Source organism: Trachypithecus francoisi, unplaced genomic scaffold (genome assembly GCF_009764315.1).
Source record: "Trachypithecus francoisi isolate TF-2019V2 unplaced genomic scaffold, Tfra_2.0 Lachesis_group10, whole genome shotgun sequence".
Lineage (NCBI taxonomy): Eukaryota > Metazoa > Chordata > Mammalia > Primates > Cercopithecidae > Trachypithecus > Trachypithecus francoisi.
In genome coordinates, this window is record NW_022681455.1 from 22,423,417 (window position 1) to 22,553,929 (window position 130,513).

General features: G+C 38.5%; 3 long non-coding RNA genes across 3 annotated transcripts; 2 read left to right on the plus strand and 1 right to left on the minus strand.

The window, feature by feature from the left end:
* Positions 1 to 979: 979 nt before the first annotated feature.
* LOC117086791 lies at positions 980 to 14,910 on the minus strand. Its single transcript, XR_004438577.1, has 3 exons — positions 13,454 to 14,910; positions 13,093 to 13,165; positions 980 to 3,058 (listed from the first exon to the last, which is right to left on the minus strand). It is a non-coding gene; the product is annotated as an uncharacterized LOC117086791 (long non-coding RNA).
* LOC117086792 lies at positions 12,943 to 57,772 on the plus strand. The gene is made up of 4 exons (XR_004438578.1): positions 12,943 to 13,706; positions 41,664 to 41,728; positions 53,164 to 53,252; positions 55,455 to 57,772. It is a non-coding gene; the product is annotated as an uncharacterized LOC117086792 (long non-coding RNA).
* A 6,699-nt stretch (positions 57,773 to 64,471) lies between these two features.
* On the plus strand, positions 64,472 to 78,673 carry LOC117086793. Its single transcript, XR_004438579.1, has 3 exons — positions 64,472 to 64,799; positions 68,457 to 68,699; positions 76,317 to 78,673. It is a non-coding gene; the product is annotated as an uncharacterized LOC117086793 (long non-coding RNA).
* The last annotated feature ends 51,840 nt before the right edge of the window (positions 78,674 to 130,513 follow it).

Below are 130,513 nucleotides of genomic sequence, written 5' to 3' on the forward strand. Positions count from 1 at the left end.
TCAAAGATATAGAGAGTTCCCATTTTTTTCCTATTACTGACCTCTCATATTTGTCACAACTGATGAATATTCAATACAGTATTATTAACTAAAGCCCATACATTTATTCAGATTTCCTTAGTTTTTAGCTAACATTCTTTTTATTTGTTCCAGGATCCCATCCGGGTCACCACATTGAATTTATTTGCCATTTTAGGTACCTCTTGGCTGTGAGTTTCTCAGACTTTCCTTGTTTTTGATGACCTTGACAGTTTGAGGGAGTACTAGTCAGTTATTTTTGTAAAATTTCCTAAATTTGAGTTTTGCTGATTTATGTTTCATATAATCTGATATATAAATGTTTTTCATAATAATATATATTATATTAGTATATCAGATTATGTGATGCCTACTTATAAGCACCAAAGTTATTTCTAAGAGAATGAGGTATTGATCCAACATCTGCCTTAAGAATTATAGTAAACACCATCCTGGCTAATACGGTGAAACCCCGTCTCTACTAAAAATACAAAAACTAGCCGGGCGAGGTGGCGGGCGCCTGTAGTCCCAGCTACTCGGGAGGCTGAGGCAGGAGAATGGCGGAAACCCAGGAGGCGGAGCTTGCAGTGAGCTGAGATCTGGCCACTGCACTCCAGTCCGGGCGACAGAGCGAGACTCCGCCTCAAAAAAAAAAAAAAAAAAAAAAAAAAAAAAAAAAAAAAAAAAAGAATTATAGTAAACAAATTATGCTTAATTTTGAAGCTACTGACTATATATATTGAATTTTATCCTGGATATATCGGAATATAGGAAGAAAGTTTCCTGGAATGAGGAGGTATATCCCCATTTTCTCTGTGAGATGGAAGAGCAAATATGTCCTGATGATCTGTAGTTTCTTAACCTTCAAAGTTCACATGATGTCACCATGCTTTGCTCTATCCAGAATCTCTGTTTAGCCAAGGTCAAGAGGTGTCAGGCCCATTTTAGCAATGAATTTCAATGCATCTCCATTAAAAATGTCTTTATTGTGTTAGTATTGGATTATAACCCAAAGTATAAAAGAAATACCCATGAGTCCATACTGATATAAGAAAAGATCAGATAAATAAATAAATGGGAGAGTGAGATAATTTTCCCATGCAGAAGAATGCCAAACAATTTATGTAGATTGTCTGCTTACAAGTGGGTGGAGCATAACTTCCCACTCTTTGAGTTTGGGATGCATACAGTGACTTTCTTCCAAAGAGTACAGTACAGAAAAGTGGGTGATGAGAAGAGTAACTTTACAGTGGAGAAACATGACAAACACTACAAACAGCCAGGCAATCAAAGTTCACATCAATAGTATAAGGCATGCTGATGGTATGTACCTTTAATATAATTTGGTGAGGATGGTACTTCACCTCTGTGGTCTTCCTCCCCAAAACCCATAACCCCAGTCAAACCCTAAGAAGAACATCAGCCAAACTCAAATTTAGGGCATTCTACAAAAATAACTGACTAGTACTCCCTCAAACTGTCAAGGTCATCAAAAACAAGGAAAGTCTGAGAAACTCACAGCCAAGAGGTACCTAAAATGGCAAATAAATTCAATGTGGTGACCTGGATGGGATCCTGGAACAAATAAAAAGAATGTTAGCTAAAAACTAAGGAAATCTGAATAAATGTATGGGCTTTAGTTAATAATACTGTATTGAATATTCATTAGTTGTGACAAATATGAGAGGTTAGTAATAGGAAAAAAAATGAGAACTCTCTATATCTTTGAAATTTTTCTGTATATCTGAACTATTCTAAAATTTTAGTACCACTAAAGGTTTTTATTACATAATAGTGTTTTAATTTAATCTCCATGCTATTTAATGAAATTTATCAGTTGTATTTGTGTTTGATTAGACCTTATCTCAAGTTGATTGGAATTACTCATATTTTTTAATGCTATTGTTGCAGTTGTAATAAGGTTGATTTTTCCACAATAGACATAGTAATCGTTACATCATCATTTAATTTTTGAAAAATAATCCTATCCCTTGTGATTATAAACTTGAGATTCTTTAAGAAAGTAGAAAGGTTGTAAGATGTTATGAGTCATAGGATATTTCCAGTTCTGAAGTAATAAGACAAAAATCATTAAATAATTAAATTGGCATAAAATAAAATTTAAAAAAAACCCAGTATTTTTGAGAGGACCAGTCCAGACAATGTGTCTGTAAGATAGACTTTACAAACTTAGTTTGATTAATTTTTGTTTTTCTGAGGATATGATTCTTTTCTGTAATTACTGTTCTGTTTTTTTCTGACAGGCTATCAAATATTGGCTGCCTTAAGCTCTCTGTGAATTGAGTTATTCTCAATAATACTCTGTATTATGAAGGCATTATTTGAGTGGCTGTCCACTGTGATCTGGTTATTTGGAGCTTTACATAAAACAGGTGGTTCTTCCATCTCATTGACATTTCTTATTACCCAGAATTCACCATCGTTTTTCTACGGCTTGTCATATGCAGGCCATCACAGACAGGGCCCTATTCTATAGTTTGCCCCAGTTTATTTGGTTTTTCATTTACATTCTGGTCTTTTCTCTTAGATACTCCAAGTTCGCTTGTTTTTGGACTTTATCAAGGCTCTTGATACATGGTTATGTGTTTATTTACACTGGGAATAATTCCCAAAAGGCTTTGCAACAGCTAATTGTATTTGTTTGGCTCTGTGAGATGACCCAGCCACCTCCGATTCCAGTCAGAGGGGCCATTTACTTTGAATGGACATGAGGCTGATGCCCAGAAGCAAAGAGGAAGCAGCCTCTGATCCGTGATCCTACAGTCTCAGTGCTGCTCAATGGTGCCATTTCTGCTGACCCCGATGCCTGGAGTTGACCCTGTTTGTCTCTCCAAACCTCTTTACTGGTTTTCCTTGACTTAGATGATGCTTTGAACTTGATCTATTGTACTATGACTGTAATTCCAAGAGCACAGGCTTTCCCGTCATGTAGAGCAGTATCTGAATCTTGCCTCAATCATTTGTTACCTTTTTGATCTTGAGGATGTTACTTCATCTCTGTGGGTTTCAGTTTCCTCATCTGTCAAAAGAGGATAATAGCACACTGGCAGAGTTGTTATGACAATTAGATAAAATGTTTCTAAAACTCCTTTAGAAAGCCTCGTTCTGTATCACGGACACTAACTACGAGGCCTGAACGGATTCAGGAGAGGGTTCTGCCTTTGATATGGTTTTGGGTGTTAGGGGTCAGGTGGGAGAAGAGAAAAAGAAGGAAGAGATACAAGACAGAGTAACGGACTCTGGGGCAAGAATTCTGGAGCCTCACTACCTGAATATGCAGTCTGGCTCTCCCATGTGTTAGCTGTGTGGCCTTGGTCATTATTAAACTTCTCTGTTGCTGCAGTTTTCTCATCTATAAAATGGAGATTGAAATAGTGCCTAACTCAGTAAATGCGAAGTGCTCAGAGCAGTGTCTAAAATGCAGTATTAATTGTCCAGTATTACTAGATTTATTCTTTTCCCAAGATTTTACATTTTACATTTAACTACACTTGATAATCCACTTACTGATCAATATGTCTTTTTTGCAGCCTTAGTAACCTAAAAGTATTAAGGTCATTTTGGCCTTTTTAGTATACTCATATAAACAAAAGTTTCTCCTTTCAAAGAAGGCATATGAAGAGGTACTACGTTTATGTCGGTATAGCAACATATTTGAATAATTATTTTTAAATTTTCTTTAGATTTTGAAAAAAGATATTCTTTTCAGCATCCTCAGTAATAAAAATCTTTGTCTTTGAATATAGAGTATCAAAAATTAAGCCAACTCTATTAAATTAAGATAAATTATTTATGTTGATACTGTCTTCTATATGTATAATTTTGCATACTTATACAGTTATATACACTTTATAACTTTATAATCTTAATAAAACATACACATATCTATTTATATATGAACTGTGAGTGAGTGTGTGTTTGTGTGTTTTGGGAAAGGGAGTATCAGGAACCAGTGTTTGATGTAAGCTGAATTATTGTCATGAACATAAATTCAATCACTGAGTCACAGCTCATATGAAAAAAATCACATGTGATTTACTGCATGTTTCAGAACTTTTAAAATAAAGCCTAATTAGGTTTTTGACCTTATGGGATGAATTCTCTACATAAAGCATGCATTGAGTCAAATGGAGTAAAAAATGAACATCTTTTCTTTCCAGTTCTGCCATCCTTTCTTCCCTTCCATATGCCTACATCCTGTAGACACTATAATACTATAACACTTATCTTGGTTGGAGGACCTGCAGAAAAGGCCATCAAATGCAGTGGAGTGGGGGCATTGTACTTCAGTAAGACACTCAATCTAATCTTGGACATAAGCCTGCCTCCTCTATTGCCTGAGAAAGCTTTACTGCTTTAGCAGCCAATGATATACCTGTATGCATTTGGCATCCTGAACATGGCCACTTTAATTATTTTAAGGTTTCCTCTAAAAGTCTGCCTTGCTACTTGAATAGAGATGTAGTCATTTATGCTAGTTGCATTTTAGAGTATTATATTGGTTACAGTAAGCTAATGTTTACAACTTTTGTTCATATCAAATGTCATTGGTCACTTAATTATGTAACAGTTTTCTACCTAGGTATATTTTGCAAACATCAAAAGGCATCAGTCCATCTCCGCATCACTCTCTATGTCTGGACTATGTGCGCATCATATAGTTGTGGCTTTTTTTTCAGGCTCATTGAAGTGCTGCATGCCCACTGCTACTGAAACCCAGGGTCTTGGCTTGAGAGCCCTCTGCCTGATGCCCAGAAAGGGATTTGAGACTAAGAAAATATTGTTGCACTAGGGTCTTTGCCATGAGGCTTTTAAAAATGAGAGAAACTAAGATATAATATGACTTGTGGATCTCTAGGATCATAAGCTGCTTGGACAGCTTACATGTTGAAAGCAGAGGATCTTCAAAAGCCAAAAAACATACCTCCTTTCTGACATATGGGCAGAGAGCCTAGACACTCAGAGACCTCCTCTGTTTTACAGAAGATGGTGCTGAGGTCAGGATGGTGAAGGAATATGCACAGAGAAAGTCTGGGTCAAAACTGGGCCCAGATTTTGAGAAAATGAAGCCCACCGTTCCAATTTTTATTTTAGTTCTTTTGATCTAAGAGAAAAACTGCATAGTCCAGTAATATACTTAGTAAAAAGACCAACTATTGTACTCTGTGAAGGTAATGTTATGAGGGTTGAATGTGTCTTAGAATCTGATCATGGAGTTAATTTTACTCGAATGCAAGATTTTAAGATGGGCGGGTGTTCTCTTGTTATGACCATACGCCATCATTCCCTCCCCCCTCGCTCAGAATGTGAATAGTACTCCCATTGTGGGAACTGCTGATTGACATCAAGGCACTCTGTTGTCATGGCTCTAGTTTAAAAATGTGGAAGAAACTAGATCTTTTCAACCTAAAGGTTCTCTCTGTATAGTTAATTAAAGACATTTTAAGAAGACATTTGGATTATAGGAAAGTGATGATATCACATTATGACATTTATTCCTTACCCCAAGAATCTCAGTAATTGGTTCACTTATTCAAAACTGTTATTTTATCAGAGGGTAAAGATTCCAGGACCCCCAGTCAGACTTATCTAATTTCCCTAATTGGCATATTTAAAAAAAAAAAACCTCTGGACATAAGAACTTTCTGATTTGTGATTATGCCATTCACTCACTTAAGACACAATTTAATGTAAAACTTATCTAATGTTAATGAAAATCTATAGAAAATTTTAGTGAGGGCTTAACCGCTGGCTAATATACAATATATTCCATTGTATTAAAGAATAGACTTACAATTTAATTAGAATTCCACAGATATATAAACTATTAGAATGCGGTACAACTCAGGGTGTTTATTGTTGATATTCTCACTTTACAATGAAGGAAACGATAGCTTGGAAAAAGATAAAGTGACCTTTCTATAGTTATATAACAGATAAACAGATAGTCTGTAGCAACACAGATACCAGATCCAACAGCTTTTGACTTTTAGTCCCATATTTTTCCTACTAGGCCAGGGTATTTTATGTAATCAGAGTTATTTTATTCTATGCAGTGCTGTTGTTATATATGAAAAACAGAAGGTGTACTCACTGCTTTCTAAGAACTTCTGCTCTCATAAATCTTGTATCTTACCATGGATAGATACGTATATTTACAAGTATATCTATGACTCCTTCAAGAGTAACTTACTACTATTTCTTTCCTTTCATTTTTATTTTTTATTTTTTTGAGACAGAGTCTTACTCTGTCACCCAGGCTGGAGTGCAGTGGTGCAGTCATGGCTCACTGCAACCTCCATCTCCCAGGCTCAAGTGATCCTCCCACCTCAACCTCCTGAATAGCTGGGATCATAGGCGCACACCACCATGCCTGGCTAATTTTTGTATTTTTGTAGAGATAGGGTTTCACCATGTTGCCAAGGCTAGTCTCAAACTCCTGAGTTCAAGTGATCTACCCCTCAGCCTCCCAAAGTACTGGGCTTACAGGCATGAGCCATCGTGCCTGGCTTAAAAATGTTTTAAAATATACCTAAAACCTGATCATATATGGTAACCAAAACCAACAACAAAACAAAACCAGTCAAATGAATGCACAAAGACATTGAAGATGGTAGAAATGTGATTTAAGTGAAACTATATGAACAAAGGCACAGGTGAGCCCAGTAAGAGTCACCAACATGAGGTACCCACTAGGAAAGCAAGTGCAGGTTAGTCTGCACTAAATGAAATATGATCAGTCTGAATGATGGAAGTAATAGGACTGTTTCACTTTGTGTAGGCACATCACGGGACCTTGTGTTATGTTTTGTGTGACACATCATTCAAAACACTATTGATCAACTGGAATGTATTCCTAGGCTCGAAAATTGAATGTTGAATAGACTTGAAGTCAGAGTACTGTCTAAAGAAATTGCAGATATTTTGTGTAGAGGAGGAAAATCTGGATGGGAGATGATACATGCCCTCCAGTAACTGAGGGGCCATCATGTGGAAGTCATGCTAGATTTGAGCTTCCAAATCGAGGGCTAATAAACAGAAGCTCCAGTGAGGCTCCTGCTGTCATAGAATAGGACATTTTGGCTCAGAGTTGTTTTTTTTTTTTTTGTTTTTTTTTTTTGGCACGGAGTCCCACTCTGTCTCTCAGACTGGAGTGCAGTAGTGTGATCTTGGCTTACTACAACCTCTGCCTCCTGGGTTCAAGCAATTCTCATGCCTCAGCCTCCTGAGTAGCTGAAATTACAGGAGTTTGCCACCATGTCTGGCTAATTTTTGTATTTTTAGTAGAGACGGGGTTTTACCATGTTGGCCAGGCTGGTCTCGAACTCCTGACCTCAGGTGATCTGCTTGTCTTGGCCCCCCAAAGTGCTGGGATTTCAGGCGTGAGCCACCACGCCCAGGCCTTGGCTTGGGGTTTTAAATACTCAGGCTGTTGCATTCAAAAGATAGAATGACTTGTCTCTCTCCCAGGGCACTGCGTTTATAGTCACCAGAGGTGTTCCCCTTGAGCCTGGATGATTACATGGAGGAGGTTTTAAAGGGCAGCATTCACAATTTAGATTTGCGGTTGGACCAGATGACCTTTAAGGTGCTTTCCAGCACCTGGGGTTTTATGATTCTATTTCTATTATGCATCTACGCTGGGTATGTGTCACATTGTTTGAAGCAAACACTGAGAATGAACAGGAGCACAGTGTGGAATGTTGATGGCGCTCACATCTATTTTGTGTTTCAATTTCTGGAAGCAGTCTTTGTCTTTGAGGCAGTTTGGTCCCTGACCTTCTGTAACATTTGGAGCCCAGCCACACTGTCTTTGTTTACTGTAAAGAGCATGGAAAAACCGACTTCCTGACAGTACTCTGCAAAGTCTAAGGTCGAACCACTCACAGGTGAACAAACACAGTTCTTCCACCTTAAACTTGCCATTTGGAGCCTGTGAAATGGACGAGGGTAATAACGCTGGGTAGCAGAGAGAGGGGAAATCAGTCCTCTGCCAGCAGCCAGCAATTAGTCACTTTGTCAGTCTGCTTTGGGAAGGGCTCATCTTAATTCAGCATCCATTTTGAAGAGGTTAGAAACCATGACATGCAGTTTTAAGTCCTCTAGCAACTCTGCTAAATAAACCTACAGACCCTGCCTTTCTTGACACTATCAGCACATCATTAATATTTCCCAGGATTGCACAGATAAAGCATAGATTCTTATATCACTTAAAGGATTGAAGAGTCACATTCATTGAATATTCACAGCATGCAAGCTCTTTCTGCTATGGTAACATCTTCAGGTGGCTTAGGTGGGTTGGCTCCCTGTCAAGAGAGCAGACCCTTCTTTTTTTTTTTTTTAAACTATATCCTGCTTTTTCTTTCTTTCTTTTTTTTTTTTTTTTTTTTTTTTTGAGACAGTGTCTTGCTCTTTCACCCAGGCTGGATGACAGTGGCATTACATGGCTCACTGCCACCTCTAACTCCTAGGTTCAAGTGGTGCTCCCACCTCAGCCTCCTAAGTAGCTAGGACTACAGGTGCACACCAAAACACCCAGCTAATTTTTGTACTTTCTTTGGTAGAGATGGGGTTTTGCCATGTTACCCAGGCTGATCTCGAACTCCTGGGCTCAAGCAGTCCGCCCACCTTGACCTTCCACGGTGCTGGGATTACAGGAGTGAGCCACTGCACTTACCCTGCCTCCCCTGCTATTTTTTTTACTATCATCAAATGCAATAGCTTCCCTCTGTGAAAGGAAGGGAAGTGTCTTCTTCCTGGGTAAGTGTATTGTAAGCTCTTTCAGGGCCCTAGACAATGCCTACCACACTCTCTTAGATTAGCAGGTCCACATAATGCGTTTGTGTGAACATCATTGAATCAAACAATGACCTTGCTCACACATTTACCCATTTACTCAAAATCACTTATTTGTGAGATCCAAGTTTTCTTCTTACTATTTAAAGATTATTAGAGTTGATCTAAAGTGATATAAATGAAAATATTCCCAACATAAATTCACGTTTTTCTTTTTTCTTGGAATAAATTCAGCTTTGGCTGTTTTTTGTTTTTTTTTTTCTCTCTTGTTCTTTTTTTTTTTTTTTTTTCTTGGTCTCTGGTGTAAGCAGGCTCTTGAAATGCCCTAGTTATCTAACATTGCTCTTGAACTCCACTTACAGATGATATACTAGCCTTTTACTAAAATATATCTAGGTATTAAAAGCTCAATTCTTTACCGCTGATGAGAAAGATTATTAACACTCTTTTTTCCCAGCTATAATATGAGGCAGTAACACCCCTTTTAACTTCCAGAGCCAGAGGCAGTATGTCACATTAACCTTCATTAACTGCCCAAGAAATGAGGTGCGTTCATTAATTTAGTATTCTTTTTAGCTAAGATTGTGTGAGAAGGCTGCTAAATGTCTGTGGTTTCTCCCTTTGCTATTAAAAAAATAAATAAAAGAATGGTAAAGTATGTTAGCCTGCTTATCTTATCGTCTTGATAAATGCAACATTCTGATTAGGGGTCAGATCTGGACAGGATGAGTCTGCAGCTGGTGGGCAAGGATGGGGGTCGCTGGGGCAGGGTGGAGGAAACGCAGCCTGACCGAGATCAGCCTGAGGAAGAGCATCCGAGGCGTGTGGTGGGGGAAATCAGGTAGCATCTGAAAACCAAGCTAAAGGTGGAAAGAGAAAATAAATTCTATTTCTATATAAGTAATGGCATGAGGGAAGCCAACACACCTAAGCCACTCAGATATCCTATGAATTACTAAATTCACTGTAGAGATTTTTGGTATATGTGGCACCATCACTTCTGATGTTCTCATTTCTCTTTCCATCACCTTCGCTTATTCATTACTTTAAAAAGGCATATCAAGCATTTTGCTGGCTACTGGGGGAAAAAAAGACGAATGACACAACTCCTAAGCTCAGGGACCTGCGTTCTTTCTTCATGTGAGCTTTACAAAATGTAGAGTCAGCTTTACCATCACCTCCTCTCTGTTTTCCAAGAATACTGCAATAATGTTGTTTCTTCATAACACCTCCAGAATCCATCTCAATTTTCCTTTCACCACTGCCAAGGTTTGGGCACCATTCCCTTTTAGCCAGGCAATTGCAGAAGCCTCTTGATGAGTCTCCTTATATCCAATCCCTTCCTCCCCCATCAATCTTAGATTTGGCTACTGGACTTATTATCCTACAATTTGGTTCTTGGTCTCATTGTTTATGAAGACGGGGGTAATGTTTTATATTGTGGCTCTCCTCAACCTAGTCCCACTTCTACAGAACTAACACCTGACTTGAACCACAGTGATTCCTTCATCCACCTTCAGACATATGTATGTATTTTCACCTATCTGGTCTCCCTCCCATAATTTTTTTCATTTCCAAAGCAGGACAGCATGGTGGTTAAGACCATGCGCTTGGGGACCAGACGTGCTTTACTACTTACTTACTGTGTAGTTTGGACAACTTATTTAATCTCTCTTTTGTGCCTGTATATCACTGAAAATAACTTATTAAAAGTATTTTCTCATGAAATTAAGTAGGTTAATGTATCTAAAATGCTTAGAATAGATGCTGGCACATAGTAAGTGCTAATTTTTAACAACTGCCGTTGCTATTGTTGTTAATACCTAAACCCCTCCCTACTCCCTGGCCAAATATTTTATAGCTCACTGCAAATCCCAGGGAACTCGGGGAACCTCCCCAGACATTTAAGTAGAAGTGTTTGTTCCTTTTTCAGCCCTTCTGTGGCACCATTTATCTGACCCACATTTAGCAAGTGGATTGAGACTTACTAATTATTTTCATGGGAAATAAAACCTGAAGAAATGACTAGCAATAGAAGATAATAAATGGTTAGTAATGATAGAAAAAAGTAGCATAGGCTCTATAGAGTGTATGTTCTCTGAGGGCAGGGACAGTGCTTCGTGTGTCTTTGTTTCTTGTACAATGCTTTGTGCCTTGTTATTAACAAAATTAAGCTCCCAATTTTTTTTCTGATTCAATCAAGGATGTGATCAGAAGATCATTAATAGACCAATCTGTTTAAACAGACAATGGATAATCAGATACTAGAGTGTCTTGACTGGTAGTGTATGAATGTGAAGAAATAAGGAGCCACCTTGGTTTTGGACAAAGGGTTGTCTAGCCCATCTGGACAGTAGTTCTGGACATCATGAATGTGGTGGTTTGGTAGGATTCGTTTGGTGGCAGGCTGCCAAATGGAATGAAACAAAAAGAGGCTGACCAGAGAGGAGGGTGTTAGTACCTGAGCTTGGACTCTAGGAATGAATGGAGAAGAAATCTTAAATCCAAGGACAGATGGTAAAGAGAGAATATATAGGAATTGGGAGATCATAGAGGATGTTGAAGAGGCAAGGGTAAAAAAGTGACTGCTGGATCTCTTGCTTGGTTAACTTTGGAGAATTCAAATTGGGAAAAGGTTGTCTTGAAGGACAAAAGACGTATGCAGTTACTGGACCTTGAGCTCCAGGATGTCTGGGACCATGCATCTCTTGCTCATCACTGGAACCCCAGTGTCTGGGGCCATCCTTGACACACTTATATGGTGAGAGGCTGAAAGGGCATCTCAAATGAATTAATGGCCACTTACTTTGATATCCACATAATCCAATAAGACATGTTGTAGACGATTATCTCCCACCTGTTTAATGGTTCTCCAGTTCTAGTTAGCTGGCATAATCAATTTTGCTAAAAAGGCATACCTCTCACATCTTGGGAAGGACATCCCAAATAGGCAACTTACTTAATTCCAGGAAGAGTGACAGAATCTACAGACCCTGAGGCAATCTCACTTGTACTTGCCTTAATGTAACTAGTAAAACATACCTGGCAGTGCAGCACCTCCACAGAAAGGTGCTCCAGAAAGCAATTGTTTGCTCTCACCCTGCTGAGAAGTAGCAATATCCATGTGGCTTAAGGGCTGTAGCTGCAGCCATGAGCAGTGTTAGAAAAATATCACCACCATTTGCCAGCATGAGATGCCAAACTGCAAACAAGAGACATGTCGATTCAATGAAGCAGAAACATTTCACTTGTTTTTAAGATTACTTGCGAGAACTTTATTGCTATGTGTTTGTCTGCCTTTAAATAAGAAATTGCATTTTTTAAAAAAACCACCTCCTCTCTTCTCCCCACAAAGGGAAAAAGCTTTCCTACTCGGGTGAATATTGTCTGTGCTGCTTACCGAAGAAAGGGAGCAGTCTTGGCAAGCATCTTATTAGTGTAAAAATAAATTATTCAGAATGCAGGTTCAGATACAGATTGCAGGGAGAGATAATAGAATTGGTTTTCCAAGCCTGATCATGCTATGAAGACTTGGTGTGTGCTTTTCAGGAATCCACTTAAGTGGAATCCGCTTTGACTAATACAAACTAGAAGTAATATTGCTGCCATCCAGCTAGTGTCTGTGGTACAGCATCCTCAGAATATCTTCAAGTATCCACGGCCTCTTTAGTCTCTGTAAGTGCGCATATGTAAAAGTGTATATGTATTCCCAAGCAAGCTTCAGAGGCATGCTTCTCATTGTTCTTTTAAGGAAATGTCTTCCTGGCTGCCTGAGAGGGGCATGTCTCACTTGAGGTTTGTCTCCCTCCTGCTCCCCCTGCCTGGGTGAACGAGTTGACCACATCAGCAGCCGACTGCAGTTTGTCATGTGGTTTCTCATGTGATGCTGGGTCTGCAGCACTTGGGAGCAAGAGTCTTTGTGACTGGCACTCATGGACAGACAGTGGTGTTCAGGGACAGAACAGATTTCGGAGGGGGTGGGGAGGCCAATAAACCAAGAAACGTCAGAAATAAAAGTCGCATGAAGTACTCTGATCTCTGTATTCCTTTTTTTTTTTTTTAAATTTGATTTTAACTCTTGCTTTTTTAATGGTTTGTGTCTGTTTTTTCCACCCCCGCTGGCGCCGAGCTGCGCTGTTTTGTGTTTCTTTCTTTTTTTTTTCTTTTTCTTTTTTTTTTTAATTCTGAAGCCAGACCGTCTTTCCTCACAGCTCCAGGGCTGCATCTCCGTGGGCACGCCAAGCTTCCCCTGGTTACCTGAGCTGCTCCGGCCATCTCCCGCCTGGGCTTCGCCGTGGTGCACCCGATCCTGGAATCGTGCGTCTGCGCCCTGCGAAAGAAGGACCTGCTGGCGGAGCTCCGGCCAGGGTCTCCTCCCTCGCAGCTGGGCGAGGCGACTTGGAGGACAGGGTGAAGCTGCAGAAGACCTGGGGTGGGACGGCTAGAGAGGACGCCAAGGACTGGGGAAGGGGAAGTTAGGAATACCTTACATCCAATGCCCACCCGTGCTCCGCAGGGCAAGGGCAGCCGTTGCCTCGGCCGCGTGCACCCAGCTCAGGCTGTTCCCAGGGATTTAGTCTGGGGGGTCAACCCATGGCGAGATGTGGTGGCATTTTACCTCAGAGTGGAGCTGAAGATGGATAAACAAGGTATCTGATGTATCTGCCTGAGAAGGCAGAGCTGGAGAAAGGCGGAGAGAGGGAGCGCGTGAAAAGAAAGAGATGCCGAATGCCGGGTGATTGTCTGCCGCTTGCTGTGCATTCTCATTCTAGGGAGGATGGCATAATTTATAACCCAGCACATGGATGGAGGAACTGTAAATTGCAGTCTGGATGTCCCCGACGCTGTCAACGAAGGAACTGATGGGCTAGGTGACTGTACCAGTGTCCCCAGAGAAAATCGCAGCCTCGCAGCATGGATTTAAATGCATGTGCATGCATGTAGAGACATGAAAAAAGGTTTCTGACCATTTTACACAGGAAGTCTGTCACTTTGCTGGATCGGGCTTGATTGCAGCTTGTGTTTTCAGCTCCAGCTCAACACCCATTTCCTGACTAGTGAGACAGCATGGCCAAAGCAGCTGCATGCAGAATTTTCTTTTTACTGTGAAAGCAAGCCCCCTCTGTTTTAACTCCTTCCAGTTCTGAATGCTCCGCGCTTTGCTAGGACCGATTGTGGGGTTTCGTTTTCTTCTTCTACAAATCCCTGTAAACACAGCTGTATTCAGTAATGGCAAAAAATTCTATCCTGTAAATAGAAATCTGATCAATTTAATCAAAATAAATGTATCCCAGATGACTTTGAGACCAGCTGGCTACCACAGGCTTCAGATGCTAAATGCTCAGTGGAGATGAATACAGTGTTATATTTACATGTTTCAGAATGCCGGGATCAGCCTATAATTTGCAAAAAGAAATTATTTTCCAAGGAGGAGAGGTGGTCCTACCAGCTCACAGCGAAGATGGTTAGATACAGGTGTAAATGCTCTTCATGTGATTTGGAGATTTGCAGTGTTGCATTTCAAAAGGCATGTGCCATGAGGCAGAGTATGGCCGTTGTCAGTATGGAGAATGCTCGCTTCTAACTTGCTGTTATGGAGAGCCGAATGCCCTCCAAGTAGCTTCTAGTGAGGTTGAGGGCAGGCATTTGAGGCTTGTTGTAGATTCACATGTGAGGACTGGGGTTCTCCAACCCCAGCTCAGTGGAGTCAGCTCAACCCTGGGGGTGAGGAGCTTTCCCAGTTGTCATGGGGAGCTCTTCTGGGACGCCTGTCTGGCCCTTCCACTGTTTGTTACTAATTCTACAAAGGCAGCTCTGTGTGTTGGATTATGTTTGGCCAGCTGTTGATGCATTCCTGCGGGTGGGGCTGGGTGAGGATCTTATTACTGTACTTTCAAACTGTAGATCTGTGTGCAGGGATAGTACAGAAGGAAAGGAAAAGCAGCAAGTTACAGAATCTGATCATTCTTACCTCTTTCTCCAGATAGTCCTAGAGTGAATCCAGAAAGGCTTTAAAGTGAAGAGGAAAGAGAGAGTAAGTGATTGGGGGTGGGTGGCATGAGGAGAAGAGAATGAAACAGAGCAAGCGCACAAGAGAAAAACAGCCTTAGAACTTCAAAGCTGCATAGACAAGCAGAATGTCACCAGCTTGTAATTAGCGGTTCATGGTTGCGTCAGTGACTGTATCTATCCAAGAATAACTATGTGATGTGTGCCACAAAGTGAAGAAGATAGTCATAACTAAGTTATCAAACCCAGTTCAAACAAGGGCAAATGGATTAAGACATTTTCTGTTTGTAAATCAAATACTGATGGATTACACAAATAAGACTTACTGAATTCTGTATAATTGAAGGCTGAAGTATCAATTTATCAGGGGAGATATGTTCATTAAATGAAACTGTGAACGCTTAAACATGCAAAGTAATCATGTGAGAAAATATCAATGCAAGCTCTATCAATACAAGATGTTTTACTAAATAGCCAAAAATGGCAGTGCCAGTCTCCTATCTCTGTATCCACACATAATTTTGTTTGTTTTTGTGCATTTCAATAGAGAGAAGTCAAAAATGACATTCAAGTAAATAGGGTAAATTAAATTCTAAAATTCCCACTTTCGAATTTAAAAAACAACTAAGGAGTTTTGATTTATGGTGATCTCCCGAGTTTAAACCTTGAAGGAGGTTTTGTTGTCTTGAAGCCAAACAGCAGCTTGTCAGTAAACGTTATGGGAAGTCAGCGTACCAGAATTGTTGAGGTTTGAAGGCCACATTCACTCCCCTCCCTTGTCTCTTGTGCTTGGAGATTTGGGTGCTACTGAAGCCTCCACAAAGAGACGGTGGGAGGAGCTGATTGGTCCGTAGGCTTAGAATGTTTACTCTTATTTGTTTTCAGTGCTCCTCCATGGCATTCATCTTCTATTTGTATTTGTGTTCATGCCGCACAATTACTCCTGACCCGCTTTGTTTCTCTGCCCAAAGAGAAGTCAATTTTAGTTCAGCTCTGTGTGTTTAGCTTGCTGGGTAATATGTGCATATGTATTGCATTACCCATGTATGCATTTTTTCTTTTTTTAAAATGTGGATTAGGGAAAATTGTAGCATGGAAAACTGCATATATTAAATCAATAGCTTTTTGAATCACATGTAATATAATTTAAATATACTCACTTTGAGGTTGCCAAAACTGACATTGTCTGAGCCCGTTTAATTTACATCTTCGATTTAGTCAAGAAGCGGAACCTGCCAGATCAGAATAGTGTATTCTGTGCACCCAACAGGGTGGAAGACATTATTTTGTTTGTGTTAGTTCAAACAGCTGGTCATTAATGCAGTCCCCATTTCTAGAGCGAAGTGCTGCTGGACATGAATGCCTGCCTGATTAATGCTGCCCCTCCGAGGGTCCTTCACCCAGCAGTCATGCTCGCAGCAGAATAATGTAGCATGATGTGATTGCACTCTAACAGGATAGTATGTCATTGTGTCACCAAGCAATTGAGGTTATTATGGGGCAGGGCAGACAGACGGGACAGTGGGGTTACTAGACCGTAGCATTTTTAGAAATACAGGCCTGACCTACTTAGAGTTATTCTCTCTGGCTGGCAGCTGCATGGTACATAAAGTCTCCTGATAGGCTGAGGCTGTTGCTAGGGGGAATTAGCATGAATTTTTCCACACACAGACTCAGTGGCTGAATGATAAAAGCTGACTGGAATTAAAGAGATTTGGTTTAGTATTATACAGATTTATCTGCCTCCTTTTCTTTCTCAAGTGCAGAGAAAGAGTGCAAAACACAGATTTTGTTTCCATTTGTTCTTTGACCTTCTTGTTCCTCCCCCTCCCCTCAAGATGCATGAGGGGAGGAGAGTGGGGCAGTTATGAAATTTTGGTTAATCTCCCACTGTTGGGGGTCATTGAAATGATGTTGCAAATTGCAAGATATTTAAGCTTAAAAACTGTTGGGAATGACTAACAGAAGGTTAGATTATTTTTCCTCTTGTGTGCACTAAGCTGTTTTGAAGTTGGGCATGCATCTTTCATGCACTGTATATTTAAACTCTCTTTCCCTTTTGGGCTTGAACAAAACATTTATATAAATTCTTTTCTATCCAAACAGATTGAAGCTTGCAATCTCTGGCTTGTTTAAAATAAGGTGGTCAGGATTCCAGATTTAGACAGGAAAAAAATATATATATATATACCATTTTTGTTATTACAAAATATTATTTTCTGGGCTATTGTGGGTTTGACTCTCTTTTCAAAAACCAGCCTGATGTGGATGCTTATGGATGAAACTTAACTGCTCCTACCCTACCCTGTTGGCTTCACAATGTATAGGGAAACATAGGTTTTTCTCCAGAAGAAAATCTGCCTGCAGAATATATCTGGAGGTTGTTTTCCTTGTTGCTGACATATGCACTGCATATAGACAACTCACATAATCAATTTTATAAGATGACCCATTTTTTTTCCTTCTCGTGGATCTCCAAGTGTCTGTGGCTTTTAATAGATCTTTTCTAGAGGAGGAGTTTTGATAGATCTTTTTAAGGTAATCTGAAAAGCTATCAGGAGAAAAATTAAAGCAACACATATTTAAGAATACTTTAATTTTTCTTGTTCTTAATTATATGCTCTCTATACTTAAACTGCAATTTCTTTCTGTTACCTTTCATTGCTGAAAGTAGTGATTATCTTTGCCTTTTAGATTTGAAATTAATTTTTGTGAGAACACCCTGGGATATCACAAGTAAACAAGAAGCTGGGCTACATAAAGGAAAGGAATAACAGAGATTCTTGTAAACTTGTCACATTAGATTTTTTTTTTTTTTTTTGCCACATGAAAAAGGCAAGAGAAAATTTAGATGTAGCTTTTTCTTTTCATTTAGATTTTTAAAAATATTTAGAACTATTTAGATACATAATGCTTTTAAACAGTGATTTCTACTTATACCAGAGAATACAGTCAAAACAAAATAAAACAAATCCTCTAATGGTGTCAGAGCCAAGAAATCTATCAATCATATGTATATTTTTTAAATCCAGCAGTGTTTACATTTCAGCATATAAATCTTATCAAGCTAAAATAGAGTATATTTTCTGATGTAATTGATAGATCATACCCCCACTAGCTTTGAGAGTCCCCATGTAAACATTTATTGTAAAGGTTTGCAACTACACTAGCAATCTTTCTTAATTGAATAAAATGTCAATTTATATTTGTTGAATAAAAGATTACCTTAGTGTACTGCTCCTTCCAAAATGAAGCAATTTCTTTGTTGTTTTAATAAGTGAACATTTTTTGGTTTTCTTTTGCAGTATTTATTTTGCTTAGGTCAATGGATAATTATTTAAATATTTAAATGCAAATATATGGAAATAAAATGTCACTTTAAAATCACTTAAGAAAGGAAAAGTGTCAACATGCTTTTATTAACACTCTTTAATAAACATATGGCTAATTTATATGTAAAGCACAGCCTGTTTCCAGGTACCCAGTCAAATCAAATGTTTATTGTTTGATGAAAAATAAATTGATCGCGTTATAATAGTTAAATATAAGTCTTATTTGGTTGTTTAGGTTGCTAAGAATTTCCCATTGTTTTTATCCATTACCAGGGAGGTAAGTATTCAATAAGTCAAAAAGAAAAACAAAGCAAGCATATTTTAAAATGCCATTTATGCTGACTTAGCTAAGCTTAAGCTTATACTTAAGCTTGAGTCCTAGATACTCACTTAGACAATATATGTCATAGTATTTGTTTCATCCTTTGCCATTCATTAAAACACCAAAGGAGCAATCATCCTCACTCATTGCATCAATCATTTATTTATTAGGTATTTATTTTCTGCTCACACGTGAGGCTAACTTCTCTAGTTATAAGGTTCAACATAGACCAATGAGGTTTTGGTGGGATTGGTGGGTAAACAAAAAAGGGAATATAAGCAGTTGATTGTTGTGGGCCACCGAGCACAGGTGAATCTTGTGTTGGATAGTTTCCCTGACTGTGTTCTGTCTGACACCTAATGTTACTTAGTCCTTACAACTTTGGGGAAGAGCTGGTGCCCTTATTATCAGATGCTTGGAGATGATCAGCTCTCCTGATGTCACAGAGAAGCTACATCTCTTCCAAACCGTCTCAACACTTTTATAATATTTAAAGATCTATCAATAAGTCACAATGTGCCTTTTGTGAAGTCGTAAAAGCATAATGTAACCCAGTGATTTTTGACATCGCTGTTAAAATGGGTAATAGTATCTCAACCAGAATACCTGAAGCACCCGAACTGTATACTGCCTGAGACCTTATCTGATTCCCTCAGCCTGATGCCTCCAGGGTTTCGTTTTTACCAGGCTCCTGTCTTATTGGAGCAGTCATCACCTGGTGGTATTCTTTAGTCTGTTTCCCCACGAGTCTCTAACCCATTCTTCATCTATGTGCCAGGGACACAGAAGATGTTTCACAGACATTAGTTGATTAACAAATGAATGAATGAGTGAATTGATGAGTATCCAGAAGACAGATGTTAGAGAAGAATAATGAAGTCTTCTATCTGTGAATATATCAATGGCATAGGGCAGGGATCAACAAAGTTTTTCTATAAAGGGCCAGATAGTAAATACTTTAGGCTTTGTGGACTGTATGGTTTCTATAGCAACTACTGAACTTGGCTGGTGTAGCTAAAAAGCAGCCACAGACAGTAGTAAATGAGTGAGTATGGCTGTGTTCCAATCAAACTTTGTTTACAAAAAGAGGCAAGGGGCTGGATTTTGCCTGTAGGTTATAGACCCCGAGTATAATCATTACCTTTGATATTTTGAGGGTGTGATTTACACCTATAGGTTTACTGAAGATCAGTGTATTAAAAAAAGGAGGAAGATTTCAAACAATTCAATAAAAATTAAGAAAAAGTGTTGGATAAATATTATTTGTGATGAGAACTCAGTGCTAATCAACCACATTTTCTTCTCTCACTGATGACACAGATGGAACAATTTATTTTAAAACTCAAAGATGAAAGCAAGGATTGTTACTCTTTCTTAAAATATAATGGTATTTTATTGCTCAATATGTAAAAAGGAAGAATGGAAAATTTTTACTTTCAGAATTTTTTTTTTTAGTGTTGGTTGCCCAGTGGTAAAGAGGAAGTCCGGCCTCTTTTGTTTGAAGAAGGGCACAAAATGTAAAACGTGTGAAATGGTAACTCTGGAAACACGGCTACTGTGCCTCATGTTATCTTTTCCATATTATTTTAAACAGTGTAAATACTGTGCTATTGCAATAAACTAAGTCAGATCTTTCCTTTGTCCTATCTCTCCAGTCCCTTCTGCAACTGTAGCAATTAATCTGCAACTGTAGAGGTTCTGGACGAACCTTTTTCCTCCTTTCTCTTGCTCTACTTCAGCCCTTTCCTTGCCTTTCTCCTTTGTTGTAGGGCAGCTGGTGTTGGCCTTATATGTTGGTGAATGGTGTTGGAGGCAGTAAACCAGGACAGATCGTGCTCTAAAAACCATGGGCCTGGGAATTGGGCAACCTTGTGTGTACATCTCACTCCTGTATCCACCAGCTGTGGGACTGGGGATACTTCAGGGAACTTCCCTAAACTTGAACTTCCTCATTCATAAACTAAGGATGATGATAATACTTACCGTGCAGGGGCTTTGTGAGGGTGAGTTGAGATTATGAACATAAAGCCCTCCTAGAACTTTCTTTTTTTTTTTTTTTTTTATACTTTAAGTTCTAGGGTACATGTGCATGACGTTTATATCATGTATAACTCCCCAGTGCAATCCCTCCCTCCTCCCCCCTCCCCATGATAGGCCCCAGTGTGTGATGTTCCCCTTCCCGAGTCCAAGTGATCTCATTGTTCAGTTCCCACCTATGAGTGAGAACATGCGGTGTTTGGTTTTCTCTTCTTGTGATAGTTTGCTAAGAATGATGGTTTCCAGCTGCATCCATGTCCCTACAAAGGACGCAAACTCATCCTTTTTGATGGCTGCATAGTATTCCATGGTGTATATATGCCACATTTTCTTAATCCAGTCTGTCACAGATGGACATTTGGGTTGATTCCAAGTCTTTGCTATTGTGAATAGTGCCGCAATAAACATACGTGTGCATGTGTCTTTGTAGTAGAGTAATTTATAATCCTTTGGGTATATACCCAGTAGTGGGATGGCTGGGTCATATGGTACATCTAGTTCTAACTCCTAGAACTTTCTAAATGTGCAGCATAATTTCACTGTGGTGCTGTGACTCCTACTACCGCTCTTGTTTTTATAATTGGGAGTTGTCCTGCCATCAAAGAAGTGTACAATAGGCTTTGAGATCTTGGTGGCATCCTTAGGGGTAATTCTCCTTAATGAGAGGCATCGCCAAGAGCATTTATTTTGGGGAGTCGGGTATCAGAAGTCCCGAAGCCAAGAGCAGAGCAGGTACAGGAACTTAGAATAAGTCTTGAGGTATCCAGTATATTTCAAGGAATTGTATTCTTGCTGTTTCACCTCTAATTTTGTTGTTGTTGTTGTTGGCTTGGTGTGTTTTAGCATATTCTTTTAGGATTGTCCTAGAGACACAGTTTGTTTCTTGTCTGTTTTTAGAGTAAGACCAAAGACGGATAGAGCAAAAAAGACTGCCCCTCTACCCTAAGGCTGTGATTTCCTTATTTTAAAACTGTGCTCCAGGCTGATCTTCTCCAGAAAATTTGTCCTGATTAACTGACTTGGGAGCAACACATGCTCACAAACATTTGTCAGTCTTCAGCTGACTTTGTGTCCAATGATTTTTTTAAAGCACATTTGTTCATCATCACCTGACTAACTTTTCTATCACTTCCAGGCCTCTTATGTTCCCCCTGAAGTTTTATGGCCCCAAAATGTGGCCGAAGTTGTCTTCTTATGTAAGTGCCCGTGAGCCCACAAAGCAAAGCACTTACTAAACTGTTATTTTTGCTTTTTACCTCTCTAATCACCTCCATTAGACTGCAGATACCAAAGGGCTTACCTTAATGTGATATTCCCAGCAACTAGCAGAGCCGTGGGCACATTCCAAGTGCTCAATAGATATTTGTATAGGAAATGACTGTCAGAGGCATTTTCATTCTGCATATTCTAATAATTTATATTAAATAAGTCACTTGGAATATTGCTGAACTATTAGTAGTAACTACTACTACTAAATTGATGGTGAAATTAATGAATCTATCCCAGTATTTGTAGAATATCACTTAAAAATAAAGGGTTCTATCCACACAATTTTGGAATTAGTAAATGAGAAAATACATATACTATTGTGACTCCTTCTCAGATTGGACCCAACTAATTATACATTTTTGTTTAGACAGCATGCAGCATAGAGATGAAGAACAGAAACCAATTTTTTTTTTTTTTTTTTTTAAGCATCAAGAATAAGAATTATTCCAAAGCAAGAATGATCATTCTTCTTCTGTGGAGATTTCATAAAACGTGTATCTTATTCTGTGAGGGAGACATGTTCTTAGTTCTAACAAACCATTGAGAAGCTTATTAAATGAAAGGTGTTCAGGAATCATCAATTGAACATGATGTTTGATATTTTAGCTTGTCTTTATATTTTTCTTAATAAAAAAATCCTTTAGTTCTCTAACAGAAATGTTAGAAAAATGTTACTTTGATGCTTTTAAGGACCCTTTCCTAACCCACAAGGCTAAAGTATATTAATAACAGAGAGGTGTAAGGCAGGAGGGGTGGGGGTGTAATTGAACGTGTCTGGTCTTCCTGGGGTTTTTTCCTTGTGGCTGCTAGTGGTTACAAATGGCAACGTACCCCAGGGGAAGTGAATGCAACAGCATGGGAGTGAGAGCGTTTTTGTGTTCTCTGCCAATTATTAGGTGTGATTGAATATTTTGAAAGAAGCCAGTACATAAAAATGGACATTTGGCTAGTGCCCGATAGAAGTGATTTTTTTTCCGCCTATTTTCTTTTCAAATGTGTTTGATATTCTGACTTCAGACTCTGCCTACCCCTCTTGTTATCAGAGGTAGACATCAGTCTTACAAAGGACACTTGATAGATATGGGGTGGATGACATTGGGTTTACAATGGTTTTTCCTTCTCTAGCTACCATATGTCTGTGTTTTCCCTTGTTCTATAGGGAAGCCTTTGCTTCATCTTTTTTTTTCCAGGACTGTAGTAATCAAAGTCTATACCACAAAGGCTCTTGGATTTAGGTTTTTAGTTGTAAGAATGAGGAATGCCAATATTGTTTCCCAAGAATGACCACTGATAATTTTATGGTATTTTCAGAATAAAAGGCATAACAGAATTTGTAATTGTTGTAATTTTAAGGAAATCTCTTTATACTCCTTTATTGGAAGAAATCTTCTATCGAATTTTGCATTTCACACTATTAACAGAAAACACAATAGTAGTAGGAGCACTATTTGGTGATCATTTATCTTCACTAGGATTTGAGAACTCTTAATTAAAGAATTATGGAAGGCCTGGGAATTTTTTGGCAACACATATAAATATCAAAAGAGTCTTCTAGCAAAATATTAATCATGTAGAGCCAATTCAGATAATGGCCAGCAAACAGAATTTGAACATTGCATCCCTCCTTTTGATCAATTCTCCATGTTGCTAATTGTTAGAAATCAGGGGTAGAGGGCTTGTCTTCGTTCTGGAGTCCTGTTTAGAGTTTTGAGGAATCACTTTAGCATAAAGGATGGCACTGTATTGTCAGGAATTTGTATTTCCAGGATGCTCTTTAGAATCAATGTGCCAATTTTTGCCTTCTCAGTCACGTGTACAGTAGCAAGGTAAACATGGATTATGGTCTATATGTTTGTATAGCTGCTTTTGGGGGGATCAGTTTTTAATTATTAGAAGGATGACATGACGTATCATATACTCAGTACTTAAAGGAGCATTTAGTTTAATTTTCTTTAGATCTATCCATGGGGACAAATCTGTCAGTTTAGCTCATCATTATACGATGCCTGGCCCAGCAAAAATGCCATATATACATCTATTGAATGAATTGGAAGTAAGTGTGAGTAGTGTTAAGATATTTTAAACCAAAATTTTCAATATAAACCGGTAGCTTTCTGATCAAAATGTAAAAATAAAAAATGTCTATCCATGCAATACAGTTTTATTATGATTTTCTCACTTTTATTTGTGTGAAATAAAATTTTCTGAAGAGAAGTATAATTTTAACCATGCTATTGCTTTTTATTATGCTTATTGTTGTAGGATGGTTGCTTATAGAGAAACACTGTTATGGTAGTGATTACTTGAGATTTAACATTTTTCTTCTTTATAAAATCATTCAGTATTTTTTGATTAATTTTTAGAAGTATCCATAAAGAGAGCAGGTGGCACCATTTTTTTCCCTCTGAGTAGAAGACTGACTTAGAAAGGTTATTATGATATAATCATTTGTCTAGCAGGAATTAGAATAAGTATCTTAGAATGGAAGGGACCTTATAAATAATCTAATCCTCCCACTGCCAGTCATTTTGCAGATAAGGAGATTGGGTCATGGAGCGGTTAAGAGATTTGCCCAAGGTCACACAGCTAGTTTTCATCAGAGCTAGAACTATAGCTCACTTTTTTTTCTTGATTCCAATGTTCTGCCCCGCTATATCTTAGGCCTCATTTCTGTAGTTCAGAAGTGGTCTACATTTCTTATATTTTAGAAGTTATTTGAGCTTGTTCATCACCTAAGAAATGTATCACTGAGAGCTTGCATAGGGAAAATACGAGGAAATACTAATGCCATGCCATAGAAAGTAGCCATAGAAATACTAATGCCATGCCATAGAAAGTACATACATATACAGTAACTTTGGGAGGCCGAGACGGGCGGATCACAAGGTCAGGAGATCGAGACCATCCTGGCTAACCCGGTGAAACCCCGTCTCTACTAAAACATACAAAAAACTAGCCAGGCGTGGTGGCGGGCGCCTGTAGTCCCAGCTACTTGGGAGGCTGAGGCAGGAGAATGGCATAAACACGGGAGGCGGAGCTTGCAGTGAGCTGAGATCCGGCCACTGCACTCCAGCCTGGGAGACAGAGCCAGACTCTGTCTCAAAAAAAAAAAAAAGAGAAAGTAAGTATACAGTAGCTTTTTTTTTTAGTGTGATAAAATTCAACATACTGCATCAGAAAGTTCATAGACTGAAAACTCGAATTGTGGATTACCAACCTGGCTCTGCTGCTAACTAGCTGTTTGAGCTTAGCTGGATCATTTATCTCTCTAGACAGTGAGAGAATAGCACTTTGATAGTTGCTTGAGGTTGCCTCTAGTTCTGTTGTTCCGACAGTCTATCATTGCCCAGAAAAAGTGATCTTATATTTTTGAATCTGTGCCCAAAATATCTCTTTATTAAATCATGGTCTGTGAACTAGCATGAATGAACAGAAGTCTGTTTCTGGGTGGACTGAAGACATGACAGTTGAAATTATATCATAAGAAACTCTTGCCCTGCTATTGTTTCCCATATTCAAGGAAAAAGGAGAAAAAGTACTAGATGGTATGCTGTCCAATATAGTAACCACTAGCCTTATATGGCTATAGAGTATTTGAAATGTGGCTAGTACAAATTAAGATGTGCTATAAGAAAATACAGTCTGGATTTTGAAAATGTAAAATGAAAAGAGAATGGTAAAATATGTATTTAATTGATTTTAATGCTTATGACAAGGTAAATGATAATATTTTTGATGTGTTGGGTTAAAATGATAATATTTTGGATGTGTTGGATTAAAATATGTTATTAGAATTAATTTTTCATTTTACTTTTTTTTTATTTTATTTTTATTTTTTATTATACTTTAAGTTCTAGGGTACATGTGCATAACGTGCAGGTTTGTTACATATGTATACTTATGCCATGTTGGTGTGCTGCACCATCAACTCGTCAGACCCATCAATTCATCATTTATATCATGTATAACTCCCCAGTGCAATCCCTCCCTCCTCCCCCCTCCATGATAGGCCCCATGTGTGATGTTCCCCTTCCCGAGTCCAGTGATCTCATTGTTCAGTTCCACCTATGAGTGAGAACATGCGGTGTTTGGTTTTCTGTTCTTGTGATAGTTTGCTAAGAATGATGGTTTCCAGCTGCATCCATGTCCCTACAAAGGACGCAAACTCATCCTTTTTGATGGCTGCATAGTATTCCATGGTGTATATGTGCCACATTTTCTTAATCCAGTCTGTCACAGATGGACATTTGGGTTGATTCCAAGTCTTTGCTATTGTGAATAGTGCCGCAATAAACATACGTGTGCATGTGTCTTTGTAGTAGAGTGAATTTATAATCCTTTGGGTATATACCCAGTAGTGGGATGGCTGGGTCATATGGTACATCTAGTTCTAGATCCTTGAGGAATCGCCATACTGTTTTCCATAATGGTTGAACTAGTTTACAATCCCACCAACAGTGTAAAAGTGTTCCTATTTCTCCACATCCTCTCCAACACCTGTTGTTTCCTGACTTCTTAATGATTGCCATTCTAACTGGTGTGAGATGGTATCTCATTGTGGTTTTGATTTGCATTTCTCTGATGGCGAGTGATGATGAGCATTTTTTCATGTGTCTGTTGGCTGTATGGATGTCTTCTTTTGAGAAATGTCTGTTCATATCCTTTGCCACTTTTTGATGGGGTTGTTTGTTTTTTTCTTGTATATTTGTTTGAGTTCTTTGTAGATTCTGGATATTAGCCCTTTGTCAGATGAGTAGGTTGCAAAAATTTTCTCCCATTCTGTAGGTTGCCTGTTCACGTCTGATGGTAGTTTTTTTGCTGTGCAGAAGCTCTTTAGTTTAATGAGATCCCATTTGTCAATTTTGGCTTTTGCTGCCGTTGCTTTTGGTGTTTTAGACATGAAGTCCTTGCCCATGCCTATGTCCTGAATGGTACTACCTAGATTTTCTTCTAGGATTTTTATGGTATTAGGTCTAACATTTAAGTCTCTAATCCATCTTGAATTAATTTTCGTATAAGGGGTAAGGAAAGGATCCAGTTTCAGCTTTCTACTTATGGCTAGCCAATTTTCCCAGCACCATTTATTAAATAGGGAATCCTTTCCCCATTTCTTGTTTCTCTCAGGTTTGTCAAAGATCAGATGGCTGTAGATGTGTGGTATTTTTCTGAGGACTCTGTTCTGTTCCATTGGTCTATATCTCTGTTGTGGTACCAGTACCATGCTGTTTTGGTTACTGTAGCCTTGTAGTATAGTTTGAAGTCAGGTAGCGTGACGCCTCCAGCTTTGTCCTTTTGACTTAGGATTGTCTTGGCAATGCGGGCTCTTTTTTGGTTCCATATGAACTTTAAAGCAGTTTTTTCCAATTCTGTGAAGAAAGTCATTGGTAGCTTGATGGGGATGGCATTGAATCTATAAATAACCTTGGGCAGTATGGCCATTTTCACGATATTGATTCTCTATCCATGAGCATGGTATGTTCTTCCATTTGTTTGTGTCCTCTTTGATTTCACTGAGCAGTGGTTTGTAGTTCTCCTTGAAGAGGTCCTTTACATCCCTTGTAAGCTGGATTCCTAGGTATTTTATTCTCTTTGAAGCAATTGTGAATGGAAGTTCATTCCTGATTGGCTCTCTGCTTGTCTGTTACTGGTGTATAAGAATGCTTGTGATTTTTGCACATTAATTTTGTATCCTGAGACTTTGCTGAAGTTGCTTATCAGCTTAAGGAGATTTTGGGCTGAGACGATGGGGTTTTCTAAATATACAATCATGTCATCTGCAAACAGGGACAATTTGACTTCTTCTTTTCCTAACTGGATACCCTTGATTTCTTTCTCTTGCCTGATTGCCCTAGCCAGAACTTCCAACACTATGTTGAATAGGAGTGGTGAGAGAGGGCATCCCTGTCTTGTGCCAGTTTTCAAAGGGAATTTTTCCAGTTTTTGCCCATTCAGTATGATATTAGCTGTGGGTTTGTCATAAATAGCTCTTATTATTTTGAGGTACGTTCCATCAATACCAATTTATTGAGCGTTTTTAGCATAAAGGGCTGTTGAATTTTGTCAAAAGCCTTTTCTGCATCTATTGAGATAATCATGTGGTTCTTGTCTTTGGTTCTGTTTATATGCTGGATTACGTTTATTGATTTGCGAATGTTGAACCAGCCTTGCATCCCAGGGATGAAGCCCACTTGATCATGGTGGATAAGCTTTTTGATGTGCTGCTGAATCCGGTTTGCCAGTATTTTATTGAGAATTTTGCATCGATGTTCATCAGGGATATTGGTCTAAAATTCTCTTTTTTGTTGTGTCTCTGCCAGGCTTTGGTATCAGGATGATGTTGGCCTCATAAAAAGAGTTAGGGAGGATTCCCTCTTTTTCTATTGATTGGAATAGTTTCAGAAGGAATGGTACCAGCTCCTCCTTGTACCTCTGGTAGAATTCAGCTGTGAATCCATCTGGTCCTGGACTTTTTTTGGTGGGTAGGCTATTAATTGTTGCCTCAATTTCAGAGCCTGCTATTGGTCTATTCAGGGATTCAACTTCTTCCTGGTTTAGTCTTGGGAGAGTGTAAGTGTCCAGGAAATTATCCATTTCTTCTAGATTTTCTAGTTGATTTGCATAGAGGCATTTATAGTATTCTCTGATGGTTGTTTGTATTTCTGTGGGGTCAGTGGTGATATCCCCTTTATCATTTTTATTGCGTCTATTTGATTCCTCTCTCTTTTCTTCTTATTAGTCTTGCTAGCGGTCTGTCAATTTTGTTGATCTTTTCAAAAAACCAACTCCTGGATTCATTGATTTTTTGGAGGGTTTTTGTGTCTCTATCTCCTTCAGTTCTGCTCTGATCTTAGTTATTTCTTGCCTTCTGCTAGCTTTTGAATGTGTTTGCTCTTGCCTCTCTAGTTCTTTTAATTGTGATGTTAAAGTGTCAATTTTAGATCTTTCCTGCTTTCTCTTGTGGGCATTTAGTGCTATAAATTTCCCTCTACACACTGCTTTAAATGTGTCCCAGAGATTCTGGTATGTTGTATCTTTGTTCTCATTGGTTTCAAAGAACATCTTTATTTCTGCTTTCATTTCGTTATGTACCCAGTAGTCATTCAGGAGCAGGTTGTTCAGTTTCCATGTAGTTGAGTGGTTTTGATTGAGTTTCTTAGTCCTGAGTTCTAGTTTGATTGCACTGTGGTCTGAGAGACAGTTTGTTATAATTTCTGTTCTTTTACATTTGCTGAGGAGTGCTTTACTTCCAATTTGTGGTCAATTTTGGAATAAGTGCGATGTGGTGCTGAGAAGAATGTATATTCTGTTGATTTGGGGTGGAGAGTTCTATAGATGTCTATTAGGTCCGCTTGGTGCAGGATGAGTTCAATTCCTGGATATCCTTGTTAACTTTCTGTCTTGTTGATCTGTCTAATGTTGACAGTGGAGTGTTGAAGTCTCCCATTATTATTGTATGGGAGTCTAAGTCTCTTTGTAGGTCTCTAAGGGACTTTTATGAATCTGGGTGCTCCTGTATTGGGTGCATATATATTTAGGAGAGTTAGCTCTTCCTGTTGAATTGATCCCTTTACCATTATGTAATGGCCTTCTTTGTCTCTTTTGATCTTTGATGGTTTAAAGTCTGTTTTATCAGAGACTAGGATTGCAACCCCTGCTTTTTTGTTCTCCATTTGCTTGGTAGATCTTCCTCCATCCCTTTATTTTGAGCCTATGTATGTCTCTGCATGTGAGATGGGTCTCCTGAATACAGCAGACTGATGGGTCTTGACTCTTTATCCAGTTTGCCAGTCTGTGTCTTTTAATTGGAGCATTTAGTCCATTGACATTTAAGGTTAATATTGTTATGTGTGAACTTGATCCTGTCATTATGATATTAACTGGTTATTTTGCTCGTTAGTTGATGCAGTTTCTTCCTAGCCTCGATGGTCTTTACATTTTGGCATGTTTTTGCAATGGCTGGTACCGGTTGTTCCTTTCCATGTTTAGGGCTTCCTTCAGGGTCTCTTGTAAGGCAGGCCTGGTGGTGACAAAATCTCTAAGCATTTGCTTATCTGTAAAGGATTTTATTTCTCCTTCACTGATGAAACTTAGTTTGGCTGGATATGAAATTCTGGGTTGAAAATTCTTTTCTTTAAGAACGTTGAATATTGGCCCCCACTCTCTTCTGGCTTGTAGAGTTTCTGCCGAGAGATCTGCTGTTAGTCTGATGGGCTTCCCTTTGTGGGTAACCCGACCTTTCTCTCTGGCTGCCCTTAAGATTTTTTCCTTCATTTCAACTTTGGTGAATCTGGCAATTATGTGTCTTGGAGTTGCTCTTCTGGAGGAGTATCTTTGTGGCGTTCTCTGTATTTCCTGAATTTGAATGTTGGCCTGCCCTACTAGGTTGGGGAAGTTCTCCTGGATGATATCCTGAAGAGTGTTTTCAACTTGGTTCCATTTTCCCCCTCACTTTCAGGCACCCCAATCAGACGTAGATTTGGTCTTTTTACATAATCCCATACTTCTTGCAGGCTTTGTTCATTTCTTTTCTTCTTTTTTCTTTTGGTTTCTCTTCTCGCTTCATTTCATTCATTTGATCCTCAATCGCTGATACTCTTTCTTCCAGTTGATCGAGTGGGTTACTGAAGCTTGTGCATTTGTCACGTATTTCTCGTGTCATGGTTTTCATCTCTGTCATTTCGTTTATGATCTTCTCTGCATTAATTAGTCTAGCTGTCAATTCTTCCACTTTTTTTTCAAGATTTTTAGTTTCTTTGCGCTGGGTACGTAATTCCTCCTTTAGCTCTGAGAAGTTTGATGGACTGAAGCCTTCTTCTCTCATCTCGTCAAAGTCATTCTCTGACCAGCTTTGATCCGTTGCTGGCGATGGGCTGCGCTCCTTGCAGGGGGAGATGCGCTCTTATTTTTGAATTTCCAGCTTTTCTGCCCTGCTTCTTCCCCATCTTTGTGGTTTTATCTGTCTCTGGTCTTTGATGATGGTGACGTACTGATGGGGTTTTGGTATAGGTGTCCTCCTGTTTGATAGTTTTCCGTCTGACAGTCAGAAGGACTGTCTGTTGGTCTGTTGGAGATTGATTTGAGGTCCACTCCAGACCCTTTTTGCCTGGGTATCAGCAGCAGAGGTTGCCGAAGATAGAATATTGCTGAACAGCGAGTGTACCTGTCTGATTCTTCTTTGGAAGTTTCCTCTCAGGGGTGACTCCACCCTGTGAGGTGTGGGGTGTCAGACTGCCCCTAGTGGGGGATGTCTCCCAGCTAGGCTACTTAGGGGTCAGGGACCCACCTGAGCAGGCAGTCTGTCCGTTCCGGATCTCAACCTCCGCGTTGGGAGATCCACGGCTCCCCAAAGCTGTCAGACAGAGTCGTTCGCGTCTGCACCGGCCCCCGCTGCTTCCCTATTGGACTCAGCTGTGGGCTCCCCCCAGAGGTGGAGTCTACAGAGACAGGCAGGCTTCCTTGAGCTGCTGTGAGCTCCACCCAGTTCGAGCTTCCCAGTGGCTTTGTTTACCTACTTAAGCCTCAGCAATGGCGGGCGCCCCCCCAGCCTCGCTGCTGCCTTGCGACAGATCGTGGCAGACTGCTGAGTTAGCAGTGAGGGAGGCTCCGTGGGCGTGGGACCCTCCCGGCCAGGTGTGGGATATATTCTCCTGGTGTGCCTGTTTCCTTAAAGCGCAGTATTGGGGTGGGAGTTACCCGATTTTCCAGGTGTTGTGTGTCTCAGCCCTGGCTAGGAAAACGGATTTCCTTCCCCCTTGCGCTTCCAGGTGAGGCGATGCCTCGCCCTGCTTCAGCTCTCGCTGGTCAGGCTGCAGCAGCTGACCAGCACCGATTGTCCGGCACTCCCTAGTGAGATGACCCCAGTACCTCAGTTGAAAATGCAGAAATCACCGGTCTTCTGTGTCGCTCGCGCTGGGAGTTGGAGACTGGAGCTGTTCCTATTCGGCCATCTTGCTCCGCCCCATCATTTTACTTTTTAACAAAGTCGCTCCTGGACAATTTAAAATTAAATATGTAGCTCACATGATATTTCTTTTTTTTTTTTTTTTTATTATACTTTAAGTTCTAGGGTACATGTGCATGACTTTTATATCATGTATAACTCCCCAATGCAATCCCTCCCTCCTACCCCCTCCCCATGATAGGCCCCAGTGTGTGATGTTCCCCTTCCCGAGTCCAAGTGATCTCATTGTTCAGTTCCCACCTATGAGTGAGAACATGCGGTGTTTGGTTTTCTCTTCTTGTGATAGTTTGCTAAGAATGATGGTTTCCAGCTGCATCCATGTCCCTACAAAGGATGCAAACTCATCCTTTTTTATGGCTGCATAGTATTCCATGGTGTATATCACATGATATTTCTAGTGGACAGCTTACATCTGTACTACAGCTTGACTCCTTTTTAATTTGGAGAATAACTCTTTGTGACTTAGAAGCCTTGTGAATACCATGGTGTGTTGAGAACACTGAGAATGTGTTGGAGAATACAGGAATGACAGATGACTATGAAATCATTGAGAGGGGTAAGATTCTCATGGTTGAGGTAGGGGTTTCCTTTTGGAAGCTGCTAGCTATGCTCCCACATTTATATTTTAATGTTAATGAGCTTACTTGGAATGCTTACAAGTAACCCAGAGATGGGTACAGTCAGCTACCAATTCACAATCAATCAACTGATTGAAATCAATTTCCAAGGTCCCTCTAATCTCTACAGTGCCAAATGTCTTGCCTTTTAAAGGAGTTTTCCTTTTCTGATGCAGTTCACTGGCTTAAAGTAGATTTGGTCTGAAGTTCTTACAATGCCAAAAGACACAATTACCCACAGGATTCATGATGATAGGAAAATTACAGAATTTCAGGTAGAATAGATGGAATAGACACCCTAAAGGATCCTAAAGGAGTTATTATAACTTTGACAGTAATACAAAACATTTGAGCAATAACGATTGTAAACCTGTGGGATAACCACCACCATCATAACAAGCTATAGGGCTCTTTGAAAATAGCATTGAATTTAAGTCTTGAAAGAATGAATAGAGCACTGAACTGATTATGTTGTTTAGTGTGTGTCAATATTGCCTTAAACTAAGAAAGTGTAACTGTTTATTGAACATAGTAATATTTAGACTTATATATCTTAGCGGTTTTCTCTATATGGCTGAAAGCTCTATGCAGCCTTAGAGTTGAAAGGGGCATTTTTAGTGATGGAAAAGTAGAGATTCAAACATAGGAAGTGATTCAGTGGTGCCATACCTGGGACCCACATCTGTTTATTTCAAGTCAAATACTGTTTCCATGTTGCTGTGGGAATACACTTCTGTAAATTTACCATTTTTTAACATTAACTTTTAAAAGCACTAAATTCCAAGATTACAAGATCACATCACTAAAGCACAAGTTTTCCAGCTTTATAAATTTTCTTGATGACTTGTTTCTTAAATTACAGAATAAAATGCAGCAAGACCTATTCAGAACCCCCAACCCTCTATGAAAGCTACTTATTTATAAACAAATTAAGTAGGAAAATAAAAAACATTTTAAAATATTGAGAAACAAATACTCTTTGAAAACACTAAAGGAACTATCTTGTTTGCTGGCTAGAAGAAAAGAACACTTTTGTTGACCAACTAATAGTGACTCTTGAGGTCAGGACCTCCTGAAACTAAAACAAGTATCAAAAGAAAAGGAAAGAAGGATTTGCTTTACATAATGGCTAAGTAGGCTCCTAGGGACTGATACCTCTGCAAGAAAACAACTATGAATTCTGGATATAATACAAAAAGCAGCCACTGACAACACTGTAGAAGAAACACAAGTAGGCAGAGTCTATTAGAGGAGTATCTTCTTGGAGGACAGGAATCAGAATTATTGCTTTTTCTGGACTTTTCCTCTTTAGACATGGCATGCAGGATAAGAGAGTGCTGCCAAAGAAATCTACAGTCCTTCAAGACAGGAAAACTGAATCTGGGGAGACCTCAGCCACAAGAGAGGAAAAGAGTTACACATGGGATTCCCATATTCATTCTGTCTCCAACATAGGTAGCTTACCCATGATTCATATATACATGGAACAGATTCAAAGTTTCCAGTTAAAGATAAAATCTCTGAATTGGGACCAGAGTTGTCATCCAGAAATCAGAATTTACAGTTATGAGGTGAAACAAGATAATTTTGTAGTAAATTAAAGGGAACAATACTCATAGGAGGAAAACTAACATAATCCAGAGTCTCTACATCTTGATATTAATAATGTCTAGGATCCAATCCAAAATTACGTGACACACAAATCGTTAGGACAATGGTGTATATTCTCATGAGGAAAGAACATTAACTGATATCAACACCAAGATGGCTCAGGCATTGGAAGTAATGGACAAGATTTAAGACAGCTATCATGACCATACTCTGTGCAGTAAATACACCGTGCTTATAGTGAATTAAGAGATAGAAATCTCTGCCAAAAAAAGAAAAGATAAAGAACCAATGGGCCAGGCACTGTGGCTCATCCCTGTAATCCCAGCACTTTGGGAGGCTGAGGTGGGTGGATCACGAGGTCGGGACATCGAAACCATTCTGGCCAACATGGTGAAACCCCGCTTCTACTAAAATACAAAAACTTAGTTGGGCATAGTGATGCATGCCTGTAGTCCCAGCTACTTGGGAGGCTGAGGCAGGAGAATCGCTTGAACCTGGGAGGTGAAGATTGCAGTGAGCCAAGATTGCACCATCGCACTCCAGCCTGGCAACAGAGTGAGACTCTGTAAAAAACAAACAAGAAAACTAATGACAATTCTAGACCTAAAAAATGCAATATATGAAAAAGATTTAACTTGATGGACTAACAGCCAAATGGAGTTGACAAAAGCAAGAGTAAGTGAACTTTAATCAATAGTAATTATTTGATATAGAGAACAGAGAGAAAAAACAGGTTGAAATAAAAATGAACCGCGCTGCAGAGATCTGTTTCAGCAGGGGTCCCTAACCCCTGGGAAATGGTTCAGTACCTGTCTGTGGCCTATTAGGAACTGGGTCACACAGCAGGAGGTGAGCAGCAGATGAGCGAGCATTACCACCTGAACTCCACCTCCTGTCAGCTCAGTGGTGGCATTAGATTCTCATAGGAGCATGAACTGTATTGTGAACTGTACATGTGAAGGATCTGGTTTGCATACTCCTTATGAGAATCTAATGCCTGATGATCTGAGGTGGAAAAGTTTCATCCTGAAACCATCCCCCACAACTCTCCTGTTCTGTGGGAAAATTGTCTTTCATGAAACCAGTTCCTTGTGCCAAAAAGTTGGGGACTGCTGTGTTAGAGAATATTAAGTGGTTAAATTTATTACATGTACTTGGAGTCTCAGAAATAGAAGAGTGAAATGATGAAACAAAAAATAAAGAAGTAATAGCCAATATTTTCCCAAATTTGATAAAAAACATAAATTTACGGGTTCAAGTTGACACCAGTTACCAAGCAGAATAAACAGAAAGGCACACGAAAAACCATAGTTAAAGCAGTAAAAGTCAAAGCAAAAATCTTATAAACATTGAAAGAATAATAATGTGATTAGCACCTGGCTTTTCCTCAGAGACACTGAAGACAGAAAAGTATGGAACATTTTTATAATGCTGGAAAAAACCCTGTCAACCAAAGAGTCTATATCCAGCAACAATATCCTTAAGAATAAGTATTTTGTAGACTATCACTGTACAATACGATTGGACAATAATGGAAATATCTGTGTCTGTGGCTATCTAGTAGAGTAGCCACCAGCCACATCTAGCTATTGAATGCTTGAAATGTGGCTAGTGGTTTTGAGAAACTAAGTTTTTATTTAACATAGTTCAATTTAAATAGCCACATGTGGCTAGTGGCTACCATATTAGAACAACTCTAGAATACATAAACTTGAAACACGAAGATAATAATTCAATGATTCTTAGCAGCCAAAGAACATAAAGGTATTGCCGTTAAGACTGTCACAATTAAAAACTAATATTTAACATGGTAAGTTTCATAGGAATAAATGATTTATCCATAATCATTATTCAGCTATTCTCATTACTGGAATGGTACTAGGTAAATTAGTATTGACTAAAGTCAGTGTTATAAAATTAAGAAAGCTTTGGATAAGAATATTTAAGAAATAATTTTGATTGAACAGCTAATATAAATAGTTCAAAAGAATATTTATCATTAAATCTTTATATAAATTTTTATTTAAATATATATGTTTAAGTAACACAAAGAAATATATTTAAGCAATGTGATGTCTCTCAAGTAGAAAGGGGAAGGCTTCCTTTGCTCTATCTCTGCTCCCTACTCCAGAGGTGATCACTGTGAACAGTTTAGTGTGTATCTTTCCAGACTCTTTTCTATGCACATCTGTATACATGCACATCTGTATACATGCACATCTATGTGCTCCTACTTACATGGGAGCTTTAATTTTTTTTTATTTCCATAGGTTATTGGGGGACAGGTGGTGTTTGGTTACATGAGTAAGTTCTTTAGTGGTGATTTGTGAGATTTTGGTGCACCCACCACCCAAGCAGTATACACTGCACACAATTTGCAGTCTTTTTTCCCTCACCCACTTCCCACCCTTTCCCCCTGAGTCCCCAGAGTCTATTGTGTCATTCTTATGTCTTTGCATCCTCATAGCTTAGCTCCCACTTATGAGTGAGAACATAACGATGTTTGGTTTTTCATTCCTGAGTTACTTCACTTAGAATAATAGTCTCCAATCTCATCCAGGTTGCTACAAATACCATTAATTCATTCCTTTTTGTGGCTGAATAGTATCCCATCATATACACACACACACACACACACACACACAGTCATATATATTGTCACATATATACACATCATATACATATATATACACACACACACACAAACACATATGTGTATATATATGCCGCAGTTTCTTTATCCACTCGTTGATCGGTTGGCATTTGGGTTGGTTCCACATTTTCACAATTGTGAATTTTGCTGGTATAAACATGCAAGTATCTTTTTTGTATAATGACTTATTTTCCTCTGGGTAGATACCCAGTAGTGGGATTGCTGGATCAAATGGTAGTTCTACTTTTAGTTCTTTAAGGAATCTCCACACTGTTTTGCATAGTAGTTGTACTAGTTTACACTCCCATCAGCAGTGTAGAAGTGTTCCCTGTTCACCACATCCACAGCCACATCTATTGTTTTTTGATTTTTTGATTATGGCCATTCTTGAAGGCGTAAGGTGCTATTGCCTTGTGGTTTTGATTTGCAGTTCCCTGATCATTAATGATGTTGATGATTTTTTCATATGCTTGTTGACCATTTGTATATCTTCTTTGGATAATTGTCTATTCATGTCCTTAGCCCACTTGATTTTTTCTTGCTAATTGTTTGAGTTCATTGTAGATTCTGGATATTAGAACTTTGTCAGATGTATAGATTAGAAAACATTTTTAATTGACACATTATTATTGTATATATTTGTGGGGTACTGTGTGACATTTCAATACATGTATATAATGTGTAATGATCAAATCAGAGTAATTAGCATATCTATCACCTCAAACCTTTATTGTTTCTTTATGTTAGTAACATTCCAAATCTTTTAGCTGTTTGTAAAAATACAATAAATTATTGTTTACTGTAGTTACCAAAAGCTCTTTAGAACACGAGGACTTATTCTATCTAGCTGCAATTTTATGGACATTAACCAACCTCTTCCTTCTCCTCTCTAACTCTTCCCAGCTTCTAGTAAACACTGTTCTACTGTCTACGTCTATGAGATCAACTTTTTTAACTTCAACATATGAACAAGAACATGCAGTATTTATCTTTCTCTGCCTTATTTCACATAACACAGTGTCCCAGGCTCATCCACGTTGCCATGAATGACAAGATTTCACTTGTCTTTTATAGCTAAATATTGTGTATAAATTCCATATATGCTTTATCCATTCTTCTTTTGATGGACACTTAGTTTGATCTCATATCTTGGCTATTGTGAATAGTGCTGCAATAAATACGAGAGTGGTGATATCTCTTCAACATACTGATTTCTTTTCCTTTGGATATATACACAGTAGTGAGATTCCGGAATCATACGGTAATTCTATTTTTAGCTTTTTGAGGAAAATCCCCATAATGTTTTCCTTAATAGCTGTACTAATTTATATTCTCTCCAACAGAGCATAAGAGTTTCCTTTTTCCCACATTCTCGCCAACCTTTGTTATCTTTTGTCTTTTTTTTTTTTTTTTTGACATGGAGTCTCGCTCTGTCGCCCAGGCTGGAGTGCAGTGGCGGGATCTCGGCTCACCGCAAGCTCCGCTTCCCAGGTTCACGCCATTCTCCCGCCTCAGCCTCCAGAGTAGCTGGGACTACAGGCGCCCGCCACCATGCCCGGCTAATTTCTTTTTTTTTTGTATTTTTAGCAGAGATGGGGTTTCACTGTGTTAGCCAGGATGGTCTCGATCTCCTGACTTCATGATCTGCCTGCCTCGGCCTCCCAAGGTGCTGGGATTACAGGCTTGAGCGACCGCGCCCAGCCTATTTTTTGTCTTTTTAATAATAACCCTTTTAACTGAGGTGAGATGTCTCATTGTGGTTTTGATTTGCATTTTCCTGATGTTATTTTTTAAAAATATACTTGTGGCCATTTGCATGTCTTCTCTGGAGAAAGGTCTGTTCAGATCCTCTGCCCACTTTTAAATTGGATTATTTGGTTTTTTAGCTGTTGAGTTGTTTCAGTACCTTGCATGTTCTGGATATTAACCTCTTGTCAGATGTATAGTTTGCAAATATTTTCTCCCATTCTGTAGGTTGTCTCTTTATTCTATTATTTGTTTCCTTTGCTGTGCAGAAGTGCCTATTTTTGCTTTTGTTGTCTTTGCTTTTGAGGCCTTAGCTGTAAAGTATTTGCTCAGACCAATGTCCTGAAGCATTTCCCCTGTTTTCTTCTAACAGTTTCATAGTTTTAGGTCTTACTTATATTGAAGTCTTTAATCCATTTTGTGTTGATTTTTGTATATAGGGAGAGAGAGGGGTCTAATTTTATTTTGTTTACGGATATCCAGTTTTCCTAGAACCATTTATTGAAGAGGGTGTTCTTTCCTCAATTTATATTCTTGGTCCCTTTATTGAAAATCAGTTGTTTGTAAATACATGGATTTCTGGTCCCCTTTTTCTGTTCCACTGTTCTATGTGTCTGTTTTTTTGTAAATACATGCTGTTTTGGTTACTAAAGTTTTGTAGTATAAGTCAGGTAGTATGAGGCCTCCAGTTTTGTTCTTTTTGCTCAAGATTGCTTTGGCTATTTGGGGTCTTTTGTGGTTCCATATGAATTTTAGGGTTGTTTTTTCTATTTCTGTGAAGAGTGTCATTGGTATTATAATAGGGATTGCATTGAATCTATAGGTCATTTTAGGTAGTATAATCAATTTCATAATATTCTTCCAATCCATGAATCTGAGATATCTTTCCATTTATTTGTGATAAATTTCCTTCATCAACATTTTATGGTTCTCATTGTAGAGGTCTCTCATATTGTTGGTTATATTTATTCCTAGATATTTTATTTTAAAATTTTTTATAGCTATTGTAACTGGAATTGCTGTATTGATTTATTTCAGCTGGTTAGTTGTTGATGTATAGGAACACTATTGATTCTTTTGTATGTTGATTTTGTATCCTGCAACTTCAGCAAATTCACTTATCAGTTCTAAAAATTCCAGTAGAGTCTTTAGGTTTTTCTCTATATAAAATTAGAGAAACTGTAAACAGGGACAGTTTGACTTCCTCTTTTCCAATTTGGATGCATTTTATTTTTTTCTCTTGCCTAACTGCTTTGGCTAGAAATTCTGGTACTACACTGAATAAAAGTGGCAAAAGTGGGTTTTGTTTCAGTTCTTAGAAAGCTTTCAGCATTTTCCTGATTAGTATGAGGTTAGCTGTGACTTTGTTATATATTGTTTTTATGTTTAGGTTTGTTCCTTCTTTAATTTGTTGATGGCTTTGATCATGAAGGAATGTTGAAATGTATCCATGGTTTTTCTGCATCTATTGAAATGATTATATGGTTTTTGTTCTTCACTCTATTGATGTGATGTTTTATGTTTATTTGGTTTGTGATATAATTTGGCTCTGTGTCCCCACCTAAATTTCATCTGGAATTGTAATACCTAGGTGTCAAGGCAGGGACCTGGTGGGAGGATCATGGATCATGATCCACGATTGGATCATGAAGGCAGTTTTGCCTATGCCATTCTCATGATAGTGAGGGAGTTTTCTCAGGAGATCTCATGCTTCAAAGGTGTTTGGCAGTTCTCCCCGCTTTCTCTCTCTCTCTTCTGCTGTCACGTAAGATGTGCCTTGCTTTCCTTTAACCTTCCGCTGTGATTGTAAGTTTCCTGAGGCCTTCCCAGCCACACAGAACTGAGTCAATTAAGCTTTTTTCTTCATAAATTACCCAGTTTCAGGCAATATCTTTATAGCAGTGTGAGAATAGACTAATACAGAGAATTGGTACTGTGATGGTGGGGTACTGCTATAAAGATAACCTGAAAATGTGGAGGCGACTTTGGAACTGTGCAACAGGCAGAGGTTGGAACAGTTTGGGGGGCTCAGAAGAAGACAGGAAGATGTGGGAAAGTCTGGAACTTCCTAGAGACTTGTTGAATAATTTTGACCAAAATGCTGATAGTGATATGGACAATGAAGTCCAGGATGAGGTAGTCTCAGATGAAGATGAAAAACTTGTTGGGAACTGGAGTAAAAGCAACTATTGCTATGCATTAGCAAAGAGACTGGCAGCATTTTGCCCTGCCCTAGATATTTGTGGAACTTTTAACTTGAGAGAGATGGTCTGAAATTGGAACTTATGTTTGAAAGAGAAGGAGAGCATGAAAGTTTGGAAAATTTGCAGCCTAACCATGTAGTAGAAAAAAAAAACCAATCTCCTGGGAAGAAATTCAAGCTGACTGCAGAAATTTGCATATAAAATGAGGAGTCGAATGTTAATCATCAAGACAATGGGGAATATGTCTCCAGGGCATGTCCGAGGTCTTCACAGCAGCCTCTCCCATCACAGGCCCAGAGGCCTAAGAAGAAAACTTGTTTCCATGTGCTGGACCCAGGTCCTTGCTGTTTTGTGCAGTCTTGGAACTTTGTGCCCTGCATCCCAACAGTGGCTAAAAGGGGCCAACATACAGCTCAGGTCTTTGCTTCAGAGGGTGCAAGGCCCAAGCCTTTGTGGCGTCCAAGTGGTGTTGGACCTGTGGGTGCACAGAAGTCAAGAATTGAGGTTTGGGAACCTCTGCCTAGACTTCAGATCATATATGGAAATATCTAGATGTCCAGGCGGAAATTTGCTGCAGGGTTGGAGCCCTCATGGAGAACCTCTGCTAGGGCAGTGTGAAAGGGAAATTTGGAATCAGAGCCTCCACACAGAGTCCCCACTGGGGCATTGCCTAGTGGAGCTGTGAAAAGAGGGCCACCATCCTCCATGGTTGAATGGTAGATCCACCAGCAGCTTGCACTATGCTCCTGGAAAAGCCACAGGCACTCAACGCTTGCCTGTGAAAGCAGTCTTAGGGGCTGTACCCTGCAGAGCCACAGGGGCAGAGCTGCCCAAGGCCTTGGGCGTCCCCTCATTTTGTCAGTGTGCCCTGGATGTGAGAGATGGAGTCAAAGGAGATTATTTTGGAGCTTTAAGATTTAATAACTGCCATGTTGGCTTCCAGACTTGCATGTGGCCTGTAGACCCTTTGTTTTGGCCAATTTGTCTCATTTGGAATGGAATCATTTACCCAATGCCTATACCCTCATTCTATCTTAGAAGTAACTAACTTGCTTTTGATTTTACAGGCTCACAGGCCGAAGGGATTTTCCTTGTCTTGGATGAGACTTTTGACTTGAACTTTTGGGTTAAGGTTAGTATAAGTTAAGATTTTGGGGGACTCTTGGGAAGGCATGATTGATTTTGCAATGGGAGAAGGACATGAGATTTTGGAGGGGCCAGTTGCAGAATGGTATGGTTTGGCTCAGTTCGCCACTCAAATCTCATCTGGAGTTGTAATCCCTAGATGTTGAGGGAGGGGCCTGGTGAGAGGTGATTGGATCATGGGAGTGGTTTCTGCCATTTTGTTCTCACAGTAGTGAGGTAGTTCTCAGAAGATCTGATGCTTTAAACACGTTTGGCAGTTCCCCATCTCTCTCTCTCTCTCTCTCTTTCTTTTTCTCTCTCCCCCGCTGTCCCCCTCTCCCCCCAACCTCTCCTGCTGCCATGTAAGACATGCCTTGTTTCCCCTTTGCCTTCCACCATGATAGTAAGTTTCCTGAGGCTTCCACAGCCATGCAGAGCTATGAGTCAATTAAACCTTTTTTTCATAGATTACACAGTCTCAGATAGTATCTTTATAGCAGTGTGAGAACAGACTAATACATTGTGTGTATGCTGAACTGTGCTTGCATTCATGGGATAAATCTCACTTAATTATGGTGTATTATCTTTTTGATGTGCTGTTGAATTCAGTTTGCTAATATTTTGTTGAGAATTTTCGCATCTATGTTTATCAGGGATATTGGCCTGTAGTTTGTTGTTGCTGTTATATCCTTATCTGGTTTTGATATTAGGGTAATGCTGGTCTTACAGAATGAATTTGGAATAATTGCCTTCCCTTAGATTTTTTCGGAGTAGTTTGATAAAAGTTGGTATTAGTTCTTTGAAAGTTTGGTAGAATTCATCAGTGAAGCCATCTGCCCCTAGGTTTTTCTTTGTTGGGAGATTTTTTAAAATTACTGACTCAATCTCATTTCTCATTATTGGTCTATTCAGGATTTCTGTTACTTTCTGATTCAGTCTTGGTAGGTTGTATGTATCCAGGACTTTATCCATTTCCTCTGGGGTTTTCAATTTGTTTGGTATATAATTGTTCATAATAGTCCCTAATGGCCCTTTGAATTTCTGTGGTATCAGTTATAATGTCTTCTTTTTTGTTTCTGTTTTATTTTTGTCTTTTTTTTCTTAATCTAGCAAATGGTATATGCTAGTCAATTCTTGCACTGCCATAAAGAAACACCTAAGGCTGGGTAATTTATAAAGAAAAGAGGTTTAACTGGGATATGGTTCTGCAGGATTTACAGAAAGCATGGTGCTGGCATCTGATCAGCTTCTGGAGTGGTCTCAGGAAGCTTACAATCATGGTGGAATTTGAAGTGGGGAGCAAGAGAGAGATGGGGAGATGCCACACACTTTTAAACAAGATTTCAGGAGAACTCATTCACTATGGTGAGAACAGTACCACGCTATGAAGGATATTCCCCCATGACCCAAACACTTCCCACCAGGTCCCACCTCCAACATTAGGCATTGCATTTCAACATGAGATGTGGGTGAAGAGAAATATCCAAACTATATCATGAGGTGTTCAGTGTATTTTATTTTAATTAATTTAGAGACAGTGCCTCACTCTGTCACCCAGGCTGGAGTACAGTGGTGCAATTTTGGCTCACTGAAATCTCGGCCTCCTGGGTTCAAGCAATTCTCATGCCTCAGCCTCCCAAGTAGCTGGGATTACAGGTGTGTGCCACTACACTCAGCTAATTTTTGTATCAATATTTTTAGTAGAGACAGGGTTTCCCCATGTTGGCAAGGCTGGTCTCAAACTCCCAATCTCAGGTGATCCACCTGCCTCAGCCTCCCAAAGTTCTGGGATTATAGGTGTAAGCCACCTCATCTGGCCTATTTACTTCATTTTTTACTTCTTTTAACTTTTATTTTAGGTTCCGTGCTACATGTAAAGGTTTGTTACATAGGTAAACTTGTGCCACAGGGGTTTGTTGTACAGATTATTTCATCACCCATGTATTAAGCCCAGTACTGAATAGTTATCTTTTTTGCTCCTCTCCCTCCTTCCACCCTCTACCCTCAAGTAGACCCCAGTGTCTGGTGTTTCCTTCTTTGTGTTCATAAGTTCTCATCATTTAGCTCCCACTTATAAGTGAGAACATATGGTATTTGGTTTTCTGTTCCTGCATTAGTTTGCTAAGGATGATAGCCTCCAGCTCATCCATGTTCTTGCAAAATACATGCTCTCGTTCTTTTTTATGACTGCATAATTTTCCATGGTGTGTATGTACCACGTTTTCTCTATCCGATCTGTCACTTATGAGCATTTAGGTTGATCCTGTGTCTTTGCTATCATAAACATTGCTGTAGTGAACATTCACATGCATGTGTTCTTATGGTGGAATGATTTATTTTCCTGTGGGCATATACCCAGTAATGGGATTGCTGGGTCGAATGGTCATTCTACTTTTAGCTTTTTGAGGAATCATCATATTGCTTTCCAAAATGGTTGAACTAATGTACGCTCCCACCAACAGTGTATTGTGTTCCCTTTTCTCTGCAACCTCTCTGCCATCTATTTATTGACTTTTTAATACTAGCCATTCTGAGTAGTGTGATATCATATCTCATTGTGGTTTTGATTTGCATTTCTCTAATGATCAGTGATACTGAACTTTTTTTTTCATGTTCTTTTTGGCCACATGTATGTTTTCTTTTGAAAAGTGTCTGTTCATGTCCTTTGCCCACTTTTTAATGGGTGGTTTTTCTCTTGGAAATTTAAATTCTTTATAGATGATGGATATTAGACTTGTCACATACATGGTTTGCAAATATTTTCTCCCATTCTGTAGGTTGTCTGTTTACTCTATTAACAGTTTGTTTGGCTATGCAGAAGCTCCTAAGTTTAATTAGATCCCATATGTACATTTTTGCTTTTGTTGTGATTGCTTTTGGTGTCTTTGTCATAAAAATCTTTGCCTGTTTCTATGTCCAAGATGGTATTGCCTGGATTGTCTTCCAGGCACTTCAAAAAACCTGCTGTTTATTTTGTTGATCTTTTGTATTTTTTGTCTCTGTTTCATTTATTTCCACTTTGATTTTTATTTTTTTCCTCCTACTAATTTTGGGCTTGGTTTGTTCTTGCTTTTCTCTTTCCCTCAGGTATATTGTTAAGTTGTTTATTTGAAAATTTTCTACTTTTTGATGTGGACACTTATTGCTATGAAGTTCTTTCTTAGTACTGCTTTTGCTGCATACCATAGGTTATAGTATATTGTTTTTATTTTCATTTGTTTCAAGAAATTTTTACATTTTACATTTCCTTCTTAATTTCTTCCTTGACCAATTGATCATTCAGGAAGATGTTGTTTGATTTCCATGTATTTTTATAGTTTCCAGAGTTCCTGTTGTCGAATTCTAGTTTTATTCCATTGTAGTCAGAAAAAATACTTGATATGAATTCAGTTTTCAAAATGTTGTTAACCCTTGTTTTGTGACTAGCATATCGTCTATCCTGGAGAATGTTCTATGTTCTGATGAGAAGAAGTTGTATTCTGCCTCTGTTTGATGAAATGTTCTGTAAATGTCTGTTAGATCCAGTTGGGTATAGGCAGTGTAAATCTGATATTTCTTTGCTGATTATCTATCTAGATGACATGTTTGCTGAGAGTAGGGTGTTGAAGACCCCAGCTATTATTGTATTGAGGTTTCTCTCTGTCTTAAGATCTAATAACATTTGACTTATATAACTGAGTGCTCTGGTTTTGGGTGCATGTATACTTAGAATTATATCCCCCTGCTGAATTGATCCCTTTATCATTATATAAGGACCTTTCTTTCCTCTCTTGGCAGTTTTTTACTTAAAGTCTAATTTATCTGATACAAGTATAGCTACTGTTGCTTGTTTGGGTTTCCATTTGTTTGGATACTCTTTTTCTGTTTCTTCACCCTCGGTCTGTAGTGTCTTTACAGGTGAGATGAGTTTCTTGTTGGCATCATATAGTTGTATCTTATTTATTCATTAATTCAGCCAGTCTACATTTTTAAAATGGGGAATTTAATCCATTTCCATTCAAGGTTATTACTGATAGGCAAGGACTTACTGTTGTCATTTTGTTAGTTTTTTTGGTGGGGGGGGTGGTATATCCTTTGTTTCTTCTTTTATTGTTGATCTTTGCAGTTTTCTGTTTGTTTGTTTTTTTTTGTAGTGATAGTATTTGATTCCTTTCTCTTTCTCATTTGCATATCTGTTCTACCAGTGAGTTTTATATTTTCATGTATTTACATGATGGTAGTTTTTCTTTCACATCCAGTTGAAATACTTCCTTAAGCATTTCTTGTAAGGCTGGTCTACTGGTGATGAATTTCTTGAGGTTTTGATTGTCCAGAAAGGACTTTATTTCTCCTTTTTTTCTCAGAGATAACTTTGCTGGACATAGTATTCTTCTCTGACAGCTTGTTTTCTTTCAGCACTTTGAATATATCATCCCATTCTGTCCTGGTTTTTATGGTTTTCTCTCCTGGTCTGCTGAGAAATCTGCTATTAGTCTAATGGGGACTCCCCTATATATATGACTTGACACTCTTCTCTTGTTGTTTTTAGAATTCTCTGTCATTTACTTTTGATGGTTTGACTATAATATGCCTTGGAGAAGAACTTTTTGGGTTGAAACTTTGGGGAACTTTACAACATTGTATCTCTCCCAAGACTTGGAAGCCTTTTAGCTATTATTTCATTGAATAAATTTTCTATGACTTTTCCCATCTCTTCCACCTCTGGAACTGCCGTAATGCAATCATTTGTTTGCTTAATGGTGTCCAATAAGTTTGACAGACTTTCTTCATTCTTTTCCATTCTTTTTTCTTGTTTGACTGGATTATTTCAAAAGGTATCTCCTCATGTTCAGAGATTCTTTCTTCTGCTTGATGTAATGTGTTGTTGAAGCTTTCAATGACATATTTTTATTTATTAAATTCTTCAGCTCCAATATTTCTGTTTTTTTCATTTTTGATACCCATCTTTTGTTGAATTTCTCATTCAAATCATGAATTGTTTTTTCATTTTCATTGAATTGTCTTTTTTGTATTCCTTTGTCTCTGAGTTTTCTTAAAGTTATTATTTTGAATTTCTTTTCAGGCAATTAAAAATTTTCCTTCTGTTGAGGTCAGTTACTGGAGAATTACTGTGCTATATAGTGTTATATTTCACTGCTTTTTCATGTTCTTGTCTCCCTTGCTTGATATCTGTGCATTTAGTGGAACATTTGCCTCTTCCAGTTTTGTAGTGTGGCTTTCATGGGAAAAAACTTTCTCCTGCAGATGTGTCCTAGGGTGTCAGTTGGGTAGGGTGCATTGGCTTTTCTTTGGGTGGGTGCAGTAGTGTAGTCTTTGTACAGTTTCTTCAGCTATAGTCAATATGAGCAATGCCCCTGCATGCCTCAGTGGCTTAGGCTATACAGATTTGTATGCCTATTCCACCTACTTGGGCTCTGCTCCTCTGGGGGTAGGGTGCTGGACTGGTCCATGCTTTGGAGAAGTGAGGGGCTGGTAAATCAGTGGCTTGAGTCAGCTCAGGCTCTGCTCCTCACATTAAATCTTGAAAGATGTGAATTTCATTACCTCTTAGTTACATAATGCCATATACAAACTCTTTGTTGTTTTAAATCTAATCTCTGACTTGGTTATAAATGATTGCACTTTTCTACTGTTTCTAACTATAGCATAGCAGTGCTAAAACATCTGGGAAGGCAAAAGAAAGTTAGATAGGCTAGTAACACCAAAGTAATGCTGAAACCTGGAAGGAAAGAAAAATACATTACTTTCCTCTCCATTCTTCTTTGATCCCCTTTGAATATATGGCTTATTATAACAGCAAGATGTGTGACCTTGAGCTATTTATTTGTCTGGAGCCACAGCTTCTTTACTTATAAAATAAAGTTAATGCCATTTACATCTCAGAAACTGTGAATATAAGATGAGAAATATGTTTATAAAATCTCATATAATGCTTGTCACACAGTAAGGTTTGGAAAAGCGAATCCTTCAACAGCGTTCCTCAGTTCTTTCTCTTGTGCTGAAAGTGGACTACCTTAGAAAAGACCATACAAGCAAAAATAGAATGACTTGGCTACAGAGCTGTTTCATTGTGTACGGATTACCAGCTTGTCTTAATCCAGTGAGATAGAACACTCCCCAACACAAGTGACATGAAGCCAGTGTATTACTTACAGATAGGACAGCAGAAGCCTATGATTCATAAAAGCCTCAAGAAAGCTAGTTTGGCAGATGGAGTTTCATCTGCATGTGCCCCCCATTTGCGCTGCAGTGGAGGGTCCCAAGAAAGCATCCCACCCCGGGTTTTATACCCCAGCATAACATGATTCACTGTGCTAATGTGTTGAAGGACATACTGTTTCTATGAGGGATTAGAACAGAGCCTAGACTGTTCAGGCTAGTTTCTCCCTATCTTAAGATGTTGCATTCTCAGCATATTCTATAGTTATTCTTGAGAACTATGAGTAAAAAAGGGGGGGGTAACTGTGTCAGTCCAAAGATACCTGAAGAATTGTCCTGTGCTGACTAACAGCTGAAAAGTTTCCAGTTGATTTAAAGTCAAGTGTTTCGCAATGTAGTTACAAACAAAATCATTAAGTGCCTATTTTGTGTTTGGCCCCATGGTGATACTAATAATGATTATGACAATAATAACAAAATGTATTAAGCAATCATTTTTACCTGTCATTCTTTGAAGCATTATCTCATTTACTTCTCCCAGAACCCAGTAAGGTAGTTAGCATTATTATCTCTAGTTTACAGATGAGGATATACTGAGTTTGCAGTGTTTAACTCATCCACAGTCACTTTACTATTTGTGGTGGAGGGGTGATTTGAACCCAACCTATTTGACTGATTTTTTAACCAGATTGTTAAGAAAATAAACATCAGCCATCCAAAATCTCCCCATCTAATCTAGATGGGAAGTTTACAGCTTGAAATAATTAGTCTCAAGAGATTTCAGAGACGTGGTAGAAAACCAACATGGCCTTGGTCTTCCACCACTAAGGTTTTGTTTTTAAAATAAATGAATAAGTAGGTCTTGACTTGCCATTTTATAGCTTTGGTCTTAGTTCAACAAGAAGGAGCAAGTAGGAAGACTTTTCGTAGCGAACCCCCAACGAGTTGAAATCAGCATTAGCATAGAGCTTTAGAAATAAGATTCAGCATGTGTCTTGCCGTGTGACCAATCCTGTTCTCCATCACAGAATTCTAGTTACTTGGTGAACCTGGGAGGCCACTCTCTGTCCCCATCCTGGACCCCCCCTATACTGCAGATCCTCCCTGACATGGGACCCTGGACCCTAAGGCTCAGAAGGGCTCAACCAGGACTTAACAGCAGTTTCCGAAGGGCCTTCACCCATCTTCCCAGTCTGGCCAGACTGACAGGACCAGGAAGGGATGGGGCATGGGAAAGATTAGAGATGTAGAATAAAGCAGTATCGTGGAGAGCCTTGAAAGCCAATTTAAAATCGTTTTGTCTTCTAATAGTAGGTCCTGCCTTAGCAGCCTTTACGCTTTGGATCTTGACTCCTTAGTAGGTTGTGAAATTAGTGTATTGGGTCACAACCAACATACCTGTTTTAATGAACTAGGATAGAGGAAAATAGAAAATAGAAACATGTCTTGCAGTTAATAAGGGTTTTTGTGAAACACATGTTTTAGTTATATACAGTCAATTCTTGTTATCTGTAATAGTTCTAGTCTATAAAGTCACCAACCCTGAATTAGTAATTACGAAGCCATTGCTCCCTGGGTAAATACAGGATTAGGTTCCTTTGTTCCTCTGGTCACAAAATTTTCATCAACAGATTAATACATACCCTTATTTTATGAGTGTTTCTGTATAAGGACACCTCATTTAATATATATGTTGATTCATTAACATTAAACTCTAGGCTAAAGCACTATCACTCATACCTGAATGAAGCTTCTTGAATACATGTGTTTTTCTCCCTAAGGTACATCACAGCCTTCTTGTGCTGATGAACGCCAGTTACCATGTTAGCACTGTGCTTGGGGGCCATTTTAAACATGAAATCACCAATTTTAAAAAAGCACAAAAATGCAAAAAGTGTGACATTAAATAGGCCTTGAAAAGAACACTCGTTTACAGTTTGAGCTGAAATAAGAAGACAGAGCACCACTTTTTTCAACCTCAGCTGGGAACACATATGTCAGGTGCTTACATTTTCATCACTGTACACATGTCTGTGACTGACCACAAACATGCTTTGAGTATGGATTTGGGAGTTACAAATATATTTAGCAAGTAGGTGAATTTGCAAATATAGAATTTGTAAATAATGATCAACTGTGTGTGCACGGACACACAAATATGTTGACTAGGTCTACGAGGTTATAATGTAAAATGTATTTCTCAAAAGAAAGTTTTTTGTTTTGTTTTGTTTTTTGACGTATGTCCCTAAATAATCAGATTGCTGAGGAATGCCACAGTGGACATTGCTTTAAGAGGTAGCCAGTAAGCAGAATGGGGTTTAGAGGCAAGCAGCCTAGATTAGAAGACTTCTATAGTAATCTAACCCCATGAAGCAATGAGGGCAAAAGTGGGCCTGGAGACTAGGGATAATTAAGCCAAGAAAAAAATAAAGTGATGACTTGGTTACAAATTGAGTATGTAAATAAAGAAGGAAAAATTGATGATTATTCTGAAAGTATCTGGTTTAGAAATTAGAAGGGTGGTAGATATAGTGAAGTATGTTGTATATTGGAAGGAATAGAGCTTTGGATGCTGGTGCAATCCAGTTTCAGTCTTGCCTCTATGACTTTATTAGACATGTGATCTTTGGCAAGTCATAAAGCCTTCTGCCTCATTTTTACAATCATGCCTTTTAAATATCAGGTAATTGCTACAATTAAATGAGTCAATATACTATATATGTGACATTCGTAAAATACACTAACACCCAAGATGTAGCTGCAATATAAATAGGTGCTATGTCTGTATTATGTGTAATTATTCATAATATGTTTATTATATTCACATATTTTTATACATATACATGCAAAATATAGTATAATTACACCTAAAGAAATACTGGGACATCAAAGAAGGGTTACTCATCAGGCCATGAAATTATGAGATGGCAATAAAGTTGAAAGGCCAGGATTACTATATATGTGGATTATCAGTTTTTCAAAGCACTAGAGTACAAGTAATATATATTAAAATTGCCTGATAAAATTTAAACTTTCTTTGAGAATGCACGGTAGGATCTTGTCACCAGCCATAATCAGAAATATCAATTTTTACCCTATTGGCACAGCTCAAAATTGCTGGTAGAGAGAGGAACTTCTGGTTGATGGACTACCAAATACACAGGCTTTTACTGTAATTTGTTCTGCAGGTTAAAGTTAGTATTGTCAAAACATGGCAGGCAACATTATAGATTTTAAGGCTTCAGTATCTTTATATCTCCCATGGTATTAAATATAATACAAACACAGAAAAATGCTCTTCTCTCATTATGTCTTTTCTTTTTGATGAGAGATGAATAGGTTCACTTGAGAAATGATTATATCGACTATTGTACTTCAAATTTTCTTGCACTACACAACTGGCAAGAAGTGGCAAGTCAGTAAGTCCAAATAGACAGCCGATGTGTGATTTCATATCACAGATACTCTCTCTGCAGCACAATAGAACACAGGGTATTGAGTTATCCCCTAATGAATTAAAGTCCCTCTTGCATCCTTTACATACCGATTTCATTAATATTAATAATTACTAATTGTAGCTAACACTTGCCAATGCATAATGGGAACTACGTTTTTACAAATGTTGCCTAACAAAGACTGTTATTTTTTTCTGCATCTTGGTCGTGGCACAGTCTGATAGCTTTCAAAGAGCAAGCCAAATTGTCAAATGCTGTCCGGTTTGTAATGTCATGTTCGATCTGGAGCTGAGAAGTGCGGCCTCAGGTTTCTGGCCTGTCTTTTATGTCACAGAAGCACAGAATTGTTAAACAATCTGGGGAAATTGAAAGCAGCAAATGTGCAATAAAATTTTCTCTGTAGTTCAGTGCTACATAACAAAAGAGACCCGTAAACTTTCTTCCATTCTGGCACTGGATGGTGACTTATCTGTGGGAACAGCAGCCACAACAGATGTAAAGAAAAACAGATAGAACTTTTAAAAAATAAACTTCAGGAAATAGTTTTCATGTCTTTATTTTTCCCTGTGTTTCAGCTAATGCTCAAAGCTTTCCTAAAATGTTCTGTTGGAAATAGTGAGACTGGAATAAGCTCTATTTTCCATTTTGTTCCCTTGTTTCGGGGCTTTCAGATGTCCTTAATAACCCTGAACTTGTAGAATGTTTTAATTAAGGACTTCATTGTTAGAGTATAATAACATAAACCTAAGATCCCCCTGTGATAATCATGCTTTGTTTATGGTTTTACAATAAACTTGTGTTTTATCCTGTTGGTATATTTATTGTATTTTGGCATTTCTTTTGACGATGCCTAAAAATCCCAGAAGCTTAAAGAAGGAGAGACAACCTCTGAAGCCACTTTGACTTTTCTTTTTTTTTCTTGACAGTGTTTTATCTCTGAAGAATTCAGTTCAGTACATGGGTCTTTTGAGTACATTTATTGTACTAAAATGTCGTATTTGCTTAGCTCAAATGAAGAGCAACTATACTGAAAATAAGATAGATAGCTATTTTATAAAAGAATTTCTATCTTTCTCTGCCAAGAATGCTGTATGTTTTTTCCTTACATTAGGAAATGGGGATAATTTTGACACTTTCCACTTCATTTTAGAAAGAGCTTGTACTTTTGTCTTGTAAGGGAAATTAAAAAATGTAAGCATGGTAGGGCACAGTGGCTCATGCCTTTAATCCCAGCACTTTGGAAGGCCAAGGCTGGAGGATCACTTAAGCCCAGGAGTTCGAGGCTGCAGTGAGCTCTGAATGTACCACTGCATTCCAGCCTGGATGATAGACCGAGACCTTGTCTGTGAAAAAAAAAAAAAAGTGTGAGCAATGCTGTTTATTATGAAGCTTAATTTGCATTGAAGTTAAATGTTAATGGGATTCTTCTCTCTTCTTTTTCTAACTCAGAAATTCCATTCTAAAGCCATGAAATGGGCAGGGCAAGGTAGGAGTCTGCAGCAGGGAGGAGGGCGGGGTTTGTGGTGGCTCAGAGCAACATGTCAGACCCGAGAGGGTAAGTACTGATAGGGCACAGCCTGTCAAGGGCTGTCAGAGCCTTGGCAGGGTGAGGAGGATGTTCACATGTGGGGACAGGCTGGTGTGGGGTTTTGGAAGACAAGCTGGGTGAAGCAGGTGTCTAGAGGTGGAGTGGATTGGAATATGGACCCCCAAAATATTTGTCCAAGTGCTAACTCCTGGTACCAAACTCTATTAATTTCTCAGAGCTGCTGTAACTAATTATGTTAAACTTGCTGACTTCATTCAACAGAAAATTATTCTTTCACAGTTCTGGAGGCCAGAAGGCCAAAATCAAAGTATGGGCAGGCTTGATTTCTTTAGAAGACTCCAAGGGAGGACTGTGCATCCTTGCTTCTGGTGGGTATTGGCAATCCTTGGAGTTCCTTGGCTTGTAGGCACATCACTTCCATCTCTGCTTCTGCTTTCACGTGGGGCTCTTCCCTCTGTGTGTCTATGTCACCTCCCTTTCTGACTCCCATAAGAACACTTGTTATTGGATATAGAGCCCTCCCTAATCCAGGATGGTCTCATCTTGAGATCCTTCTCTTGGTTATGGCTGCAAAGACCCTTATTCCAAACAAAGTCACATTTTGAAGTTTTGGGGGGACATGTGTTTTGATGTGCCACTATCCAACACACTACCAAATGAAAGGAGGTGACTCATCACATGGTTTTAGAGATCAAGAGGAGTGAGAATGGCATCCCTGGGAAGGGGTGGTTTCTTGTGGGGCAAGAAAGCTTATGCAGGATAGGAGAGCATCTATGCTAGAGGTCACCCAGCATAAATGTCAGACCCCAAGTGGGGTGAGGAGGCGAGATGAGAGATTGGTTACATATGGTAGACTGATCAAATAGGTAAGTAAGTATATGGAGGGTGAGAGAGCCAAGATTCTGTCATAGAAGCAAATTACAAATATAAAAAAGGAGAAAATTATGGAGTTGAAGGTACTGGTATGAACTTATAATTTGTGATAAATAAAGATATATTAATACATGGAGATGTAAATGTATGTGGGTGTATGTGTGTATTATAATACCTAGCTCTGTTCACTGAAATAGACTGGCAACATATCCTCTGCAATAGCAACTAGCACATTTAGCATACATATCTTGGCTTCTAAATACCAGTCTTCACCAAAAAGAGAGAGAGTTTTTCTGGGAAAATGACCAGATTTCATAGAGGGAGTACATTGTATAGAGGGAGTACAATATCAAGCATTTTATACCAGAAAGTAAGGAAGTCCTTTAAAAAACAATGAAGTCATGTCTAAAGGGCATAAAAATCATCTTGAAGAAGCTCCCATAAGCCAAATTGGGAATAATTTGACCATCAAAATAAATGATAGTAATGTATTACAGCTCATTAAAATACAAAACCATAAGTCCATCATTATCTAAGTGAGTAAATTGAAAATTTGGAATGAATGAGATATTTACATACTTTCAAATCTATCCCCCACAAAATATTTACTAATCACAAGAGGGAAAATGAATACATTTTGAATGGAGAAACATGGCAGATGCCACCTGAACTGAGTGATCAAAGTGAACATCGTCAGTGATAGCATAAATCAAAATTACTTGTCACCTACCTGATAGAATGCAATAAGAAACATCTGTGATATTCCTGTCAGATGCATCATCTAAATCTCATCATGCGAAAGCACAATAAAGCCAAATTGAGGCATATTCTGCAGAATAACTGGATGGTAATTTTCAAAAGTCTCAGTTTTGAAAGCCAGGGAAAGACTAATGAACTAATTAAGGCATCTAGAGAGACATGATAACTAATTGCAATGTGTGTTTCTGAACTGGACCCTTATTTTGACAATCAAATGGGGTCTGAAAATTAGAGAGTAGTAACATCTCACCATATCAATTGCTTAGTCAATATCTGGAGCAGAGTAAGCACTCAGTTTATGATGATTTTGACAACGATGATAATGACAATGATCACTGAAGGACCGCATGAAAAAATATACCTAGTATCTATCTACTTAATATCCTGGAATTCTAGAACAGGAATGTTCTGGATTCATGTGCAAAAAAACAACTGGTTCCCCAGGTCTAATCAAATTAAATTGAGAGGTAAATTTAAATTATATATGTTTTTTATCCAACAGATAAATAAAAAGCACTTTGCCAAATAGTTAAACACTTGAGAACCAGATAACTAAACTATTCAGACCTAGGAATTCTAAAATTAAATTGTTTTCATGAAAGTCAAAAATTCAGTCTTCTTCCAACAACCAAAGAAGAGGAATGAATATGAAAAGAGAGGCTGAATTGTCCCAACACTGAAGTGTTGGGAGCAATTCATTGAACTGTAGAGCCGGAAGAGATAATGGTAAGTGTGCCAAGATCCTTCGATAATGCCAGTTTGGAAGACTGATCCCTCATTTTCCAAGGGAAAAATAAATCCCAGTGTCATAATTGCATTCCTGTGCAGATCTTTGCTTAGGTTTTCTAAAGTTCAGAGCTAAAAGTATATCATCCTTTGTATTTAAGGAAGTCTTATGGGTATCCTCACTTACTCATGGTGCAATAATATTCCTGCAGATTCTACATCTCCATCCATGGGCCACTGTTTCAGGAATCTCAGCCAGTGCAACTCAACCTCAACCAACAAGAGCATGCAGAGAAAGGAGTCCCCTACCTGCCACACAGCTGTTGTCTGAAAACTATCTCATATTGTCTCAAGTTGTCATTCAGTGTGAATTAGACCTTTTTAACATGTAATCTGCAACATGCTTCATTGTCTAATTTTCCAGAACCCCTCATATAAGAAACTGTATTATTGGTATAATCATCATGGTGAGGAAGTTGGTATGTGGGGGAGAGATGACAGGAGCAGAGAGTAAGTCAGACCTGGCTGCCTGACAGATGAAAAGGAAATGACAAAAAAAAAAAAGACACAGAAGAGTATTTAGTTGACCACACAGAAAAGGGAAGTAGGTGAGACAGCAGTAGACTAAGATTCGTAAGTCTCAATTTCTAGTCTTATTTATTAGCTATGGGAGGCCTTGAGAGAGTTCTAGAATTAAGTGATCTCTCTTTATAAAGTAGAAACAGTAATAACTTCCCTGGCTATCTCACAACGCTGTAGTAGTAAGAAATAATTTTATAATTAAAGAATATTTTAGGGCTGATTACATTTTTGGGCAGTGGCTCATGCATGTAATTTCAACACTTTGGGAGGCCAAGGTGGGCGGATTGCTTGAGCCCAGGAATTCAAGACCAGGCTGGGCAACATAGACCTCGTCACTACAAAAGAAAAAAAATTAGCTAGGCGTGGTGGCATATGCCTGTGGTCCCAGCTACTCAGGAAGCTGAGACAGGAGGATCACCTGAGCCTGGGAGGTCGAGGCTACAGTGAGCCATGATCACACTACTGCACTCCATCCTGGAAAACAGAGTGAGACTCTGTCTCAAATAAAGGAATATTTTACACTTCAAGGTTCTATACAAATGTAAAGCATCATTCTATTACATGTTTATAATGCTGATTATTCTTTAAATGACTTTAAAATGTTAATCTCTGCTAAGCCCATAGAGAAGTATATAACAAATTGGTGAAGGATTGGCATTAAAGATAGTCAAAATAAAACATAGAAATTATGGTAAATAATTTAACTGGTAAAATAATCTAAGTGGTAGTTGTCAGGTAAGTGGAAATTCAATCAGCTGATTGTTCAGGATTCTTCGTTGTAAGTGACAGAGACCTAACTAAAAGTATGTGAAGCACATAACTGAGAAATCTGTGGTATGGCTTAGCAGTCAGAAATGGGAAAATACTGGGACCAGTTCATGTTTTATTTATATTATCTTTGTTCCCAGGCAGTCTCTGCATGTAAGTGACAAAGATGACTATCTGCAAATATATATACTTTTCTGAAGGGCTATCTCAAGCTGTTCTAGAGAAGCACTGAAAACTTCTTATACTTCAAGATAGTTTGCTTTCCCTGATTTGTGATGAGTGGAACACTGAACAGTGATATAGAATAATATTCTGTAGTTAAGGGGTTGTTGTAGTATGGCCAGTGGGTGGAATCCGATCCTCAGCCTGATTTTGCAAATAATCTTATAGAAACACAGCAACACCCATTTATTACACCTTGTTTATGGCTGCTTCGGGGTTGCAATGGCAGAATTGAGTAGTTGTGACAGAGATCACTAGGCTCACCACATCGGAGATATTTACTGACTGACCCTTTATAGAAAGTTTGCTGCCCTTAGAGGAATGTGTGTTTCTAGTATCAGCAATAAACTTCTTGGATTTGTTTTGTTTTCTCATCTTTACAATGATAGTTGCAGACTAGTTGCTCCTTGTTACCTGTTTTTGAATGCTACTGTGTATTCTGTCTGTCAGGGCTCTCTGATTCTGTTTCTTATGGTGCTGAATGCACAATTTAATGCCCTGGAATTTCCTTCTGTCTTCTGCTAAACTTATGCTTCCTCAGATAGTTAAAATCCTGTTCTACCTTAGAAGTCTCCAGAGTTATTTTCCTAAATTAAGAAGAACTGGCTTTGAAGTTAGTCATTATGCCACACACAACGGTTGAAAAGAGCATCTCTTTTATGCACTGTGTGTATTTCAGCATCCACTCAGCTTCTTAGGTAGAAAAGGAAGAGTCTTCCACAGTGTATTTTATCCATATTTGGGTCAGAAACTCTTCTTTACCACGGAGGGTGATGGAAGAAAGATATGCGATGGTAACAGTAGGCAAGAGATGTAATAATCACAAAATTTGAGGCCGGGCCTGGTGACTCCTGCCTGTGATCCCAGCACTTTGGGAGGCTGAAGTGGGTGGATCACCTGAGGTCAGGAGTTCAAGACCAGCTTGGCCAATGTGGTGAAACCCCATCTCTACTAAAAAAAAATACAAAAAGTAGCTGGGTGTGGTGGTGCACATCTGGAATCCCAGCTACTCAGGAGGCTGAGGCAGGATAATAGCTTGAACCAAGGAGGTAGAGTTTGCAGTGAACTGAGATTGTGCCACCACTGCATTCCAGTCTGGGCGACAGAGTGAGACTACGTCTCAAAAAAAAAAAAAAAAAAAAAAAAAAAAAAAAATCTAGAAAAAGATCTCCAAGATTCAATCCTCTAATTATTTCTTTTAAAAATGAGAAAAATGACTCCTGGTCAGCTTTTACCTTCTTTTTCAACTGTTTTGGCAATACTTTCATATTGGACTCTTAAAGTCTCAAGTAATAGGTTTCAAAAACCTCAGATAATAAAAGTATAAAAATAAAACATATTAAAGACAAAACCCAAGAATCAGCTTCCTCTTCCTTCTTTACTCTTCCATGGGTGTTGACTCTAATTTCTCCATCTAGTTAGGCAGTTCTTTGCTTTTTATTGCTTATTTGTTGATGACATTTGCCATTTGTAGCAATAGTGATAGAATCATCTATATGTTTATGGCCTTGTTGAATGTAGAAAAAGGATAGTGGCATTTTCTAATTGTGTAACCCTGTAACACCTCGACGGGGACTGTAGATCATATGCTAGACCTTTTGTGTTTGTTCATGGTGGGTAGATTGCTTTAATATACTTACCACATTATCCTAATTGCCAGCCTTTTGGGGAGGGCTATATATCCTTGCTAATATGGTAGCATTTTTGTTCTAACATAGAGGTGACCCAAGGTAGACATAAGTGTTGTTCATTTTTGCCTAATACTAATAAAATTACCTAATTGTTGAAGCTTCAAGCTTGAATCTAGGCATTTTATGTCATTTCAAGTACACCCTAGCATTTTAAAGCATAAATATCCTACTATCCTCAACAACTTTAGAACAAAAATATTTTAACAAGAAAAAAGCATGCCATGACAAGCTGTAACTTAATAAAGAAAGACAAGGAATGGTCTCTATAGACCAAGAGAAAATGGGGCCTCAGATATATTTATACCAAAGGAATGTTATGAATGTAAAAAACAGCTTGACCCCCTTACCAAAAAAGACTCAAAAACCCTATATTTTGTTATCACAAGACTGTTTTAGTGAATAAAACGGTATGAATTGGTTTTACTTGTTTCCATTTAATACTTATTAACTTTATAATTATATTGCCTGAGGGTTTTAACTTCAAGTACAACATGATGACTATAATAGTTTTACACAAGGCAAATGGGAAAAACAGAAGTAATTTCTTTTAAAAAGAATGAAATATCTAAAAGGTATGACTCTTCAGTACATTAGCTCAGGTGAGCCAGACATGAAACTTCTCTTCCCATATTTAAACCTAATGTTGCTTTTGTGCCTCTGAGGGCTTGGAGTTTCCATGCCTTCTTAGGACATGCCACCCTCTCCACACCTGGATGTGTTCAACAACTCAGAAGCTCTTGGAACCCTATCATTTGGGGGTTTTTATGGAGGCTCCATTAAGGAGGTATAACTGATTAAATCACTGGCCATTGGTGGTTGACTCAGTCTCCAGCCTCTCTTCCCCCTCTGGAGGTGAAGGGGTGGGAAGGTGAGGCTAAGTTCCAACCCTCCAGTCACAGGGTTGGTTCCTCTGCAACCAGCCTTCAGCTTGAAACAATTCAGGGCCCACTGAGAGTCACCCCAGTAGCATATTCAGATGTGATTGAAATTGGGGCTTATGAATAACAAAAGGTATTTCTCTCACTCCTATTACTCAGACAATTACAAGGGTTTTAGAAGCTCTTGTGCCAGGAACTGGGAACAAAGACCAAATACATATGTCTTCTTCTATTACAGTATCGCAGGTGTGATACAGTAGGTAAATGGAGTCTCAGAGAGTCCCCCAGAGTATTCCATGGATCCACAAAATGAAGAATAAATAGATGGTTCTTCCCATGATCAAAAGTGGCCTGAAAATACTTGAGAATGAGTCATAACTAAAAAGGCCCTATAGTAGAAAAGAATGCACAGAGGACCGAATGTAAAAGAAGGCATCCCAGTCTCAGCTACTGTGGATGCATGCCAGTGCAGAAAGATGCTAGTGTGGCTACATGGTGCAGTGAACACCAAACTCCTGCATGGCCCCACATCGTTGATACCTTAGCTCTATATCATCCCCTAAAACTTAGGTGTTATGACATTCAGGATATGCTACCCCATAATTTTTTAAGCTAAAGGAATTTGAGAAAACAGAAGCAGGAATGTAATTGCCCAGTGGGTTCTTCCTGCCCTCTGCACAGACAAAACCAGTTCACTGAGACCATGGTATTGCAGTTAAGAAAGAGGAGTTTAACAGGAGGCTGGCCACATGGAAAAATTACAGTTACTACAAATTAGTCTCCCTGAAGCCTCAGAGGTCAGGGTTTTTCATGGATAGTTCGGTGAGCAGGGGATTGGGGGTAAGTGCTGCTGACTGGTTGGGGATACAATCATAGGCGTGTGGAAAATGGTCCTTGTGTACTGAGTTACCTCTGAGTGGGAAGCCACGGGACCCATTGAGTCCTGAGTCACGAGTCTGGGTTGGGTCAGTCTGAAAAACATCTCAAAAGACCAATCTTAGGTTCTAAAATAGGTGATATTATCTGTAGGAGCAATTGGGAAAGTTATAAATTATATGACCTCTGACCCCATGACTTCTGAGCAGTAAGAGATGATAGAAACTACACCTACATTTTATCAGAACTCGGGCCTCTTCCATAATCATAATCTTGTGTCCTTCCATTAAAAGGCGGTTTGGTAACTGCCCTCAAGCAAGGAGGGGGTCAGTTTTAGGGAGGTGCTATTATCATCCTTGCTTCAAAGTTAAGTTGTAAACTAAATTCCTCCCGCAATTAGCTTGGCCTACACCCAGAAATGAGCAAAGAGCCAGCCTGTGATGTTAGAAGCAAGATGGAGTTAGTCATGTTAGATTTCTCTTACTGTCATAATCTTTACAAGGGAGGTTCCAAGAAGGTCATTCTACCTTTCCCCTCACGCTTCTCATGTGACACAGGTCATAAAGCCTAGGAAGGATTTTCTGACCTTTCCCTGAAGCAGGTCTTAAGACCGTCCTTAGGGAGGTGCCATTTCTAAACCAAGAGAAAAGGCACATCCTTATGTCTGACACAGAGAAGAATCTGAACACACAGGCCTTGCTAAGTTCCCCTCCGTTTATTTTCATTAGATCATGCCCCTTTGTTCAATCCTGTTTCGCCACAACTATCAATTTCTTCATCAAGCCTAGCATAAAAAATACAGATTTCACGGTTTCTTTGGGTCTTCATTTCCTTATGAAGTCTCCTGTACCAGGTAAAACTTAAATAAGTTTCTCTGTTTTTCTCTTGTTGATTCTGTCCTTTGTTTTATGGGCTTCAGACATGAACCTAGTGATGAGTATGGGGAAGATATTTCTTTTCCTCTACAGATGCAAAAGGGAAGAGGGGGCAATCCCTAAACTGAAGTTATGATCCAGGGATCAGAGGCTCAAAAGCAAAATTAGGTTTAAATGTAGAAAAATATGTTCCTCTTTCATTTTAGATCTCTAAAATGCCCAAATCTACCCAGCTGTTTCTCAGAAGTCTGTTTCCCGTCCACCCTCTGCTCCTCTGTGTAGTGAAACTGTCTCGTTTGGGAGTAAAATGGCCTGGCTTTCCTTATTGAATATACTCTCAAAACTATTGCCTATTACTTTTTTCCATTCCTTCTTGAGAACTACACTTTTTAAAACAAGAATTGACTCCATTTATCTTTTTCTTTTAGCCTTCTTCTGGGGTATGCCTTCTCTAAAGCAATGAATAAAAAATGCTTTAGCTGAATAAATGGGGCAGGGATCAAGGAATACAAGCTAATATTTCACAATATTATCCTGCCATAAATAAAAGTATGGTTTAAATGAAAGTGGTGGAATTAGGGGTTACAGGTCATTGAAACACCACCTTATTCACTGCTACCAGCCCCTTGGCTTTCCACACAGCAGCAGAGAAGCTACACATAGATAGAATTATGAGCCAACATTGTGACTGGAGAAGGGTTGAAAATCTCATTTGTTGTCTTCCTGTTGAAATTAGACCCAATTCTTTGGAGAAAGTGCTTACTCTTTTTTTTTTGAGACGGAGTCTTGCTCTGTTGCCCAGGCTGGAGTGCAGTGGCGTGATCTAGGCTCACTGCAAGCTCCGCCTCCCAGGTTCACGCCATTCTACTGCCTTAGCCTCCTGAGTAGCTGGGACTACAGGCGCCCACCACCACACCCGGCTAATTTTTTGTATTTTTTTTTTTTTAAATAGACATAGGGTTTCACTCTGTTAGCCAGGATGGTCTCGATCTCCTGAACTCGTAATCCGTCCACCTCAGCCTCCCAAAGTGCTGGAATTACAAGCATGAGCCACCGTGCCCAGCCCCACTTACTCATTTTTGAGGTCCATAATAAATTGTAAATATGTGGCCTTTGTTGTATGAGTTTAGTATGAGCTGATTTGTGGGCCACAGTGGAATGGCAGAGGGAGATAGATGTTAACTAAGAAGTAGAAGTCCCCTTCAAGTTCTGACCCTGTCACTAATGAAGTCTTCATTTCCATATTTAGTAACTGCCTTTTTTTCTTTTTTTCTTTTTTTTTTTTTTTTTTTTTTTTTTGAGACAGAGTCTTGCTCTGTCACCAGGCCAGAGTACAGTGGCACAGTCTGGGCTCATTGCAACCTCCACCTCCCAGGTTCAAGCAGTTCCCCTGCCTCCCAAGTAACTGGGACTTCAGGTGCGTGCTGCCATGCCCAGCTAATTTTTGTATTTTGTATTTTTGTATTTTTTTGTATTTTTAGTAGAGACGGGGTTTCACAATGTTAGCCAGGATGGTCTCGATCTCCTGGCCTCATGATCTGCCCACCTCAGCCTCCCAAAGTGCTGGGATTGCAGACGTGAGCCACCATGCCCTGCCAATTGCCTTCTTTATATCTCATTTAAACCATTTATAACAAAGAAGTGGGTTGATTTTCAAGACCTAGTTCAGTGTTAGTTTGAATCTGATGCAAAAATTTGGCAAGTTTGGGATCTAAGAAAAGATAAAGATCTGAATGCTGAAAATCTAGAGAATTCAGGTTACTGGGGGATGACTTAAGGTCACTAGAACCCAAATGCAGGGAAGAGTTGGGTGCTTTTTGGCAAATAAACATTCCTGACTTAGCATTTTTCTTAAACCTGAACATGTCCGTTTTTTTTTTTTTTTAAACCTCAGCCAGGCCTGCGTGTTTATTCATCACATATTCTAAGCTCATATACAACTGTGACCTGATCCAGCCTTCAAGGAGCTCACTCTTGATTTTAGGAATCTTTCCACCACTTCGATTTTATCTTACTCCTGAAAGAGTCAGCCAGAACTGTTTAATTCAGTCTATATTTCTGATACAAAACTCTACCCAGCAACCACTGTGGTTTTGTTGCTTTAGGTACGTGTTAGAAAGCACCCACATCAATTTATAGAAAATCCTTAACTGCATCTCTAGTCCCAAAGGAGTCGTATTTTATTATATGGTGCTTTTTATTTAAAGAGATCGGTTTAATAGAAATTACTCAGGCATTTGAAGTGATAGCTTTAAAATGTGGGACTGGGGAGAATAAGAACACTTGACCTCTCTCCATAAAATTGAATTGTTCTTTAGGTTTAAAGTTTTGACAGACAAAGAGAAAGTGAGAGCAAGTGAGGGTGAAAATACATTCTTATTTGGTAATGAGTACCCATTAAGAGGACAGTATATTACATTTCATCTTCCTACTTCACATTCCTGTTTTAAGGATTTGTGAGCAAAGTGCTGTGAGACCTCGAGAGTTAAGAGGCTGGAGATAGGTAGTTTTGATGGTATTTTAAGGGGTGCTCCATAATGTGTAGCGTCTGAGTGGTGAAGCTTAATCAGCTTCAATTAAATCCAAAACATACTGAACAACTCCTGTGTGTCTGGCATTGAGCTGTGTGCCAAAGCAGTGGAACCACTGAGGCTTAGAGATGAAAAGGATCTTGGAGCCATTGGTTTCCTGCCTGCTGGAGTTTTACCATCAAGGACCCTTTCATTATTTTCCTTCTCCCATCTATGCATTTTATTAAAATTTTTGGTTTACTAAACCAAATTCACTAATGGGATGTTATTTTCATATCAAAGAGTGTAATTCTGCCAATCAAGGCTTCTGATCAGCATTAAATAATTAGGTTTCATACTGAATGCACAATTTCGAGTCAAAGGCAAAGACATTTGATGATATGTCTGCTGTGTTGCCATTTGCTTTGTGAGAGGTAAAGGTAGCCTGGTTTCTGTTCACTCTGTAGTACAGAATACATCATTAACAAGTCATAGGTGTGTTCTTTTAGGCATCTAATTACTGTCAACCTCTCATTTCACACAGGTGATGTGATAAGGTGAAAAGATTACTATATTTAGACTCAAAAGTCCTGAGTTTGAGTCCTGGTTCAACTATCTAGTCCATGAGCCTCAGTTTTCTCACCCGTTAAATGGAAATGATGATTATCCCAACTGCATTTCCAGGTTGTTTTGAATGATAAATGATATGGTGTATATATCAGCTTTTTGCAAACCAGAAAAAGCTATTCTATGGTAAACACATGCAATGGGCTGAATCGTGTCTCCCAAAATTCGTATGTTGACGTCCTCACCCCCAGGGCCTCAGAATGTGACTGTATTTGGATCTAGGGTCTTCAAGAGATAACTAAGTTAGAACGAGGTCATTTGGGTGGATCCTAATCCAACTGACTGATATCCTTCTAAGAAGAGGAACTATGGATACGGAAATACACAGAAGACAGGGAGAAGATGGCCATCTACAAGCTAAGGAGAGAGACCTCAGAAGAAACAAGCTTGCCACCCCTTGAATTTGGACTTCTAGTCATCAGAACTGTGGGAAAATAAATTCGTTGTTTAAGCCAGGAGTCCTCAATCCCCGGGCCGTGGATCTGTACCAGTTGGTGGCCTGTTAAGGACTGAGCTGCACAGCAGGAGGTGAGTGTGGGCGGGTGAGCATCACTGCCTGAGCTCCACCTCCCATCAGATCAGCAGTGGTATTAGATTCTCATAGGGGCACAAACCCTATTGTGAACTGCGCATGCGAGGGATCTAGGTTGCGCGCTCCTTACGAGAATCTAACTAATGCCTGCTGATCTGAGATCGAACAGTTTTAAGCCCAACCTATCCCCTCCACCACCCCGTGGTCTGTGGAAAAATTATCTTCCACGAAATTGGTCCCTGGTGCCGAAAAGTTTAGGGACCACTGGTTTAAGCCACCCAGCCTGTAGCACTTTGTTATGGCAGCCGTGGCAAAGGAACACAACACGTTTTAGACTATGATTTTACATGTACAGCGTGTTGAGAGCCAAAGAACCCAAATAATTCGTGGTATCTGCCCTTGAAGAGTTTTCAATCTTTTTGGGCACGACGAAACATACACATGGGAAATAAAATAGCATATAACCAAGTGCCCAAATCAGTAATATATACAGTTGACTCCATAAACATTTAGGAACCTTCTATCCCACATTTCCACATTCCATCCCAGTGGCTTTTGCCACTGAATTTCTTCACCCAATATTAGACTGATGGTTTCATCTTTCAGTATCAGACTCAAGCTTTAATCTAGAAAGAGGGGGTGGGGGGATAAATGCTATACTTTGGAACCAGTCCAGATATTTTAAGTATGTTTTTAAAAAGTTTAATCCTCACAACATAAAAGTTATTAGTTCTGTTTTTCAGGTGAGAAGAGTTAAGGTCAAAGAGATGAAAGCTAGTTAGTGGAGGGACTGGCATTCCAAGCCAAGCCCGTTCTGGTTAAACTAAACCCTGTGTTCTTTCCACTAGAGAACTGCTTTTTGTCTTAATTACAATTTTGTGACAAGGATGTATAGTCAAGGAATATATACAATAGAAGAAGAATTTAAGTGGACTTGAGGTTTGTGAATCTTAACTGGTTTCAATCGACTTTCACATCAGCAGCTCCTATTCTGGGGAAAGAGAATGGAGGATGGGAGTGATCCTGATAAACCTTAATGCGCAGGTTTGTGGAGAAATTGGATTCACACCCAAGCTTGTGGAGTGTGGGCGAGGCTGGCCTGTCACAATATCGGGACAGCCTCTCTTAATAACACTGCAGAAGGAATCAAGGGGCCTGTGGTTTGCGGTCAGTGTGCCTCTTGTGCCAACTTTGGCACTACAATGTCTTCAATCACATTATCTTCCAAACTGGCTCTTCATCCTGTGTCCTTATTTCTGCTAATGGTATGCACTTCTCTTATTCATGGACTCTGGAACCTTGGTGTTATTAAATCCTGTCTCTTCTTTCCCCCTTGCTCTTCCACGTTCCATTTCCTTTCAGCAGAATCACCAAGCCTTGATCATTTTTCATTTTTGGTGCTGCTTCAGAGTTGCTATAAATTTTGCCTGGGTCCTCTATCACCTCACCCTGCCATTTGTCAAGGGTTTGTAAAGGGTTGAGCAGCTTTATCCATATCCATTTGTAAAGGGTTGAGCAGGTTTATCCATATGAATGATCTTATTTAAGCTGTTCTGTACACCTTCTGCTACTTAAACAGGCCCTGTGCTTCCACATCTGCTCTCTATCTGCCTATCTGACTCAAACAAACTTCAATTGTCTATCTCAGACATAACCTCCTCCATAAAGCCCTCTTATGTTATCTAAAGTAATCGCTCTTCTGGGCTTTTATAGCATTACTGCTTGTAACTCTCTCAAAGAATGAATTTTGTGCTGTTCTTTATTTAATGAGTACAAATTGAGCGATAAATTTGAAAAACTTGTGTCTGATAAATATGAAAATCTCATTTTCAATATTTCTTAGAATTTCAAAATGTACTCAACACTATTATTAAAAATCAATCATGGCAATTTTAACATTGAGTACTCTTTATTGAAATATACATGCTCCTCTCTCAAGACTGGTATACTTTCTCACTCTACTCCCTTTACAAATGCCCTGATCGAACTTTGCTGATGAAATTATCTTTTCTTAGTTTCTTAGACTTTGGATGGTGGAGACCTGTGCCTGCTACTTCTCTCATCTCCTGATACCTAATGCATAGTGTTCAATAAATATTTATTTGGTGATAATAATATCAGAAACTAGATAAGCTTAGAAGATCCAACACCTTCCAAAATCTCTGTTAACCAGGTACTGAAATATGGTCAACCAGATGAGCTGAAATGTCAAGAACTTACAGACACACATGGTTTCATGGTTGTGAAACTAGAAGATGTGGCATATTTTACACAATGGAGGGGAGAGCAAAGGTTATGCATGTGTCGAGGCGGAGCCCCTAGGCAGGTTTCCCTCTTTTCCTTCCTGTGTACTGATTTTTATTTTGGTGAACTGAAACAGGGGTCTAACAAACTGGCATCTCATTTGTCTTTATAAACATAACTGCCAGATTGGCTTTGCAATCGGGGGCTCCATAGGGTGTCCACCTCCTCGGTTTGGGCAGCAGCATTACATCTGAGTCTTAGCAGAATGAAAATGGAAAACAATGGCTCAACACATTGGTTTCTTTGTCACCATCCACATGAGGGATCTCTATGGTAAAAAAAAAACAGACTCCAGGCCGGGCGCGGTGGCTCAAGCGTGTAATCCCAGCACTTTGGGAGGCCGAGACGGGCGGATCACGAGGTCAGGAGATCGAGACCATCCTGGCTAACACGGTGAAACCCCGTCTCTACTAAAAAATACAAAAAACTAGCCGGGTGACGAGGCGGGCGCCTGTAGTCCCAGCTACTCGGGAGGCTGAGGCAGGAGAATGGCGTAAACCCGGGAGGCGGAGCTTGCAGTGAGCTGAGAACCGGCCACTGCACTCCAGCCTGGGCGGCAGAGCAAGACTCTGTCTCAGGAAAAAAAAAAAAAAAAAAAAACAGACTCCAATGTTCAAGGTCCTGAGGCTGGAATCAAATCCGTCATTCATTTATTTCAGTATTTTAAGGCTAAATACGTAGGGAAGTAAATGAAATGTGAGAAAGCTATGCATTTGCAATGTCATCTTGAAAGTGAGTATCTTCAGACACATGAAGTAGATGAGTGGTTAACTTGGGCTGGGAGAGGGAATGAGGAGGAGGGAGTGAGAAGAGGGAGTGAGGAGGAGGGAGTGATGAGAGGGAGTGAGAAGAGGGAGTGAGACTGTACATGGCACAAGGTTTCTATTTAGTGTGATTGAAATGTTCTGTAACTTGATTGATGATGATTGTATAGTTCTGTAAATAAACTAAAATGCACTGAATTATATAATTAAAACATGCAGATTTTATATTTAAAATATACTTTGATAAAAATGTTTTAAAAAAATGAAAATCTCATAGGGTAGAATGAAATGAATAAGAGAAACAGTGAGGCATCCAGGGGTCTTTCTGCACAGTGGGTCTGTCGTTAGGCAGGTACGTTGCCACAGCCAGTTCTAATGCCCACACTCATAGGCTGATGCCTAGGACAATTGCTCAGATATCGCCTCTGACAGGCAAGTGTTCCATCTGTAACAGCAGGCATTGGAAGATGATGCCATTCCCTGCTGTTAGTATGATTATATTGACTTAGGTTTTTAATTTTCTTTCTTGCTGTGTTTTTTTTTCACCTTCTTAGCCACTAAAGCATGAACATCTGTGTTTTTCAGCTGCCTTTTCAGAAGGCAATAAAAAGGGTTTGTTCGATTTCTCTCTTCTGGATCTTCTGGATTATCAACGCTCCTCACTGGCTTAACCAAACACAAACGTGAAACAACTTGGAAAGGATCATAAAGTAAAAGATTGCAGCGTGTCTGTTGTGGACTGAACCGTATCCTCCCTCAACCCCCAAATTCATACATTGAAGCCCTAACCGCCAATGTGATTGTATCTGGAGACAGGGTCTTCAGGAGGTAATTAAACTCAAATGAGTTCTTAAGGGTAAGGCCCTAATCCAATAGGACTGTGACCTTATAAGGAGAAGAAGAGAGATTACCCCCTCCCACCACCACTATAGGAAGACACAGCAAGAAGGCAGAGAGCCCTAACCAGGACAGCTGTACATTGATCTTGGACTTGCCAACTTCCAGAACTTTGAAATAGAAATTGTTGTGTAAGACACCCAGTCTGTGGTATTTTATGATGGCAGCCCAAGTGAACACAGTGTCCTTCCAGAAAAAGAACTATGTCCCTAAGTTGAGGGTATTCACTTCTCCATAATAATAGATGCTCTGAAACATTCATGCCAGTTTGCTCCTGTTGCAGAAATAAGGACAGGATTGTTTTCTTTTTGTTTTGTAGTGCCTCCCCAACTAACCTCTCTTAGGCTCTTCTCATTCATATAATCTCTCAAGCCAGACTGGGTAGAGTCATCCTTGTCTCTGTATATGTCATCCAAGTTATCTTTTCTCTATACCTCAGTCAGTCACTAGATGTGATTTGATTTTACTTCCTATATGATTCTTGTATCTGTTCTCTCATCTCATTTTTTATTCCCCATGCTTTTGTTCATTTCAACATCATCTCTCATACGAGTTATTATAATTACCTCTAAAATCTACTTTGGTGATACCTTTGCCTGTCAATAACTTCCGGTTACCTACAGTAATACAAGCTAATTCCAATGTCTGTCATGCTCTGTATTAGTCCATTTTCACACTGCCATAAAGAACTGCCCGAGACTGGGTAATTTATAAAGAAAAAAGGTTTAATTGACTCACAGTTTTGCTTGGCTGGGGAGGCCTCAGGAAACTTGCAATCGTAGTGGAAGGGGCAGCAGGCACGTCTCACATGGCAGCAGGTGAGAGAGAGGGGGTGTATGGGGGAACCACCACTTATAAAACCATCAGATCTCATGAGAACTCACCATCACAAGAACAGCATGGGGGAAACCGCCCCCATGATCCAGTCACCTCTCACCAGGTCCCTTCCCTGACATGTGGGGATTACAATTCAGATTACAATTCTAGATGAGATTGGGGTGGGGACACAGCCAAATCACATCACGTTCCAATCCCTTGCTATGTTTTCAGACCTAATTCTACTCATTGCCCTTATATTAATCTCCATTACTGCTGTACTTCTTGCAGGATATGAGTGCAGCATATGACTTCATTCCTATGTGTCTTTGATAGGTCTTTTTTCTTCCTGAAATGTCTTCACTCCTGTATATCCTCATTCATTTTTCTGCACAGCTTAAATAGTATTTACAGCCAGGGTGAATTTTTAAACTGGGATACTTTTGAGAGTAAAAGTAAGCACTTGTTAATTATTGCTCCAGAACCACAGATGTAAACTGACATTATTTTAGGTAAATAGTAACAAATGGTTATCCTATTCGCAGCTAAAAGTTTATACTCTGCCTACTCTAGGAATCTATAACATGATCAGTAACACATCATAACTCCCCTTTTGTTTCGACATGGTCATGGTCATTTGCAAATAGCAGCTGAGAGGCTGACACGCTGTGCAGAACTCTAGCAGATTTACAGGGCTGAGGAGATTAAAATTAAATTTCTGGGACCTCCAATATAAAGGGACCTGGAAAGACTCCAGGTTTTTGTCTGGAGCCTCAAAAAAGTTGCACAATAGAAAGAGCAGTGAAAAGAAAATAGAAGAGCAACAACCCCAGATTCAAACAGCAAAATACCTTATCAAACAAAAGTGATTTGCTTTAACTTAGTTGAATATCTGAAGCAAAATTAAACCCAAATCTCAGAAAATATCATCTAGAGCCTCAAATTATCTCTTCAGTTTTCTTTATTACAATGCCTTGCATGTAATAAAAAATAATTAGGCACACCAGAGAACTAGATAAATTGAACAAAAATGAGGAGAAATAATAAAAAAAAAATAAAAGTAATCCCACAAGTCATCCAGATATTGCAGTTATCAGATGTGGACCAATGAACATGTTTAAGAAAGTATGTGCTAAAATGAAGGATAAGAGCAGACAACTGAAAAAAAAAAAAACTGAAATCAAGATCAGAATATCTGGGTTTAATAGCCAATTAGACATAGCTTAACAGAGGACTGGAATTGTAGGTTTGTTTCTATTCCTTTTCTCTGAAAGTTAAAAAAAAAAAAAACTGGAAAATGATACAAATTTGTAAAAGAAGAAATACATGAAAAACAGTGAATTGGTCTAATATATATGTAAGTAAAATCTTAGAAGCGGAGAAAGGAAATGGTACAAAAACAATGTTAGAAAAGATGTTTAAGAATTAGCAAAAACTGATGAAACACTTCTAACCACAAATTCAAAAAGCCTTACAAACCCAATGTAGAAAAAACAGAAAACCAACATAAGGCACACCATAATACAATACACAAAACAAAGGACAAAAATCTTAAAAGTATTCAGAGAGGACTTCTTGTTTCAGCCATAAATGAGTACCTCGTGTAACATTAACCCTTTTGCCAAACACAACGAAAAGCTAGACAAATTTTTAAAAAAGGTCAAAGCCATTGGAGTACAGCCAATGCAGGAAGGATGTAAGGTGGCACAGGCACTGATGGAAGGGTAGCACATGAAGATGAGCTTCACAGTCACACTGACTTTTTCCTTAAGGGCTTTTTTCAGATCATGGCATTGGGGGAATAGTGTCTGAGCAGAAAACAATAGTATCATTGACTTAAGAAGACAGAGGTTGTAACTTGGGGCTGCCAAAGTTGCTAGGACATGAAGGCCAATATCTAGAGAGGAAAAACTGTAATAAAATGAGGTCAAATGTTGCTATATCTATGTTGCACATGTACAAAATAAAATGAAAAAAATTATGCTGAAAGCAGCAAAGATTTGAGTAGTTGTGACTGTTAGAGGGATAAATATTGGAGTTTCGAGACGGCTAAGGTGGATGGACCCTGGGAACTACCTCAGGCTTTTGTCTGAGAATTGGGAAATGCCACATCTTAGGAGAAAGGTCTGTACCAAAGGGTAAGGGGAAAACCTACCTATAAACATAGAACAAACCTATCACAGGATCAGGGTGATGTGCCTATACTCTGTCTGTCTGCCAGAGAAAAAATTTTTCTTTTCAGATGAAGGGGTCATTATCCAGAGCCTCAACATTTTTTATTCATAGGTCTATTACCAAAAATTTTTAAATTGAGGCATGCTATATAATACAACCAAGGCAAGGCGTGGTGGCTCACAACTGTAATCCCAGCACTTTGGGAGGCTGAGATGGGCAGATCACTTGAGCTAAGGAGTTTGAGACCAGCCTGGCCAACATGGTGAAGTCCCATCTCTACTAAGAATATAAAAATTAGCCAGTGTGGTGGTGGGCACCTGTAATCCCAGCTACTCGGGAGGCTGAGGCAGGAGAATCGCTTGAACCCAGAGATGGAGGTTGCAGTGAGCCAAGGTCATGCCACTGCACTCTAGTCTGGGTGACAGAGCAAGACTCCATCTCAAAAAAAAAAAAAAAAAAAGAAGAAGAAGAAAAAGAAAAGAAAAAAGAAACTGCCCCTTATGTGATTCAGATACTGAAGTCACCAGAGTCTTCAAAATAATTTTGAATAGTATATTCGAGAAAACAACAGGAAAAAGGGATATTTTCAGCAGACGTGAAATCTGTAAGAAGGAATCAAATTGAATTTTGGAACCGAAACATACATTATCTGAAATTAACAATTTAGTAGATTGTTTCTATGAATTATGCAAAGGAAAACAGAGAATTAATGAACAGGAAGACAAGTCAATATAAAATGATCATATTGAAGCACTGAGAGGAGATATGGAAAATTAATCTAAAGACTCATATGAAACAAAAATAATATTTAAATAGACACTGACCAAGAATTTTCAAACTTATCAAAAGTGTTCAAGATACTCCATGAATTCCAAGCAAGAGTATTGACACCTAGGAGAAACTATATCTAGGTACTTCATAGTCAAATGGATTCTTTTTAAAAGTCAAAGAGGAAATTTAAAAAATACTGGAGTAAAAAGTTATATTAAAGGAAGCAACAGTGATACTGATGAATCACTTTTCTGCAGAAATGAAGTGAGTCTCATCATTGTAGAATAAAATCTTTGAATTATGGAAAGAAATTATGTGGCAAACCATAATTCAATATCCAGGGAAAATATACTGCAAATGTGAAGGCAAAATGAAAACACATTCAGACAAAAAGTGAGAATTTTTCACCATCACAAATTCTGTATTCTTCGTATAGTGGGATATTGATCTGGAGGAAGCACAGAGATGCAGAAAGGAAAGGAAAGCATAAAAATATGAATTAAAAAAACAAAATTAATTAATCCAAAATAAGGCCAGAAAGCTAAATAATGGAACACATAATAAATAAAAACAAATGGCAAAAAGGTATATTTATCCAAATGTATTAGTAATTAAATATGAATAGATTAAATTCTCCAATGATAAGACAAAGATTGACAGATTAGAATAAAAAAAAACTGGATATGCTGTTCACAAGGAAAAAATAATTTCCTTTTGTTTATTAAGGCCAATGAAAACTACTTTGTCTGATTTTATTTTTAAAAGTTTTGATGCTGTCTGAAAAAAATTAATCATTCAATATATTTAAATATCTGACAATGTTGCAAATATCCAGTTCTTATATATTTTTACTCTAGTCAATCTAACATATGGCTAAAGTAAAATCTGTTTAAATCAGGGATTCTTAATATATTGTTAAAACTAATTTACAGATGTATATAACTATTTCATCTTATAGCTGTATTCTGGTTTCTCAATAAATAGACTGAGTTAGCTTTATTGCAGTATCAAAAAGAAATTCCCTGATAAACACCAGTTCTGCTGTCTGAGAGCTCTCAGTTCACTGGTTTCTATAGCTCTTGGCTTTATTTTCTGGGGTGTTCTTCCTATTCCACTGTTGTTCTTGAATATCTGAAGGGAACATTGGAGAATATGTCCTTTTTAGGTACTAAGCAGATTTGTTAATACAGTAACTCATTGTAGAAATTCTGGGCCCCCCCAAATTCTTTTAACTCTTAATTTGTCATAGTGTCTCTTACTCTTGGTTGGTGAAACTTTTGCCAGTAGAGTAAGTCCTCTGGATTTGTGCACTTTACATCCGTAGATTCAACTAACCACTGATCAAAAATATTTTTAAGTGTCTATACTGAACATATACAGACTTTTTAAATTATTGCCAAAACAATACAGTAGAACAACCATCAAAACAGCACTTATACTGTATTATTAATAGATATTTTAAGCAATCTAGACATGATTTGAAGCATATAGGAAGAGGATGTGCATAGGTTATATGCAAATACTATGACATTTTATGTAAATAACTTGAGCAGCTATGATGTTGGTATCTGCAAGGAGTGCTAGAACAATCCCCTATGGATACTGAGAGATGACTGTACGATCTGTCAAACGTTTGTATCCGAACAGTTCTATGTGCCAAAAGCTACACCCACAATTCTTTTTGAGATACTCCTCTTTCTAGATTTATCTTGAGTTTACTGACCTCCTGGATGAGCCATGTATACATTCTCTTCATCCTAAGCATTTTTCCCCCAATAAAAGATTTTCTGTGGGCAATTTTGAACCATTCACAGTGTTTAACTAAGGAGGTGATGATCATACAAAAGATTTGGTCGTTTTCTTGAGATGTAGTCTAAGTTTTGTTGCCCAAGCATATAATTTTTTCTCTCATTAACTGCATCTTCCAATCCTGCTAGAACTGAAGTTTCTAGATTCCCTCTATATACTTTCATCCCAGGATCCTCTCCATACTTTCATCGAAATTCTATAGAACTTCTCTTACTCTTGTAATACCTAATCAAAGACAGCTAAAAATAACAACCCAAACACCCTAGCAATATTCTTACATTGCAATCTCTTTGTCTAAAGCCACAAGTTCAATAGGTACATTTGCTCACTTCCATGATATCACAGATGACATATAACCCAAATATGACATCACTGCGTAATATAGATCATCATTCTTCTCATCCTCCAATACATTTTCCTCATTACCTACCACCTGGCTCTGAGGTCAGTAGCTCATATTTTATGTCTTTGTGAAGTCATCATCCTACTTCTGATACCAATTTCTGTGTACTGGTTCAGATTTCTATATATTTTTAGATTTGCTTCAGTAGCAGCAATCATAAAATCCCATTAATTTACAATAACAAAATTTATTTTTTGTTCTCATTACCTTTGGAAAGCTAGCAGATTGGTAGCTGCAGCTCTGCTCCCCAGGTCATCTCGATTTAGTTTCCCAATTCCCTCGTCAACATATATTGCACGTATCGTAGAAAGTGATAACTACACATGCAACATGGGCTGGTTTGCAGCATACAGAGAGCCCAAGCAAAAAAGGGGTGAAGATCTACAGGGGTTAGCCTGGGAACACTGCTCTAAGAGGTTTGAATCTATCTAAGCAGATCTTTCCTCCCATATTCCAGGCTCATCACTTCCTCCTATTTCAATGTAGCTAATCCATACACAGATATTCAGACAGCTCCACATATTCTTGTTCAGCTGTACTGAATGAGACATTTCCACAAGCTAAGCCCCAGCTCAAATTCTGTACAGGAAACTCCCGATGCTGTCCCAGAACTCACGGGCCAATGTGCTCTACTTTGTTGCTGAAGTTTGGTCACCTGGTTCCCCTGACTTCAACTCCTCCAGCTTCTCATCATTTGGCAATCCATTGCTGTCAGTCCTTCTGGGCTTCCCAATCACTGCTGGAGTACTTCTGTCCTTTATGCCTAAGGCTGCAGCGACAGGCATAAAGCTCTCCTCCAGACCCCGGATTCCATTTTTCCTTCCCTTCTGTATCCTCGCTGTATATGCACTGTGAGTTTTCGACACTCTCAGTTTAAAGCCATGCTGTGACTCTGGCCTTTCGATGAGGCATCATCCTCTGGCTTCTGCAAAGAGCCTGACACAGAGTGCCCTGCAGAGAATAGTTTCAAGATGTCTCCAGAGCCCTGGAGCTGCCTGAGTGACAGAGGGCACTCCAGCTGTCTTAAGGACTTTTTTCTTTTTTTTTTTCTCAAATCAGGATCTTACTACCTGGCTCAGATGGGAGTGTAGGGGCATGATCACAGTTCACTGCAGCCTCAAACTCCTGGGCTCATGCAGTCCTCCTGCCTCAGCCTCCTGAGTAGCTAGCACTACAGGTGTGCACAATCAAAAGCTAATTTTCAAAACCGTCAAGGTCCTGCTATAGTGCTCATGGTGCCACTACATTGCTGGTCTGGAACTCCTGGTCTGAAGCAATCCTCCCGCCTCGACTTCCCAAAGTGCTGGGATTATAGGCATGAGCCACTGCGTCCAACCTCTTAAGGACTTTTTGATCCGGCTTCAGTTTCTGCTCCACTGTTGGTACAAACCTGCTTTTTAAAACCCTTTGGATCACACTGGTGCTGCATCAAAGCCTTCAGCCAACCTGGGAACTGACCAGGACTCTGCAAATTCCTTATGTAAATACCAGATCTGTTTTATGGGCGGGGCACCTGGCATCTCCATTTACCTCCAAATTTGTTGATACCAGATTGCATTTTTCTGTCATTTCAGGGCACCAAGGAAGAGAACCAATGGCAGAAGTCACACGTGCAAGCAAGATGGGAGTCTGGAGAGCCTCAGGCTAAATCACGAGTGCTCAGCCCTCCTCTCTTTGTAAGGGCAACTGGGTCATATCTGCCAGCTTAGAGCTGCTCTGTCCATAGCCCTAAAATTTAACACCTAGAAAAATCAATGCACTTAGCAAACTCTCTCAGCTGGTGATGAAACCTGTCACTAGCAAAGGGACTCATCCCAAGGGAGCTGAACACCTGCCCCTATACCCTGACAATGGATAAGAAACAAGCACCACTGTGGATGCAGCCCCAGAAGCCTAGTGTCAAGGGGGCGCGAGGCCCTGCTTCAGGCTGGGGGCCTGGGGAGGGGCTGGTACCTCTCCACCTCCTGCAGCTCCTGTTCCTCTGGCTCCTGGTGAAAATTCGGGTCTGACACCTACCAGGTCTCGAACCCATAGCAAGCCACAAGGCTTCACATTCTGAGATGCAGCTAGAAGAAGCTGGTATAATATATGGTCATGCACTACCTAACTGCGTTTCCTCAACATGGGACTGCATATATTACAATGGTCTGTCCCATGAGATTATAATACAGCTGAAAAATTTCTATCACCTAGTGTTATCATAGCCATAGTAATGTCAAGGCCCAAGGTATTACATGTCTGTGGTAATGCCGGTGTAAACAAACTTGCCACACCGCCAGTCCTATGAGTAGAGCACAAACAATTATATAATACATAGTCCTTGATCATAATATACAATTATATTACTGGTTTATGTATTTACTATAGTATACTTTTAATCATTATTTTAGAGTGTACTCCTTCTGCATATATGTGTCAACTATAAAACAACCTCAGGCAGGTCCTTCAGGAGGTATTCCAGAGGAAGGCAATGTAATCACAGATGACAGCTCTCTGTGTGTTATCGCCCCTGAAGACCTTCTGCTGGGACAAGATGTGGAGGTAGAAGACAGTGATATTGATGATCCTGACCCTGTGTAAGCCTAGGCAAATGCATATGTGTGCTGTAGTCTTAGCTTTTGCCAAGAAGTTTAAAAAGTAAAATAAAAATAGGAAATAGTTTATGGAATAAGGATATAAACTATTTTTGTACAGCTGTACATATGTTTGTGTTTTCAGCTGTGTTATTACATAAAGGTCAAACTTTAAAAATAAACAAGTTTATAAAGTAAAAAGATTGCAGTAAAGTACAGTAAGGCTAATTTATGGTTGAAGAAAAACATCTTAAAAATAAATTTACTGTAGCCTGAGTGTCCAGTGTTTCTAAAGTCTACAGTAGTGTCATGTCCTAGGCCTTCGCATTCACTTACCACTCACTCACTGACTCACCCAGAGCAAATTCCTGCCCTGCAAACTCCATTCATGGCAAGTGCCCTATACAGGTGTACCATTTTAAACCTTTTATATTGTATTTTTATTGTACTTTAAACATATCTACGTTTATATGTTTAGATACACAGGTGTTTACCATTGTGCTACAATTGCCTACGGTATTCAGTACAGTAACACACTGTACAGGTTTCTAGGAGTGATAGCCTATACCATACGGACTAGGTGTGGTAGGTTGTACCATCTAGGTTTAAGTAAGCATACTCTATCATGTTCCCACAACAATAGAATCGCTTAATGAAGCATTTCTCAGAACATATCCCCATGGTTAAGCAACCAATGACTGTACTTTCTGTCTACCTTTCACCTCCATAATATGTATATTTTTCTACATTTCTCATGGTAGAGGGAAAGAGCAACAGGACTTCCAGGAAAAAAACTAATGTGTCTTCAGGCTTCTGCTTGTATGTGGCTCATGTTATATCTGAGCGTATGCTATTGGACAAAGTGAGTCACGTAGCCAAGGCTTACAATGGGATGGGGAAGCATACTTTATTTTCTTGAAGGCGCTCTAAGTCACATGGCATCGATGGGGTCATATTGTTCTTTTATAGTGAAGAGGGGAGCAAATAATAGAGGATAATAATATAGTCCAGCAAAGATACTAAGACCACTTATATCCAAAAAGCAAGATCAGTTTGGTGGAATGACTTACTAATGCACTGAGATGCCCGTATGCCCATATTCCCTGCCAAACAGTCTAAATGGAAAACTAGAATCCTAATTAAAGTGAGAAAAGGCGTGTCACAAAGCTTCCTTTATTGTAGAGCAGTTGAGTTGTGGTGTTCGTTACTAGATTTTTTTACTTAGCATGGTGTTAGTTGTATATATGCCTTCTATTTATTAAGCACTTACTATGTGCCAAGCATAGTAGTAAACCTTTTTCTGACCTTATTTAAACCTAACAACAGTCTCAAGGTGGAACTATGTCTCTTCCCATTTACAGATGAGAATGTTAGGCCGGGCGCGGTGGCTCAAGCCTGTAATCCCAGCACTTTGGGAGGCCGAGACGGGCGGATCACGAGGTCAGGAGATCGAGAATGTTAAAGGACAGAATAATTAAGCAACTTGCCCAAAGTCCCAGGTCCCTGCTCTTATCTGCTATATTTTCTCTCTTTTTCTTTTTCATGTAATACAGAAAGTCCATGATCATCACGATGCACCTCTGTGTGAATATCACAGGAATGGCAACTTACGACCTTATGAAGTAGTTTATCCTAATTTAGGGTAGCTCAAATTACTAGAACAAATATTTAATGGGCCTTTAATCCGCTACCCCTAAAATTTTTTCCAGCTGGTTCTAGTTTTATCTTATGGAGCTAAATGTATAGAAAATAATCCAAATAATCTTCCTTCAAGTAGAAGAAATCATCTTCTAGATTTTATCTTTCCCAATCTAAAAATACATTGTTGTTTCAACAATTCCATGAATAACATGGATTGTGGATTTTTATCATTGTAGTTACTTTTCTCTTGGACTGCCAGACATTTTAGTGTAGAACAAGAGCTGTCTGCAATAAAACATAATGAATGTTTATGCTAAATGTTTAAGCATCGACAACTTCTATTCAACTGATATATCTCAGAACACAAAAGAGTACTTGCAGTTTCAGGAAATTTGGTTCCTTTCTCCTTCTCTGATCTGAATCGTTACATTGATAAATTTGACATATTCTGCTGAACAACAAATTCTGGCATCTTCAGTGAGGAATCAGTGTCTGTCTCTAATAATTCTTTCTGTGAAATCCTGACCTGAAGTCTCCTCTATCATCCCAAATATTTAAAAAAGATTAAAGGTGAGGCATGGGTTTCTCTGGCCTGCTTTGGTAAATGTTTGTGCTCACGTAACTCATTAATTGTTTAGGTTTAATTCAAGACAAATACCTGCACGTTTATATTTGACGCTAGTATTTGCCAAATCCCAAAACTGATCTGAACCCTAAACATACCATCTTCTTGGCATCTCCTCCAAATAACACACATAGCAAATATATTGACATCAGCTGTACTTTAAAATGTCAACTCTGCTTTTCCTTTTCTCATGATGCTAATAAAAGATTTTATTTAAAAACCCTAAAATTGGGAATGAATGCCAAATTCCTCTCTTACCATTCAGTAGGTTTTTTCCTGTTTTAGGTGTGGACTATGAATTATTTCATTTGACCTTCTTGCTGTTTACACAGTTATAATATGTGAAAATACAAAATTTAGGCAGTTTCCATTATGCGATGGGAAAGTAAAACTTTATTTTTTAAGAGAATCTGTAAATATGTACATTATTGGAGCTGCCACAACCAGAATTATCTTTACTGTTAATTAATTAATCAAAAATATGGTGGACATTATTGACAATAAGCCCTGAAGCAACAATTTTGGAATGACCTAAAAGAATTGCTAGATGTGTCATTCAAAGTTCAATAAAAATACCTTATAGGAAATTTTCTTTTGGACTAACATGTCATGATGGAGTTGAACAAGCAGTAGATTAACATTGGAACACCAATTTTAAATTACAGTGTTGTGTGATATTAATAGAGTGATTGTAATTAAGGAACTAGTCCTCCTTTGATCTTGTTTGCCTCATCTGTAAAATTATCTACTCTTACTATCACCATCACTAATGATAAAAACATTTAAAATATTGCTACTTGTGCTAGGCAGAATCATGGCCTCAAAGATGTCCATGACTTAGTCTCCGGAACCTGTAACTGTGTTAGCTCATGTGGTAAAAGGGACTTTTCAGATGTGATTAAATTAAAAATCTTGACATGGGGAGATTATCCTGGATTGCCTGTGAGAATGGGCATTGTAATCACTTGGGTTCTTATAAGTGAAAGAGCGGGGGTAGGGGGGAGGAGGTGAGGGGGGATATGAGAATAGAAGCAGAGTCAGAGTGATGCAGCCTAAGAAATACCTCACTGTATATTGCTGCCTGGCTTCGAAGGTGGAAGGGACCACGAGCTAAGGAATGGAGGTGTCCTCTAGAAGCTGGAAGAGGCAAGGACACAGATTCTCCCCTAGAGCCTCTGGAAGGAAGGCACACCTGCCAACACCTTGATTTTAGTCCAGTGAGCCCTATTGTGGACTTCTGACTTCTGACAGTGTAATACAATCAATTTGTGTTGTTTTAAGCCACTAAGTTTGTTGTAATTTGTTGTCGCAGTAATAAGAAACAAATACACTATTTCATTAGACTACTGTAATGATTCCAAAACTTAATAGATTATGATAAAGTGCTTTGTAAACTGAAGTACTATAGAAATGTTAATTATTATTGACAAAATTAAAGTGGGTTCTAACAACTCTAATTAGAAGGATGAGGTCTGTTTCAAATAAAATTTAGATTAGAGTTGGGCTAGTGAGTCTTTGCCATTTTCATAAACTTTAATAGGGATTCCCCCCAAAGTGAATTAACAGAACTATTAAAAGCAACCCCTCTGGGAACAATCTGAAATTAATTTTTCAGCTTTATCGCCAAACATTCTCTAAACCATAAATTAATAGGAAGCAATTCTCCCCTGAGTGGAGCAACCGCTCAAGTTACAGGTCCACTGGTGTAGCACACAAGTGGCCTGAGGATTAATCCATCTTTGGTGGTGGAAAATTTTTAAGTCAAAGAAAAATACATTGTATGTCATAGCCCACTGTAGTGTAATTCTAATGGTAAAGTATTTTTCAATTTTGTAGCCTACAAATATATAAAGGAAGCATCTTCCAGCTCAAGAAAGAACTTTGTTCTTGCCTTCTCCCTTCTAATCTCAGTCACTAGTTGTTACCATTAATGAACCCTCATGAGAAAAGCCTAATGACATTGTTTATCGGCAACAGACTATAATAATATTTCCAATTGAAAGAATAGGGATGACCCCTTCTTAGCCAGTAGTTTCTTATCTTTTGTACCTGAAAACTATTTTATATACAGGAACAATAATATTTAAATTTTAAATCAACTAATATATTTGTTTTAAGCTATTTATATAGTTAGCATTGTGCAGAAAATTGATTAATTGCCTAAAATCTTCACTGTTATTCCAGATATCTTGTTATCAAAAGGGACACTTCTGTATTCTCAAAATTATTAGTTTGTCTTTGCAGTGGTTTTCAAAAGCATATCGATTGTTGAAATTAAAACTAATTTGTCTATTACAGACATGACCTTGGTTTCAAACAGGTTCTGATAAATCTGGCCAGTCCAGCACAAATGGAAAAAAAAAAAAAAGACATTGGAAAGAATACGGCTGAACTGAACATTGTAGGCACACCAAGTCTATAATTTCACTCTGGACCTTGAATGAAAACATGTTTCATTTAAATTTATTCCTACACAAAATTATTTTAATCTAGCAATTACATAACAAAAGCCTCCAGGGGAAATTTGAGCCACTCGACTTCTGGTAGTTGTAGTCGTTTACAAAGACAGAGGAGCCAAAATGATACTAGGGTGAACATGAAGTTCTGCCTCCAGGACTTAAAGGGTGCCAGGGGAATATGGATTTTATTTATAAGGAATTCTCTTTGGGCACAAATTTGGAACAGCTGGGTGTGGCATGCATTTTAGCAGCCCAATGTGAACAGAAAATGAGCAGAATTTTGGTTTGCTTTGGTGTCGGCATTTCGTTTTTTGGACTTTGTCCAATAAAACTAATTTTTTTTTTTTTTAACTCTTGTCCTAAACTGCAACCGCTGTTGCAAAAAATAGTCTGGCACCTACATTTGACTTCCCGGTGGAAGTCCTTGGACGCCTTTCTACAAGAACGCAGTCCCCTCTGACCATTGGATTCATCTCTACCCTAGGGCACCTGGGAAACGTCAGGCTTTCCTGTGCCCAGAGGGAGCATCCCTGCTTGCTAGTAGCAGCTTCCTTCACTGTGTGTGTAGCTGCCTTAGAACCAAGCTAAGCACAGGAATGCCTCTGCAGAGGCAGCCTTGCACGGCACCAGGGAATGTTGTTTTGTGTATTCAGACTCCATCTCCTAAATTTTTTTTTTCTTTTTTCTTTTTCTTTTTTCTTTTCTTTTTTTTTGAGACAGGGCCTCAGTGCAAGCTCAATCAAGGCTTACTACAGCCTCAACGTCCTGGGCTCAAGCAGTCCTCCTGCCACAGTCACCCAAGTAGCTGGAACTACAGGCATGTGCCACCACACCCAGCTAATTTTTTATTTTTTATTTTTGTAGAGATGGGGTCTTTCTAGGTTGCCTAGGCTGATCTCAAGCTCCTGGGCTCAAGTGATCCTCCCATCTTGGCTCCCGGAGTGCTAGGATCCTGGGCACATGAGACACTGTGCCCAGGCCCAAATTCTGTATTTCTCCCAGCTATTGTGAAGCCTCCGACATGGTCTGTTCTGATTCTGTCACCTTTCTCTTCCTTCTGAAGCCCCAGTAGGGGCCTTGCCTCTCCAGTGTACCTGGCTTTTCAAGGACCTTGTCCCCATGTTTCCATTGTTGATGGCAGGACCATGGCAGGACTTTGCCTTCCAGTGCCACTATTATGTCAGCAGGCTAGCCCTGAACACTACATGGTAAGACCCCTTATGTGAGAGTTTTACACCTACTTGATCTTACTCCTCTTTCCAGGTGAGCACCACACACTGACCCAGCTAGGCTCAGGGTAAGGTAGCTCTTGCTCATTTTGGCCAGGTATTTAATGATGTGACATTCACAGTGTGCCTTTCTATTTATCTTTTTATCCTTTTCAGTTCAAGAAACGTGGCTATACCAGCTCACCACAGTGCCCATCCCACTCTCTAGAAGACTTTGATATCTCACTCATAGAGCAACTCCTGCCAGGAGTTTATATTGTGTGCAGCTGATTCAGGCAGTAACTTCCACTCAGCAAGGGGGTCCCTTTAAGAAAAATTACTTCTCTTCTTTTTATGCCCAGTATGGTTCTTAAAATCAACCAGACCTATCTTTCACCAGCACTACTTGGTTCTTTTAAACCACAGTATTTCTGCTTCTTCTAGTTAGAAAACTTGAAAATGAGATTGAAGATATGATTTGCTTTCTGGATTGTTGTATGCTACTAGAACCGAAGAAAGAGAAGGAACAATGGATAAATCGATGGACCATATCACCCTGGCACCTATATCAGCTCAAAAACTGAAGGAAATACCCCTTTCCTGCCCTCTCTTTGACTAATGCTATAGACTCTGAGTCAGTAGTTCCTCCTGGGACCTGAGAGTCCATGTTCTTAATGAGCTCCAGGTGTTCCCATGCTGCTGCCCCTCTGACCACACTTAGAATTGGAAGGCTTGAAATGAAATCTGAGAAATCAGCCTCTTGATTCCAATTTTAAACATGCAATTGATTCTTGTAATTTTTCATTCTTGTCGAAATGCATACCAGTAAGTTTGTAATCAGTATTGACATGCTTAAAAGAATTTAAGACTTGCTATATTTGTCATTTTAATGTATTTAAACTTTAAAGATTTGTTCAGAACTTGGAAAGATTTTGCTTGTTAAGCTCATAAATTTACCCACTCAGGCATATGAGATAGGGTACTTTGATTTATAAATGAAGTTTAAAATTAAAGGAATTTAATTAACTAAGTTTTTAAAATGAGATTGGTTGTTTTAAGGGGAATTTACTTTGTGTAACTTGAGTTGATCAAACACTAATCCAAGTTCCCTGCAAAACCTGTTCTGTTTTATATAACATTTACTCATTTTAGAAATAGATGAGAAGATTTGCAAATTGAACCTAAAGACTTAAGGCAAATTATGTATCTTTTTATACTTTAATAAAAAATAAAATAAGCTTAAAACACAACTCTAACTGGCCCTTTTTATGTAAAAAGAAGTACTTGAATAAAATTTACCTTGACAGCAGTAGCAATTCTGCAACTCTGACTTGTGTCTTTGAAAATGTCTTATTTCCTCTGCATTGCCTGGCTTCCTCTCTTGCTGTTCTGCTGGGTGGGGGGGCAGGGAGATTGGAGGAGGGGAGCACACATCTGGGAATACTTTTCTACCTCATTCAGGGCATCTACCTCTCTCCTTAGTGGGTGGGCTTCCTAATGGATTCCTGGGGCTTCTTCACAGTCTCTTTCTTCTGGTATATCTGAATTCCTTCCCCAACTAGTGTCTTGCTCCTCCTCTTCCCTTCCTCCCTCCTCATTTCCCCACCCGATTCCCCTATCCTCACAGTTTTCCCCCCATACTCCTTAGTCTTTTAAATCTCTTACACCTGCCTCCCACCATGCCCCTTGTAGGCACCTACTTCCTTTTGTCCTTAGTTCTTTGGTCCAGTTTCAGTTCCATCTGGTTTTCCATGGTGGAGACAGCAGGAGATTTAGTTTCACAAGGTTTTAAGAATGGGATTAAGAAAGATGAAACATCTATAAGACAAATAAGAATTTAAGTAAATCCTTTATTGAACTAAAAACATTATTTGACTCTTTTTTGTGAATTAAGTTGTGTTACAAAAACAATCTCCTTCTGTTATCCTAACTTGAATATTGGCCTAGCCTCCAAATAGAGGAGCAGAAGTACAGCCCTTGGGAAACAGATGGGGTAGGGTATGTAATACTGCAGCCTCTAAAGACAGCACTTCTATCTGGCATTTCAATAGAGTAAATCAGAATTTTTCTTGCCTTTTACTTCTGCATGTCAGTTTCTTCATTCTCCAACCTGTCCCTCCCTCCCTCTCAGGAAAAATGAGCTCTATGCTAAGCCCTACCCAAAGCCAACCAAGACACTTTCTCCTTATTTTCCTCTGTCTCCTCCTTGAAACCATAGCAGAGGCCCCATCTAATCTCCAGGTGACCGTACTCTGGAATCAACATGCTTGCTGAAGCCTGAGATCTGGGATGCTCATTAAGTGGAGGCCCTTCTTCCCACCTCTCCTCCTGTGCTTAACTCCCTGGTTTCCTGGTTTGCCTTTCAATTTCCTGCTGGAATCAGACCCTTGTCCTGGACCTCACAATGATTAGCAGCTTGTTTGGCCTTTGAAAGACCCAGCGCCAGGTTAATAAACCACGATTTAGAAAGAAATCCCAATAGTTGGATACTCCACATCTGCTTCCAACCAATTAACCTCTTAGATTGGAGACATATGATCTGCCTGCATGGTAAGTGGAGATTTCTGGTCTTGTGTTACCAGCACCTGGAGGGTACTGCTTGGATGTACATATCAGCCCTGATTGAAACCCAAGGTCCCTCATCTCCTTGAACTTTATTATTTCAACTGTTGGTTTTACCCTTGAGAGTAAGCCCTGCCACCTGGTTAGTTTCCCCAGCTCTTGACCCTTCCATTCCCCACTGTCATTACTCTTCCTGCGGCCCTGCTTGAGCTCCAAGTGTGCAGAGAGCCCACATGAGTTATTGCCTTGCATATCCGCAGTTCAATTGTAATTGATGTTCATAGGAATGTCCCTAAGTCACCACAGGAGCTAAAGGTGGCTTCTAAATCATCAAGGAAAGAATAAATTATGTTCAGTAAGATTTTATTATTCCCATATTTTCATTCTTTAAAGCCTGGTAATCCACTAAGGAAATATGGCTAACTCTGTATTAATCAGATTCATCAACAGCCCATTTCTGAGTAGCTTAAGATTTAATGCCTTAGGAAAGATCTAGATGATTGAATATTTCATTAATATCCAGATATTTGATGTCATGTACACAGATTTCAGACAGAGTTTAGTATAAAGAGAAGGTAATTTCTAGCAGATGAGCCCACAGTGCCTTGGCTTCTTATGCCAACAGTCTCTACTACCTACTAATTGTTTTGTTGCAGTAACATCTAACCTTCTCGGTGAATTCCCTTCATTCTTTGAAGAATTTAGCACCCAGTTCACCTTCTTTCCCTCACGTGTTACTCCTTGATAACTCTTCAAGAGAAATTGTCTATACTATAGCAGCCAGACGTACTCTCCATGTTACTGGACATGGTACAGGTAGTGGGGTTGTATGACTGGTTCCAGGCAATGATAAGGTGAGTGGAAATAATGAGTATCATTGCTGAGGCAAAGTATTTAAGAGTCCACGTGCCATCCCCATTCTCTTGCTTCCTTTTCAACAGTGACTATAGATGCCACATGTTGAGATGCAGAACCCAAAACTGACTCCTTAAGTAACTCAGTGGAGAGACCAGCCTTGGAGAGTTGCTGAGCTTCAACTTTTTGCGTGCATTAGAAGTGTGGGGGTTTGTTACCACTGAAACACTGAGGTTGTTACTGCAATATAGCATCACCTCTCTTAATGTGTACACACATGTAGTTGATCCTGTCAATATCATGGACTGTTAGTTCCTTGGCTTCTCCTTCAGTGATTTTGTCTCTTAACTTACCTTAGCCATCCATTCCCTTGGTTATATATTGGTTGCTGCTGATAACTGTACCCCTTGTATAAACTAAATCTTGAGTAGCCCTCTTTCCAAATACCATCCCCTGTATTTCCAATTTATTTCTGCTGGTATCTCAACTCCAACAACTCTGCTAACCCTACCTTTTGCTTTTCCTCAAAACACACATTCTTATTTTTCTCTGTACACAGCTTAGATTCCATAGTTTATCACTCTAACTACTTTTGTGCACACGACCTCAATTACTTAGCCCTCTCTCTCTTCTTGGCAGAGTTCTAACCTATGTAAAATCTGACATTCTTGAAACACACTCGTATTTGTGAACAGGCAAGTGGATATTGCTGGAGAAAAACATAAAATCCCCTGAATGGATCCTACTGATCTAGTTATTCCCATTATATCCCTCGCAAGCCTTTCACTCTTTCACTGTCTTGGATGAGTATTTCATACCTTTTCTCTTCTCAATTTCCCATCACTTTCTCCCCCATTGCATTCTCAGCTGACGACTTTACTTTTTATTTTATTGAGAAAATGTCAGCAATCTGAAAAGCACTCCCACACACTTTCCCTACCAACTCTACCAACCTACCGGCATCTTGGCCCATCTATTCTACTGTCCCACCTGCTACTTCAGATGAACTCTTCTTACTCCTGTCTAAGAACTATTTGGTCATGTGTGCACTGGATCTTGTTCTCTATGCCTAGTCAAAGTTATTCATCCCACAATTGGCTTCCCTTTCTCTTGCGTTATAAATTTCCCCTTCTTTACTGGATCATCTCATTAGCATCAAAACGTGTTCTCATATCTTCTGTCTTAGTAAGACAGAAAATCATACATCATACATCTCCTTATAGCTACCTCCCCATTTCTCTGCTCCCCTTTATAGTTAAGCTCATATAATTGATAGGCTGCATGTCCTCTCCTCCCATCTTCTCCTGAACCCCTCCAATTAAAGTTGTATTTATATCACTCCTATGAATTAGTGTTTGTCAAGATCTCCAGCTCCCACAAAGCCAAAGCCAAAAATCAATTATCTCTTTTCATCTTACTCCATCTTTTCACATAGTTGACCACTTGAAACAAATTGAAATGCTTTCTTCACTTGGATTTTAAGCTATTATTCTCCCTTGGTTCCTTTACCTCACTGTCATTTTCGTCTCAGTTTATTGTGTTTCTCATCTCTCACGTTGGCATGACACAGGCCTGGATTTTCATGACTTTTATCTGCCCTGATTCCCTAACCTATCTCTTTTGATTCAGTGGCTTTAAATATCTATGTCCTGACTACTTCCAAATATGCTGCCACCTGAGACTTGATATTCAAACTCTAGAGTAAACTCAGTTGTAAAGAGCACAAAGTACTTCTGGACATTTTGTTTGTTTTTGCTTTTCATTCTGTAAATTGACACTGCAAAAAGACAACTTTTGCCATACAAGCTGTAAAGTGCATCCCTACAATGTTTTAGTAATTCTATTTGAGATTTTAAGGTATTTGAATACTCTGAGAGATGAGAAGAGCTCAATTATACTTACAATTAATAATTCTAAAAGCATTAAGACTGAACTTAGGTGAGGTTTACTATTTCCTTCAGACACTAGTTAGCATCAAGTTAACTTTTTCTGGTGTTGTTTTCTATGCTAAATGTCCTGAGATGGTCTGGCTCTGTGTACCATTCCCCCCTCCCCCCCCACCAAACCTCACCTTGAATGGTAATCCCCACGTTTTGGAGGAGGGACCTTGTGGAAGGTGATTGGATCATGGGGGCGGTCCCCTCATGCTGTTCTCATGATTGTGAGTGAATTCTCACAAGATCTGATGGTTTTCTAAGGGGCTCTTCCCCCTTTGCTCTGCACTTCTCTCTCCTGCCACCTTGTGAAGAAGGATGTATTTCCTTCCCCCTTCCACCATGATTGTAAGTTCCTGAGGCCTCCCAAGCTATGTGGAATGGAGTCAGTTAAACCTCTTTCCTTTATAAATTACCCAATCTTGAGTGTTTTTTTTTATAGTAGTGTGAAAACTGACTAATACATGTCTTTTCCTTTCTCTGTCTGAACATAGATATGGTCCACCCTCTTCTTTCCGTTTCTGCCAGGCTTTTCCACTGCTCTACAGAAATACAGAGTATAAGATACGAAAGTCAGTAGTTTTGAGACAGATTACAATTTAAATAATTAACTTGCCACTTATGCAATTAAGGCAGAGTGTAGTATATTAGGATTATAACCTGGACTCCTGAATATAAATTTTAAAAAATTATTTTTGCCCCTATTCTCCAATGGTATTTTAACCTTTATTAGCTTCCCATTGAAAAACTTGTGTGCACAGAGAAAATGATTCAAAATTGCAACAGCACTGAACATCAGGGAATATGGTAAATAATTTTCCAGAATGTTGGAAGTATTTTACTAACCAAGTTTGGATCAGGCTTCTATATTAGGCAAAATAGGAAGAGCACTGGACTTGGGGTCATGGCACCTGCCACCAAGTAGTGGCTTAAAATGAGTCACTTTTCTGTAGACATTAACTGCCTCATCTAAAAAATAATGAGATTGAAGCTAGTGGTCTGTAAGTGTCCTTTTAGGTACTCGTGTCCTATAACCTGTTTGTGTGTGTGTGTGTGTATCTTTACAAAAGCAGATGAGATTGAATAAAAATGTATGCTTTTCTTTTTTTGAGTGCATTATGTAATACACTTTGCAGACTTGTGCATGTGACTTCTCCTGTTTCTTGTACAAAGCAAACCCTGTTGTTGTATTCTCTGAAATGGAGTCAGTGTTTTCTCTGTGTGGTGTTCTTCCAGCTTTACTAGGTTATGCAATTCCCTTTTTTTGGGAAATTCTCCTTGTGGCTTCCCAGCCATGCATTTCTCCCAGTTCTTCCATGTCCTTAAATAATTCATCTCCCCTTTCATCATGAGAATGACATTAATCTGATCCAACCTTAGGAGAATTTTCTTCTGATTATATATGATTGCTCCCAGAGTTAGGCATAGAACCAAGCCAGGCCATCAAAATTTTTCCTATCATTGTTCAACCTGGAGAAAGGGAAAAAAATGGCATTTCCTCATTTATTATGAAGCTGGGAAACAGGAAACAGCTGGCTTCATCTTCTTTTGTTCCCTGCTATGTGGAGAAAGCTGGTCAGAGGATGTGATGCCACAGTGACACGCTGAAGCAAGAGACAAGGGGAGAGATGGGCTTGGTGGTATCTGAGAGTCTGTGGCCCGCTGAACCACTCTACTTCCTGTAGTTACGTGAACCTTCTGATAAATTCCAATTTTTGCTTAAGGTAGTTTGAGTTTAGGTTTCTGTCTGTTGCAACCAAGATTCATTAATGACTTTTATTTTCATACCCCCTCAGATATGAAAATTTGTGATAAAAGAGGTAGGCATTCCCCCCCACCTTTACTCTTTTTTAAGCTATCAAAATAATGGAGGACATACAGAAGGATTTTGGTGTGAATTAACATCAGTCAAACTCAGAACTGCTTGCTGTCATTCCTGTCCATTTCACACCTTCTCCTTTTTATGATAGTCCTTGGCTCCCAGCCACAGGAGTGAGGGCTTGGCCCAGGATGCTCTTATCATGTGTCATGTTCTTCATGGCTCTTCATGGGTACACTGAGTGATTCGACCAAGGTTTGTGGCACATAACCCACGCCAGACTGTTAGCGGTGGAAGAGATCCAAGTTACCGACGGCCTATCCCTATGGGTCCATAGCAACTTTAGTCCTTGTCTCTTCAGAAGAAAGAATTTGACAGAATAGGGATGGAAGTTTATTTAAAAGGCTTTAGAACAGGAAAAAAAGGAAAGAACCCTTGGATGAGATCCAAGTGAGTGCCTGAAGGTCAAAAAGAGAAAAGAGAAGACAGAAGGAAAAAAAAGGCGTTTAACCTTGATTCTAGGACTTTATAGGCTCTCCTCTTTCCCATGACTCTTCCCTTAGGGTGGACTTCCTGCATGCATGGTGCTTTCCTTACCTGTTGGAACTGAGTGTGTGCAGTGTGTATCTGGAGTTATACACTGCCCATCTGAGGCTTTTTTCCTTTTTCCAGTAACGTGTGTCCCCCAAAACATCATACTGTGCCATTTTGTCTCTTAACACGCATGCCCAAGAAACAGCTTCTCTCTGGGGCCTGCATTCAATTAACACGCTTAATGTTAACAGGTGTGGACCATCAAGAGACTGTCCGTGGCTGCCGAATTATCATTTTTAGAGAGGCAATGCAATAATTGCTGCACCATCACCCAACATTTCTAGTAGGTGCCGGGGGAGAGCCCTCTCCTGCCCCACTCCTGCCTAACTACCTGTAACAAGACCAGTAAGAGCTTTTCTCTGGATTTTTTCAAACTGAATCAGAAGAGATGCCTCTTAGATTCTTGTGCCACAAAATTGCTGTTGTATGATAGGTCTGATACATCCGTGGCTGTGCTGTCCACACACAGGGTTAAGAAAGTGCATCATCAATGGGAGAAAATTAAGCTGAAAGGCAAAAGGGAAAAAATGTTGACAGCAAGGGTTTTAAAGCTATGGAGTTTGTGGGTCCAGTCATCACCAGCTAGAGGCTGCTGTCATGGGTTGTGTTTTTCAGAAGCAGACGCTGAGATGGATTTGGGCATATTGGGTATTTTTAGGGATCAATGCCCATGAATCCTGTGCTGGAGGTTGGGGTCCAGGGAAACTTGCAGGAGAGAAGCCTGTCCTTTATTTTCAAACAAGGGAGGAATTCAGCTCCTGCTAGAGAGCTATGGGCTACTACTGCAGGCTCCAAAGTTGCAGAACATTCTGGGGTTCAAAATTTTGAGGTGCCTTTGTCCAGGTTCTACAATTTCAAATGGAAAGGTCTCAATTTTCCCAAACAGGTGCTGATGTTTATCTAACAGCCTGCCTTTGTTTGAGTATTTTCCCTTATCAGGAGTTTGGCCACCCTTAAACCAGGCCCTGGCCCAGTTTTTTCTTCCCTCCTGTTGTAGAAAGTGGAGTCTCTGGGAGAGACCACAGAAGCCAGAGGGTTTCCACACTTGGTTTTCATTGGCTGTTAATCACCTGCACCTTTTCATTAATTTTTTCTGGAAGAGTGGTTTTCAAGGGAAGGTCCCAGAGCCAGCAGCATCAGCATCACCTTGAAGTTGTTAACAATGTAAATTCCTTGGCTCTACCTCAGACCTTCTTGATCAGAAACATTATACTGGAGCCCAGAAATCTGTGTGTTTTGCCAAATGTCCAGGTGATTTTGATGCATGCCAGAGTTTGAGAACCACGGTTTAGAATATCAATAATATTTAGCAATAGTCATTGGATAGCATTGTCCTAGTTACGAAGTCCTAGTACCTCTCAAATGCCTGATAGATCATGCCAGCTGGTGCCTTTCCTCCTACTGGTGGGCTGTGCCCAACCAGCTCTGCTGTGAGTTTTAACAATTGGAATTCTGCCTTGTGCTAGATGTTGTCAGAACTCCCTGTACCCAATAATTGAGTACTTAGTAAGCTAGGGCTAGTTTAAGTTAGGATTCTACCACTTGCCACTAAGCAAATTCTGACTAATATATCTGAAGCACCTAATGTATTCCTGTGGGGAATGTATTTTTAAAAGAATATTAATAATAATCATTTAGTACCATGTAATTACATGGTGCATTGCTGTTTAAAAAGTTCTTTCCTATGTTACTTTATGTGATTGTAATGAGAAAGCCATGAGAGGAAAGGCAAGGCTGATTCAACTGTAGATGCCTATGGCTTTCTATGTCTTTGAATAATATTTTACTTTTCTTTTATGTCAATGTGAAATATGATAAGGTGAACTAAGGTAGAAACTTCCGGTTGTTCATAGTAGAGTAAGATGCTCTCATTCTTTCATTGCCTTTAATTGAGACTTGCTCCTATAATCTCAGGAGAACTGAAGAGATAAAGACCTGTCCTCTGACTTCCTCAGAGACCCTTTCTGCAGCATGTGCTGTCACTAAGATGACACAATCCATCCACAAAGCATATGACAGTGTTCAATGACAATATTCTCCACATTTTCTCTGGGTATATATGCAGTTTCCAAATGACACACTTGATCCTATCATTTTGGCAGTACTCACGTTTAATACCAATCACTGCTCCCAACTAACTGTGATTTACATCAGCTGTTAAGGTAGGCGAACACATTTTTCCTTCACACAGTTTCTGTATTTTGCAGCTACTTTCTTGATCTCTAGGTCTTTGAAACTGAAATTACCAGTCTTTATTCCTGGAGATATTTTGAAGCTATTTCAACTGATTAACCAGAAAACATTTGTTTAAATGCCTAATAAGAGACTGGTATTAAGTTAGGTATCATGGTAGAGACAAGAAAATATATAAAACATGGTCTAATTCTAAGGTGAGTTTCTCAGGTTGGGTTCCCTAGATTCTGAGCCTGACACGCAAATTCTTGGGTAAGTGATTCACTGAGGGGGTGGTTTCAGGAGAATCCTGCAAGGGGTAAGGGAAACAAAGTGGGGCAGGGAAAGAGGCTGGGCAAAGATGTGGTTTCAGAAAACATCTAGCCTCAGATTTTTCCCATCGCAGAATCCTAGAGAGTGAATCCTACCACGGAGATTGTCCTACACAGAGGGAACTGTATGAGTCAATCACTGGCTATGGGTTGCCTCCAGGGGTTGAGACACAGCATCCCCGGATATCTTAGTGGAGTTGATTCCTGTCAGTCAAGGGCAATCTTCTAGAAAAGGTTGCAGGTATGAACCTGAGACCACCTACACCTGCTGCAGCTGGGCAGTGGGTCCATGAGCCTGATAAAGGGGAATCAAATAAGGTAACAACATCATCACTTACATAAAAAGTTATCTGCAATTCTAGTAATAGTGATGGTGATGTTAACAGCAATTATACAGTGCCTAATATATGTTAACACTGTTTTAAGTGTTTCACAGCTATTGAATCATTTAATCCTCAAAACACCTGTCAAAGAGATACTATTCTCCCATTTATAGGTGAGGAAACTGTAAATAGTCATGATCTTGGAAATGATGTAGGAAGCAAGATCCAGCCAAACCCAGGCCCAGTGGGAAACAGAACCTAGGCAATGTGTCAGTGGGGGAAGAATAGGCTGGACCTGGTGATTATGTGGAGGATGACCTTCCAGATAGAAGTAAACATTAGGAGGTACACGGATTCTCATGAGGATATCAATGATGAAACTTTATCATTCATAGTTCACAAAATACTCTCATCAACAGTCTAATTATATTTCCACAATGACCTGGTGAGATAAGGGTTTGGATTCCCATTGTAGAAAACTAAAGACTATCAGAATTTGTGATCAACTTGATGACACTCAGACGGGATGTCCTAGCTGGGTCTCCAGACCAGATCTTTGCTGCCCAGATGTGAACACTTTTAATAGCTACAATTAAAAGTAGAAAAGATTACATGTTTGAACACTGTTAAGGATTGAGTAATATTCCCTCAAAATTCATGTGTTGAAGTCCTAACCTGCAATGAGACTGTATTTGGAGATAGGGCCTTTGAAAAGGTAATTAAGTTGAGATGAGGTCAGATGAGTGGGCCCTAATCCAATATGACTGGTATCGTTATAAAAAGAGGAAGAGACATTAGGGATGAGCTTGCCCAGAGCGAAGGCTCCATGAAGACACAGTAAGAAAGCAGTCGTCTGCAAACTAAGAGAGACCTCAGGAGAAACTGAACTGACTGACAACTTAATCTGGACTTCCAGCCTCCAGAACTGTGAAGAAATAAATTTCTATTGTTTAAGTCATTTGGTCTGTGGTATTTTGTTATGGCAGCCCTTGCTGACTAACACAAAGACCAATGTTAAAGAGAACTGGTGACCGAAGTAATCATCACTAAATATACTGTACACACCATTGACCTTCAAAATACTGCTGATCTATACAAACAGTTCAGCCTAATATGCCAACTGTATTAGGTTACTAGGGCTGCCATAACAAAGTGCCACCAACTGAGTGGTTCAAACAATGAAAATTAATTTTTTTTTTTTTTTTTTTTTGAGACAGAGTCTTGCTCTGTTGCCAGGCTGGAGTGCACTGGTGCGATCTCTGCTCACTGCAAACTCTGCCTCCTGGGTTCAAGTGATTCTCCTACCTCAGCCTCCTGAGTAGCTGGGACTACAGGTGCACACCACCATGCCCAGCTAATTTTTGTATTTTTAGTAGAGACGGGGTTTCACCATGTTGGCCAGGATGGGCTCGATCTCCTGACCTCATGATCCACCCGCCTTGGCCACCCAAAGTGCCGGGATTACAGGCATGAGCCACTGTGCCCAGCCAATAAAAATTAACTTTCTTACAATTCTGGAAGCTAGGAATCCCAGATCAAGGTGTCAACAGGGTTGGTTTCTCCTGAGGCCTCTTTCCTTGGCTTGCATATGTCTGTCGTCTCCCTCTGTCTTCACATGCTCTTCCTTCTGTGTCTGTGTCCTAGTCTTTCCCATATGACACTGGTTATATGGGATTAAGGTTCACCCATATGACCTCATGTTAACTTAATGACCTTCTTAAAGATCCTGTCTCCAAATACAGCTACATTCTAAGCAGCTGGGGGGCAGGGCTTCAACATATGAATTTGGGAGAAAGGCACAAATTCAGCTCATAACACTGATGATTTCTCAAAAAACCTCCAAGTACTTCCTAGATGTAACATGTCCCCTTCCCGAGAACATTGTGTGGTAGTTGTCTTGCTTTACACCAAGTGATATGTCAAGAACTCTATAACTGGTTGGATAAGTGGCTCAATGAAAAGGAGTTTTATAGAAACTGTATTGCTACAGAACTGTACCTAATAACACTGCTTTAGATTGAGCAGGGCTAATCAACCCAAACATACCCTTTCTTTTTGTGAGTTTGAATTCATAACATGTAAAACAGAGACTGAGATGCTGAATCATCAGGACGGTGAAGTGATAGAGCTGGGAGCCACAGATACCCTCTGTGCTGAAATTTGCCTCTTTGCCCTCAGGTTAATTCTCTATATTTCTCCAGCAATAATGTCTATCACTAACTCCTGGTTATGTTAAGCTGATGGAAGGCACTGGTAGGAGATGTGGTTGCAGGAAGAAGGGAAAAGCCGGCATATTTTTCCCGCTCTTCCTGACTCGGTTGTTGTCTTTGACAGAGGCTATATAACCTTTATGATTCCAGCTCCTGCCTGAAAGCACCTCATTTGATAGTGCAACCTCCCACCAGTCAGGCCCACCACGGTTCTCTTTTCCCCAGGTGGCCATGCTTTGTGGTTTCTTGTAACACCACCTTCTCTCTTTGTCTTTCCAGCTCTCGGGGTGACAGCAGATTATTGCTGATTTTAATGGGAACCACCAGTGCCTGTTGATCTTCTCACCTTTTCACCACTTGTGAAACCAATTCCTACATGAAATTCCTTCTACTTGAAGCATTTAGAGTTTTCCTGTGTAGATCACAATGCCATGCTTTGCTAAGGAGATGAATTCTAGAGTTGCTCTCTAGGAACCATCTATTCTACCCTAAAAAATTACAAAGAACATTTTGCTTTCAATCTTTGGTATCTATTGCAGAGTTAGTTTTGAAGTTTCTTTCCTTTCTCATAGGCCTACAGTGTTTATTTAACATTTCAGAAAGCCTGAATGTATCTATTCTTGTAACCTGAGCATCCAGGATAACTCAGGCAATGACTTGTAAGAGAATAACACGTTTATTTTTAAAAAAGATGAATGGTTTAACCAGACGATCACGGAAAGGTATAAGTGTTAAAAGCAGATCCTAATTGCAATCTCCTTATTATTTACATGGATGTTTATTCCATGTATCCATTTACCAGCTGGAATTCTTAGCCTCGGCCCCAGTGGGAAGGGCAAACTCTGGTTGGAATATGAACACATTTCATGGCTACAGTAAGATTTCTCACTGTAAAATGGAGATGCTCAAGGTATTCATTAGTTAGCCACGTTTCTATGAGAGCCTCAGAATTAGCCTTACAATATTGCTACAATATTGCTACATGGAAAAAGCTTGAATGGCAGCTTGATCTTTTGGGGGGGGGGGCATGAGCAATCAGGAGTTAAGGCATCTATAATTTTTTTAAGTCCCATAGGGGATTCTAATATACTCCCAGTGGTGAGAAACACAAGTTTAGATGGGTAGAATAAAACAATGTCTTTCAATATTTTTCCCAACAATTATCCTAGCCATATGGTAGATTTTCTTGCTGTAAGTTGATGTGTGATATTAGGAGCATATTTGAAAGAATAAATGATTTTGCTTAGTGATATGGTTTGGCTCTGTGTCCCCACCCAAATCTCATCTTGAATTGTACTCCCATAATTCCCATGTGTTGTGAGAGGGACCTGGTGGGAGATAATTGAATCATGGGGGCAGTTCCCCCATACTGTTCTCCCGGTAGTGAATAAGTCTCATGAGATCTGATGGTCTGATATGGTGAAACCCGTTTTGCTTGGCTCTCATTCTCTTCTCTTGTCTGCTGCCATGTGAGATGTGCCTTTCAACTTCCACCATGATTGTGAAGTCTCCCAAGCCACGTGAAACTGTAAGTCCAATAAACCTCTTTCTTTTGTAAATTGCCCAGTCTCAGGTATGTCTTTATTGGCAGCATGAAAATGGACTAATACAGATTGTTTTAAATTAAATTTGTATGAACAGCATGGCATTTGGTTGGCATAGAGTAGAAAACTACATTAAAAAATGTAGCATGTTTTATGGGATACCAGCCTATGGGGCATACAAAGTTGAATCTCAGACCAAAGTTAAGTCAAGAGGAAGATGGCAGTGTAACTGTCTCAGACTGTTATATGCCAGAGACTATACTCCTGAGTTTCACAGTCAGTTGTTGTAGCACAACTGCTATGGTTTTAATGTCCCCTTCAAAACTCATGTTGAAATTTAATCCCCAATGTGGCAATATTGAGAAGTGGAGTCCTTAAGGGACAATTGGATCATGAGGGCAGGATTAATCCATTCATAGATTAATAAGCTAATGGATTAGTGGGTTATCATGGGAATGGGATTGGTGGCTTTGTAAGAGAGGAAGAGAAATCTGAGCGAGCACACTCAGCCCCCTTACCATGTGATGCCCTGAATCAACTTGGGGATCTGCAGAGTCCCCACCAGCAAGAAGGCCCTCATCAAAAGTAATTCCTTAACCTTGGACTTCTCAGCCTCCAAAATTTAAGAAATAAACGTCCTTTCTTTATAAATTACCTAGTTTCAAGTATTCTGCCATAAGCAACAGAAAATGGACTGAGATAACCACTTAAACATCCTCATTAAATTGCCTGAAGGGAGTTTGCAAGTGGTGGCTTGGAGCACTGCTAGCTGACAGGCACTGAAGTCATGCTTATTGTAACACAACTCTGCTGGGCAGGAAGGAGGACAACCCAAGCCATCTGCTGCACATCACGATGAGGGGGATGACCAAACGCTAGTTGAACAGATGAAATAACTGAGAGGCAGCCAAGCTGTCTGGTGGTACAAGACTGGTGAGTAACAAGAGCAAACAAATCTTCCTAGACATAGAATAGACAAGAAGAGGAGTGATGACTCACTGAAATAGAGCCTGTGGTTTAATTCTCCATACTTGGGAAAGATCAGGCTGTGCTAACCTGCTTTCAGATTCAGAGAGGTGCAGCAAACTTGCAGGGGGTAGGGCTGAGAGTCCTGGTGAGGAGCTTACTGACGTAAAGGACCTGAACCCTTCCTGGAAAGTGGCACATTTCAAGGGAATGAGAGAATCCAGGATTTGGAAGCATAGGGTTTTCTCTGCATTTGCCATTACCTGGTGATAATGACCCAAGGGTGGGTTTTCACATCAAGTCAGATGAGTTGTGTCTTTTGGAAAAAGCAACAGCCAAGATCTGGAGGAGCTAGAGCTTCCAAAGAGGCACAAGGGGGAATGGTGCCAAGAGTGTGAGTCTGAGATTTCTCACACAGATTCTGGGACCACCTATTTTCTTAACACGGTCTATTTTGTTTATGTTCCTCTATTACTTTCCACTGATGCTTCTTTCTTACAGAGGAAAAATGCAAAATTCTGTGTCAGTGTATTTTACTTAAATGATCACTGATTCAGATGAACTGTGTGATGTTACTCATTTCAATATTAATGGCATCAGAGTGATTCAATAGATAATATTTTCCTAACTTATTTGAAATAGTTATTTGGAAGTGTTTGCACAGTTATTCTATCAACATTTTCTATTTATGGCATAAAACACAAGGCAAGTAAGATAAATCATTTCATGTTGATGAGGAAAATAAGAAAAGCCTCTGTAGTTTTTCTTCTTCCCTTGGACTTTAATGCTTTCAATGAAAAGACCTCAAGGCATATGCTTCTTTGAGATAAAATACATTTTGCATCACTGTCTTTCCTCTCACATCATGGGTCTCTGCCTTCACCCCCTCAGATGGTGGCTCAGAGGCATGTCTTATCTCTTCCAAACATGCATCATGCCATGTTATATTTCTTAAATGAATGAAAATCTTGTTTAAACAGGCAAGCAATATAATGATCACCTCACCTGTTTAAATGACTGTATGAGTATGCTTTGGTCATCATCATTAAAAATGTGTTTACTTGGCAAGTTCTACTGCTTTATGAATTACTCTACAAGAATTCTCCCATAATAGTTATTAGTCAATGAAAATATAGTTTAGTGACTATTTCATGTATTTTAAAATTCAAGGCCAACAGTTTAATCAAATGAAAAAGGAATGGGTTTTGGAGTTAGAACTTAGTTTTGATACTAGGTTTTCTATTTACTTCTTGTGTGACCTTGGACAAGATTTATGACCTCAGAGATGAAGAACTCAGATGCCTCATTTATGAAATGAGAATAAAACCTACTTTGTTGGGTCACAATGAGAAAAAGGTACTAGGTTAAAATACCTGGCAGGATTCTGGCACAGAGTGGATGGCATAAAAAATGTTTTTTGCTTCTTTTAGACTTTTCGTTTTCCTATTTTTAATTCTTCTACTTGAGAATTCGCTGGAGATTTTTTATTTTATTAGATTTAAAGTTGACTTTATTAGAATCTTGCAAGAATAAGTCATATTTGCATTTTCTTAAGGTACAAGATACCAGACACTTCAGTGAGAACGCAACCATGGAGCTGGTGAGTCAGGGCACGTAATCTTGGCTCTGGTGACTTTTCTCTTGCCTTTTTGATCATTTAACATCTTTCCATTTTAATTTCAAATTCTCCAAATGTTAGCAAAACTAGCACTTTCCAGTTCTCTACAAAACCATTTAGAATTTTTATTCTAGAGAGGATTAAATGGGTGGCAACATTTTGAACACTTGCAAAAACAGTTTGACAAGTTCAGTTTAAAGAAAAGGGACACGAGTAATGGGCATGCAAACAAACTTACAGGTACAAATTCAAGTTGCTTGCCTTTTTTTTTTTTTTTCCCAGAATGACTAGTTTGCAGTTTTAAAAGACCCAAACAAAGAACCCTTTCTATAGAGGATAATAACATTACAATATCACTGTGGCTGGCAGGTCGGCTGGGGAAGGAAGGGGCTAGGTAACAGAGAACATATTGCTGGGCTTCTTCTAAACAAGGGCATATCCCATATTTCAAGAGAATACCTATCATTTTCTAATCTAAAAAGAAACCAGCTTTAGAAACAGTGTGATGTAGTAAAAGGATATGAGCTTTGGAGCCAGATAGACTTAAGGTTCAGCCCTCAGCAGAGGCCATAAGCCAGCTGGACACATTTGAGGAGCTGTTTATCCATCTGTGCCTTCGTATCTGAAAAAGGAGATGCTTCCATCCCATTCGCTGGCTGGTTGTGAGAATTCAATGAGATAATGCATGAAAAAGTGCTTTGCATATACTAGAGTCTCAATAAGAGATACTGTTTTTAACTAATGATGTTTTTATTTCTAATGTTGAAGTTAAACCAATCTTAAGAGGCCAAGGATGTTTGGAAACCTCACAGAGTTCTCATGAAGAAATCTTTTAGGAGCTTCTGTGAAATAATATCATGAACATATGGAGTAGATTTCTAACTTGAACACACTGTGGCCTCTGGATTAAGAAGAAAATTACTGACTTTAACCCACCCTGGAAAGTTTGACAGGAGTTCAACACATTTGACCCTTTACAGATCTGAATTTGCCAATACCGAGGAGCCAGGGAGTGTTGAATGAAGAAATGTATCTGCGTCCAAGCCTTCAGAATCCATGTGATTTAAAGTTCAGGGTTGCACATACAACTGACCTATTGTGGGACTGACTATGGATGTTTCTTAATACTGTGACCACTTTTTCCTCTCTCCTCCTCCATTTATATTTCTGGTGGCACTCCTTAGAGATTAAATCACTACCCCAAGCAAAGCATTTTCTTTAGTGCTACTCTTTAGCTCATTCCCAAAATTATGCTGCAGTTGGATAAGGTTCAATTGCTTCTGAGAGACGGTTGTTTGACTTTTAGATTCCATTCACATGATTTTGTCCTTCATAACTCATAGATGATCATTAATAATAAATGCTGTCAAGAGTATGTTATGTGAAAAGTAATATTAAGAGGCTGAACTTCTAAGGCAAGACCTATTAGGCTGTAGTAAGACATTAAACTTGTAAGGAAACTTATTACTTCTCTGAATTATGCTTCTCAATATTTCTCATGTGTCTTCTTGTCTTAATGTCTTAATGCAGTTGTATAATAGAATTACAATTTAGAAAATGTCAGAACTGAGAGTTCATTAGTCCAACCTCCTACCCCTACTGGTAAGAGTACTGATGAAAATATTTACTTTGAAAGACTATTTTAAGAGCATATATATTGTCTTAAAGATAACCAGACTGTTAATATTGGTAACAATCCTATGAAAGGATATTTAAGCCAAGGCCAAATTAAAGATTGAGAAACTAAGTTGCTCATGTGTCCATTGATTGTTGAGCAATAGAGGAGAGTATGACTTAGTGAAGCACATTTTGGATTTCAACAAACTGAGGTTCTACTTCCAGTTTTACTAGTTGTGTAATCCAGTAACTTAACTTTAAAGTCTCAGAGCCTTGATTTTATAAATGATAATAAGGATGCTATCATGTAGTACTGTTGTAGGTATTGCAGAAAATATGCGAAGAAACTAAAGCAAATCTAACATACAGTATATCCTCAATAAGTGATAATTATGAATACATAACAACCAAAAAGAAAATCCTCAAAATATACCAAAATAAAACCTCCTTAAAGCATAAATCTCACAGGACCTGTATAACAATAACACAATGAAAAAAAGCCAAGGTAGTCAGGCTACAAATAGTACAATGAATAGAATAGTAACTCACATTTCAATACTCACACTGAAAGTAAATAGCCTAAATGCTTCACTTAAAAAATGCAGAATAGGTAAGAATTGACCAACCAAGTTTCTTCTGTCTTCAGGAGATTCACCTAACACATAAAGACTCACATAAACTTAACATAAAGGGGTGGAAAAAATATTCCATGCAAATGGACACCAAAAGCAACAAGGAGTAGCTATCCTTATATGAGACAAAACAAACTTTAAAGCAACAGCAGTTAAAAAAGACAGAGAGGAATAGTATACAATGATAAAATAACTAGTCCAACAGGAAAATATCACAATTTTAAATATATATGCACCTAATACTGGAGCTCCTAAATTTATAAAACAATTACTACTAGACCTAAGAAATGAGATAGACAGCAGCACAATAATAGTGGGGGACTTTTATACTCCACTGAGAGCCCTGGACAGGTCATTAAGACAGAAAATTAACAAAGAAACAATGGACTTAAACTATACCCTAGAACAAATGGACTTTACAGATATTTACCAACCATTCTACCCAACAACTGCAGAATATTCATTCTATTCATCAGCACATGGAACATTCTCCAAGACAGACCATATGATAGGCCACAAAACAAGTCTCAGTAAATTTAAGAACATCAAAATTATATCAAATACTCTCTTAGACCACAGTGGAATAAAATTGGAAATCAACTCCAAAAGGAACCCTCAAAACCATGCAAATACATGGAAATTAAATAACCTGCTTCTGAATGATCATTGGGTCAACAATGAAATCAAGATGGAAATTAAAAAATTCTTTGTAATGAATGAAAATAGTGACAAACTATCAAAACATCTGGGATACAGCAAAAGCAGTACTAAGAGGAAAGTTTCATAGCATTAAATGCTTACATCAAAAAGTCCGAAAAAGCACAAATAAACAATCTAAGGTCACACCTCATGGAAGTGGAGAAACAAGAACAATCCAAACCCAAACCCAATAAATAACGAAGATCAGAGTAGAACTAAATAAAATTGAAACAAACAAACAAACAAAATACAAAAGATAAATGAAACAAAAAGCTGGTTCTTTGCAAAGATAAATAAAATTGACCATTTGCGAGATTAACCAAGAAAAGAAGAAAGAAGATCCAAACAAGCTCAATTAGAAATGAAATGGGAGATATTGCAACTGATGCCACAAAATACAAAAGATTATTCAAGGCTGCTATGAAAACCTTTAGGCACATAAGCTAGTAAATCTAGAGGAGATGGATAAATTCCTGGAAATGTACAGGCCTCCTAGATCAAACTAGGAAGACATAGAATCTCAGAACAGACCCATAACAAGTGGCAAGATTGAAATGGTTATAAAAAAGATTGCCAACAAAAAAATGTCCGGAACCAGATGGATTCACAGCTAAATTCGATCAGACATTCAAAGAAAAATTGGTACCAATCCTATTGACATTACTCCAAAAGATAGAGAGAAGAAAATTTCCCTAAATCATTCTACGAAGCCAGTATCACCTTAATACCAAAACCAGGGAAGGACATAACAAAAAAAGAAAACTACAGACCAATATTCCTGATGAACATAGTTGCAAAAATCCTCTACAAAATACTAGTGAACTGAATCCAACAACATATCAAATACATAATCCACCATGATCAAGTGGGTTTCATACCAGGGATGCAGGGATAGTTTAACATACATAAATCAATAAATGTGATACACTACGTAAACAGAATTAAAAACAAATCACATGATTATCTTAATTGATGCAGAAAAAACATTTGACAAAATCCAGCATCCTTTATGATTAAAACCCTCAGCAAAATCAGCATAGAAGGGACATAACCTAAGGTAATGAAAACTGCTTATGACAAACCCACAGCCAATATTATACTGAATGAGGAAAAGTTGAAAGCATTTCCCCTGAGAACAGGAACAAGACAAGGATGCCCGCTTTCACCACTTCTATTCAGCATAGTATTAGAAGTCCAAGCCAGAGCGATCAGACAAAAGAAATAAAGTGCATCCAAATAGGTAAAGAGGAAGTCAAACTGTTGCTGTTTGCTGATAATATGATTATATACCTAGAAAACCCTGAAGACTCCTCCAAAAAGCTCCTAGAACTGGTAAATTCAGCAAACTTTCATTATACAAAATTAATGTACACATTAGCTCTGCTATACAGCAACAGTGACCAAGCAGTGAATCAAATCAAGAATTCAACCCCTTTCACAATAGCTGCAAACAAAACAAAACAAAAACAATAAAAACTTAGAAATATACCTAACAAAGAACATGAAAGACCTCTACAAGGAAAACCACAAAACATTGATGAAAGAAATCATAAATGACACAAACAAATAGAAACATATCTCATGCTCACGGATGGGTAGAATCAATACTGTGAAAATTCCCACACAGCCAAAAGCAATCTACACATTCAATGCAATTCCCATCAAAATACCACCATCATTCTTTACAGAACTAGAAAAAAACAACCCTAAAATTCATATGAAACCACAAAAGAGCCCACATAGTGAAAGTGAGACTAAGCAAAAAGAACAAATATGGAGGTATCACATTACCAACTTTAAACTATAAGGCCATAGTCACCAAAACAGCATGGTACTGGTATAAAAATAGGCACATAGACCAATGGAACAGAATAGAGAACCCAGAAATAAAGTCAAATTCTTACAGCCAACTGATCTTTGGCAAAGCAAACAAAAACATAAAGTGGGGAAAGGACCTACTCAAAAAATGGTGCTGGGATAATTGGCAAGCCACATGTAGAAGAATGGAACTGGATCCTCATCTCTCACCCTATACAAAAAATCAACTCAAGATGAATCAGAAACTTAAATCTAAGACCTGAAACCATAAAGGTTCTAGAAGATAACATCAGAAAATATTGGCTTAGGCAAAAACTTCATGACAAAGAACCCAAAAACAATGCAACAAAAACAAAGATAAACAGATGGGACTTAAAGTACTCTGTGGGATTTTCTCCCACTCTATGGGTTGTCTGTTTATTCTGCTGAATATTATTTTTTTTGCACAGAGTACATAGACAACCCACAGAATGACAGAAAATCTTCACAATCTCAACTATACCCAGAATCTACAGAGAACTTAAATCGGCAAGAAAAAAAAAACCCATCAAATAGTGGGCTAAGGACATGAATAGACAATCATTCAAAGAAGATCTACAAATGACCAACAAGCAGAAGGAAGAATGATCAACATTACTAATGATCATGGAAATGCAAATCAAAACCACAATGCAATACCACCTCACTCCTTCAAGAATAGCCATAATCAAAAAATAAAAAATAATAGAGGTTGGTATGGATGTGGTGAAAAGGGGACTTTTACACTGTTGGTGGGAATGTAAACTAGTACAACCACTATGGAAAACAGCATGGAGATTCCTTCAAGAACTAAAAGTAGATCTACCATTTGATCCAGCAATCCCATTACTAGGTATCCACCCAGAGGAAAAGAAGTCATTATACGAAAAAGACATTTGCACACACATGTTTATAGGAGCACAATTTGCAATTGCAAAAATATGGAACCAGCCTAAATGCCCATTAATCAATGAGTAGATAAAGAAATGTTATATATATATGTGTGTATATATATATGTTATATATGTGTGTGTGTATATATATGTTATATGTATATGTATACACATACACACACACACACTATGGAATACTACTCAGCCATGAAAAGGAACAAAATGATGGCATTTGCAGCAATCTGGATGCAATTGGAGACTATTACTTCACTTAGAAAAGTGAAGTAGTTCAGGAATGGAAAAACCAAGCATCGTGTGTTCTCACTCATACGCTAAGTGAGAACTTAGTGCTAAGCCATGAGGATTGAAAGGCATCAAAATGATACATTGGACTTCGGGGACTCAGGAGAAAGGGTAGGGGGGCAGTGAGGGATAAAAGACTATACATTCGGTGCCGTGTACACTGCTCTGGTGATGGGTGCACCAAAAATCTCAGAAATCACCTCTAAAAAACTTATTCATGTAACTAGACACCACCTATTCCTCAAAAACCTATTGAAATGAAAAACAAAAATTTTAAAAAGAAAAAAAAAAAAAGAAACTGAATGCCATGAACCACAAAATATAGGCTCTTTAAGAGACAGAAAATGATCATTCTAAATTCCCTACTACAAATCCAGAATTAGAGACCAACCATAGAGAATGTGATTGACTAAAAGTCTTGGTTTGCTCAGTGTAACAAGATGTCATTGCATAACAATAAACAATTCAGGGCATGGAATGATAGAACAGCAGGGTGAATATTGTGAGCTCTAGTGCAAGGGGACCTTGGCTTGCATCCAGGGGATGACACTTACTATTTGCGTAGCCTTAAACAAATCATTTAGTCACTCAACGCTTCGGTTTCCACCTCTGTAAAATGGTGATAGTAGTAGTGTTACTTGGGGATGTTGTGGGGATTATGTGCAGTGAAATACTCAGTCCACTGCTGGGCATACACTAAGAACTCTCTCTTTCTGTATACATGCATGTGAATGTATGTATATGTACTCTCTAGGTATGTAAATGTATAAGTAAATATATATGGTAATTTATGGATATATTCATGTATATAAATTATGATGAAGTACACACAATTTATGATCTTCACTATTTTTAGGTGTACAGTTCGGTGGCATTAAGTACACATTAAGTATATCATATTGTATCACCACCATGTATTTTCAGAACTCTTTCCATCTTGTAACTGAAACTCTGTACTGACTTAAAATACCTCTCCATGCCCCTCTTCCACAGCCCCTGAAACCATCATTCCACTTTCTGTCTCTGAATTTGATGGCTCTAGCTGCCTTGCATCAGTGGAGTTATACAATATTTGTCCTTTGGGGACTGGTTTTATTTCACTTAGCATCATAACTGCAAGGTCTATCCATGTTGCAGCATGTGTCAGAATTGCCCTCCTTTTTAAGGCTAAATAATTTTCCATTGTACACAGATACCACGTTTCATTTATCCATGGATGGACACTTAGGTTGCTTCTACCTCTTCCCTATTGGGAATAACGCTGCTATGAACATGAATGTACAAATAGTTTTCTGAGACCCTGCTTTTAATTCTATTTTTTTTTTTTTTTGAGATGGAGTCTCGCTCTGTCACCCAGGCTGGAGTGCAGTGGCATGATCTCGGCTCACTGCAAGCTCTGCCTCCCAGGTTCGTGCCATTCTCCTGCCTCAGTCTCCTGAGTAGCTGGGACTACAGGCACCCGCCACCGTGCCTGGCTAATTTTTTTTTTTTGTATTTTTAGTAGAGATGAGATTTCACCGTGTTAACCAGGATGGTGTCAATCTCCTGACCTTGTGATCTGCCCGCCTCAGCCTCCCCCTGCTTTTAATTCTTTTGTGTGTATACCCAGAAGTGAAATACTTGGATCATGTTGTAGTTCTACTTCTAATTTTTTGAAGAACTACCATATGTTTTCCATAGTGGTTGTACCATTTTACATTCACACTAACAATGAACAAGTGTTCCAATATTTCCACACCTACATCAACACTTGTTATTTTCTATTTTTCTTTTTTTGATAGTAGCCATCCTAATGGTTATGAGGTAGATCAATTTTTTTAATGCCAAATGTATATTATTTTATTATGTGCATGATTGTCTCTGTAGACTATAATTTAAGAGTCCCATTGCCCACAGTCATGGAGGTGATTCATCCTGGGGTAAAATATAAGTCAGATTCTAGGACTGGGAGGGGCAGCTTCTTCAATAGGTGTGTGTGTCTGTAGATTGGAGAAGGGTAAAAAATGTAAACCACGGGACAGATGGGGCAGAAATGTGGTCACAGGAGAAAAAAGCAAATTTCTGGCTACACTAACCCAAGCTGGATATATCTTTACAATTAATTTAATTAAAACTTGTTTTGGTTGTTGTAGGTTGTAGAGCTTTTGGCTTTAGAGATACACATCTAAGTTTGGCCCCACTGTGGGGTGTTGAGATTCTGGTAATGGCAAAAAGACTGCTTTGTGGGTTACTGTGAAACCCAGCTGGAGACAACCAAGGCAGTGAGCTTGCTCGTTTGAACTCCACAGTTTCTGAGATTGGGCTTCAGAGACACCCTAAGCCTCTACCTACACTCTGGGCAGGGGCAACAACTATGTCTCCAAAAGGGTCATTGTTAGTGACCCTAGAAATCCTCAAACTATGGAGGGAAACACTAGACAAAGGAAGATCGGACTTCTTGCTACCCTGGACAAAAATGGGCTCAGAGACCTCACAGACTGAGCATTACTTTTACTGTTCTTAGAATGAACCTGAAGCTGTATGCTTCCTGTGCAAAATACCCTTTGTGTGTAGATTCATGCAGAAGCTGAGGTCTTGGGAATGCTGCAGCACTGAACATTGCAGATTGGGCTTGGATTTGCTGTGAGCCCTCCGCATGGCCACAGAAACAGCGGGGAGCCTCCAGGTACCAGGCTCAAAAACGATTGGCCAGGCTTTATGAGCTGGGGCAAGCTGGACACAGAAATCCTTCATTCACATTTGATTGATTTGCATCTAAGTTAGCAATTGTCTGGGACTTTAGTTGCTGTTTAATTTAGTTTTATTTTGTGGAATGGAGAGGTTTAATTTGGTTTTATTTTGTGGAACTTTATTTTCTTAAAGTTTTGCTCCTCAAATTTAATATCCATTTGATTTTATTAAAAGCGAGCATGAACATAGATATATTTCAAATGTTGAGAAGTGGATTGAGATATTCAGAGAATATTATGATTTGTTTGTACATACTGCCGAAGACTTGGACTCCAGCACAGACACTATGGGGCTCTGGGCTCTGGGCAGGATCAGGGGCACTATAGCCTCTGATCCCGATCTACATTGTGGCATAATGATGCTCACTGCAAAGGACTATGAAGATCGAATGGATAGACAGTATTCAATGTATATGCGTTAAATACATGCTGTCTTTCAGGTCTCAATACACACACACACACACACACACACACACACACGTCAGTGCCCAGTGCACAGCAGATATGCAATATAGTAGAGGAGATAGAAATTGCAGACTCTGGCTCGGATCTCCTGGGTTTGCAATCTGGCCCTGTGCCATCTTCTATGATTGCCATGAGCCATTTGAGATGTGGCTATTGCTGCTGAGGAATTGAGTTTTACATTTTTTAAAATTTTAATTAATTTACATGTAAATGGCTACATGTGACTAGTGGTAACCACAGAGGACAGAGCAGAGAGCACAGGATGTATAGAAAGTGAGAGAGATTATTGAGGAGTATTGAGGGTAGTTTTCGTTTTTGTTGTTTTTAAAATAGTAAAGACTGGTACAATTCTAAATGCTGATGAGCCCTAGGCAGCAAAGAGGAGCATTTGACTTTGCAGGACAAGAGCAGAGAAGTAATTAATAAAGTGAGTCTCTGACAGTGAGGGATGATTTGGGATTCTGTTAGGTGTGTAGGCTGGTGGCAGGAAGTTGAGTGAGTTTTTAGCGGATGGATTCTATTTCCTCTGGAGGATGGGAATTGAGGTCATCTACTGTGAGGGAGGGGAAGCATAGTAAGTTAGAGGTTTCAAGAGAGTTGAGAAGATTTAAAACAGCTTTATGGAGAAGACAGGGTGCTGACTGGGGAAATATATAAAATCTGTTGAGTAATTCTTATTTTTTAGATGGGCAGTCTGAGACATAGGATGGTTGTGCAAGTTGCTCAATATTATTCAAGTCCAGAGAACAATTGGATCTTGTTCTTTCTGATTCCATAGCTGTAGCTCTTAACATCGCCAATACCTTGGCCCACTGACACCTACTTCCTAGCACCTTTCTGTGCCTCTTTTGGCATTTTCCACTTCCCTATCTTACATATATTTAGTAACAGAAAGGCTTTGTTTCTCTTAGTCAATTCCTGGTGTGCAGGATCAATATTCTAATTCATCCTTGTGTCTCTGCAGTGCCTACCACAATTCTGTGCACACAGAGGAGGCTCAGTAATTATTTGTTGAGTGAATGAATGGATGAATAAAGAAAGGGAAGATGCTTGAGGTGGAGGAAAAGCCCCTTTTCCTTATACAGGCTTTACCTTCCTCATTCATATGTGTGATTGGCTCCATTTCTACTTCATATTTCTGGCTTAGACATAGCTAGAGACTCTCCCTGTTATAATCATAGTTTGGAAATAAATCATTTAAAATCAAGTGAAGCAATGCAGTGTGAAAAAGATGGGCTGCTATTTTTGAGAATTTATTTCTTTTTAAAATTTTATTTTTCTATTTCTTGGAGTCCAGACACAGCCTAAAGGCTGACACTTGAGAAGTTCTCTTTTCACCAATATAACTGACATCACAGAGTTCATGCCCTTATCTTTCATTCTCAAGGAAATAAACAAACATTGGGATTGGCCAGAGCCCTGACCTCATGGATGACTAAGGCCCCCTGGAGTTAAATTCTAACTAAGATTTTCCTCTGGGACTCAAATTCTATCATTTTGTGCTATATTTACCAATGATGTTACACTTTATCTTTATCTTAGCAAATATTTAATTTGTTGAGAGAAAACATGTCATGAATGCATTACTCATAAGTTTCCATATTTCCCAAGGATTCTGGCAAGTGGGAGAAAGGGAACTTTCTGGGGTTCTATTCATACAGCTGAAACAAAGCCAAGTACCAAACTTTAGTGAATTCAAAAGGGAAGAGATGTGTGAGGTACAGAAATGAAAAGACAAATACTAAATGATTTGATATGGCTAGTTGACCAGCTGGTCGGTTGTCAGCCCTTTCCTGCAATGGTTCTGCTTAGCTTTGAAATCAAATGGCTTACAAAAAATAGTATCTGAAAATCAAGAAAATGTACCTTATCCACTGAAAATATGGAAAGCTCACCTCTTTTTGTTCTCAATTTCCTTCTCTTTTATTCAATTAAGTATATAGCTGACAATGGAGAAATCTAATGATGAGGTGAGATTTTTGCATCATCGTGATGAATTTCAGTGCTACTGTCTAAGCTTCTGAACTGAAACTCCTTTGAGAAAATAAAATACTTCTTGACACTGATGGTTCTGAGACTACAAAAATACACAGTATTCTAGAGAACCGAAATAGGCTATTTAAATAAGAGTTTTAATTGATAAGCACCCTTAAAAACTCATTATTTGTACTGCAAGCTGAAATCTGACCATAGAAGCAGTTCTCTTGATTTCCCAAGTGGCCTCATAAAGGGTTTGGGCTAAGTCTAATTCTAAAATCCAAAGAAAATAAATTTTATCCAGATGTTGGGCTTGGAGATTCAAGTTGCATTACAAACAACACTGAATATTTGTTTTTGGAAAATCTTACTACTGTATATAATTTAAAGTAAATGTTGTATGTGTTTCTTCATTCTTGTCACAGCTTCCCGTGTTTAGCCTCCGAATGCCACTTTCCCACTTCTGAGTCTCCAGCATTTCTATGTTTGTCGACAATGCGCATGATTAAAATGATATTTTCATATTTCAGTGTAGTTGGAGCTCCTTAAAGCAGAGGGTTGTAAGTGCAAAAAAGAGATATGCAGTTCCCTAATGGCTTATTACCATCACATTTGCAATTCAGATCAGCTCTAAATTGACTGAAATTTTTAAACACATAGCAGGCAGTTTAAACTAATGATTGTCTGGAGGTTCACCACTGACACGAACTAAGCTTCTGTTCAAAACAAATTGCAAATAATTCCTCCCTTAGAGTCAAAATGTCACTTTTAAAACTCCATGTTATTGTTAGATTTTTGTCAGTTACATCAAAAAAAATATCTGCTTTATAGGGGGTGTTCTACCTTTGAAAGGACGGAGTGACACAGTTTCCCTATTAAAAAAACCCACAACACGTATTCGCATATATGGATCTACGTCGGTTTCACTAGGAATCACCCCTCCCTCTTCCCCCTCATCCCCTTCAAAAATCCTAATTGTAAAGTAAAACACCCTTGGGGCAGTGGTAGGCCCAAGTTGCTTAGCAACCCTCAGCAGGTAGCAAGGATTCAGCTGCAGCTGTCCTGATTCTTTCCTAAGAACCTTCTTATTACTGTTTGTGCTAATCTTTAACCAGGCTTTTAAACCACAGTCTTTCTCTGGGGTCTCTTGTTGTTAGATTGCAGGGGCCTACTCAAATGTTGTCCCAGAGGTAATGGTATTAAGGGTGGCTATTGAATGTTTGAAGAGTGATAAGTGCTGGAAGGGATTAGAATTGCATGTTCCAACTAACCTTATTTTACATTCTTGAAAAATATCATGAAGATTGTCCCCCAGTAGGAACAATGGTTGGTGTTGACACACAGCTCTAAACCTGCTTTTGCTCCCAGCTTGTAAATTGGGTGAGGCGGGCTCCCTCCGCATAATTGTTTCTTTTAAAAGACCTACATTCTCCTGTAAGGACTACTTAAGGAATTCATTAAGAATTAGTAGATAGCCTGATTTCAGTCTCTCATTTAATTATGACAAAGCTAGGTGTGGATTGGTAGAGAGATATAAAGATAGATGTAATAGGGGATTGAGAAAATTTCTTTCCACAAAGAAGTGTTTCTGTCTACATTGACAATCCAAAAACTGAGGTTGGACTTGAAGTTGGCCAATTATTACAGAATAAAACAGTGGCTAAAAATGGCGCATTTATTTTTAATAGCATGGAGATTTCTGCTTTGTTTCCTGGGTTGTGAGGTTTGGATAAATTTCAGAGGCTGCCCACAGCTGTTATTAACCAATGAGGGTAAGCTCATAAGATATTTTAAATTAAGTCTACTTCTACCTTCCCATCACACAATATAAGGCAAAATGAAGAAGACACAGCTACCCTGAGTTTTTTTTCACTCAATCCCTTTCTCTCAGCAGATTAAAAAAAAAAAAAAAATTACAAATGATTCACTGCTCGAAACTTAATTCTGTCATTTAAAAGGAATTTAGGCCTTTTTCCATCATAACATTTTGTTACAGACCTGGTCCTATTATGCAACATACTATGTGCTGAATATGTGCTGATTAACTGACTTGAAAATTGGAGAAAGGTCAAAGCCATCTGAAGGAGATAACATTTTTATATGCTCTGAACCTTATTGAAGTTCATCCATATAGACATAGTGTTCAAAATTCGGTTTAAAATCACACACACAAATAAAACTCATGAGTCTCCTGATTTTTAAATTTCACTACATTCTCCTTTTTGTTACAGGTTGTATAAAAAATTGTTTGATCTTACGTAAAAAAACAATAAGGATAGTGTCCTCCAATAGGTTGATAGTTGAGAGTGTCCGCCATCATACACATGGAATAGTTCACGTTTATTCTTCTGATCCCACCAAATCTCAAATCCAGGGAAATATACCTTATATTTCTGATGGGAAAACTGAGACAGGAAACTTGTTATTTAGTTTTAGATTGCCATATTGGGATGCCCTGCAAGTCCCACAATATCGTATAAATCTCCCCCATAGTGAAATGGTGCTCAGATATCTACTAATATTAATGTTGTATTTAGAGGACTAGCTAATTTTTCTTTCCAAGAAATCTTGGCCACACCATTTCAAAATGATAAACTCTCTCTCTAATTTTGATTTGTTTTCTATTTAAACTCCAACTTCTGTCTTTTATCTCTCCCTTGCCCTAAGATCCATTACTTTGTTAGATAAATGATTGCCCAAGTGGGTCAATTAAATTCTGAATACAGCTGGTGTTGATTACAGTTTTGCTAATAAAAATATCTTTGTGAAATCTTCAAGGCAACCTATAAAAATTAGCTCCTTGATGAACCTGGAAATTCAGAACAAAAATCTATCAGTAAACATGTTGATAGATTTCATCCTATCAATCAAAATTTAGTTTGCCAGATAATAATTTGTTAAATGTCAGTACAGCAGAATATCGTTTAGAAAAGGGCGATTTGAAATAATGTGCTTATGCCCTGGAGAGGTGTGTGGAGCCATCTTCCTGGAGTGTGGGTTTGGATTTTGTCTTTCCAGTAAGTGGGAACATAGACCCCACACTCATGGTCAGAAGGCACCATGTTCCTGTTATCTCCCGGCAGCTACCTGTGTTTACCTGGGGCAGACAGCTTTGTGGACCTCCTGTTCAAGTCCTCCTGTTAAAATATCCCTGCCCTCCCATTGTACCTCCAAACCATCAATCCACATGCCAGAACTACAACCCCATCCCTGAGAGGTGCATCTGGTTAGGGTGATCCATTGTGGGATGTAAGGTTTCTGTTGTGGTTCATTATGTTAGGTATGAACACATATTTTTAGTGTTGTTTCTGACTCCCCAAATTTCTTTTCATTTCTTTTTTGACATCTGAATCCAGGAGTGAATAAAAGACCATATGCTTTATTCTTCATTGTTAGTAATTATAGCAAGTGGAGGAAGATTCTTAGATTTGTTGACTTCAGGATTTTTTAACCTCAGCACTACTGCTATTTTGGATGGTACTGACATTTTGGGCTGAGTAGTTTTTTGTTGTAGTGGCCTGTCCTATGCATTATAGGATGTTTAGCAGCATCTCTGGCCTCTGCCCACTAGCTGTACCACCCTGCAGTTGTGACAACCAAAGATGTTTCTAGAAAGTGCCAAATGTCCTCTGGGGGGACAAAGTCATTCCTAGTTGAGAACTGCTGGTTTATTGTCTTGCGTGGTGCAGGTCAGCCATATCAGCATCCCTGGGAGCTTGTTAGAGATGCAAAAGTCTCAGGACCCACCCCAGGCTCACTGAGTGGGAATCTGTGTTTTAACAAAACCCCTGGATGACTTTGTATAAACATGAATGTATGGGAAGTGGTGATTTAGTCCATTATCTTGATCAGAAGTCTGGACATACGTATCTCTTAGGCTTAAAACAGCACAATTCCAAGGTTCAAAATGTAACTATAGGTCAGGTACGGTGGTTCAAGCCTGTAATCGCAGCACTTTGGGAGGCTGAGGTAGGTGGATCACCTGAGGTCAGGAGTTTGAGACCAGCCTGGCCAATGTGATGGAAACCCCATCTCTATTAAAATACAAATTAGATGGGCGTGGTGTCGAGTGCCTGTAATCCCAGCTACTTGGGAGGCTGAGGCAAGAGAATTACTTGAACCCAGGAGGCGGAGGTTGCAGTGAGCCAAGGTTGTACCACTGCACTCCAGCCTGGGCAGTGACAGCAAAACTCTGTCTCAAAAACAAACAAACAAACAAACAAACCGAAAAAAAAAAAAACGCAATTGTAGCAGACTTCTCAGTCTGCAAGTCCGTGTATACACTGATAAAATATATTTGAAGCAAAGTTAATTGAAGAATTTAAGGAAAATTAAAAGGAATTGACTAATCTAACCACCCCCCCCAAATAATTAACATAATGTTTTAGATTTTGGTCCTTTTACATTACATAAATATAAATTAATAGTACTTTGGAAATACCTCTGTATCTCCCAAGCAAATCCATAAATAACACTAATAATAATGCTGCAATCTATCAGGGTGTTTATTATGTACTGAGTTGTCTATTAGATTAATCTTCACAACTACTGTGTGAGGTATTAACCTAATTTGACAGACAAAAAGCTGACTCCGAGAAATCAAATACCTTTGCCCTAATCACACATTTCTACAAAGTGAGATACCAGCACCTAGTCCACGTTCATTCTATCCAACTATTCTGCCTTAACTTCTAAAGAGAGAAAAAAATGATAAAGAACATTTTCTCCAAACTAATTATGTCTAAACAAAATCCACACAGATCCTCAACCCCAGGAATGAGCAGGGGAAAGGAATCATTATTTTTCTTTAAAGCCCTCTTTTGTTCTATCTTCTTAGGCAGTGGTCTCATTATACCTTGAGAATGTCTGAGTGTAGCCAACGCTTGAGGTGAAGAATCCTGCTCACCCATTTCTATCCCTTTGCCCCCACGGAATTAGCGTTCAGCAACAACAAAGTCATGCTGTACATTGTTAAGAAGCATTCTTGGCAAGGATGGTTTTGTCTTTCTTGTTTCTGAGATTTGCCCACTGATTGCTAAAAGTATGTACTATGAACTTTGATTAGCTAGCCCAAGGGTCTGATGGGTAGGCACAAACTGTGCAAGAAAGCCAAATGTGACATTTACATGATTTAATCTGAAACGAATACATCTATGATTCTTTATTTCTTTCATCAGAGAAACCCTCTGCTCTTGCTTCTGATCCTTTCTTTGCCTGAACCTCTTCTACTGTATCATCAACCTATTTTTTTATTCAATGTATATTCTACCAGACAGTATTCCTAGCTTCCTTTTATCACCATGGCGACACTGTGTGCTTATGCCTTTATTAAAAATTTATCTTAAATAGGCCTAGGAAGTAGTCTTTTAGGCAACGACAATTTTTTCAGTTTCGAATCCACCATAATGTCTAGATGCTGGGAATTTGTGTGCAAATATCATTCCACTATTACTATAAAGGGAAATAAAGCAAAATGTTTAAATGGCTGCTGTTCCTGTTAGCTGCTTATGCATGGAAAAAGACATTTTATATGCATTCCGTTCTTGCTTTTCAAGAGCACTTGGCACACAGTCTTTTGAAAGAATTTTACTTAAGCTTTGATTAGCTTATGTGATCATCTATTACTGGTAAATTTTAATAGTGTTGCATTTCTAGGAACATACTCTATGAAAAAAATTAGAAATACTAACAAAGATTGACATGCATATAATTGTCCTCACGTTATCTATAATAAATACTTAAAAATCATAAAAATGTTCAACAACAGGGAGAGGATTAAAGAATGGTATGGCATTATGGTTGAATAGTATGCCTCTCTTAAGAATGATATTGTAAAGAATTTTAGTGACAGGGAAATAATGATAATATGTTAATTTAAAAAGATACAAAATTTATATATAATGTGACCTTTATCTTCATAGCTATGTATATAGCTTGTTAGTTAATTAAATATCTTTAGCTATATGTATATCTATTTATAAAATTCCAAAAATACCAGATGTTAATAGTGGCTATATCTGGTTGGAGAGTTTATGGGTGATTTCATTCTTTTAAAAGCTTTCCTCTGTTTTCTACAGTTTTTCAGTGAGCATAAAATGCTTTTGAAATTAGGAAGAAAAAACAAATGTTTAAATATAAAACTGAACTAACAGAATTCTTCCAGGATTGTAGTAATATGATTAAGAGGTCCCTGAGATTTTTCCATATTTTTCTTGTATTTATAAACTGTATTGTTATAGAAACTACTCTCAGCCTGGTACTTTTGTTTTCAAAGAGAGTTCAAAACAATTACTCTAGATGAAGGACAGAGACTATTGTCTTCAATCTGGATAATGAAAAATGAGTGACATGGAGAGAGGCCCAAAATCAGAGGACATTGTCCTGAGTGTGTTTAAATTAAAGAGCTAATTTTTAAAAGGGTCAAATCTGGAGTCTGTAGATGAGTCTGGCAACAGAAAAGATTGCAGGGATTTTTTTCATTATAGTTAAACAAAAATGTACTTAAAAATGCAAAATGTAAGAAGATGCTTTTATATAAGAAAATGATTAATGAGTACGGTATTTAGGGGAAGAAATACTCAAAGGCTGGTATTAGGAAAAGAAAAAAGCCACGGGATTTTGAACACAAGAAACCTTGGATTCTAGATCTGACCTTGCCAGTACCAAGACTTGGACAAGGCATTTATTCTCTCTTGGCCTTGGGCTCTTCACATATAACATAAAGGGTTTGGATTAAATGCTATTTAAAATCCCTTCCAGTTTATAAAGTCTGATGTATTCTACCATTTTACATGTTTTCATAGCAAAGATCAAATTCTGGGAGTTTACATTTCTGAAACTTGGGTCAAGGTCCTGATCAATCCTCAAAAGAGCAACTGTGTGGACATCTGTGGCAATGGTAAGAGTTCTTTAGTGGCCAGTCAGCTCTGTTGTTCTCTCCAGCTAAATGAAGGCAAGTAATATGAAAAGTAGGCCCAAGCACACAAAATCCCTTCTTGACTTCCACCAAACAGTCTTTTTCATTTGGAACACTGTTTCCATATGCAAAAGTATTTCATCTTTTATAAAGTGCTAATTTTTATAAAGTATAAATTTGTGATGAGAACCAGCAAGTGATGATAATAGCTGTTCTCTTTTGTGAATACAAGTATCTGTTAAGTATATCTAATATGCACTTGTATATGTGAGTGCATTTATTGAAAGACACTTAAGCTAAGCATGGATAAATGTACTAGTTTTTTAAACAGCTTTATTGAAGTATAATTGACATGGAACAAGTTACACATATTTTAAGTATGCAATTTGCTAAGTTCTTATATATGTATGTACACATAAACTCTCACAGAACCAACTTAATAACCATAACATCACCCCTAAAATTGTCCTTGTTTTCCTTTGCAGTTCTGCAAACTTGCATGTGGTACAAAGCATGGATCAAATTCTTTTTTTATTTTTTTTTTGCATTGTGGATATCCAATTATTCCAGCACCATTTGTTGAAAAACTATTCTTTCTTCCCTTTGAAACACTGTCAAAAATCAATCACACACATATGTATGGATTATTTCTGAAATCACTATTTTGTTTTGTTGATACAGTTGTCTCTCTTCATGTCAATACCACATTGCCTTAATTGCTGTAGATTTACAACAAGTCTTAGAATTAAATAGTCCTACAAAATTGTTCCTTTCCTCTCCACCTAGAGTGGCTATTTTAGCGCTTCTGAATTTTCATATGAATTTTAGAATAAAATTGTCAATTTTGTGAGAAAGCCTGCTGAGATTTTTATTGAGATCACATTGAATCTCTGTTAATCAGGGGATAACTGACATATTAATGATATTGAGTTTGCTGATTCATGAACAGCAAATGATTCTGTAATAAATGATTCTCCTCATTTATTTAGGTCATTGTAGGTTGATCTCATTTTGTATTTTTCAGTGCACCGGTCTTGCATATCTTTTGTCAGATTTATCCTGAAATCGTTTTGTATTTTTGATGCTTATATAAATGGTATTGCTTCTTTTAATTTCCATTTTTGATTATTGACTGATAGTCTATAAAAATACAATTGATTTTTTAAGTATTGATCTTGGATCTTATGGTCTTGTTAAACTCAACATTTAATTCTAGTAGATTTTTGGGTACATTTCATAGGAGTTTTTACACAGATGGTCATGTCATTTGTGAATAATGATAGTTTAACTTCTTTTTAAATGTGGATGCCTTTTACATATTTTTTTCTTGTCTTATTACACTAGCTTGAACTCCCACTAATAATGAATAGATGTAGCAAAGGCAGACGTCTTTAGTGCCCGTGACATGGACACCATATGCTTCAGATGTTGCTCTGCCCTGTTTGTCAGCCTGCTCCCAACATCCCAACCTCCTATGCACAATCTCATACCAACCTTTGCCCATCTGCACCCCACAAGGTTGTTTCTCACAATCTTCTTGGCCCAGACACTATATACCCCTGGTTGCACATGACCCTCCCAATGAGTGAGCTCCAGGCACCTTGACTCATTCTGTGCTCTTATTCACCAGCTTTGTCACCTTTAACTTGGGAAGGATATTTTGTTCTTCTCTTTGTCTGTTTTTCCTGTTTGCCCAACACATGTGGGCTGGCTCTGGTTCAGACAATCCAGTGAACTTCTCTGCCATGCAGTGGGCTGCGAGCACAGCTTTCTAATGAAGTCGTAATTCAGCCTTGAGGAGGGCACCGCTTTCCAAGTTTGCTCCTTTTTGAGTGCTTTTCCTAAAACTTAGATTTTTCATTAGAGTTTTTTATCATGACCCCAAATTACGATTAATTATTCTTTATATCAAACCTTCTCTTTTCAAATTACTGTGTATTCTCTGTCTCTTAATTAGACTCCAACTGACACATTACTTTTGAAAAAAATTATTGAAGTATAATTAACAGACAAAAAACTGTACATATTTAAAGTATACAATTTGATGTTTTGACATATGTACACACCCATAAAATACAATCAAGATAATCAACATATTCATCATCCCTCAAATGTTTCCTCATGTTAAATGGTATTTAGGGGATCATGTAAAGAGAAATTGAGCTAGGGATGTGTTTAGTGTGGGTTCATTAGGATAGGTTTGTACGGTTCACAGTCACTTTCATGGATGGTTAAGACTGCCAGTCATCTTGGTTTAGGAATGGCTTCTGCAATTAATTTTGTTGCCTACTGCTCTTGTAAGCATCTTCAAAGGAAGTGCCTGGGCCATGTGAATATATCCTATAGTACTGAGCATGGACCTATGTGGGTAATGAAGGAAAAAGGAGGTTCAGAATATATAAGAAAATAGAGCAGGACCTTGTTTGTGGAAAATTGTTCTAAATCCTGCACTCAGCTGAACAAAGATTTGAATGAGGTTTTCGTAAGTTATCAACAAAACTTTTCATAAAGTTACTAATAATACATTATTTAATAAGAAGCTGAAATTATTATTAAATGATCAATCACGTAAAGAAAATAAATATTTATTAACCATGCTCAAGGAGAGTCTAAATTTCCTATTTATTCTCTCTTTTTTTTGGAGACAGGGCTATCACCCAGCCTGGGGTGCAGTGGCATGATCATGGCTCATTGCAGCTTTGACCTCCTGGGCTCAAGTGATCCTCCCACCTCAGCCTCCCGAGTAGCTGGGACTACAGGCATGTGCCACCTCACCTGGCTATTTTTTTTTTTTTTAATTTTGTGTAGAGATGGGGTTTCACCATGTTGCCCAGGTTGGTCTCGAACTCCTGGGCTCAAGTGATTCTCTCACCTCAGCTTCACAATGTGCTGGGATTTCAGGCATGAGTCACCGCGCCCAGCCATCTCTTCATATAAAAGATTCCAAAATTATTGTTTGTAGAGAAATGATCAAAGGGGCTAAAGCCAAAAATGTGAGAAAAAGGTATTGTAGAGTTGGGTCTGACAGGTTATTAATAAAATTTTTTTGCTTTCCTTGAATTTACAATGTTTGTGGTAATGATGGATGATGATGTTCCTATAAGCTAAATTCATTAACTCCCTTTGTGGATATCTGCTATATTACCGAAGATCTCTCCTTTATATCTTCTCAAAATTGTGGTTATTGCTATTTAAACCTACTTCATCTCACTGCACAATGAGAACCTCTCATCAGCATTTACTATTTATTTTATACGGTCAGTGTCTGTGATGACTATATTTTACAAGTTAAAACATAACTTTTTCCTAGTTTGTACATTTATGGTTTTATAGAATATGATATGTAAACACTTATGACAGTGTCCAATTAATTTGTATTTACTTACATACTTCAAGAATTACCTTTATTATAAAAAAGTACATAAAAATTGAGTGCATATTTTGAGTATGTATTTCATGTATATATAAATATAGTTGTGAAAATTATACTGGAAAATTGAGGACAATGTTATTTGTTCCATAATTGTTTTTAGGTGTGTATTTTATTTTCATTTAAAATTTAGCATTAAAATTGGTGGCTTTAGACATATTTTACGTTAAAGACAAAGGCTAGATATTCTTTTTTTTTTTTTTTTTTTTTTTTTTTTGAGGCGGAGTCTCGCTCTGTCGCCCGGACTGGAGTGCAGTGGCCGGATCTCAGCTCACTGCAAGCTCCGCCTCCCGGGTTTACGCCATTCTCCTGCCCCAGCCTCCCGAGTAGCTGGGACTACAGGCGCCCGCCACCTCGCCCGGCTAGTTTTTGTATTTTTAGTAGAGACGGGGTTTCACCGTGTTAGCCAGGATGGTCTCGATCTCCTGACCTCGTGATCCGCCCGTCTCGGCCTCCCAAAGTACTGGGATTACAGGCTTGAGCCACCGCGCCCGGCCGATATTCTTTTATGTATTGTGCCTTAAGGATTATTCAATACAGCATAAGTCAGATCATAAATATGCTTGTATTATATTTTATTTACTTACAAGGCAAATGTATTATTTTCTGACATTTATATTTTGCTTTTATGTTTCATGAGCATCTTTTTAGTTTAAATAGATTTCTTTTCTTCTTTTCTCTCTTCATTTGTCATTTTTTTTTTCACAGTCAGATTCACTCAATCCCAAGACAAGGAGCTCTTTGATAATGGGCTAGAGGAAAGAATGAAAGAATGGTTTAGAACTAATTCAAGAAAGAACAATCTGATTCCCACTTAGAGGAGGACACAGGAGCTGAATCAGATGGGGCTGTGGTGCCTGGGGAGGAGGAAATTGTGAGTGCTTGCTCCTGATTGAATATCATTATCCTCCTGTTGTCTAGGAAGATGATTGTTATAATTAGCCACAAATGTCATGGGCAACTATAATTTACCTTTTCCTGTAACAACTGATAGTTTACCTTTTCAATGCCTTCTTTTATCTACCCACCATGGGGCTTTCCCCATCCCTCCATAACAATCAAATATAAAATAAAATATATTTGTTTTATAGTATGTGTCTGTCAATGTATACTTATAGTAATAATGTGACTATTCATTTTTAAAAAGTCATAAAGTGGCTATTCTCCCAAATTTCAGGCTCCTTTAAAATTAAAGTTCCTATAAGAAAAAATTAGAAATCATGAGGTTGTATAATAGGAATGCTGGTGGAGTCTTTAGAGATATTTTAGGACCATTTCTTGTTAATCTTATTTCTAAATATAGTATAAAGAGATGTTATTAATTGGGTTGCATAATGCCTTTGAAATGCAATATTAATATCCTTTGGATTTTATTTGTAGTCTAATTTCTTAATTCCATTTTATATTATGGTAATTCAGTGGAAGTATATATTTGTATTCTATTACAGAATAGTTATAGTTTCTATTCTATTTTAATACAAATAGTTTATTTTTAATAGAAATACAATAGTTTGTATTCTATTTTTAGTAAGTTACTTTAGTAAGAACTAACTCTTGAGTTGAATTTTAAAAATAGAATAAAAATCACAATATTCTATAAAGCATTATATAATTGTGAAGAATTTTTTACTAACATGTACCTTTGCTAGATACTAACCAAATAATAACCATATGCACTGAATTGCTTTTGAATGAAAGTCGCTCAAATGCTCTTTTTAAAAAATGTCTCACTGTTTTGGACTTCATACTATATTTATTTATTTATTTAGAGACGGAGTCTCACTCTGTCGCCCAGGCTGGAGTGCAGTGGTATGATCTCAGCTCACTGCAACCTCCGCCTCCTGAGTTCAAGTGATTCTCCTGCCTCAGCTTCCTGAGTAGCAGGTGCACACCACCACGTCCAGCTAATTTTTATATTTTTAGTAGAGACAGGGTTTTGCCATGTTGGCGAGGCTGGACTTGAACTCCTGACCTCAGGTGATTTGCCTGCCTCAGCCTCCCAAAGTGTTGGGATTACAGGCATGAGCCATAGTGCCTGGCTTCATATTATACTTAGATTAATAAGTTTCATTGCATATTTTTAAGTAACCCTAGAAAGTTATATTTAGAATAGTAATTCAATGAAAACAAATCAGTGACATAAATAGCTAGTAAATCCAGGCCAAAGATAAATATTCCTAAAACTGAGGAGAGATGGGACTAACATCTTACAATGATATGCTTTTGTTTGAATATAGCTACTGTCTTAACATTTTTGTTTCTTTTACTACTACAATTTTAAAATGAATGGTCAACATCTGATGTCTGCCTGTCTGCCTTACATCCTTATGACCCGAATTTGTTCTGCGTGTCCTCACTGAGACGTTGTGCTAGGATGTCATTAATAAATTATTTCTACAGTATACAATGACCGTTTGCTTAATGTTCATTCTCCATGACATCTCTGCAAATTTAAAATTGCTGACCACACCCTCCTACTTGAAAGAAGTGGCTTTTGTGGTATCCATTTTGAGTTGTCTTCTATCTGGATTACTTCTACTCTTGCTACTATGGTTTTTTCCATTTTTCTAAATGTGCATGTTCCTTAATGCCCAGTTTTAGAACACGCACTCTTTTCCTTCTTCTTTAGGAAATATCTATTTTCTAGGCTTCAGTTGTCATTTCTGTGTGAATAAAATTATGATAAATAGCATTTTTCCATCTCCAGAGTTGTCTTGTTGAATCTCCTAGAGTCGAGGAATAAAAGAAAAATAACGAGATTAAGGATTTTTTTTGAGATCATAAAATTATATAGTCACAGAGTTAAAAATATGGAAATAACTGGAATTATGGAAATTCTATCAGGAAGGTTCCTGTTTGTTTCATTTTTCAAAAATTTTGCTCTTGTTTGAAAAACAATGCATTTTTTCTTTTCAATTTTTATGTTTAATTCCTTGTCTCTTTAATTTTAGAGGTGGTTCTTGTGTTGTTGCATATTTTTAAATTGAAGGCCAATAAAATATAGACTATATTTATCTATTTTCATGCAATTAGAATAATTTTATTAAAGTAAGTTCCTTTAAGCAAAGGTACATAGTTTTTTTAGGTTATGGAAAAATTAAATTACTGTATATACTCAAAGTCCAGTCAGTGACACTGGAGCAGGACTGTTATTTTAAAGCCACTTGCTGATTTTGCTGGCAGTGATTTTAATGAAATATAATAATATGTTTTATTTATAAAGTGCTTTTCACCTATACATTCAGAGTGTCTGGATTTCTTCTCTTTTTCTTTTTTTTTTTTTTTTTTTTTGAGTGTCTGGATTTCAAGTGATACCCAGAGTATGTCAGTTGATAACTTCACTTTCCGAGACCTGATGAACACATTTGCGTAACGTTCATGCTTGTTGATTACTCGGGTCAAAAAGACCAAATTCACTGCATGTGTTGAAAATATCATAGGATTACTCAGTAAACTCTTGAAATTTTTTCCTACCATATTATTTTTGTTTAAGGACAGGATTTGGGACAAACAAATAAACAAAAGCCGAAGACTTCTCTGTGAAAGACCTAAACTAGGGTCTTGTGTATGGAATAAAATATCACTATAAAAGAAGGACACAAATTTCCTTATATGATTGTGGAATTAGTCGTGTTATCTTAAAATCATAGCATCATACCACAACTATTATTGTCACCACAAAAGAGCAAAGAATACTTCAGTTTACTGTCTAAAGATCGGTTTTACTAATGAAAAAACATTTCCCTGCCTCCTCTTAGTTGTTGGAAGACATTACATAAAAAAGCCCCACAGTTGCTTCTGAGTAGTTAAAGCATATTCTTAAGTGGTTAATTTTCTCCCCCAATTTCATGTTGTTCATATTCTTTCCCTTTTTCTTCTCTACCAGCTTCCATCTTTTCTAAGACAGTTAGGTAATGACTAGCAATACATTTGTCCATACCCTGGAGAATTCAATACATTAAAACAACATGGAATTCAGTAAGAAATATTGCTAATTCCACGTGTCCTCTGCTCAGTGTCTTTGACTGTGGACTGCTGGCTGCTCATTTTGCTTTTTTAATTTGAAGGCTGGCTCTAAAAAAACATTTTCTTCTTTGTACCTCATTTTCTGATTTGAAAATATTTACATATCCACATATGGCATTCAACATATGTGGAAACTATGTTTGATAGTAAAGAAAATTTTATACCAAATATTTGGTAGAAGTAAGCAAATATAATCTTAACTTAATAGTAAGAGCATACTTAGCATAATAGGAATAGCATAATAGGAACATGGACCATTACACATGATCAAATATTTGCTATAAAAACATGTTGGAATAGAAAATTAATGTTACTATAAACACTTTTAAAGCACTGCTACATTGGAAATGTAGAAATGGAAATTAAAGTAACTCACTTGAATAATTTTATTCAAACTATTACTATTAAACTTATTTGAATAGTCCTGTTCAAACTATTTCTATTCCTAGTCAAACTATGAGTAAACTGCAGCACTGTAAGTTACCAAACGTTGTAAGACTTACAAAAATAACACCATACTCATATCCTTATTAAATTCATTCTATGATCCAGCAGCTGCCACAACATATAGTAAATATTATGACAAATCTATTGAGAAGCATTTTGGGTTATAGCATTGAAGAAAATAATTTCTGCATGATGTAGGGCAAAAAATTAAGATATTAAGAGTAATACTTTCATGAAAGATCTAAATTCTCTAAAGAATGATGTAAGACATTCCATATTACCCTTATTTAGTTTATATTTGTACTAAAAATTTTGAATTTAGTTTTATTTCACTCTAAGACGTCTCTCTGATATCCTAGGTAAAATAAAAATAACAAGCAAAAAAAGAAAAACAAAACAAAAAACCCAACATCCTGAGAGAAGTCAATTTAATTTTATTTTTAAAGCTTTAATATTTGGGATTTATGCTCTCATCCTCAATTCTGTTCAAAAGTAATAAAAGCTTAAAGCAGCAACATATTTATTTTCTCCTCCTCCAAATCTTAGACTGATTATGTTGTTATTAACAGTTACTTGATTAAAAATGCACACCGTTTTCCTTTTATTTTTATTTTTCTTTAAAGTAAAGCATGTTACTCAACCCCATATGGTCCATGAAAGGAAAACAGATCTTGAGCATATCTACTCCACTATTATAGATGTAAAGCAGACCCAAAGCACACCAAGGAAATATAATGTCACTCAAAGGAAATTAAATTAAAAGTAATTTAACCTAAGAAATAAAAGAAAAACAACAATAAGGATATTAAATACATACCACAAAAACCCATACACTTGCTACAAATAAATCAAAAGCTAGCACGAAGCTTTCTAACAATCAACTGAAAAATTGTAATGTGGACCATTTTATAGTTTACAGAGTTTATATGTTTAAAAATAGACTGTTCAAGAGGTAATCATTCCGTGTACTAGTCCCAGAAAGAAATTCTTACAAGGTTTCTCATTAAGAGAATACTGTAAAGAACAATGTCCACAATCATATTTCTATAGCTGAATAGTTTGAAGGGTATGTTTTTTAAAAGTTTATATTAATATTTAAGATTTTAGACTTATAATTATGTTTACATCAATATACTATATGTAAATTTATACATGAATATAATGAATCTATGTATATGAAATAAATATATCAAAAAATATATATTTTTTAAGAGCATTATAACAAAGTAGAGAATAGAAAGGTAGACATATTTTCTATGGAAGTACATGGTATAGGTACCATGAATCAACAATGACTTGACTGGGTGCAGTGACCCACGCCTGTAATCTCAGCACTTTGGGAGGCCGAGATGGGTGGATCACCTGAGGTCAGGGTTTTGAGACCAGCCTGGTCAACACGGTGAAACCCTGTCTCTACAAAAAATACAAAAATTAGCCAGGTGTGGTGGCAGGCACTTGTAATCCCAGCTACTGGGGAGACTGAGGCAGGAGAATCACTTGAACCCATGAGGCAGAGGTTGCAGTGAGCCAAAACCACACCACTGCACTCCAGCCTGGGTGACACAGTGAGACTGCATCTCAAAAAAAAAAAAAAAACCCAAAAAACAGTGAGTTTAAGTAGACACCTGGCCATGCCCTTTGTTGCTAAGGAGAGGGGCTCAGGGGCACTGCTCTAAAAGAAAGTTATTTATTAATTATTTTTTGAGATGGAGTCTCACTCTGTTGTCCAGGCTGGAGTGCAATGGCGCAATCTTGGCTCACTGCAAATTCTGCCTCCCGGGTTCATGCCATTCTCCTTCCTCAGCCTCCCAAGTGACTGGGACTGCAGGTGCTCGCCACCACGCCCGGCAATTTTTTTTTTTTTTTTTTTTTGTATTTTTAGTAGAGATGAGGTTTCACTGTGTTAGCCAGAATGGTCTTGATCTCCTGACCTTGTGATTCGCCCGCCTCGGCATCCCAAGGTGCTGGAAAGTTATCATTTTTGGCAAACTATCCATAACATGCAACTGGTTGGTCATGTATAATCTTATGCAGTAGGTTAGCTCATTTAGTTCTCTAGGTATGTATTTTGTAGTCAGTTCTTCTCTGCAGAAGAATGGCCTGCTTTTCAAGATGAACCACCCCAAATGTGCTTTCCTGAAACTTAAAAAAAAATGGCCAAAGGGCATGATTACTTTGTCTGCATATATAATTTTTAAGGATAATTTTTTTAAGCCACGTACCTTCTGCTGGAGAACTTTAGGGTTGGTCCTTTTATCAGTATATTCAAAATTACATTCTGAGGAACTTCTTGCCTCTTCCCTAAAGGACTGAGAGACTTGGTATTTATTATATATTCTGTTAGGCAGACACCTTGCCTTTCCTAAGGGGATGTTAGTCTATCTCTGCTTAGATGGCTGCAAGGAATGGAGATAGTTCCAACTTAAGGCAGAGCATAGAATAGCTGCATTCCAGGTAGCTGTTAAAGAGAATACAAAAAACTAGCCGGGCGACGAGGCGGGCGCCTGTAGTCCCAGCTACTTGGGAGGCGGAGGCAGGAGAATGGCGTGAACCTGGGAGGCGGAGCTTGCAGTGAGCTGAGATCCGGCCACCGCACTCCAGCCTGGGCGACAGAGTCAGACTCCGTCTCAAAAAAAAAAAAAAAAAAAAAAAAAAAAAAAGAGTACTTAGGTCCCTGCTGCTGCAATTTTATGAAAAAGTCAGTTGAACAAAACTGTATTTATAAACACACACACACACACACACACGCACACACACGATCACTGGATGGACATGTAGTCCAACAAGAAGATGCATTAATTGACTGAAAATTGCTGTTGGCCCTCAGACAACTGCCTTTATTGAATTGCTTCTTTGGTGCAGTGCCTCAGCCTACAATGAGAGACTTTATAAGAAACAGTCTAGGAAACACATTGCTGCATTGAGTGTAAGAGTGTTGTTAAATTTGTCACATCACTTATTATCATTTTTATGAGGACCCGTGGGAGAAAATTTTCTTAGATTTCAGAGATAGTAATGCCTGTCCTGGGCCACATTTTACCCTCTCATCCATGCTACAAATAATGTAACTGATTGGGCCATTCTGAATCCTGGACTTCCTGGCTCTGTCCCCCAAGGCCCTCCTTGCCCTGGATCCCAGAAAATGTAGCATCAATATAGATGCTTCTTCTAGCAGGCTTCCAGATCCCTAGGCATCCTGTGTATTCACTTCAATCTTGACTTCAACAAATTTCTTCCATTGTCATTTTTTCTTGATTCCATTTATCATATTTTTAGCTTTTATTCTATCTTTTCTTAGTATATGGCATGGATTTTTAAAAGCTATTTTCAATAATTTATGAATGTGAGCATGAGAATCTTGAGAGCAGTCAAGGCTTTGACCTTTCAATGTTACATGTCCTCTGAGTCTAGGGGCCCCTGTGTTCTGTAAGCTGCCCCCATATACAGTTAGCCCTCACTCAAAATTTGCTCACTGTTCTCGCTACAGGTGTTTTCTGTGCAGACAAAATAGTATTTTACCACCTTCCCCAGGGAGGACATGAAACATGGTTGCTACTGCTTCTGTTTCTGCACATCACTTGTGCTATGCACTTGAAGCATATAAATTTTAATATAAAATTTAAGCCTTCTTGGAAGTATTAGATTCCGTGAGCTTAATGTTTTTGATGACTCATATTGTTACTAGTTTCTTTGGTGATTTAGTGAAAGATCTGAACTCTTCTCTGAAATGAACACACTCATTTAATAAAAAAATGAAACGTTTACATAATTATTTTGATAAGAGTTGACAGTAAAGCAGAAATTCTGGAAATGCTGGTACTAAATATCATCAGTAAACTCATTTCTCCTTTGTCTGAAAGTATTTCTTACTTAAATGACACATCTGAAATTCAATGTATGCTGTGAGTTCCTTTAGCACTCACACTTTTAGAATAACTGAGATGAATATAGGAAAATCATTTCTATTAGATTATCATTCACTCACTCATCCATTTATCCTGCAGGAAAATGCCCTGTATGATTCGAGTTACTGGGAATACTGAGGTAAGTATTACAAAATCCATACTCCTGCGGAACTTATGCTCTAGTCAAGGGAGGAAGAGAACTAATGAATGAACTAATAAACAACTAAATGAGATAGTTTCAGATAGTTGTGGATGCACTGGATAAAAAGAAAGGTGGCCATGTATAGTAACAACTTTGGTTAGAGGGGTCAAGGTAGGTGTCTGATCTTGATATGAAACTGGGATAATGAGAGGGACCCAGACATGCAAAGATCTAGGGAAGAAACCCTTAAGGCAGAGGGAACAAATCACGCAAAGGTTCTTGGACGGGAATAACTTTGTGTTCTCAGGGTCCAGAGGGA